This window comes from Nipponia nippon, unplaced genomic scaffold (assembly GCF_047370975.1).
Source record: "Nipponia nippon isolate SJK-2023a ecotype South Korea unplaced genomic scaffold, ASM4737097v1 scaffold_8, whole genome shotgun sequence".
Classification (NCBI taxonomy): domain Eukaryota; kingdom Metazoa; phylum Chordata; class Aves; order Pelecaniformes; family Threskiornithidae; genus Nipponia; species Nipponia nippon.
In genome coordinates, this window is record NW_028262402.1 from 38,122,065 (window position 1) to 38,232,780 (window position 110,716).

Genomic DNA, 110,716 nt, shown 5'->3' on the forward strand with positions numbered 1-110,716 from the left:
GAAAAGCAATAACAGATCTTGCAAATGGTCTATCAACAAGGAAAGGGCTAACTCTGGTGTGATCACAGCTGATGTGAAGGCCTGGGTCACTCCAGACAGGCATTTCTTTATTTTTGGGATCACTTTTTCAAGCAAAAAGTGACTGGCATCAACATCCTAAGAATGGAGAAAAGATATAAAAGGTAGCTGATATAAAATAATGTATTTGACAATGAAGTCAATGGAACACCATTCATTTATATCAACTCCTTGTTTACTCTAGTGGCTGTACAGGCTTTTTACATCACAGATCTAGAATTAGAGTAAAAAATAAGACTGTCATATTAAAGTGATTAAATTTATTTTTCTTACATCTGCAACAGTGATTTGGTTTACTAACTACAAAGCTTTCTAAGAATTGAGCACCTCAACTCAAAAAAAAATCCAAAGTTTATTGAACATCTAATAAATTATGATCTAATAAATAAATAAAACATCTAATAAAGTATCTACTTTCTGCTTCTGTAAAAACAAATTTTTACTTATGGGACAGGTGTGCCATAATGTCCCATAATGTCCCATAAGAGTATTTATTCTTGCTGCAAGCATGCCAACTAAAAGAATAGAAACTAATGCTACTACACTATTAAAGCAAAAGGAGAGCTGGAAACCCCATGATAAATATAGAATTAATACCTCTTTATTATTTTGAGATTAAGAATAAAAATAACTGCATTATTTTCTGTATGTTACTTTCACCTGTTTCCCTTAGAGCTTGGAAACATATTATTTCATGCTACACCCATCAAGAACAGAAACATTTTGAAAATGTGGTTTTATTCTTTTGAAACAGTCTGAAATAGATTGACAAAACCACAACAAATACAAATCCATTTCTAGAAAATATAGATGTAATATCCCTTCTGTCTTTATCGCACTAACAATAAATGAATAACCCTGAATACACCACAACTATGAATAAAAGAAATGAAAAAAAGCCTTCCTGAGAACGAGGTTTGCAATTTCTGAATATTTTTCATATGTTTAAGCTACATCTCCAATGCAGTAGCTGCCAGAAACACATTTTGCTTTGAGTAATCTCAACTGAATTCCTAAGTGAGCTTCTTTTAAGCTCATATTAAAATGTGAGTTTATAAATACTTTGGTTTCAATTTTTTTTCAGAACTTTGCTGCCTGACTTATTTGAGCAAAGCAAGCAGGACTTTTTTTCCTGAACCCAACAGAAGTATAAAATAAATTCCTGAATGTGCTTTTAAGCAAAAACAAACATTGAAACTAATAATCAGAAAACCCTGCAGTTTGACGTGCAATATTTCCTCTTCCACACTAGCTGTTCAGGCAGCTAAAGAAAGAACCCTGTCCTGCATATCTTTCATTCCATATGCACCATAATTTTAGCATGGGGTTTATTGCTGTTCCCATTAAAGGCTGCTTGGTTTTTTTTCATGTTTTCAGCGGGCATGGGCTTCAATCTGAGGTCAGTATTTAGTTAGCAAAAGACAATTTAAAAATGTACAGAATTTGTAGTAAGAAAGACACCAAGGACTCAAAAGAAATAAAAATACCTTTTTCAAATTATTTTCATTATAATTTATTACTGAACTGCGACGAAGTTGGGGCGGAAGGTCTTTACCCAAATACCCAAATTTACAGTTTAGTGAAATGTGAATCAGCCCTCCCAGAAAAGTGCCAAAAGAAAGGTGAGGCAAAATAAATTAACCAGCAGAATTTCTGGAATTTTTCAACTTAGTGTCTCCATGCATGGAAAAATTAGTGCTAGGATATAAGTATATCATGGAATAATTTCAAATGCTTCCTATTCATGTTTCATCACACCAATACTTCACACCGAGCAAAAATTAAACATCAAATACATTTATATCAACTATATTTTAACACAGATTAGTATCTTGCAAGGATCCCCGATTTGAGGGGAAGGTAGTATGTACCTTGATGGGTACATAACAAGGAGTAAGATGAATCTACACTGAGCTATATACTGTAAGAATTCTCACAAGTATTGCTATGAATGCAGAAGCTACTCACTCTTCAAGGCCACAGGATGGTTGTCAAGAAAAGATTATCTGAAGTATGACTTGTGCATATCTTCAAAACTTAAAAAGGAACAAAACGTACTCAGGCCCAGCCTGGTGTGGAGTTTATTTTTTGTGTCTAATATGTATGGGTTCAGAATTTATGGCAATGATTGAGGAAAACAGCACTATCAGGGCAGAACTTAAATTGTCCTTGGCTTTAAAGATATATTTATGTGTCATTTAACTTAACTGAATTTAAAGGCATACTAACAGTTAGAGATCCTTTAAAGAAAGTTCTGTCTTTAAAGTATATATGTATGCACATAAGCACGTATCTCCCTAAAGCCAAATTTCATGATAATCACTGAAAGCAGAATTACTACCTTACCAGCAAAGGTATCAAAATCCACCATCATTCTGTAGCGATGCAATTAAACAATCTCTTTCACAGACAAGTTAAGCCTTCTGATACATTGAATTGCTTCCAAAAAAGCCAAAGGGAAGTACATTTTTTGCAAAATGAATAGTTTAATCTAATAGGGAGAACAGTGGGGGCTTTCCACAAAAATAATCTTATAAAACTACTTTTAAAAAGATAAAAAGCAAGAAGAATCTCTTCAGGATGCTCTCAGGAACTGAAGGCATCTCAGCTGAACATAGTGTAGGTGATTACTTCAATGCCATCATCAATATCATAAACAATATACGAACTGGGAACATATAATTTCTAATTCCTATGTGTACATAGACATTTTCTAAATATACCAAATGAATGATAGATCATAACAAATAGCCCCCTTATGCATTAAAATTTACTATCAGCTGTGGTGGAAATATGATTTTGTTTCCTATTCAAGTATAAAGTTTTCTGTTGACTTACATTTCAACATTAGGTATTTCTACTCAATACAAAAGTACAAAGTTGCTCTAATGATAGATGTGATCTGGAATACAACACTAGTTGTGTTAGAGATATTTCTGCTGAGCACTTCATTTCAATCTTTATTCTAGAAAAATCATATTGCACATAATTGATTTTTATGTTTTGTTAACTACTACTGAAATCAGATGACATAAATAGAAACAGATGCAGATGCTACAAAAGCATACATATATATATAATTGCACCACTATTAGACAAAAGTCCTATGTACAGCATTGACAATAAGAAGTTAAATGACAAATGGAGCTTATTATTCTTTGTGACTTTTAAAATCTTTGTTGCCAATTACAACTTTAAACATTCTGAAGCTAAAATATTATAAAGAAAGGCAGGTCCTGGTTAAAAGTTGAATCACACTCAAGTTTATTCTTTATGTTTGTATTAAAGATTATAGGTTTATCAATTTCATTAACTCAAAATGTGGGTTCACTAATCTAACCCCTCATTGTTCAACTTGTTCTTGGTATGTTAAAAGAATTCAAGGTGAGGCTCACATGAAATTTTTCAGTCTACCTGCTATATCAGTGACTATTGTTTAAACCACTAATTCATTACTCATACATTCTTGGTTTGTCTCTGCATCAGAACCAACAATAAAGAGAAAGTAATATTTCTGCAATTTCCTGGAGAGCCTCCTATGCCCAGGGAAAAGTGAGTATGGGGCTGAGTGGGCTCTGCCTCTGAAAATGAGTGATTTGCATGTGTGTATACATTCAGTTATTTACTAAAGAGCAGACAGAGAAACATCAAATCACGCCCCCTTGGAAATATGCTTGTCGCAGTCATTTTCCTAGGAAAGCACAGCTTGGAACCATAATCCACATTTAAAAAAAAAAAAAAAAAAAAAAGGCACTGATGAGACAGTTCATCCAGCTAAGGGGTGGCCTGCTCCTGGCAATTAACGGAACTGTATGAGAAAGACCAGTGCAAGAGCACAGAAGGGGAGTAAATAAAGATAGGGTTTTTTATTCCTTGGCTATAGGGTCTGTCAAGGGCAGACAGATGCTGCACTCAGACACCTGTGTTTTGTTCTTTTGGACTGACCCATGGCAGCAATAATGGGCAGGTTTTCGAGCACGCAAACACATGGGCTCTGCTCACAGCCGCGTGTCATACTCCAAAGGCTCGTCTGCGTCGTCAGCTCCTGTGGTGCTCATCTCCATTTCTATTTCGAAGGCTGGACTGACCCTTTCCAGTGTGTAGTCACTTCTTCTTAAATCTATGCCAAGAAAATGAATTAAACGATGCAGCCAAGTAAATGTTTGAAAAACACGTACACCCCAGGCAGTGTCCAACCCAGTGACTGGTGGCAGCCTGTTAGGTGTTTCCAGGAGGAAGAAAATCTGCAGCAGGGCAAATCAGAGCCAGGGGGATGAGAGCCCTGCGGGGACCCAAAATGGTGTGAGCTGACAGGAATGAACCTTCCCTGGCTGTATTTATTCAGCTGATTTTTCCCTCTATTATCTCTAGCTGCCACAGACACAAATAATCAAAACCAATAACACTGCAGTTTCTGTTTCTAAATCAAGTAGCAATTATTACTCCCTGTAGGCACTGAAAGGAGTTTTCCCCTAGAAAAAAATAGGTGGGTGGAAATTCATCCACAATAGCAATCTGTTTTGGCTTTGAGTCTTTTAAATCTGCCCCACATCAAACAGAAGCACATTCTATCAAATCTAACATGAACAACATGCAATCCAACTAAGCAGAAGTAAGGGTGGCAGTATATAGGACCCTATTCCAGGGCCAGGAAACCTCCAGTGAGTTTTTCCTTGGCTAATGTATTGACAATTTTTAGATCATTACTCTTTCTTATTCTAAAAATTATTGCTGATAGCTGTAGTGATGACCCTGGAAAAATGAGCTACCATTTTGCAAAGCAAAGGAAACAATTCAATGGGAGAAGTTTTCATGCTGAATGCTAACACCAGGTTGATAGGCTCCAACCCTTGCACAATCACTGGGCAAAAGAGCAAGGTAAAAGAGAAATATTCTCACATCCGCCTTTGCACAGAGAGAGTGCTCCTGCTGTAAGCTTTCAGCTCAATAGAATTTCAGTTCTTGCCTTTATAGCATACCTGGGCCTTTACTTCTTGCACTTAAAAAGTTATACATATATTAAAAATTAATCTTTACTTTGCATACCAGGAAGTTTCAGCCTCCTGCAGCAAGAGTTACAACGATGCTTTGTGATGAAGTTTCTTATTGCACCTTCGCCTAGGTTTGCTGGTCCAAATACCATCTTTCCAGATCTAAAAGAAATATTATTAAATAATCAATGAACTGAAAATAAAGCAATTGTAGGGGAGAGGGATGATGATGTTTTCTATTTTTTAAATCAGAGATGTTAGCCTTTGTATAAAGACAATCAAAGCTTATCATACATCACGAGTTTCTTAGCTCTGGGACCAGAAAACTGCCAATTCTGGTAAAGTATTAGCTTACGTATACCCCACACTACTTTTCCTTCCTGCTGCATCTCACAGATGCTCTGAAGGGAGACAGAACAGACCCAGCAGTTCCTTCTAAAACACTTAAAGAAAATTTGGGCACAGTGACATTTAGACAACATACGCCAGAATCTGAGGGACTCTGTTGCAGCCACCACTCATTCTCATCAATTAAATGGCTCGGTTCCAGTTTTGATGGTAGGCACCTGGGAACAAACCAGAGCTAGCAAGGACTTACTTTTACCTTATTTAAGAAGAGAAAGCCAAAAGCAAGCAGAGCCCTAGTCACATCAATATGCAGCACAGAAAAAAAACACAGTACACTGCTGACAGGCAAGGCTTTAAAATTTATTGGCTTCTTCCTATGCTCATTTCCATGTGTCTGCACTCAGGCCAATTCAGCAACGTTACTAGGGGATCCATTTGTGGAAGTGTATTGCATATTCTGAATGAAGTTGACACAATTACAAACAGAAGCAAGCTATATCCACACATGTATTAGAAGTACCACATAATTATAACAGATTCTTAATGTAGTCTCAAAGATCAGTGTTCATTAATCTTAATATTGCTCCACCATTATTCTCAAGAATTTAATTGACATTCTAGACATCACGGAACACAGCACACAAGAAACACTTCCAAAGAAACTTTATGAATGCTAGTATTTTATTTTAATGATATGCAGAGTGGAAACAACACATTTTAAAATCTGAAATCAATTACAGCTCTGAGAAGCTACAGAAAAAGATTTTAACTCTCTCAAATCTATCTGTAATCCACACTAACAAAATATGCTCGCTAAAGAAAGTAGTTTTCAAATATGACACTTTCCCCTTTCACACAAGAGAAAAGCAATGATTAGTCAAAACTACTATAGGAAGCTTAGTATCTCTCTACTTTCTGCTAGACACTAAAGACTATCTGCCTCCTGCATCATCTGAAGGACTCGTCTAATCAGCCTTTACTGCAAATTAGTACATCAAATGAGGCAAGAAGTGAAATACCATTTAAGTGCCATATATACACTTTAAATGGCATGATGCTATACGGCCATTTCTATCCCTTGGTATAATCTGGTAAAATGCCAGTAAGAATAGAACATATTTAAGTATTTGCTTGGGCAGGCACAGGAAATTGAGAAGACTTCACGAACTCCGAGGCTACAGAACCACTCTGATACTTCCTCTGATCTAACTGTTATTCCATGCAAAGTGCAGCAAATAGCACAAGACAGACTGATAATCTCACGCTGTTGTGAGATAAACAGGGATACTGTCTGCAACATATGTGAAGTAACCTTTCCTCTCTACTCAGCACTGGCAATGGTTCACAAGGAATACTGCATTTAAATTTGGAAAGCTATTTCAAGAAATACGGGGATAAATTGGGAAAATAACAAGAATGACCAGCAGTCTAGAAATCATGACATAAATTAAAAGATTAGAGGGTAGCCTAAAAAGAAAAAAAAGAAAAAAAAAGAAATTGAAGGAGAAGATGGTGACTATCTTTGAGATTGTTGAATTGTTTTTCTCTATGTCGACAGTAGACAGGACCAGAAAGAAATTTTTCAAGAAGGACATTAGGAAAAATCTTTCAGACAGTAATGATAGCAAACTATTGAAAACAGATGCTCTGGGAAGTTTTTAAGGTCATCCTTGGAAGACCTTAAGACTTGTCTGTACAAGACCTGTAAAGCCAGGAATGATCTGGTGCAGCAGAAGAACCACCTGAACTCCTCGGGTCCTTTCTAACCCTACAAATGTTTTATAAACAAGGTCACTCTCCTGGTTATTCAAGGTCTGATTTTGTCTCCAGGGAGAGAAAAATACTGAGCCCAGCTTTCTTATTTCCCAAGCAGATGCATTGATGTGAGCTAATGGGCTTAAAAAAACAAAATATGTTCCTCATTTTGTGCAGAACCTTACCTAATAGTTATGCTCCATAAATACCTACCCGATTGTATCAGACTGGTCCTGGCTGGCAGGCAGGTAACACAGACTGTGCTGATGCAAAGAGTGTTCCTTATAGTCCAGAGCTACAAATGCTCAAAGCAGACAATAAGATATTTACAGAGCTTTACTGATGGAAGGTAAAGGACTGTGGGGGTCTTCATGGCAAGTAGCACCTTCCGAGGGAGATGCCCAACTCATTTATTCAGTATGTTTTTGTAGATTTAGCTTTCAGTCCACCTGTTTAAGTTGTGCACGTTTCTACAGTAGAGGTTCAGTTCATGCAGATGTTTTGTCTACTGGAAGCAATTCAACTGTAAATTGTTTGGCTGGAAGTGCACAGCTTGGTAAATATTCAATAGATTTGTTCTTCAAAACACATGCTACTAAGCTTCAGAGAACACTGTCTCCACTCATTACTAAACCCTTCAGCCCATCATTATCTGCTTGAGAGCTTTCAAAAGGGAGAGTAAGAAACCTAGCACCTCTGACTCCTCCTTTTCACATGTTTGTAATGAGATTTTTGATGGCCAGTGCCCTTTTTCTCACCTCTCTCAGCAGACCTAATGCATCAGTTCTTTCCGGTTTGAAACTCAGCCCACTATTTTCCTCATCTCTGAACCTGCTCTACAGACACCCTGCACCTAGTGTCTGTGAAAGCTTTACCCACGTGGACTTTGTTGTGAATTTGGCAAGTAGTACACGCTAAAAAGAGCATCCAGAGTACTGCTTATGAGGCAATTCTTCCCAACATTTGGGCAGTACAGGAGTCTGCAGGGACTGCACTGTGTCACGACCATCCCGCTGTTCCTCAATTACTTCTGCCTTTAAAGGAAATATTTTCATGAACATTATACCCACATCATTTTATCACTTCATACATCCTGTGCAGTACATATGGCCAGATCTTCAAGTGGTTTTAAATATCCATGAACTTACACCAATTTACATCAGCTTAGGATCTGTCTGAGATGTCACAGTATCAGACATACTTTCCAAACAGAGCTGTTGTTTTTGTCTTGGTACTGTATATAAAACCAAGACACAATGCACCATCACAGAGCTAGAGGTCACATTTTGCCATTACAAAGTCCATTTCAAGACAGCATGCAGGATGCATGAAAGAAAAGACTCATTACAAGATAACGACATGAGCCACTAAATCAATAGAGTTAAAGAAGCAAAACATGAATAATTTCACTATAAGTAGTGCTAAAATTTGAATCAGCCCTGTCAGTCAGATGCCATCTATTTTCTCCCAGGCTTCTAAGAGAACATGAGCTCAAAGCAACTTTTGAGGCAGCGCACAGGTTTTGATTAAGTATCTTACCTACAAATGAAAACTTAAAACAGATCTTGCTACTGCCAGAAATGTTTCTCTTGTGAGCAAATGAAGGTTAGAGCAAAGACAGTGCTTTTACATTATTATTGTTATTACTATTTTAGAAAGTGTTTCTTAGAACTGGGTATCGGGCAGCTGCTTACAGAATCCATCCATGGTTTCACTGCCTTATTCCTTTAGATCCCTGAATCAAAACAATATAGTTTCACAACTTGCTGTTCTGAAGATTTCCCTGAACATAAGAAAATCAAGCTGGTTTTGATTAATTAATCAACACCTGCTCTTTAACTAGGACTTGACTGTGTTGCAGATGATAAAAAACAAAACAACAAAAAGTTCTGAAAATAAGATCTGTGTGATCAAATTTTAGTAAGCATGACAAAATTATTTAATGACAAAAATAATCCAGAAAGACACTAATAAATATAAGTTTCAAGATAATGTAGATAAACATTATTCTTATTTTAAAGAGGATAAGCTGAGTTGCCATGTGAAGTACTGTGGTCAATGACTGGTCACAGTCTTCAGTAATTATTACAGTTTAAGCTACCACTGATATAAAAAAATCCACTTGAACAGCAGCAAAACAGACTTTTATACATCTGTAGCAATACTTTAAGAATGTTTGCTAAAATCTCGTGAACAACTACATGATCGACCTCTCTGCCTCTCTGTCCTAAGCTATCCTTGTGCTTTTGTCATGGTCTTATGACCTACCTAGGGCAAAGACATTACCACCATGAGGTGCTCAGCATACTTCTGATGTTGCTTCCAAAATAAGTATTATATGGCCAACACACATAATTAGACATTCACACAACATTAATACAGTCATTTATTACTAATCTTATTAATGAAATATTAATAATGGTCCCAGAACTAAGAACCTGCTTCCAAAACTAACTTGTTCTGAGTTCTAGGCAAGTCATCTGATATTTCCATAGTTAATTGCCCTTTGTATTAAATCAGATTATTCATATTTATATCTTCCTTCCTTCCAAACACGCGACACCCCTTCAATCAGATGACATGAGCTGAGCAAGAGGGACCCAAGCTGAGCACAAGACAGTGGAGGGGCAGGATTGCCAGGGCACAGCTGGAGAGATGTGTGGGTTTAGGAAGATTCCCCAAAGAAGAGGACCCTGCAGGACAGCAACCATCAACATCGCTGCTTCTCCTCTTGCTACAGCAAATACCAGCGAGGAGCAAGGTCACAAGATGAGAGAATGGCCATGGTTCTGATTCTGAAATTTGACAGATGGAGGCAGACTGCTACTTCTATGTAGTCTCTCTAGTTTTTGTAACTTTCTACACATGATTCACCATCTCCATATCACGGCTCTAAGATTGTAACATGCAGTATGCATAAATGCACCACTAGGACCACTTGGAAAGAACAGAAATTCAGAGGCCCTCTCCTCATTCTCTTAAGCCATTGTGGCCCCATATACTCCATGAAACAGCGCCCCACCAGGCAGAGGCAACCAGACTGCCACATTTAAGTTACTGATGACCTCCTTCAGTGCAAATTTGTGAAGAGACTTACAGGGTCTTCCGTCTTCCATTCCTGCTCTCCCTGCATAGCACTGAAAAACTCCTGTGCTCCCTGCACAGCAACACAGACCCTTTCCACCTTTCACACACTGATCACCACATGTTGGGAGCTAGGACACTTACAGCCCCACAAGTCCACAGTCCTCCAAAGCACAGCAGAGGATGTAGTCTCCTCCATTGCCATCATACCTTCATTTAACCCAAACACCATGCAAAAAATAATTAAATTTCTCACACAGAACAAAAAAAAAAATGCCTAAATATACAGATTGTTGGTAGAACATCTGAAGTGAATGATAATTTCATCAGAAAGAAACCTACTTTTTGTCTTCAGGTTTGATCACAGATGGATCTGTAAGGTTTTCCCCAACACCTACAACAAAATCAACAGTGTGTGTTACAAAAGAAGGTAGTCACGATTTCATAATCTGGCACTTAACAAAAATGTAATTATCCATTTTCTTTGTAGATCATAAAGTGTCATATTTAAAGTGGTCACAAGTTAAAAAGAAAATGCTATGACTATAAAAATCTGTTGAGTATCAGCAAACATATAGAGTTCTTATTACAGTCCTGACTTCAGCTACTTTAAGGTTTATTTATATGCAGGTGGAAGGCTTACGCAAATGCACTAAACATTATGCTGAAGCTCAATTAAGCAAAATGTAACCAACCATAAGACCGCTACTTAAGTTTGAGCAAAGGTATTAATCAGATGTAGATCTTACCAATATCAATAGATCTACTCTCAAATACACATTGTCTTCAAGGTAACAAACACAAAAAGTCACAACTTCGTGATCTGCAAATGCTTGGGTCTGTTATCCTTTTTTTCTTTTGGGTGGCCATGGAAACGTATTAAATAAATAATTTAATTACGATACCCGAATGCTCATACCTATGTTGCAGTTTTCCCCAAACTTATGACATATTACCATTTCACCAAAAAGCTCTTATATCTGAGGAAACTGTTGTGCTTTTACACTAATGAAAAAAGTCTATGATCATATGATATGCAATTATTATGCAATCTATGATCATATGATATGCAATTATTTTTATTTCAATAGGTCACTGATGATAGGTTTACATTCTGCAACAAACACCAATAAAGATTATGGAAATAGCATATTGTGATTGAAATACCTCCAAATTGCAATACTCTTCAATGAAGATCATTTCAGTTGATGTAAATTAGACAAAATGTGGTGTCTATGTATGCAGAGATGGTCCTGGTATTATATAATAAATGGTCATAAAGATTAATCCTATTAGAACTCCAAGGGGAGCAGCCCTTGCACTTTTCCTAAACTCCAAATTAAAGAACTACAAGATAAACACAAGGCCAAAACTAGAGCAGATTTCAGTTTGTTTGAGATGGAAACTGAAGCTCCAGTCTTGGTGAGATTTACATAGATGTTTAAATTCTCCATGTTTGAGCCAACATAGTCAGTCTGGAACTGTCGAGAGTTGTATAATAAACCCAAGCAAACTTCGGACAAATTCTAGCAGGCTGTGGTGAAGACATACTTACTCTTTCTGTATTTTTTCATATGCAGCTAAAACCAAATGAAGGCAAGGATGGAATTATAGGTTTATTTTGCATAATAAGCATGTCTTTTTGTAATTCACAGCTTCTGGATGCTGTAAAATGTAAATATGCTAAGTCTCTGTCTACCCATACACATTTCCCTTGACAGAAATGACAAACAATAGTGTTTATACTGTTTGATGGGTGCTGTTCATCTTCTGAACATTGTCAACTGTTTTATCTCTTTAAAATATGCCATGTTCCCACTTACACATGTACTGTAAAGTGATCACATGCTCTTTGAAGGAGTCACCAGACTTTGTGAATAGCATTCAGGCTTGCAGCTTATGTAAACTGCTTACAGATTTATTAATACGAAAAATAAAAAAAATACAGATAGCAGTTCACACTCATCTGACAGATATACACATACATGAAGTGTGCATATATACATAGGTACACTTGAATCTCTGTATAATTTATATGTCTTAATAAAAATAAAAATACCTTAACTGTGGAGTGGTTTCTTGGAGCTGGCTGAAATGTTCCTGCACACTTCATCTACCTGCTCTTTTCCCCATTCAGCCTAAATGTATTTGAAGCCAAATTATTTTCCCATTACACCTACATTAATCCAGAGTGTTTCTGTGGATACTGATTTATCAGTGCCGCACAACAGATATCCAGGGGTTTCTTGAGCTTTGCCAGTATGTAAATTAGAACAGAATTTGGCCCATTCCTCAGTATTAAATTCTCTTTTGAGAGAATTGCTTTTCATTGGGTTTCAAATAGTGATCCCATGCTAGCAGCCACCTTGCAAATCCAGGACAAGGAGTTCCCCACGGGTGTATACATAGGTCCAGTGAGAGAAGGCCAGCATTAGTTCTTCCAGCAGGCTGCTGGGAGTAATCTCATCTCCATTGTTGTTGTTGTATTTCCGAAACTCGCCAGTCATGTACTTCTCAATGGTCAGCCACTGGTTCGCTGAATGGCAGTAGATGAGGAAAACTTCCAGGAACCTGTAGATATAAATGCTGTCTATCAGGAGCTGACGGGGTAATGAACATCCTCACAGTCAGTACACAGCATGATGCAAAGCAAATATACCAAAAAGGAACACACATCTTCTCTAGCTGGAGCATTTTGAACAGCAGGATGTACCAAACAGTAGACAGCACAAAGGCTTTCTCAGTTTGATAACTCTCAAAAACAAAGCACTTAATCAGAAAGTATAGTTTATGGACAAATAACATAATTTAATTTACTCCAGCCCACTGTAAATGAGCTATATCAGACTGTCTTATGTTAATTGTATAAAAGGCAATTCTTGCTCAAGTCTAAGGAACAACATTATGAAGAAGCTTATTTTGCCAGCACATGTAGCTATGAAGACAAAGTTGAAAGCTGCCTACCTTTCCTCTTAAAAAGTTGATTAACTATCATTACACTGTCTATGCAGCAGCTATTTCAACCCACTATGGAAAAGAAGGCTGCACTAGACCTGGGACACAGCTGAGAAGAGAAACCTTTGGCACCTAATACTTAAAGACAGTGATTTTACCTTGGAGTATAGGGAATAGTATGAGGCTTCACTTGATTGAAGGTATAGATTAACTTCTGGGCAGCCCTTTGCTGTTGGATCTCCTGAATAACATTATAAACATTACTTTGATTTTCATGAAGAAAGGTGCCATGAATATGTCAAAAAAACCAAACAAACAAACACCTGATTATATACTGTTTACAAATGGAAGATATATCTTCCTCAAAATCATTTTCCTTTCCAAAAGATAACATCAAAACACATGTCAACCATGCTGAAGACATTCACATGTAAGCAGTATAACATTTAAGGCACATCAGGCTAGACCAGTCGGTGTGCCTTCAGGTCTGAACTCACCCTCAGGCAGAGATGTAACACTGTGCCATCATGAAAGATCTTTTGCCAAGTCTGAACCACCTCTGGCAGAAAAGACTTCACAATAAATACTTGTCCCAACTTTAATACATCATTCTCAGACCAAGTACAAATGACCTTCATGGCCCTCCGCAGACCCCCATCCATCTCCTCCCGTGACAAGACTTGGATCATTGCAGCCATACCACGCTGGGACCAGGAAGACATGCTTTTATCAAGGTTCATAGGTGAACTTTCTTCTAGCCGATAGACTGTCACTTCCTCTCCAGCTTAAATAAAAGGAAGTTTTGTTAGCAGAAGTCACGTATTGCAGAAACAGCACAGAACTGCATTTTGATTTGGTATCTTAAAATAACATACCACTTTACATACCTTTGTAAGCCACACTTTAAAAGAGAGCTTTTTTATCATTACTGTTCATCTGTGTGAAAACTTCCCCTAGCCTAAATTTACACTGCTAACTACATACATTCCGCTTAAGATCTACTGTGATAACATAAGTGGTCCAAAGAGCTTGTATTAAGCCTCTAAGCAGAGATGAATTTAAGACCTCCTGTACACTTCCACACAAAGATCATTGATATTTTGGTCTCTATAAATCAACCTCATTTGCCATAGCCTTTTGAGTACTTAAAGATGGTTGAGCTTTAAAAGTATGTATTTTTAAAGGGCTACCATTTTATCTCCAGTGTATGAACTTTAAATAACCTGAGTGTCGCTCCCTCTGTTTATGCACTTATGTGGAAGGGGAATTTTTAGTAAGGCTTGTTTTAAGTTAATCAAGATCCATTGAACACTCACAGTATTTTCCTTGTAATTGTGCTTAATAAAAAAACCAAATAAACAAGGCAAACAAACACACAGAGATAGTAATAATTATCAACTGCAAAATTAAAGGGCTGGAAGATGCCACCTCTTGATGCAAACAGACAGCTGAGTTGTTTCAAAAGTGGTGACTTGGCCATGATGAGCCAGGGAAATTAGAATGAAAAGGACATGACTTTCCTTGGAGAAAGGAATCCTAGGAGAACAAGCTAAAGCATATTACCAGGAAGTTTACAGTTTTGATGTTTTAAACTAAGATTTGTCTTTTTCCTAGAAATTCCAATGCTATTGGTACTGCGCAAAGTATCTTCTGCTCCTGCTAATAACATTTTTCTGTAAGCAGAACAAACCCAGTGAGCTTTAACTCAGTCACAGTCTGTTTCTCTATATAGTTGTAATAGCATTCCTCTCTTTCAGTGTGAGACACCTCTCTGTTGCCATCATTTGTAAACCAACAGAAAAGTGGACTGATTCTTTAAACCTGGCTTTCCTTCTTGCAACTCATATTATTTGCAATGTTAATTCGTAAGAAACAGGTTTTCACTGGCAAGTGTGATGAGGTGACTACATCTGTAAAATGGCAAAGAATGGCGTAAGGAAAGACAAACTGGATTCAGATTAGTAGATTTCTTTCCCACTCCGGAGCCTACCATCACCAATTAGCACAAATGTAGATGCTGTCAAATGCCACAATTTGCGCACATTTTGATTTAAAATAAAGCAATAAAAAAGCTAGTGTCTTAGATAAGACAGACACTTGAATAAAGATACTATAACTAGACACATTTTTTAATCTCACATTAATTCTTCATTTTATTATCTTTTGACAATTTAATACCTAGAAAGGTGTCTCCTGAGAACTTCAAAGATTAGAATGTTCAATATGCTCATAGCTATATTAATTATCTGCAGCAATGTGGTCCCAAGAAATCCTATAATGCTGCAAATATCAGCAGTAAGGTGCTGTGAGACAAAATATTCTACCCATTGAAAAGAAGGCACCTAGATCTCAAATGTCTAGAGGCAGAGCTTCTGCTGCTGTAAGCCAATACCGCACACTAATTTCAGAACTCTTCCAAACAATTTATGTATTGTCTCTACCTCTCTCCAGTTACAGCACAGTTCTTTTTTCCTTGGTACACTACAAGTCTTCTGTACCAGGTACAGGAGTAGTGCCCTTTCAACCAATACCTGGTTTTCTTCTTGATAGTATATTCTATACCTACATCTACATGCACGTGTTTGTGTGTGAGAGAGAGAGAAACAGAGACAGAATGAAGGTATTATGGTTAAGGGGAACCTTTTTGCTGTCTTCAGCTACCCTAATGACAGGTATAAAGAATATAGAGTTAGAGTCATCGCTGAGGTTGACAGTAATCACATGAATGCTAACAGATACAAGTTACAGCAAGGGAAACCCCCCAAAATACTGGTAAAAATACTAGGTTCACAATGAAGTCAGTCAAACACTGGAAGAGGTTGTCCAGCAAAGCTAAGGAATCTCTATAGACACATTCAAAATGCAACTGGACAGGCCCTCAGCAACGTCATCTGAATTGGCCGCAAAGGGAGTTGGACCAGATGACCTCCAAAAGTCCCTAAATTACTGCATGACTACAATTCTATCCCGGTTCACCTCTTTTAAAAAAGAAGAACTGCTGAAATTAATCCAAGGAAATTTCTCAAACACAGTCTTTAAAAAGATAATGCATTGACTATTTATAAAGCAAAAAACATAACCAGGAAGTTGGTACTCACCAAAGAGCTGGACTGGTGTAAATGGTATGGTCTGAGCAAGTCTCATCAAGTTGTTTCTTTCAACAGCTGCAAACAACATAGAATTCACTACTATACCAAATAAACAACAAGCTGACTGAGTTTCAAGAACTTCTGGTAGCGCTTTACTGTAGTGTACAAAGCCAAGGAGGCTGCAGCATGATCCTGTATCAGATCTGATCACCATTCTACCCAGCTAGCAACTCCCCTTTGCATGCCCATGCTACCTCACAAGCATCAGCTGCCACTCTTTCTCCCACTCATTGATTCCCTTCTTCCAAGGAAACAGGCTCTCTGGGATAAGCCCCTTGCACCCTGGCTAGAAGGACTGCTTCTGCTAACTCTTTGTCCTCCTCCTTCCACCAGGGGCTGCCACTATTTCCTCCTCTTGCTGGCTTGACTGCAGCAACATTCACACTGTGCCAATGAGACACACTGGCCCCAGCTGCCCTCACTGCCTGTCTCTGTCAGGCTCAGAAGCACCTGGGAATTTAGCAAGCCATCACAGGAAAATCCAAGCTTGCCCTGCACGGAGCACTGTTTCTTCATCTGGGCTTCTTGTCAAACAACATCAGTAACATTATTATATCTCCCTAATTGGAGGCTTATTTCTCAGGCAAACACCTTCAAAACTTCAGAGTGTCAGCTAAACATTTATGGATTTGTCCTCACAATGACTCAGTTATCACGAAGGGGAAGAGAGGTGTGAAGTTAACCGCAAAGAGGGTAAGACTACAACAAGGAGGCAACTCGGATGCTACAGGGCTGACTGCCTAATATCCATATTCAAGGGCTGAAGACAAAACTAGCATGCAAAGCAGAAAGTGAACCACAGCAGAGCTGTGCTTCTCTGCAGAGTAACCAAAAAGCCCTGATGGCAGACTCTTCCAGACCTTGGACACCATCTGTCCTTCTTTTTAAGATTACTTGTCTGAGCAGAAATTAATTAGACATTATTTAGCCCAGAAGGAGAGAGCAAAGGGGACCCATGACATGCCAACGTATGAATTAGGGTCCTCATTGGAGAAGCTCTGCATTTCAGGTTCCACTTCAAGGCTTGTTTACATATTCTGAATTCAACAGGCATTGGTTAACATGCCTGAATAGTTTTGGAGCATGGACTGAAAAACAAGGTCCTCCCTTGATGCCTCACTAGGAACATGCTCTAGTCACAAAATTAGTGCATAGCAGGGACAAGGATATGAACTTATGAGGTCCTCTGAGCTGCCAGACCTGTGCCATCTGTCAGACACTGCCAGTACTCACTCTAGAGCCTCCAGAAGCAATGTGGACTTGCACCAGCTCCTGAACTTGAGTCAAAACTCAAGTTCTTTTGGGTGCGCAGAGAGTCAGAACTGTATTTGCCTGCACAACATGATAGCAAAAACAGTGCATAAGCAGTATATGCTGCAGGATTTTAGTATCAAACTTTTGGGCTTAGTTGGCTGAATTCTACCCCGGTCTTCCTGAGGAAAGAAAACCTACACTGGAAACCTCTCGAGACATTTGTCAACTCATAATGGAAACCATTCTCATTTGTGCTAAAAAGTCCTACCTAATCTCAAACAGCATGCCTGACAAGAGCCAGATTAATCACTGCAACAACGCCACGATGTCAGAGAAATTCCTCCTGTACACTGATTACAAACCAGGAAGTGTTATTCCCAGTGAAAATCGCATAGTTTTTTGAATTTCAGCAGGCTGCTAATGCTTCTGGTTTACCCTAGGCTTCCCTTTAAAGGAGGCCAAGTCCTGCAGGCAAGAGAGACATCTACTGGCAAGCTCTCCACAGCTCTCCTCCGGGAAAAACTGAAATCCTAGCCTTATGGGAAACTCTGTGCATATTCAGTTCAGGAAAAGACAGGACTGCAGGCAATTAGCATCCAAATGATTTATTCCCTGCCAGATTTCCAGGAGTTCATAGGTATATAAACACAGATTAAGTAGTACAGGACCAATTAACTGAAGAAACCAATTCCAGACAGTACAAAGGAGGATGTGGGAGGTGTGAGGGGAAGTGACAGCTATAAACAAATGAGTGCCTTTTCTGCCCCCTCCCCCCGGAATCGGAGCTCTATTCACTGTTTCCACTGATATTTTGAAAGCGATTATCTACATTCTGCTCTGGATGTGCCAGAAATACCCGGAATGGAGCAATTAGCAGCAAGAAAATAATTCATAATTTCCTCACTGGAGCGTTAGGCATGAATTAATACAGAACCTTCTTAGCAGTGGGCAATTGCGCAACTCTTCAAAGTGAAAATCACAGAGGATGACAAGGGAGGAACTAATGTTCTTTTTAATTTGTTAAATTACTCAGCTATCATTCTGGTGCCTTCTGCTTACCTGAGTAGTGATGATGCAGATCTTGAGATGTTTTCAAGCAGGCAAAGATATCTGAAATAATGTTTAAAGGATCATTACATTAATTATTATAGCAGAGATAAATGCATGATTTTTTAATTCCTTCCATCCCAGAATTTGTCATAAAACAGATTAATCAGAATTACTGTCTCGGCATTCTAAACAGAATTACTAATAGGCTTTAACTGCATTATAATGTACAGTATATTGGCAGATTTCAGTCATCAACGTAATATAGCCAGATGATTTATTTATTCAGGCAAATGGTGGGAAACTTGTGATATTAACCTCAAGGACATGTAGCTTCTCTAAGCCAATTACACCTCTGGGATATTAAAAGCACTTTGCTGTCCATCATGCTTCACAGCCTCCCAAAGGCATGATTTTTCCAACTCCATCCTCAGTCATTAAGCATTCCATTAACTATTCTATTACACCAAAGTTATAATAATACTGTCCCATTAACCCGCAACATCTAGAATGCTGTTAAAATACAAACAGACAAACAGTTTCTGTGGTTCAATATTTAACAGGCACAGCCAGATCAAATTTGGTCCAAAAATCTTTGTTTTATAAAAAATCTTTTTAATAAAACCAAGATTAACAAGCATGTTTCCATTAATTAAATGAAATCACTTTGTTCTATTGGAAAACAATCCTTCAAAATGACAGATTTCAGAAAATATGCACACTGTTCTACTTTTACTTCTGAAAAATTAGATAATCAAAGCTGAATCTTCATCAAAATATTTGAACATTACACTTTTCTTCTTGGTGTATTTTACTTGCCTATATTCCCTTTTCTAGTGAAAGAGATCTTAAATAAAAAACATAAATAGATGTTGGAGGAAGGGCCAGCATTTCCACTGAGTGCCCTTGGTGATTCAAGGTCCCTTTTGCTCTCTTTCTTGCTGGACCCAACTAGTTTTGTTGTTTTTCATATGTTCTAAAACAACAAACATGAAAAGTGGAATGGGGGCTAAGTCATTCCTTTTGAGGATCAGAAAACTGGATTTTAATCAAAGCAATGGTGAGCTCTAGAGAGCAGCCCCAGAACGCAGTACGCTTGCAGCAGTGCTTCAGCACTGCAGCGTTTTGTGCACAGCCAGACCCAGAAAGAGCAGCCCTTAAAGGGGAGATAAGTCTTAAGAGCAAATTGTTTCTGCATCACAGCTAGTCTTAAAAAGAGATAGATGCGCAGCTGCTCAGCTTCTTACAGCTAAGTGGCATGTCAGGAAAACTGAAAGATAGACTAAAAGGTAACAAATACAAGTGAAGTTAACTAGCACTCTACTTTGGTGGAACAGTCATTCCTCGCTATAACCTTGAATTTCGTCATTGGCCATTTCATAATAAATTCAGTCCTTCACTGATTTCATAATTTCAGGGAAACCACACAAACAGGAATCACAGCAAACTGCAACTTGAAAAATCAAGCCTACATTAAAAATTCTATATCACAACCTATCCTCAGGTATAAACCCTGCTTTAACTCAGGAGGTCTCTTAGACTGCCAGGGATGAAAGCAGCACCATCATCCTAAAGAGTTTCTTCCTGCTGAAAAGGACAACATTACTGGGCAGACTAGGGTAAAAATAAATTCTTTTCTTTTAAGATTTTGAAGTTACCCGGAGAAAAATATGCCCTCATAAAAAAATCTTTCACTTTAAAGTACAATTTAGTAACTAACATATGATATAACAGTTGAACATTTTCCTATAACCCTCCAACTATAGTAAATTAACTTCCTTTTGGATTTTGTACTTCTGAATTGTCAGAGTAAGATTTGCAGAGAGGAATCAAATGAGTGACAAGCAACCAAAAACTTACTGTCAGTTTCCTCTGAAGTTCTCAACCTGTTTAAAAGCAAACATTTGATATTTTACTCCCAAATTTGTGTCATTAAGCTAGCACTGGTACCTATAAAGAGATGTCTTCTATGTGAAGGCAAAACTCACAAAGGTTTGATCGGCAATCATAAAACAAAATAACCCTCAGTGCAACATTGCTCATTGCAACAATCAGCAAATAATCTTCAGTTACTGAAGAATAGCCACATTTTTCTGCATGTTTCTTTCTCTGCTTTATGTTGAGCTGTTCAGTTCTGCACTGCTGTTCATATCGTTTACACTGTAATAACAGTATCAGTTAAAGACCACTTCAATCACATACCCAATTGTTCATTTTTCAATCAATGCTGAGATGTATTCAGAGCTACATATGCCATTACCATTGCTTGCACAAAAACAGACGTTTTAAACTGATGGTCCTTTGGATTAGCAAGGCTGCAGAGACTACAGCATCAGCATTAACATTAAAGCAGTCTTTGTTACAGAAGACAGCGGATATGATTCACCTCACAGACCGGAGAGATCCCACTGAAGACAACAGACTAAGTGACAGAATCAGGCCATTCATAGGCCTGTAAGTCCTGCTGGTAAGTATGCAGTTTGCCTACTGCCTATAAATGACTGGGTAAAAAAAAAAAAAAAATAAAAAAAAAACCACAACAGGATGGGTAAAAAACACAGTATCTTTTTTCCTCTTCCCATGGTGAAATCACATGGCATGTGACAGCTTTCTAGTGTCTTTTATTTATGACATCCACAGTGTTACTAAGTAAGAGAGATAAGAGAGATAAAAGAATTTTATCAAAATAGGAAAGAAGAGGAAAAGCAACACAGAGACAGCACTGCATGTGGAAAAAATACCCACAATATTAAGATAATGAACAATCGAGCTGGAAAAAAAAATCAAAAAACACACAATAAAATTGAAAATACTTTTGAAATAAGTATATTTTCACTAAATATAATCAAAGCTTAATACCTATTGAAAACCTATTTAGAAAACCAAGCTAAATATTTTGTAAATGTGCACACTCAGTACAAAAGAGATTAATCAGAGAATACGAGAAGCTTTCAGGAGCAGCTAGCATTTTAATTATTAAAATAGGAACAATGCAATTTGCACAGCAAAAGCAAATGCAACTTTTCATGCTCACTAGATTGGAATAATGGCTAGTTAAAGATGCTATGGTGATCTTAGTGATTGAATTAGAAAACTGGATTATTGTTGGAATAAAAAGGGGTGTTTATTCCACCTAAAACTACACACTTTGTTTAAATGGATCTCCTTTATCTCCATTAATAAGGGTTTCATTTAAAAAAACTTAAATAGACCAAATTGCCTTAACTCCTCATTGCACATAAATTTCTCATCCTAAGTATATTGCAGAACTGAAGTGGAAACTGGCAGAATGTATAGAAGTCTTTTTCTAAAAGCATGTGAGGAATATCTTAATATACTAATAATACATACGAGAAGTTCCTGTTCAGATTACTTTTCTTGGTGGTTCCAAATATGGTATTACTCAAATCCTGTAAAGAAGAGAGATACTTTTACTGGTAAAATCTGCATATCACTTTCATATACACACTGCGCAACTCAAGAAGGTAAACTCTTGAAAACACTTATTGTTATACTTATTGTTAGCATGAATAATGACACTGACTGGCACATGAATCACAGCATTGCCATACCTACACTAAAATGGAACTGATTCGCTCACATCATTACAGTTTTCCGTGCTGTCTCCATACCTTTGAATAAAATACTCAGGTACCCACCTATATTTCAACACACTCACAAAAGAGTACTAAAGGTCTTCTAATACAGCCAGTATTAGAGAACTCTATTTTGGAAAATTCCAATTTAGGGATAGGCTTTACAGTTGTTGAAAATAAAATGCACCATAAACCTCTGTAACAGAAGAAGGTAACAGACTGAGCAGCTTTTCAGTGATATTTAGATCACATATTTTCCAGGTCTTATAGTTAAAGAAGTACTCAAATAGTCTTTTAAACTTCAAGCCATATTAGGGAAAATTGGGCCAGCCGGGTCCTCCTAATGTGCTAGTCAGAAATGGGATTATTCTTCTGAATAGTAGTCAGGAAGATTTCAATCCTCAAAAGAAACAGAGCCTCCCAAAAAAGTTCAAAGACAACAAAGTTTAAAGATAAATTAACTAAAATTCATCTTCTAATATTATCTGAAACTTAACTCACAATATTTGTATTTCACTCATATTTTCACCTTGTAGCTTGCCTTGCAGATGAAAAAAATCTTCCAACAAAACCAAAACCGAAATCAGAACTTTCCTACACACACCCTTGCTTTGCTTCCTGCTACCCATCAGGAGGGATTTCTGAACCACTGGTGTTCAATGGGTAAATGTGAGAAGCACCACTTTAGGAAAAATACATTTCTTTAAAATACATCGTACTCCAAGCGGAACAGTTGGATGCAGCAACATTGTTACATCTTAGCAACACATATAAACTCTCATAACCCAGACAGGATGTAAGGAGAGGCGAGCAACCCAGTAGGTATTGGAGGCTGTGTCTTGAAAGAATAAATAATTTGAAGCTAGTGTTCTGGAAGTGACTGGCTGTGTCTTGAAAGAATAAATAATTTGAAGCTAGTGTTCTGGAAGTGACTAGTTTCAGCCTAACTCCAATCCTGCTGTAATCAGTGGAATTCTTCTAAGAACTTCAAAAATTCCACCCTTGAGTTTTACCCAAGACATCCTAATATGAGTTTTGAAGCACCAGATTATTTCGTCCCTTCACACAGTTTCCCTGACTGTATCTTTATTTTGCTTGTCTGACCTTGTGTTTCACATTTCAAAGATTTATGGATTTAGACTCCAAGCTCAGGTTTTACAGAATACAAAATCAGTAAATTTATTTCTATTTCTCTCTCTCTCTCTCTCCTCTTTCATACAAAAACCTGCCATTCGTAAAATTTAGATTCAAGCTTTCTTTCCTGGTATTTGGTATTCAAATTCTACAGCACTCAGAACAGCAGACCTGAAACTATATCTAGTTTATTTTTATTCCTTTAAAAAAAAAAAAAAAAAAAAGCAACTCATAGCATTTATAGTGAAAAATAGGCCAGGCTTTTAAAGATCACCATTTTAATAATCAAGAGTGCTAGAAGTAAAACAGGGAAAAAGGGTGCCATTGAAAAAGGAAGAGGAAGGATTATTTCACAGTTCCTTTTCTTAATTTATTCTTTGTTCATTTCCTTTCATACCTCTGAGATACCCCTACGCAATGTAGTGAAAGATACATTTTCTTCCATTAGCTACACCATTTTAAAACAGATAGAAGTTTCTATAATCCAGATTCCTGCCCTCAGTCTTCAGGAAATACAAATTGGTCTAGCTCCATGGAAGTCAATGAGCCTATGTTGATTTACATAGACATAGGACCTTTACATTACGGTGCTGCAAATTAATTCTGATAAATAATAAGATATGGTGTTGATAAGCCACTGGCTAAGAAATCTAAACTCTGCAATTGTTATCAATATTTAACTCTCACTTTGCAAGAAATAACTATCTCTGTGTGACAGATTAAGGGCTATATAGCCAACTTTCCAAAATTTACTTCACTCTGCTAACCAATTCTGCCCACAGGTTCAAGACCAAGCTGTGTGCTCACTCATTGCCTAATAAAACATCAACACATGCATCATTTCTGACCAACTTCTTCATACTCAGAACCACTCCATGACTCAATAGTTTAATATCCTACTTCAATAATCTTAATAGAGTGTTAACAGCAGTTAAATTATTCATTTAGTCGCACACATACGCTGTGCCGGCAGACAACAAAGTTCCTCATCTCTCAAGAGGTATTTCATGACAAAGAACCTATAGTGGCAAGTCCAGGGACGTCAGTAGAGCTACCCTGGGCTCATCCCAGCCAAAACTATGGACTAGGATGTGTAATCTTAGGTCTTACCTCTCGAGAATGCCTCAGGTAATCACAGAATGGTATGGTATGCCTACCGATGTCTTGATTTTTCATTTTCTGGTGCATGTAACTGAGACGTTCCAAACCTAGCCAAAAGAGCAGGTGTCAGCTATTTCCAGAGTGTAAATGAACAGCCCTAGTGCTACAAACTAAACACCTATGCAGTGCTACAAACTAAACACCTATATACCATATTGCCCCAGCAAACAGGTAATGGGCTATAAGAGCAATAACAGAATATCATAGGGTTAAAATGGACTGTTTCCGTTCTCTGTCAGCAGATTTTGGAGGAGTGCAGCCCTTCTCAGACCATGCTGTGCTGAGTCACAGCATTCCCTGGTGTGTCTCCCAGAAGCTCACAGGATGAAGCCAGTGAGCCGCATCACAGCAAAGCTGAAAGATAAGATGAACTATGCAAAGGATTTCTGAGAAGGAAAGAGCTGGAGAATTACTAAAAGAAGAGTAAGAATGCCATTCCCTTTTCATTCCAACAGAGATGATACAGAATTCATTTATTCCCTTTGGAGGATGTGTTTCTGAGCAATGAGTAATGAATAATGCATGCAGAGGATCTGCCAGCAGATACAGTATAGCAGCACCGCCTGTGAGTGTAAATGCCCTGAGAAATTCACGAGAGAGTTTATTTTTGCAATTAGCCAGGATGCTGCTTTAGAAGACACCTCAGGAGAGAAGACAAGGATATCATCCTCCTTGCTTCCCACTTATTTCTGAGGATCAGTACTTTACCATCTCCTATGTGAGACAGGCAGCACTCCTGGAAAGATTTAACTGACCTTCCATCCAACCTATGCCCCTTTTGCCTCTGCAGTGACACAGCAAATAACCAAGTTGTGTGTGACTGCAGCCTAATTCTAATTCTGTAAAAATTATGCCATGAGGTGAAAGCAGTTGATGACGCTTTGAATTTGTGACTTTTTATTTACTGCTTCTTTTCAAAAGCTGTTCTGAATTTCACTGTCTGCAAAATATCACATACTTAGCTGACTGAAATTAGACACAGTGAGCCAGTTCTTGCTGTGTCTCTCTTGCTCATCCCAGACATTGATCTCTGCGGGCTCTGAGCTCACTTGGGTGTTCTGGGGACAATCATCCACTCTAATCACCTGGCAAGACACAGACAAAATGACACGCGATTTATAGGAAGACTAGCACCTCTGCAGTTCCTCTCACAGACGATGATATGGCCTTTCAGAGCGTCACTGAAATGCCAATGACTGAACTCGCTCCCAACTGAGAAACAGATTTTCTCATTTTTGTTACAAGTTGCAGAAGACACATTACTTTTGTCTAGTAAGTACTACTGATGAAAGATCTAGCACTACAGCTTTTTAAAACAAAGTTCCAAGTCCCTCAGAATACCTTCAGCAGTATTAAGTCTCAAAGTTCAAGTCTAAGATCTGTTGCTGACCTGAGCATCTTATGTAAACAAGTCAATCTTCAGCTTTCATCTCCTTAAACAGAGATAACTCTTTCCAGCTGACAAAGATCCTGGAAATGTCTTTATAACTTTATAAATAGATTTTTATACATGTACACATACATACAGTTATAAAAGTTGCCCCACACATATGACACAATCAATATGCTGTCTGCAATGTGCTAAATGTCTGACGGATTCAGAGAAAACACTGGGGGACTCTTGCAGGCAGGAGACAACATTACAAGGCCTGGCTTGCTTGTTTACAGTTGCACACTGCCTGTATGTGGCTCACCACTCCTTCAGTCTATCCTAGAGCACATGAAGCCTCCCCAAGTCCTCCTGCCAGCTAAAGTGCAAGGATTAATTCCTTTCTGTGTAAAATCAATAACACTCCTTGTATACTATCTAGCAAAGTCCATAGACTTCAACATGTTCGCAATTGAAATCCCACACATTCAAACAAAAGCGAAATTAAACCAAGCCAGACACACAAAAAAGACGCCCCAATTTGTGTGCAGCATTTTAAATGCATACATTTTCAACTAAGCCACACTGCAGAACTGCTCTTAATGAATGAAAAAGACAGCTATGGGATATGTGATTCTCTTGCATTTGCACATACCGGCACCTGAAGGGGTTTTTGATTCTTCTTTCCTCTCCCAGACTTTCTGTCTCCGTTTTGTTGTTTTGCTTTTGTTGCCTCACTGTGGTGTAGCTCACTGGATGGTAAAGACTCTGTGGGAAAGAGTCAAAAAACACCATTAAGCTACAGAGCTTTCGTTTACTAAAAGAAGATCTGATAAGACGGAGAGTTGGCAGATCTCCAAAGCAAGCTGAGAAAGACTTGTGACACCCAAAGCTAATACTCACAAAGTTCAGTGCAAAAATGTGCACCATCACAAGATATAAAACAACAAATGTTATCCATCATCTCATACTATTCATACTAAGAACTGGAATCTGCTATATTTTAGCTGTTGGTAAGCAAACTTGGTGGTAGACAAGGGAGGGTTTTAAACTGGCTATAAAAATGTATACCTCTTCATTCTCCATGCATCCATCTGACCTATGATACTGCTAATATATCCCTTAGGGACTGTGTAATTTATTTTGGCTCCTGCAACTCTTGCATTGCATCCCCAGAGCAGGAGACTTCCCCAGAGTGAGCACAGTCCCTCTGTCACCCTGGCTGTGTAGCCACAGCCATAGGAATCAGGGTGGCTGACACACAGATCTGGTGTAGTTGGATACCAGGCACATTTCATAAATTCCCTACAGCAGTCAGACCCAGCACAAAGGAAGTGAGGGAGTAACTCTCTGCTACTACCCTCAACTGCTGCTAATACCTCCTGGGTACAAAGGAAACATTTTTATAATACCTTCGGCTCCCCAGTAAAAGATACTGTACAGGTGTAGTGTTTTATAGTTACCACCTATGGCCTTGCAGGTTTTCCCTCTTTTCTCTTTCTTAGTGGACTGTAAGCTGTTGCTCCTGCAGAAACTCCAGTCCCTCCAGAGTGGGCTGATCCAGAAGGAGGTGCTTCGTTTTAGCTTGTTCTGAGAGATGATGCTGCTGTGACGTGACCTGTCGGAGTTGTAGGAAAAGGACTTTGATTCTCTTATCTGGACATGCCTGGGAGAACTACCCGTGCAATTGCAGTCACTGTTATAGGTGGAATGTATACACAGGGCCTTCTTTTGTTTCTTCCCTGAGCTGAAAACCCCTTTTTCATCACCTTCAGAGAATCCCCAGTTCACATAACCACCTTCAGTTTCTTCCCTGTCATCGCAGGAGGGTGCTGCACTCTCTTCAATACCCAGAGATGGCTGGAGATCAAGAGGATGATCAGCCTCTATGGCATTAGTGTTTTCTGATGGCAAATGAGTAACAAAATCTCTCTGGCTCCATTGACAATCTTCTGGCTCTTTTCCAATGAGGTTGACACTCTGCAAGTTTTGCTGCACCACAATGCTACTTTGCAGTTCATCTCTGAATACATTGTCCCTGTACTTGGCAGGAGTGCTCAAAAAGGACAAATTTAAGGTGACATCCTCAGAGAAAGACCCTCCCTGATGGTCAGGGGGCACCAACAAAAATTGTCCATACCTAGGGGTTGACTTAGTCTCAGAGGATACTCCCGAAGTGAGTGTGTCACTTTCTATTTCTATCTTTTGAGAGCTGTCTTCTACCACCTTGTTACTCTCAGTCCTCAATATGTGTTCTTTGCACTCCGATGGCCACTGACTCCTTACCAAGCTCCGTAAGAGGGAGGGTGGCATGCTGTAGTAGTGGTACTTCTTGTCATACAAACACTCTAGGCTGCTCAAGGTCTTGGAATAAAGCACATTGCTCCAGCTATGGGGCAACTTCCTACAGGTTCGATGTTCTGTGTCAGCCAGTAAGGCTCCTTCCACCTGCAAGGTGTCTACAGCTGAAAGCACTTTCAGGATGTCCACTGTCAAGGCAGACAGGTCTTGTAAATGTCCTAGCTGGCTGTCCAGGGAGAGTAAAGACTCCTTGATGTAAAATACCTTCTCATGCACTTCTTTAAGCTGCAGAAACATCTCCTCCACTCTAGGTGGAAAAAGAAAAGATAATTAAAATACCAAACACAGATCCTTACTTCTGTTTGCCAGGTGATGAAGGAAGCCATTAACACATTTCAAAAAGTCAGTGTTTAAACAGCCCTTTATTTTTTTTTTTAATGGTGACTTCCATTCCCGTGAATACCTATATTTGACAAAACCCATCCAAACTTACAATATGTCATTCAGATTACTGGGCAAACAGCCAGTGACCGTTAAGGGAACAGGTTTTTTGCCTAAGGGGTATCTATTTTAAAAACTGCTGTTTTCCTACTAATGTCCATTCCTTGCCATAGAACTACTAAACAATGGACAGCAGGACACAGCTTTGGAAATGCTGCATTGGCTATTGCTGTAAATGTAAAATGCTGTAAAGTATACTTCTTGTCAGCCAGTCATCATGTATTTCTACATTTCTTGTGCAAGCATGAGAAGGACAAGGCTCACACAAACCTACAGATACTCTTGCATTTTTCAAATACTGGACCCTGCTGGGAAAAGGGTCTTCCCAACAACCTATTTGGCCTCTGGGAACAGATTCTGTATGTCTGATGCCATCAGTTATCTTCAGGTAAAATTCAACTGCCCAAAAACCAAAGCCTTTTTTAATGGTCTTCAAATCCCCAGTGAACAGTGCAAGAACTTCTTGGCCTGGAATGCTACAATTTTAACCAAATCATTATCTTCACATCTCCTAAAGATACTCTCTCTGGTGCTCTATCACTAAGACAATGATAAACTAGCTGCAGGCAATATGCAAAAGTTGCTCCTTTCCTTTGTCACTGAGTAACTAAAAGATGTGGTATTTAACCAATAGCTGAATAAAATCAAAGACCAGTGTTACAAAATATTTTATTCACCTAAATTAATTTCTTGTTTTAATGTTATGCAATGCTATGAAGTGTGTTTCACCTTTGCACTCAGAAAAAAAAAATCCTTTCCAGATCTATATTTATGCACTAAATGAAATCTTCTTGCTGTAATTGATTCTGCAGCTTTTGAACAAAGCTACTTATTTTATTTCTTTTACAGGGGACATTCATTTTGCTTGTGTGTTTTCTTTTAGTATGCAGAAAATAAGATTATGAACAGGCAAAGATTAAGAGGCTATCTTTCTCTAGCCAAAACAAATTTATTAGATGAGATCAGTATTGGCATTCAGTAAGACTTTTTATAGTGCTCACTTTCTTCAACTCTTCCCATTAAACTTAATGGCAGCTTTGCCATTGATTTCAATAGAAAGCTAAATTAGACCAATACTGAGAGTTTTGAAACCCCCTTGACAGTTGTGTATTGACATTTTGCAAACCAAGACACTATATTGCAGATAATGCTGCAATGGTTATATGGTTATTTCTGTAAACAGCAGTTATACTCAATCACAAGCAATTCTCTTACAGCGTTCCTACACTGCTAAGCCTTTAAATAAAAATATGCATTGTATGCCATACTCTGGCATGTTTTCATGGTGCTACCTGGTCTGCAGAAGTGAAACTGAGCAACACCATACTCTGCCCTTTTAACCACCTGCACACTGCACACATCTGGGGATACAATTCTGCCCGCAAGGCTTCCCAGCCAGGCCTGCCATGCAGTTCAAACAGATATATTACATTTCCATCACATTAGCAAGGCCTATGCACGTTATTGCTCCTCATGTTCACAGTGGCCATAACCTGTTCTGAAAGCATTAGCTTATCAAAGTCTTTTTATATGACAAATGTATACAAAGAGCACAAATCTGCAGCAAAACACACCTTTCTGTTGTCACACGGATCCTTTCACTGTCACTGGAACTCAGGCTTTCATTCTTCTCATGAAAATATTTTTCCACACACTGTTCCTCAAAGTCATGTAGTTTTTTTAACTCCTCATCACTCAGGTACAACTCTGAACAAAGGAGATAGGACTTGGTATGAAGCATCCATGAGAAAAAAAGCAAACTGTCAGAACAGGTTTCCTCCCCCTCCCTCGAAAAGAATGAATCAGACATAACTCCATGAATTTGGGCTTATGCATAGAGACTCAACATGCCAAACACATGTAAACGTGGTTTTTATCTTTCCTTAGGGAGCAAAACAACACTGACAAAAATTCCAGTGGACTCCCTTTTAAAGCCTCAAAAGTACATACCCAAATGGCTCCTCAGAGAGATGTATTTTCTCCCAAACTTTTTCCTCTATTTTGTTATACATGTGTGACTCACAAGACTTAGCTAAAGATATGTAAGACTTACAAAGATTTCAAAGATGACACCAAGTTGGGTGGAAGTGTCAATCTGCTGGAGGGTAGGAAGGCCCTACAGAGGGACCTGGACAGGCTGGATCATTGAGCCGGTGCCAACTGTCTCAGATTCAACAAGGCTAAAAGTGCTGTGTCCTGCACTTGGGTCACAACAACCCTATGCAATGCTACAGACTTGGGGAGGAGTGGCTGGAGAGCTGCCTGGCTGAAAAGGACCTGGGGGTGTTGGTTGACAGCCACCTGAACATGAGCCAGGAGTGTGCCCAGGTGGCCAAGAGGGCCAATGGCATCCTGGCTTGTACCAGGAATAGTGTGGCCAGCAGGACCAGGGAGGTGATACTGCTCCTGTACTCGGCACTGGTGAGGCGGCACCTCAAGTACTGTGTTCAGTTTTGGGCCCCTCACTACAAGAAGGACACCGAGGTGCTGGAGAGTGTCCAAAGACAGGCAACGAAGTTGGTGAAGCATCTGGAGAACAAGTCTTATGAGAAGCAGCTGAGGGTGCTGGGTTTGTTTAGTTTGGAGAAGAGAAGGCTGAGGGGAGATCTTTTTGATCTCTATAACTACCTGAAAGGAGGTTGTAGCTAGGTGGGGTTCGGTCTCTTCTCCCAAGTAACAAGCGATAGGATGAGAGGAAATGGCCTCAAGCTGCGCCAGGGGAAGTTTAGGTTGGATATTAGGAAAAACTTCTTCACCAAAAGGGTAATCAGGCATTGGAACAGGCTGCCCAGGGAAGTGGTTGAGTCTCCATCCCTGGAGGTATTTAAAAGACGGGTAGACGTGGTGCTTGAGGACATGGTTTAGTGGTGGACTTGGCAGTGATAGGTTAACGGTTGGACTCAATGATCTTAAGGGTCTTTTCCAATCTTAATGGTTTTATGATTCTATGATACTATGATTACTGGGTGAAAAGGAACACATTCAAAAATTTAAAAATCCACAGCTTGAGCTGCTCATGATGCTGTTCTTCTAGCACATCAAGACTTCTGAGAGAACTGATTTGATTATAAGTCAGTATGAAGAAATGCATACAGTGCAAAGCTGCTTCTGTGATTCAAACTCCACATCTTCCAAGCTCCTTTTTTCTTTCCTTTTTTACATACCAGAGTCTTCACTGTATTTTCTAGGGGCTTATCTCTGCCAACCAACACAGCAATGTCTGTTACAAGCATGTAGTACTCAGCTGCAACACACAGCTCAGCAGAGAAGCCCCCCGCAGTGTTCTGGCGTCTCCCTCTCACTCCGAATAAGACTTGATCACCTCCTAGGCTCTTTTCCCCCCAACCCATCTGTGTTGCTTCCTCCAAGATTTTACTCTCTGTATCTTGGTATTTTCATTGATTTTCCACAGGGTGGCACTGCATCCTCATTGCTAAAACCAGTTAATTATAAACACACCAAAATTTAAGTAGAAGAAACTTATCAAGCAATGCACAGGCATATAGGAAAGGGACACAAAGGTACATAAACAGGACAAAAGTCTCTTTCTGACAGAAGTGTAGGCAAGGCATGAGCCCTCTTCTACCCAAGGATTTTTAGATGTGCTAAGCAGTGTTTCTGTTTTCCTTGCACCTAATGCACCTTACAAGTAAGACACCCTCTATGCTATGTCAGTGACTTATACTATGCATGCATATAAAATAAGCAGAGGCACTTCAAAGGCAGGCTGATGTATCCAGTCATGATGGAGGAGCTGAGCCTGGGAGCAGCAGTAAAGCAGCTCAGCATTGATTAGTTAAGCCCGTTTTTTAACTCTGTAATCATCTGTAAGCATGCCAGATATCTTCAGGGATTCATGTTCAGCAGAGAAAATCCTAAGTGAAGCATAACCTAGTCAGGGTCTGCTCACCTCTGTAATTAGGCATCAAGGATGTACACTGCATCAAAAAGGATGAGGCTGTATAATACTATGTGCCAATGTTTCCCAGTGTTTTTTTAGATAAGGTTACAGCCACCAGCCTCTCCTCCTCCCCATTCCCCTGCCTCACCCCAGCAACCACCCAGCGCCATTACTGAGTATTCATTCCCATCCCAGCATCTTGTGGTCCCCTCCTTGCAATGGCTAGGGCAGCTCCTAGCAGAGCTGCAGGAGCTGGCAACAGTGGGACAGGGAACTGGCATCACCTTAAAGAGGTATGAGGCTTTAGGAAGGACCCTGGGATGGAGAAGTCCAAGTTGCAAAGGGTGAAGGAGGTGGGGCTAAGGTGCAGTGATGAGCCAGTGCACAAAGGGAAGCATGCAGTGAGGAGGTGGGAGGCCCCTATGCTCTCCCTCTGCATCTACCATCACTGGATCTCCTCTGTCCTCAGGCTCTGTGGCTACTTTCTCTGGGAAATTAAAAAGGAATTGCTGATCTTTTCAGGACAAATGTGCAGAAATGCATACTTCCAGTATTGTTTACTTTCTTTCAAAATAAGGCTATTCTATCCTACATAAAAAGGTGCTGTCACTTTATTTCAGCTCAGTGTTGTGATGTAACTTGACTGATGCACAGTATGTAGTAGAGCAAAAGCCAAATACAAAGCAAAGCATTCCCCTAGTCATTTTTCCCTACAAGAGTCCTCAGACAGGCAGGTTAAATTCAGTTTTCCAAATAAACAGCCTCCTACCCTGAGAATCTCTCTTTTTTTTTTTTTTTTTTTTTTTTTTTTTTAGGAACTGAGCTACAAAGTGATGGGAGGCTGGCAAAACATTCCTCATCAGCTGTTTCTTTTGGTCCCCAGCTTAGTTCTGCTTACTTAGTCCAACGTCACCTTCCTCTTGATCCAGCTCATTTGGGGGCCGATGGTGAAAGATGCGGTTTATGAGAAGTCCAATGTGGCTCAGGAGGATGAAAGGTGGAGGCAGCCATGGCTTCTCATGGTAGGTCATAATGTAGCGGTACCGGTTGTACTTCCAGAGCTTGTTTGATATGGATTTCAAATCAAAATAAACATTACTGAGAAGAGAGATAGAGGGGTAAGGAGGGTAAAACACTCCTGTGAGGAACACTTCCCACTCAGCACAAGATGCTTGTCTACAGATCTAATTTGACACTGAAGAAAAGTCCCATCCCTCCAGTGAGGTAAATCAGCTCAGCAACTTTCATTTAACAAAGCAGCAGCATGTGCCTGCAGCTACTGCACTGAGAATGAGATCTTCAAAGCTGCCTAACGGATTTGGAGATCCAATTCCCATTCACATTAATGGGAACTGGGCAAAAAATATCCCTGAAGTGGCTTTGAAATCTCAGCCAGATTATTTAAACTTTAATACATAGCTTAACTGAGAATTCAGCGTTGTCTGCCTCTTTGGACTGGATTAAATGTAAGAGTCAGGCTGAGGAAAGAGTGTTAACAAAACTGCTTTTCAGTGCACTCCCCCTAAACAAAGTACTTGCTGCACAAGGCAGCTACATGAGCAATTCTTTTGCAGGGTACTCTTTGGAACCATGGTGTTACTGAATGTGACTGTTGTTGCACTGAATAATTTCCCATGTCTGTTATCACAGAACCAAGTACAGGAAAGCAACTTTGTGGTTTCTGGCACTGTAATTTCAGTTGCACCATTATACTACACACCCAGCATATAATCACACAAACATCAGCTTTGCTTCTGGGAGCATAATTAAATAGGTTGCTCATACCCATTTTTGGTCCCACTTCTGGAACAATCAAATCACTAGGCAGAAGATTTAACATATCATCATTGCTGAAGGTTTAAATCTAGAAATAATTCAAATTACAATTTCACAGCTGTGTATTTAAAAAAAAAATTATGCCTTGCCACAATTTCAGGAAGGGGATTTCTAATTGGAAGTGGGAATAGAATGAGTTTTGATCGTTTGGTTTTCTTGAATATTAATAACTATATTTCTTCATTTGAAATTTTTTTAATCTACAGCTGACCTTTTCTTCTCTGGAAATACTAGAACTCTAGGAAAAAATAATTAACTACTTGGGTTAGACTGCTCTTTACTAATAATTTACAGAACTTTATCCATTACAAGGGTTTCCCTGTTAAAACTCAAAAGGTTACCATTACTATAAAGACACTGATTAATTACTACAGAATTACTATGAATTACTATAGAATTACTATAAAGACCCTTCCTACTCTGGCGGCAGACATTAAAAAGCAGATAGTTAAAAATACTACAGTTAGATTTCAGTCTAGAACATATCAAATTGCACTAAACAACAGGAATTTTCAGATTATTTCCTAAAGGAAGAGCATGCTCCTTCAAAGTCATTATCCTCTTCCCTGGAATACCTTCTCCACTTATCTACCAATTTAAATCTTGGGCTGCCCTATGATGAACATTATATAGGCTCTCAGCATAACAAATACAACTCTTAGGAACAAAGGACAAATTACTTCAGATCTGAATTAATGTTGCTTGTTTGCCCACTGGAGTTGTCCACTTTCACAGAGTCAGACTCTGTTTAAATGGCAAAACAGTTCAGGTGTCTGCTCACCATCCCCTTCCTCCCACCCTCTTGCTTTGATCATTTTTTTTTTTATTTCTTTCTGGACCCCCAGGGAAGATGGGGTAACAGCCACCATCAACATGCCCCTGCTGGGGCATTTTTGGTGAAAGGCTTTTGTGGAAGTGTTGGCAGAACACCTATTAGTTGCTCTTGCTTTTGCAGCAATATACCATGGTACCTACTTAAAGAAAGCAATAAGCAAGTTGACCATGATTATGTACTGCACGAAGAGGTAGACCGCTTGGAGGAACGGCGTGAGGAAGGAGCCCGGAGGACAGTCTTCATTGGTTTCACAGACTGAAAGTGAAGGACATACAGAACATGGTTAGCATGGAAATCAGAGCAGAGCACTTCAATGGCATGTGCTCCTTGTTTGCCCCAGCAAGAAACAGAATAGTCTTCATTACTTTCACGGAGATGATACATTACTAATTTTCCAACTAAAAAGTCTGCCTCCATGTAAGGGAGATCTGAGAGCCCTTCATGATACTACTGCTCCATAGTTTCCACTGCAATTCAGAAGCCGTAGACACCTTTTCATGCATATCAGTTTTTATGCCAGTCACCCTGACTTTTTGTTAAGGGGAAGAATGATGCAGCTGAAATGTATTTGGGAGGTGGCACACACTCGAGTAAACTGAAATCCAAATCTTTGATCCTTAAAGCAAAGATTTCACTGACTCCAATGTGGAAAGGATACAGCACAAAGGCTGCTTTATCAGTACTGGAGTGTTATGCCTTTAGAGCTTCAGTAAGATCATATTAATTCATATGCAAAAGGATATATGGCTACGAATATTTGTGAGATGAAGCAAGAAATTAAGGGATCCCTCTTAATGTTTTTACATTGTCAAAATAAATACTTTTCAGTCTTTGTAATTTTTAATCAAATTTTACACCTTTGAGGAAATTTGAAAGCACATTTATAAGCCAGCAGCCCTAAATTCAGGACATATTCTGCAGCATAAAGAGTCATTAGAGAAATCGTAGCTTTATTTGGGAAGTATCAAATTTCTAAAGGTTCAGCATTAATAAATGATTAAATGGATTAAACTGTGAAACTTAACAGTGTGCTTTCATTAAAGAAAATACATAGCCACCATGTGACTGTTTCAGTAATAATAACGGATGCAACATCTTAAATTATTTTAATGAATCGCGTCTATGCTAAGAACTACATATTTTAAATATCTGTATCTATTTGCATACCTACTTTTCTACTTTAGGGACTGTTTTACTTGTACCCATCACTTAGTAGCATGATAGTGCCTTCCATCTGTAATCCTGAAATACCTCCTGGAGGGCCTGGTTCTTCTCTCTTACTGAGACAAGGTCAAAGTAATAATCAAGATACAACATTTTTCCTATTTACATTGATCAGTTCTATTCTTCCTATGTTTAACTGGTTTATCTGTTTAAGAATGATGCCAGTTAACTCCTACTATGGTGAAAAATAATTTTTCTTTCTTATTTTTCCTTTTTGTTTTCCGTTTATTTTTTTCTTCCTTTAATGCAACTTTGTAGTCTTTTCTCCAAGAGATCAGCAGCTTTGGATTCACCTAATTGGAAATGCATTTCACTGCCAGATCCCCTGACCATGAACTAGCTTAGTATTAGTTCCTATGTGCTTTGCTCTGAACTTTGCAATATACTTCATTTGAAAAGCTAAACTTGAAGGTTTTAAAGCTTAATTTTTATTTTTAACAAATAAACTAATATTCTCACCTTTATTCATGCAGTATTACTCATTAAAGACACATCTATACTTGAATCAAAATTGTTTGAGAAAGAATAGACTCAATATGTGGTCAAAATTCTAATAGCCCGAAATGGACATGTTTCTGCACATATTAAATTTAAGCTGTTGACCTGTACTGTGAAAATTACCTACCATCTATTTCTCCAGCATAGACCTCACCAAACATCATCCAGTAAGGCTGAAACACAATATCTCGTGCCAGAGACCAAGAAGGAGGCTCCTCTGGTGAAAGGATTGCCTTTCGTGACACTCCAAAACTCAACAGGACTATGGCCATCATGATCACAATATAGAACATGTTTGCTGTCTGGAAGACATGTATGCATGAAAGAATTAGCTGTGTTAATTATATGTAAAGGAGACATACATTTTAGGGAAGAGTATCAATCACTTCTTTTACAAATCAGAATATGAAAACAGGGCTAATAATCTAATATGCTGGAGGAAATAAAAATATTTTATTTCTATGACTTGGACTACCTAAGTATTTTATAGGGGTTAAAGTCATTCTGGACGAAAAAGGTCACAAGTCCTACTTGCCTCTCAGGTCCCTCTTATGATCTTAAGCAAGATCTGAAAAATGCAGAGACCTTATGATGGTGCTTTTCTTCAGTGGTATTTCTTCCAAACTGAGAGCAAGAAATAGCAGTGAAAATGATTTTGCCTTCTAACATTGAATCAGAATTACTATGCAAAACAGAATATAAAAGTATTAATAAGATAGTTCCCAATAACGGAGGGAAATTACAGTGGGAATCTGCAGATGTCCCTCAAGACTAGGCAGCAGTTCAGCAGCAGTTCTTATACCAAAAGAGAAAAAAAAATTAACTTTGATCTCAGAGAAATTTTCCTTGCTAAAATGGGATATAATTATTTGAATCAAAATGTAAAATAATAATGAGACAGTTTCCAAGAGCTAGGGGAATTATCTATAGTAGTGAGCCTGTCTGCAAGATACAGTGATTTTTCTTTCTCCTATTACCAAGCTGGATCAGAAACTCAAATCAAATGCAACTCTTCTCTAAGGAATGAAGAAAAAATGGCTTTTGTGAATAAATTCAAATAATGAATAAATTAGAGAGAACTGAAATCTGGTTATGGTCAACTCACAAACAGAAAAAGATACAGTATTTTCACATAATACATTCACTATGAATTATTAGGTGACCTCTCCTTTGACCATTGTTCTTTTCTGTCTCTTCTGATCTTTACATGTTCCTCAACAGACGCCTGAACTACAAAAATATTGCTCCAAAGCATAATACTTACCATTTTCCCAATCATTGTCAGGTATGGGCCAGCATGCTGATTCACAGCAAAAAGATCAAGGAGCCGAACATACCAAAATATTATATCCAAGCAGTAAAGTAGCCTCCCCGCAGTTTGAACAGGGGGGTCGGACCAGCGCAAACCAAAACCAATCATAAACAGGATGATAGCTACAGAATCAGTAAAATTCCAGTATTCATAAATCCACACCTTCACTTTTTGGCGGAATTTTCCAGGTTCTGAGATAAATACCTGAGTAGAATGCGGAAAAAAAAATTCCAACAAAACTCCATTAAAATCACAGATACATTTTTTAACCTTTTCTGTCTGAACTGTTTCATGATATTTGGGAATGTATCGGGGTTTTTCCTTTTTTTTTTTTGCAGGCCCGTGTACTACATATTGCTGTTCACCATTAACTGAGGTTTGTACTTAATCTATAGCGTCATATTGCTCAAGTATGCCACACCAAATAGGATAGCTCTTCCTAAGGAAAAACGGATTCTGAGCCTGAACCCATTCACTAAAGAGCACGTTCCTCAGCGGGAAAGAGCAGCCAATATAGAACTGTTATGCATACGTGTCATTACAAATTAACAAGCATTTTCTAGAGGAATGGTCACAACCTGCAACAGCCCTTTCAAAAGCCCCTAAGTCATGGAAAATACCAACCTAACCTTGCTGATGGGAAAATAACTAATGCCTTTTATTTCAGACTTAAAATATAAAGAAAGATCCTTGTATTTCACCAAGGACATACTAAAAAAAGGAGTGCTGGCAACTAGCAAGGTAAAGAATGAAATGTTCACTCCTTGAACTGTGAGGTGCCCCAAAGGGATTTTAAGCTTCACCGAGCAAATGTGTGAAATGGAATCTTTGGGAGGCCATAAATAAAACCTTTGCACATTGTGCAAGTGAGGCCAATTATGCAGTGCTATGTAAGATCACACCGATAAGTACCAAGCAAAGGAGCGATTTTGAAATGTTACGCCCTGATCCTGTAAGAATTTACGCATATGAACACACTAATGTAAACAAGTGATCCTACTCAATTCAGTTGGACTAACTCACATAAGGAATGTGTTACAGGATCAGGGCCTAAGGCTTTAACAATTAGTTGATACAATCTAGAGAAATAAAGGTTAGCAGTTATATATAACAAGGCCCTCAGCAGTTAATTAGCTGCACATGTAAGACACAGTGTCCTACAAAGTCTTTGCCAGCAGAACAGAACTATACATGGACAAAGAAAATAAAGTAGAAGACATGAATTTCACAGTCTCCAATGAATGTTAATGCTAGAAAGATGGGCTGATGCTTCTCGTGTCCCACCATCAACACGATGCAACAGCATAACAGTGATTTCCAAAATGCTTGAGATTTCACATTAAATTTTTTTTCTCAACTAGACAATCCTTGTGTAGATTTTTTCAATTTTATCTCATGCAGCCACAGAACTTGTATGTTTATGCAGGTTTCAATATATTCCCAGCATTTCTGCTGCCCCTTGAAATCCTTCACCTCTCTCGTTCTGATGTTGCAGTCTTCTGGGTGATCTGTTGTAACAGCATCACTCAGAACTGTGACTACTTTTTTGCAGTTTTATTCCTCTAAAAGTACAGCACTTCAAAGGCCATATAAAAGACAATTCACACTACTATTGTTTACTATGTGTTGATTCTACAGTGAAGATGTCCAATCAGGTACCATAATTTCAGAAATACGTGGCTGCATTTGTCCCCAACCTCAGGTTTGGAGTGCAAGTTGTGTTCAGAAGCTTGGATCTAATCAACTGCAAATAATTGCAATTAATTTTGATTGGAGTATCATTTTTCGATGCTCAGTAAATCCAGCATTACAAGTTGATGGTGTTTTTTTTCCAGTTTCATTTACCGAGGGTCAGTTAGACTTGATAGAGAGCCATAGATTATTCTGTGCATAACACCTATTGATTGATAACAATGTCCACATTCAAAGTAAATATCTAAAGACAAATTCCATATTCATTATAAGAAATCTAATGGTCCACTCAAAAAAATTAAGAAACAGGTGCCTACATTGGGGTTCGAAATCTCAATGCAGCACAACCACTCTCAAGCGACCTGCACTTTACCACTGGCTTTACACAGAAAATTAGAGATTTAAGGACAAACTTTAAGATGCACTTTCAAAGCCCAAGTACTGGTCTTCAAATAAAAGACTTCCTAGAAATAAATGCCCTGTGTAATTCTTTCCTCTGCTAAATTCTCTACAAAAAGAATGCAGGATTTGGCACTCTTCTGTTTATGGTATTCTCTGGTTTATAATATATCCTCTATAGATGGGAAGTGTGAATGGAAAAGCTTACCTCCCTGACTTTTTCAATAGCAGTGCTGAAAATATAAATGATAACGAGCCACTCTTGCACACTCGGTCTTGGTTCCATCTTCACCAACACAGTGTAAGTGAAGAGCATGAGAAACGCCATGTACGCCATCTACAAAACACACCGTACATAATCTGTATGCACAAAAAACTCCAAAAAAATTCTGCAAACATATCAACAAGTGATTAGCCTGACTATATGTATTCAAACTGTTGGGGCACTGTCAGATTTTTGAGGCCAAAATCCTTCCTTCAGTTCTCCAAGGTATTTTTTATGGGAATATCCTTAAACATCATTTGGAAATTGGTGCTTTAGTGCTGAAAAAATGGGAGCAGAAGATGAACTATTGCAGGGCATGCTCACCTAGGCCCCAAACCCATATATGAGACAGACTATTTTATCTGCACACCATTAATTGAATGTAAAGGCAGTGCTATGCTTTTATCCTAATCTTCTGTAGGAGCAAGTAACCATTCTCAAAGCTACGTGAATCACTGCTGGTTAATCAGTGCCTTCCATAACAAAGGAAGAACAATATCAGGTGGAAAGCACATATTTTAAAGGTACAAGAACATGCTATAAACATATCTGAGGTAATAGATTAACAACCTATAAAACAGTTAACGACACCCTGTTAAAGGTGTCACAATTTATGTACATGGTGGACTGACCCAACAGGCAGCCTCATCTTAAACATCCTAAGCTCTACTGACACAAGGTTAGTTACTCAAATTGATTTAATAAATGCATATTTCTCTATAGAAATGATCTCCTACAATTAATATTCACTCCTTCAGAAAGAGTTCCTAAAGAAAGGGACACAAATATCTGTGAGAGATTTAAAGTACTTAAGGCCAGCTTCATATCTATCTCTACCCGTGCAATTAACCACTGTAAAAAGCTGTGCTTGGGTTTTTCTTTAGTTCCTTATAACTGTTTTTTTGTTCTTTTTTTTCCTAATGCAGCTGCATGATTTTAGAAGAAAAACTTTTCATTTAATTGTGAGAGAAATATTCAAATGTCTTCCCATCCACACCCACCACTAAATGGCTGCAAATCCATGCTAGGCAAAGTAAAAGCAGCATCAAGTGGTATTTGAAGGATCAAAGGAGGGTTTTGGTAATTCAAGTCCTAGCATGATGACCAACCGTGTGAAACCAGAACTTGACAATTGGTGCGTTGTAGAACTCATAGATTTTTCTAGTGCCAGGCAGGTTTCCTTGTCCACTGTCCACTTGGCTTTCATCAGACTTCTGAGCAATCTTCTCCACATCATAATCCTTCTTTAAAAGGAAACAGCATTTTATAAGTATGAAACCATGGTCTATGATTGCAAAGGTTCTGTCATGTTAGAGGGAAGACAGGCACAGATGTATAAGCTCTGTTCTGAATATATAAACCATTACTGTAGCTTGATTTTTTCTGGTTACAAACATCTCATTTGCAATAATTAACATGCACACTTTTCCACTATAAATACTCATTTAGAGTTTGCTTTTATGACTGCAGGTACTGGACTGGGTGTCAGCAGACCTGAATCCACTCTGTTTCTGCCACAAACTTCTTTAAGTCTTTAAGCAAAGTCATTTAATCTCTCTGTGTCCCACTTTCCCCATCTGTGAAATACAGATAAATAACAACTCCCAATATGACATAACTGTCTTAGCTAGAACTCCACTGACACCTGTGGCATATTCTGGAGTAAGGGAATGAACATCACATTTCTGCTCATGTATACAGTTGCACAGAAAATGTCAAGACAGTGAAATTCTAAATACAGAACCTAATTGCTATTTTTGATGTATTGTATGCCTGATTAGAAGATGAGGATGAAATAAGTACTCTCTTACGAAGATCTGCCTACAAAAAATACAGGTAACTTCTTCATTATCTTCAGTAAAATTAAAAAAAAAATATCAAAAATTAAAAAAAGAAAAAGCAAACACACTTGATTCTGTATCCAGAGTTTGACACTTGTCTGAGTACCCCTCTTAAAGTACAAATATCTGATTGCTGCTGAAGCCTAAGAAGAGTAGCAGACACACAGCAGCAGGTAACTGACAAAACCAGAAGGTGCTGAAAGGAGTTTTCAGAGATGAAGGAGAGAGGCCTGGGGTGACTACAAATAGCTAATGGCTGGGCAAGACTGAGGGAACCAAACTACCTTGTTCAGTTTTGTTTCATTGCTGGCGAATTGCCTTGGCTAATATCAATGCTAAAACTTACTGCTACTAGACATCTGCAGCATAGCACTTTTTGTGACATATTTATCCCTACTACACAACATTTCTTTGGGTTATCAGGGGAAAACTGATCTTTTTTCATCACATTAGACTCAGGAAAGTGCTAAATCAGAGAACTTGATACACAGAATCATCCCACTGTGTTAACATCAGATCCTCCAAGGTGAAGGAGAGAATTTGTCCCATGAAAGAGTGCAACTTCCAGCTGCAGCAGGTCACTGGAATTTATGACTGTGTGTGAAAGATGTACTATGAGGTACATGTACACTATTGAAATTTTCTGTACATTTTTCTATAATATTTCATATCAGAGTATTTAAGAAAAAGTAGTAGCTTGGCCTTTTGTTTCAAACAACACTCTATATTAGATAAAATCAGAAGTTAAGCTTATTGCTAGCACAGGAAGGAAGCAGCCCTGTCTCCGGCAGGTCAGAAAAGTGCTTACACTCATTGCTGTGTTGCCTTCTAACAAACTGCAGGGGTGGTCTTGCTGCAAATAATTACTATTGGCCTGTCTTCTGTATCATAGCTGTTACCTAACCCCATAAAAAGCATTTGTGAACTGACTATATTAGACAGGCACTGCAGGAAATAATGGCTTTGAGCATTTTTCTGCATCAGAGAGAGAAAACCCAAGTGTGGCATTGACAGGCCTACCGTGCTGCTGCAAAAGCCCTCAACAACAATCCACTCTCTTTCATTTTACACAAATTGAAAGTTAACTGAGAAGGTCCCAAGCAACCTACAGTGCTTATCTGCTGCAAGATAAGCAGAGCAGAGCAAAAAAGATTGCCTGACAGCTCTCACTTGACAATCCTGTTGTCATTGGTTAGCAACTCACCAACATCTACCCTTTTGGACGGAAATTCTCTGTGTCTGCTGTCTACCTCAGACTAAAAACTTTTGGAAATTTTCAGTTTAAGGAATGCTTTGTGGAGACTGAGAAAAAGAAAGGACCGTCAATTCTGCTTAGCAGAAGTCTGGAGGAATTCAGATCTTAAAAGGCAAAGACTTCACTTATGCTGGAGACTCTCCACAGACAGGCCTAAGAAGGACTTTTGCGCAACCACAGGTCCCTGCAGAGTGTTTCAGGACTCAGTTCAGGTGACTAAACCAAAAGCACAGTGCTTCTCTTGTGCTTTAAATGGCATCTCTCCTAGGCTCAAGTGATGCAGAAGTAGAGATACTCTGTTTTTCAACAAGGAGGGCAGGAGCTAAACCTCTGGAAGGGCTATGATTGTAATTCAGGAACCAGAATCTCAAGGAGAGACTAAGAGAGAAGGATGGCCATGGAGAAGGGGAGAGGCTGCAGCTGAGATGCGGGGCAGAGGCTGCTAGCCAGGCAGAGCAGGAGGAAGGAGTGAGTTGGAGAGGATGGGATGTGGACTGCCTGAGTTCTGCTGTTTCTCTGCTTTGGACAGCTTGACTGGGCAACCTGAATTGAGTTTCATGGATGTGATTTTGTGTATGATATGAAAGCATTCTTATATTATTTAATATATAAGATCACATAGATATTTACCTGCAGCTTGAATAGACTTTGTGCCCTAAAATACTTGTGTAACTGACAGATAATTATAATCTCATTATACTTCTGTGAGGTTAGGAAGGATTTTATCATTATGACCAGTACAGAAGTGACACCCAGGACAGATGAAGTGACTTGTCCAAGGTCAGGTCACTTCAGTCTGTATCCAAACCAGGGATCAAACCCCTACTTCTTGAGAACTGGGCCCTGACATTCCCAGCTGATCACCTTCTCCTCACTCCTCAGGATTATACCGTGGTAAACAGACACACAAATGACTGACCATTGCAGACTAACCAGAGACAAGGCATCTTTAGAGCTGACTGTGCTCTGATCCCCATGATACCATGTGAACTGGTGGAAGTCTTGAGACTGAGGCACATGAGACATTTCTGCCTTGCTTTTAAACTCCAGCATCAAGATGGTGGGAGGCAGAAGAATACTCATAATGACCTAAAAGAGAGACACAAGATTCAGAAAATTAATTCAGCAGTGATAGCATAGACCTGAGGCCATAGTCAGCTATGCACGGTGCCACCACAAACCCAGTCCAATTCCACTGGCCTGGGAGGGAGCCACTGGTGCAGGGAATCTCTGTATCACACTCCTACAGCCTCTGAAGAAGTGTGTTGGTCTTGACTGTTTTGTGAGTTTGAAGAGTGTCACGGTACCTGGGGATACTTCAGATACTGCTCCCTATGTCCAGAGGGCATTCCTCCCATCAGCAGCTCTGCCAGAGAACCAGCAATGCAGGGCAGAGAGAGCAGGTGGGGAGAGACTGAAGGGTGCTGAGAGAATGGGAGCAGCAAAAAAACCCTCACAAAATGCATTCTCCTAATGTCATCCCACAGCTGCTTTTGGAAAGAAGTAAAACAGAAGCAAGGACTGTCTTCCCGCCCACCTTTCTTTTTTCTCCCAGACGTGCATATTCCAATTCATGCTTAAGCACATCTGTCTGAAGCTGCATTAGACACGTTCATAACCACAAAGGCATGTATAAAGCATCTAAACAGCACCTAAATGCTCAGAAAAAGCTAGAGTGATGTTACCTTAAACCAGGAGTTCTTCCGCATCTTCAGGCGTCCCATCCACATATCAGTCAGCAGCATCTGTGTGCAAGTATGGGATACAAAAGGCCGCAGCCCCACAGAAACTGCTAATTTTAAGCAAGTTGAGTTGCTCCAGTTTTTCAGTTCATAGGTCAGCAGCTTCATGGCCATCTGCTCATTTTGTTTGAATGCTTTCTCCAGCACATCTAAAGCAAGCTGCCCAAATTCCCTAGAGCAGAAAGGAATTACCAGTTGATATAACAGGCATCAGCCAAAACTCAGAATTACTGCTGCGAAGAGGTTGGTTTGAAAACTCCATTAACTAAAGTTCAGCTAACAATCTCAGTAAGTATGCCTTCTTACATTTTCCCTGTTGCTTTATCTAGTCAAAAATAATTTGGGGAGTAAATCTAACTATTTAGTTCTAATCACAAGGTTCAGGGTCATCCTGTTTTCTATTTTTTTTGTTTGTTTTGTTCTTAATCTCACTCAGCAACCAAAATGGACCCTATGAAGTTCTTTGTATTTCCTTTAACAACAGATTCATCACCACTGTGGGCAAGCATTGCAGGCAGTTGCAAAAGCTGCTACTTTTACACTGGCTCTTAAACATCTCTGTAGGGGAGACTGCTCAAGGAAGGTATACCTTCCTTTAAATTAAGCTTTGGAGCTGCATGCAAAATAAGACAGCACATCTTACTGTACTCTGAATCTGAGGCATGATGTCCACAAAGCATACAATATGTCATTAACAAGAAAAACTACCAGAAAAACATTAACATGAAACTACAAACTTGCAGAAAATTCTTGGTCTACTTCATTTGCTATTCACTCAGTTATTTCAGCATACATTTTTCTTTAGGTCTTACACAGAGCAGGATTTAAGCACTGATTTTAGTTTGCTCATTACCACATGTTACAGATCTGAAAAGTCCAACACTTATATGCCATATGGCTTTTTAACAAGTTGAACTGGAAGGGAAGCTGTAATGGAAATTTCGACCATTTAGCAGACAGTGAGCCACGCATTAGTCACCTATATTTTAATTTGCAAATATGCAACTAGGTAACACGCTAATAGCTTTCCTTTAACTCTCAACCAGACTGCACACCAATATATAACTCTGTTATATAATATGAACAGTGGGCAGCTGAAAGTATTTCTTTTACACTCCGTAGTCTGTGGCACCACTAACCTTAAAAACTCTTAATGGATTAGGAAAATATCTAACCATTCTAAGCACTGCAGAACTTTATTAACTGAAGTGAAGAGAGAACTCATACTTTGAGTACTTCTTGAGTTCTTCTGAAGTGTCATCCACCATGTTGCTCTGTTTAGCTTCATGTGCCATTGCCCTGTAGAGTTTACAAGCCACAACGGCTTTGACCATGGCTTCCTCTCCATGCTGCCAGAAGAACATTGCCATCTTCTGCCTTTTCATTAATACTGCCCAAACCAGGAGGTCATTATAGGGATAGATAAATCCAGACGACTCATAGTTCTCTGCAAAGTTTATATCCTCTTTTGATTTTTTCTTACACTTATGGAAAGCAGTGGATCTTTCCTATAATTTTTTTTTTCAAAAAAAAAAAAAAATCTCAATGAATGATGAGGTTCAGATTCATGTAAATAAAACTGCACGCAAATCTGAATTGCAAGTAGCAAACTATATGATCATTATATACATTTAAGTCATAAACCACAGCTAGGATCACATTCAGATTACCAATGACAACATTAGTGGAGGAAAAACACTCCTTGATCTGTACCCATGCCATTTATAGCCTCCCCTTCCATACTGTTGGGCAGTCTCCAAACCCCATGCTACCAAGATCCTATTTTCACTCTTTTCTTGTACTTGTGTCAAGACAGGAGAAAAAGCAATCAGTAGACTGAAATATACACCACAGACTTGTGATACTTAAAGATGACTTTCACTGTCTGCCACACTTAGAATGTAAACTTGATATACATTCATGTCTGGATATTTCTCCATTAAAGGCAAAGAAAAAGTCTTACTGGTATAAGTGAGGTTGTCTCAGTTCTATAATGTGTTCATTTTGGCTCAGACTAATTCCAATAAAGCCATTTAAATTCATTGTACTTTATGTTTTGTCTGTCAGATATATGTATGTGGCAATCTTTGCTCTTCTATCATTCTTTCTTTGAAAGAAAATACTCTGTCATTATTTTCCAGATATCAGAACTGTATCTCTTCTTAGCACGCTTACTGTAGCTACTTTAATCATGAGAATAATCATCATGAGAAAACATGGGGAAAATCAGAGAATTCCTACTCCTGCTTTCAAATAAGGAGAGTTTTCACCCATGCCTGATGTTCAGAAATGTTGTGATACTACATTTCAGTGAACGAAAGCCCTTAGCAACAAATGGAAGGAAGTTAAAAAGTGTCACAGGAGGAGTCTGAGCTTGATTTCAACATTAAAATTGCAAGACCTGTACTTCATGAACAGTGAGCAGTAAAACATTGCTTCCACTGGAATTTAAGTCGAATTATGATAACTAACAGCATGACCAACATATGTCTAAAATCTCTCAATAAAATGATTAGCAGCCTAATATGTCCTAAGCGAAGTCTGGAATAAGCAATTATCTTACCTTGTATTTGTAAGGCTGTGCTGTTCTGAAGAACTGAGAATGCAAAGTATTTTCAGCAGATCCCATTCTGCTACCTATCTGATTACTCTGATGAAGGGAATGAGATGGGCTTGGAGAAAAGCTGGAGAGCACTCTCTAGATCCAAAGGCATACCATAAAACACAAGGACAGAAATGCAAATTAGAGATTAAGTTTGCCTGTACTTATCTCTGATTGCAATGGTGCCTGTAGAAACTGATGCTATTCAAAGACTAGTGAGTCAGCAATCACTGTAACTACCACTGGAGGTTATGCCATCAAGGAAAAAATACCCTGTTTCACATCTAATTTAAAAAATATATATTTTTCTGAATCTCTAAATTCAAAATACTGATTTCCCCAATAGCATCCACCAATTACAACATCAACAGGGCTTGCACCAGATTGGAATCACCCAAACTGAAAGCTCTTCCAAGTGCCTACCCTTATAAAAAGTGCCATAAGCCCTTTAAAAGACAGAAGTTCTCTGAACTTTTTGCTGACCATTTCCTCCAAAGGATGGCATGTCTAGCATTCCTGGGCATTTTGTTCAGTGTTGACCGAGAGGGAAGAATATTACCAACTGAATCACTAACGCTCTTCCCTGCAGTTCCTAGTTATATGATCTTGTGGTTTCACCCACCCCTGTTAAGGTCGTATTTCATGAGTGTAGCGTGTTACAACTGCTCAAATATCTCTTTTTAAGCATTGTATTAAGCCAGTGACACACAGGAAGCTGTCTCTGTGTTCCTATTCACTCCAAGTAACAGTTTTCATTATTTCTTCTCATTTTCTCTGATCACCCTGAGGTTCTTCTATTAGTCATGAAAGCAGTACATGGGCATGAGATGTTTTTGTTGTTTGTTTTTTAACATATGGAACTACTTTAATCAAAGTCCAGTTCTACTCCAAAAACAGGGGAGAATTCTTATGTGGCAAATCTGCTCCTTCTGTGGTGTTGGAAATGATATTCGGCTGATTTATTGAGAAGTTTAGGCTGTTTTCAAGTTACTGGTTTTGTAAAGTCAATGGGGAAAATGAAAGTGCTAGTATGTTTGCACACTATTGCTCTGAGGCAGTTTATTTGTAGAGGTGGTGCTACTGATAGGCAGACATGGCACAATGCTATGCCGTACAGTGAAACACCTTAAGCACCTAGAAGGTGCAGAACGGCATGCATTTCCAAGCACAGCCCTCTGCCTGCACAAAGCCACTGCACCATGGGTGCAGCCTGGCACATCCAGTATGAGAATTCCCCTGTGATGACCAGTGCGTCATGGAAAAAGCTCTGCCAGGCAAACACAGCTCACTAGCCGGGGCAGGAAGATGCAGCACTAGCACTGAGCTGCTTCTAAAATGTAAGACATTTGCTCAAAACTTGGGTCAGGGATCTCCATGTTGCTCTTCACTATGCCACGCTGACATGCTCTTAGTCTAGTTCAATGCCTGTTGAATTCAGTATTTCTGTGATGCGGTTCAAGTTGCAAGAACAGAAACATGCAACTGCTTTGCAAAAGGGTGGTTGGTTGATGGATGACAGACAAAGAACAGAACCCGCCTACTGGACACAAAGGTAAATTTACTGAACTAATAGTTATTTTAACAATCACCAGTGGTCTTCGGGGGCAAGGAGTAGTTTGGGGAGGGATTTGCCTGTTTTATTTGCAACCGCTCCACAGTTGGCAAAGAGATTCATAAAACAGACAAGCATGGCATACATTTAACTGATGCTCTTCGGGCAAACTACAATGACAACCTGAGCTATTTTCAGCTGTCACATTTTGGCTTTTCTTGCTGACCAGTAGTAGCCATTTCACAGAAGTTACCTTGTGTTTTCTGTAGAGATCATTGTAGAGAATTCGGAAATGCTTCCTTGTGTAGCTGCTCCGATAAGCTCCACCAAGGAGGTACTCTATCACCAGCCCAATATCAATCAGTGATATCTTGTAATCCAAGGAAAGGGTATTCTGAAACACCAGATGTCACAAGCATTTCATGACACTATTATATGCAGCATTCAACCATGAATGAGCCCTACTACTACGAGGGGAGCCTGGAAGAAGTTGCAACTGAGAGCTCCTGCATCTGTCAGGAAAGTGTACGCGTTCATTAGGTATATGAAGCTCCCCTAGGAGGGAGAACACAGGCACATCCACATTTTCAGCCTGAAAAGTGTCATGTCTACAGTCCACTGCACTCACACTATCGACTAAGGTTTTCTTCAATAGGCTTTAGTGGCAAGACTCAGTACGGCCAGCTAAGGCCACCCAGCCCTGGGGAACTGAAGGCACCAACATGCTGAGCACACTGGGGCAAAAGCTCATCTTACAGGACAGAGCTTACCAGCTCTGTTATTGAGGGTTCAGCAAGTATTTCTGACTACCTATACTTGTAGATACTTCTCTGCACTAAAAAGCATATTTTATGCTATCAGGGCAAACTGCAATGTATCTCCATTCAAATGTAGCAGCACCAAAGCTGGTCACACTTATGGAGAAAATATTCTGAAATCCATGGTCTTATCACTCTGGTGACTGTCCTAGCTACTGTGTTACTATATTTAATAAGACTGCAACTGCACAATCCATTCACAGAGTACTTATGCATACTTACAGAAGCTCAGGTGAAAAAGGCTTTTCAGCATTTAGACCTGTTTACAGGTCCCAAGTGAGTTTAGTTTACCCAACAGCGTAGAAAGTTTTGAAACTGTGCACCCATTTTCTATGTAATTTCCACTATTCCATTTCAAGTGCCAAAAGCTTCCCTTTAGATCACACCCTAAGTTTTCCCAGAGTGTTCTGAGATGTAACCAGGCCATGGGTTTTGGGAGAGAGGTCATATCAAGGAGCAGATCACTTCGGTATCAGTGAGAAAGACAGATTTCTCAGCCTGGAAAAGATCAGTGTATTTTCAACACTGAGATCTTCCAGGTCTATCACATAAATTAGACCTCAGATATGTGCATCAGTATGGGAAAACACAGAAAATAGCTTGCTACAGAGACCAAAATACCCTACACCTATCTATAGAACCATTAATGGGATTGACATGAAAGTAACCCACAATAAGAAAATCATACCAGAAATCCCACTACTAGAGACCACAGAACTCTGCAAACAGTCAGACTTACCATTTTATTTTATCTTAGCATTCATACCCTGGAAAGAATTAGCCAATTAATCTAGTTTTGGATCTAGGCATATCCTGCAGTGTAGACTAGATGCAGAAAGAACAGCTCATCCACTCCTGGCTAAGCAGTGCTTGAGGTACAACAGGTAACAGAAACATGAAAAAACCTAACTATGTAGCTAAATAACAAGGCTGCCACTAAACTACTAATGGAGTGTCCGCGTTTCAGCTGGGATAGAGTTAATTTTCTTCCTAGTAGCTGGTATAGTGCTGTGGTTTGGATTTAGGATGAGAATAACGTTGATAACACACTGATGTTTTAGTTGCTGCTAACTAGTGCTTACACTAGTGAAGGACTTCTCAGCTTCCCCTGCCCTGCCAGCAAGAAGCTGAGAGGGAGCACAGCCAGGACAGCTGACCAGACTGGCCAAAGGGCTATTCCATACCAGGTGACGTCATGCTCAGTATATAAACTGGGGGAGTTGGCTGGGGGGCAGCGATTGCTGCTCGAGGATGGGCTGGGCATCAGTCTATAGGTGGTGAGCAATTGTACCGTGTATCACTTGCTTTGTATATTATTACTGTATTATTATTATATTATTACTATTATCATTATTATTACTACTACTACTATTACTACTATTCTATTTTATTTTACTTCAATTATTAAACTGTTCTTATCACAACCCACGGTTTTTCTCGCTTTTACCCTTCCAACCCTCTCCCTTATCCCACCGAGCGGGGGAGTGAGCGAGCGGCTGTGTGGGGCTTAGTTGCCGGCTGGGGTTAAACCACGACACGGAGCTGGTGCTCTATGCAGTAGTCATCCACTGCCACCTTCTGTTGGGCTAGGCAATGCAGCACATTAAAATAACATTACATCTTGTCACAGTATCTTTTTGTTACTGCTCAACAAGGAAAGACTTTCTTAGCTTTGGGGAAAAAAAGAAAACTTTAAAGCAACGAGCATAATTACTGCACTAATTCACTACGTCTTTTGTACAATCACTTCATAATGTCACTTTAGTAACTTGAGAAAGAGTCTGATCTACATGAACTTTCAAAGCCTTGGCTTTGAAATTAAGGTACAGGACCCTTGGGAGCATTCAGTAGTAGTATGCTAGTTAATTGTTTAGGGAGATCAGTGGGATGAAGATAAAACCATTTAGCAGATATAGGAGCATAGTAATGAACCCATCACTTCTATTCCTAAAATTCCCCTGTATTACCTAACAGCAGTGTGCCAGTGGACACTGAAGTTCTAAGCTACCATTTTTGCTCCCCAGCCTTTCCTATGTCTATTACCTGTTTCACATCTCGAACTAGGTGATGCAAAAGTAGATTTGATGGTCCTTGTTTCTGTGGTGTGAAAAGAAAAGACAGTAAACAAACATGCCACTCTACATTAGAAAATCAACACAGTAAAAGAAAGCAGCTAAAAGATCTTCAGGATAAACTATTGTGATTCAAACTCTCCCCACGCAAACTCTCTCCACAAACCTCTTCAAAAACATTTCAGCACCAATCTGCCACACCTCTACTATCTTAAATCTTGACATATTCTAGAAAGAAGTTGGTATCACTTTGGTTAAACAACATATAATTTTGAGCAAGATAAGCATGTATCACATACCAGATTAAAATCAGAGCATATTCTCATGAGCTTCAGGTGAGTACTCAGTCTGGTTCATGTCAATGAATCGAAAATAAAAAGCACTAATCCAAAAATCTAACTTTACAATCAAAAATTATCAAAATCCATTAATTTTTAATTTTTTAAAAAAATACTTCATAATAATGTGGCTTAATTATCAAATCTCTTAAGCCAAACAGTATTCTTTCTAGGCATTTTTATCTAAAGTTGTACACTGGGATTTCAAATACTCACTGTATTGTAGAGTTCTTCTAAACGAGATATGGTAAGAAAACGGTGCATGTTCACTCCATGCTCTATTAATAGCTTCACAAAATCCACACGGTCCATCACTAAAGCATCCAGCATTGCCTGTTCCAAGGCACCAACCTCCAGAAGGACAAAGATGAAGGAAAAGCTTAGAAAATTATTATCTTCTTCTGGAAATAAATAAAACATTCCTGAACAGCTAGGGACCTCTTTATCACAACAATTTGTCTTTACGTATATTTAAAGTGCACAGTTCAAAATAAAAATATGCTGGAGGAAGAATCTGTGTAAAAAACCCAACAGAGAAGGGAAGTAAAACTGAGTGTCCATAAACCCAATGTCTGTAGAGACTCCTACAAATCTAACTTTACAACCAGACTCTGATAATACATTCCTTACTCTTTAATTCACTTCAGAAGCTAATGTATGATAATGCAGGGGGCAGAGGGAAGCCTTTCTTTTTTGACATATGACAAAAGCCATTTTAAGCTACTGTATTTCAAGATCTCTCTATAGAACTTGAAGTTCTTTAAAGTAGACTTCTTTTCAAATATGAGAGAGAATCTGCATTAGGATAAACTCCCTCAAAGACACCGCGAAGCAGAGCTCTACCTCCATCAGTGTCCAAATGGTGAAAGCACTCTACTCATGGCACTTCCACAGAGCTCAGCAGGATTTCTACATGCAAAATAGCAAAGGAGTTGGACATATGAGGTTCATATAAATCCATATAAAGAATTTCTGCAGAACACGTATGCACAGAAAATGCAGTGGGGTGAGCAGTATGAGGATGCTGGCACACAAATGGGGCAGGTGCTAGTGCTAACTTGGCACATGAAGTTAGCCCTTTCCATGTACATGTCTATGTTTGGCAGAAGTGATATTAAAACGTAACCAATAACTGTCACAGAATTGTCACATGTGAAAAGAAAACTTGTGTACTGTTCCTGAATTATCGGTGTTTCTTCCAGAAATATCTCAAAGTGACCGTTCTTGTATTAAAGTTCCTTGAGCAGTCATTCCTTGGGCTGGCAGTGTGTCAAAAGAGGTTTAGACAGCTGTGCGGTAACTACTAGAATGACCTTCTTTGTTGTAAAGGCCATTTGAGACTGGGCTGACATTTAAGTAGAAACATAGTTACAGCTGGTTACAATCTTTACCTTCTGAACTTTTAGGACCAGAGTTCTAAAAAGAAATGGCCACAATCTGTGCATAATTGTGCATGTTTCCTTAAAACACTTAAATAGACAGAAAAATACTAAGACTGCATGGACAATCACCTAAAAACTGCTGCTTAAATATCTAATTCAAAATTTGAACACAGAACCCAATAGCCATGCACAAACTGTAGACCCTGACAATTACAGGTCTGGAAGACCCTGACAGTCAGAGGCGTACTCCTCTTTAATTAAGAAAGCAATTAAGTCAAAAGCAAACTTTAAAACTGTGCTTGTGCATTTTCTTTTTTTTTCCTCTTTTTTTTTTCCTTCTTTACAATGCACAAAGGAAATAGTTATTTAAGATTTTTTTTCCTGCTTAGTCAAAAGAAAAACTTTCAGGAATATATGTCATTCTATTTTTTGCTTGAAGAAGCAGCAAGAGATGTAAGGCTTGTTTATTATGAGCTCTTTACATCTTACTTGAAGGGGTGAACATACTCATTATTTCACAATGACTTTTCATTCAAAATGGTGCTGAACAATTGCACTGAAATAGATATGAACAGGTACATAGATCTTTTTCAAACACATCAGAAGCAGAGGAGCGGGAATAGGGGGACTGCCAGTGAATTTGTAAGGCCAGAGGATGATCAAGGTACAAAAGAAACATGCAAGGAGATAAGACTATTGCAGAAATGGTAAATTAATTCATTGCCTCACTGCTTACTACAGAACATGTTAGGAAAGGTCCTACATCAAAGCTGTTCTTTATGGCAGACAAATCTGAGGAACTGTGTCAAACTGAAGTGTCAGTAGAAAAGATTATAGAAGTCATCCGTAAAGTGGCAGCAAATTGTCAGAACCAGGTGGTATTCACCTAGGAGTTCCCAGGGAACTGAAATATAGCTGAAACCAGCCCCTCTAACAGCAGAATGGAAAACGGTAGAAAACATGCCAATTGTTAAAAAAGACAAAGGAGTGTACAAGTTGTCAAAGTATGGCATATCAATACAATTAGAACTTTGTAAGGACAAATATAACAAAACTACAATAAGTAATAGCAATAATAGCAACATGGGTAAATACAGTAAAGTAAGAAGAAGCAAGGCAGTTATTTTGTAGAACAAAATCATAACTCTACCAGAATTTTGGCAGGGACAATGAGGATAAGGCTGTCCTGATTGATACAGTACATTTGTATCCCCATAAAAGCTTTTGATGATGGCTTTCTTGAAAGACTTCTCAGCAAATTAAGCTGTCACAAGCCAAAAGGTCCTCCAATTGTTTAATAACTGATAAAGTGGTAGGGAAAAAGATTATTAATAGTGATGGGAGACCAAGAAAATCCCACATACTGAATACTGACTTGACAATACTTGCTGATGATACAAAAATACTCATCATAATAAAAGCAATTGGGAAGAGGTGCAGAAAAATCCCATAATATGGGCTAACCAGCCAAAAAAGCAGGTGAAATTCAATATTGGTAAAAGTGAAATAATGTGCATGTCGGTAACAACCCTACCTGCATGTCAGTCTTGAAATTAACTCAGAAAAAATGTTAGTGGACATATCTTTCGAAAGCATGAATATAAGCTGGATATAAGTTGAAAACAAGTAAAAAAGGCATACAGACTGTTAGGATTTATACCTAGATGAATACAGAATAATGTATAAAATATTAATATTTCACTAAATATCTCAGTGAAGAACCCCCATATCCTGAATACTGGGTAAAGTGCTGGTCTGCCTATTCCAAAAGATGACTTTAAGACCTGAAAAAAGTACACAGAAGAGCAGAAAAGATTGTCAGACATATGGAAAAACTGAGCAGATAATCACCTTGGGAAAGCCAGGAGTGAAGAGTGGGGACTATGCAACAGTACTTGGAAATATGCTGGTCAAAGCAGTGGGGAGCAGGAAAATGTTATTCGTTACTTCCCATACACATAGAATCATAGAATCACATAGGTGGAAAAGACCTTTAAGATCATCGAGTGCAACCATAAACATAACACTGCCAAGTCCACCACTCAACCATGTCCCTAAGTGCCACATCTACACATCTTTTAAATACCTCCAGGGATGGGGACTCAACCCCTTCTCTGGGCAGCCTGTTCCAGTGCTTGATAATGCTTTCAGTGAAGAAATTTTTCCTAATATCCAATCTAAACCTGCCCTGGTGCAACTTGAGGCCATTTCCTCACATCCTACCACTTGCTACTTGGGAAAAGAGAATGACACCCACCTCGCTACAACCTCCTTTCAGGTAGTTGCAGAGAGCGATAAGGTCTCCCCTCAGCCTCCTTTTTACAAAGGAACAGAAGGCATCATACAAAAACGTCAGAAAGCAAACAGCCACTGAAATTTAACATTCTGTGTAAGATCTCTTTATTTAGCACAGCCTTTGATTCCGTTTCCCACAGCATTCTCCTGGTTAAACTGGCTGCTTATGGCTTGGATGGGCGTACTCTTTGCTGGGTAAAAAACTGGCTGGATGGCCGGGCCTAAAGAGTTGTGGTGAATGGAGTTAAACCCAGTTGGTGGCCAGCCACAAGTGCTGTTCCCCAGCCAGTTCTGTTTAATCTTTATCCGTGATCTGGGTGAGGGGATCAAGTGCACCCTCAGTAAGTTTGCAGATGACATCAAGTTGGGCAGGAGTGTTGATCTGCTGGAGGGTAGGAAGGCCCTACAGAGGGATCTGGACAGGCTGGATCAATGGGCCGAGGCCAGCTGTATGAGGTTCAACAAGGCTCAGTAACAGGTTCTGCACTTCAGTCACAACAACCCCATGCAATGCTACAGGCTTAGGGAAGAGTGGCTGGAAATACCCGGCAGAAAAGGATGTGGAGGTATTGGTTAACAGCCAGCTGAATATGACCTGGCAGTGTGCCCAGGTAGCCAAGAAGGCCGATGGTATCCTGGCTTTTATCAGAAATAGTGTGGCCAGCAGGACTACAGAAGTGATCGTCCCCCTGTACTGGAAACTGGTGAGATCACACCATTCGGTTTTGGGCCCCTCACTACAAGAAGGACATTGAAGTGCTGGAGTGTGACCAAAGAGGGGCAATGAAGCTGGTGAAGGGTCTAGAATACAAGTTTTCTGAGGAGCGGCTGAGGGAACTGGGGTTGTTTAGCCTGGAGAAGAGGAAGCTGAGGGGAGACCTTGTTGCAGAGAGTTGTCTCTGCAACTACCTGAAAGGAGGTTGTAGCGAGGTGGGTGTCATTCTCTTTTCCCAAGTAGCAAGTGGTAGGATGTGAGGAAATGGCCTCAAGTTGCACCAGGGCAGGTTTAGATTGGATATTAGGAAAAATTTCTTCACTGAAAGCATTATCAAGCACTGGAACAGGCTGCCCAGAGAAGGGGTTGAGTCCCCATCCCTGGAGGTATTTAAAAGATGTGTAGATGTGGCACTTAGGGACATGGTTGAGTGGTGGACTTGGCAGTGTTATGTTTATGGTTGCACTCGATGATCTTAAAGGTCTTTTCCACCTATGTGATTCTATGATTCTACTCTATGGTTCTATGATTCTATTACTATATCATTTATACTAATTCACCAGTTAAAGCAAGTTTCACCTGCCACACTTCTCATGTAAACACAAAGGAATGATGCAGACTCACAGGCCTTGCCAACATATATCTTCAATGATAAAAATGGCAAAAGCATAATGCTTCTCTCTTACGCCAATAGTATAGAATTTCAAGCAGTAAGCTAGACGATTTCCCCCTTTCTTTAATATCTTACACAGATGTGCTTCAGTAAAGCTTATCAACAGTTCACAGCAGAGATGTTGAAGGCAAAAAATTAAATAAACAAATAAAAAATATATGGGTTATAAAACAATGAAAGAACACATTGGGAAAAATACATTTTATTCACAGAGTTAAAACACAACAGGATATTGTTAAAAAAAATGAAAAGGGCAAAAATATGCACACGTCATCGTGTATACACAAATCTTTTCCATATTCCATAAAAACAAAAGTCTGTTGGACAGAAACACTCTTAAAGTTATGCAGTCAAACACTCAAAAGTTATCTAGATAATTCATTGCTATGAATAATGGTACAATTATTCATTGCTCAATCATATGCTATGTTTCCCCAGAGGGCTTAGTCTTATTCAGTTCACAGAGTGAATTATGCTCTCCTATCAGGGAGCTATTCAACATTTTGTTCTAACTTTATTGTTCCAGGCTTGGCACATCCCTTATTATTCACACACCATTCAAATTCTGAAAATGAAACCGGCAATTTCCTTCTTTGCCTTTCAGTGGGCACTCAACATCATTTATTTTTACCAGGTTTTGTGCAAGAACGCAACATGATCATCTCCACTTCACAGACAGTGAACTGAGCCCAAAGAGGTTAACAACAACAAAAAAAATTCCTTTAATTCATGGATGCCCAATTGTAGACATCTCAGGCATAGTCCTCCATGTATTCAGCCTTATACACCACAGGAAAATACGGACTGGTGATCAACAAATTCAGCTCCCTTGTTGTGCCAAACAACCAGCTACGGTCACTCAGAAAAAATATACTCACTGTCGATTTTCCAAAATTTACATTGTAAAGAAGAAAAGGCACTCGGGACTGGAAAAATAACCTTGCAATTCTTGGAAGAAAAAACTTAAAAAGTACTTCTGGGAGCATCAGATATAATTTCTTGAAGAAAATATTTAATCTTATAACAAATGGGAATAGCACATGTTGAGGCACATAGAGTTTTATACTTATCATCTATACAAATCATATTATGTACATAAAAACTCACTTAGGGAGGGTTATACTTAAATACTGGATTACATCTGAAAACTTGAAAAACACAATTTATAGGACTGATTCAATTGCTACTGTACGTTCTTTCACAGGCATATAGTTGATATAAGTCTAAATCATGGCTTGTCTTGATTACAGCTATTCCTAAGAAACAATATCTGAAATAATGCCACGATGCCATGTTACCATAGTTAACTCTACCTTTTTTTTACCTGGTAGCATCACAAAGGACTGTGATTTCTGTATTTCTATCTAGAGCTAGGAAAACAGAGGCAACATTCCTTTGGAGTTTACTCCTTTGGCGAAAAGAGTACTCTGGGCTACAATGAAATATCCTTGACCACCAATGATTGTCAACACAGCTTGAGGAATACATATCCAGAAAGACCACTGAAACTATTTGGAAAAGCTAGCAGCAAAAAATTACAGGAATTTTAGATATCAGCTCTTCTCTGGGGAAATAAATGTGTTTGGTTTGTCATCTGATGCACTCTGCAGTTGAATACTTCACAATTTTAAGAGTAATTCCTCACCAAAATCAAAGATGATTACTCCAGAAGACTGACTCCAAGCATCAAACTATTCCTTAATTAAAGCCTGACAAATGCAAATCATGGAAAATTAGTCATCATAATAAAGTGTAAAGCCACTGTGAAAATTAAAAGATAATAGTACCTTCCAGTGTTGTCCATAAACCAATATGTGTTTCTTGGCAATATCTAGCCGGTTCCAGGCCAACGCCAAATCTAGCTGATCTGAAGCAGACATATTTGTACCTAGGAAAAAAGCAAAGGACCTAGCAGTTTTCACACATTGATGTTATGCCTTTGCTTTGAAAATATAAGCCAATGGGACTGTATGTCAGATGAAAACAGGTCATATTTTTAGACAGGTACCTTTCAAGAGTGCAGTCAGAATTGCCAAATCAATGTCCTGCTGATCTTCTGACTCCGCATCAAATATGGTTATCTGTTAGAATTGCATAAGTATACTATTTGAGGTGAGGCAGAGAAGTCTGTAGTTATTTCTTCTTGGTAAGGGCTGTGGTAGATTAAATCATACACATTTCAACACAAACAATGGCAAAGGCCCAGACATGATTTCCCTTTGTTTCAGACAGAAAATGTACCATTTTGCTTTTTAATGCAATGGCATCCCAGGCAAACTGGCACAACCTATTGCATAATAACATGCATCTATTTTCTTTTGATTAGCCTTTAAAGCTGAGAAACATAAAAACGCAACACGGTTCATATCTACTCAGTTTTCAACTAGAAAAGAGACACTCAAATAAAGTAAAACAAAAAAATAATAAAAACCTATTGGGTAGTTTCCATTTTAGTGATCATTGTTACAATTGTCTTTACTCCCACAACACACACTTGGTACTCCATCATATTTGAAAAGTCATGGCAGACTGGTGAAGTTCCCAGTGACTGGAAAAGGGGAAACATAGCCCCCATTTTTAAAAAGGCTAAAAAGGAAGTCCCGGGGAACTACTGGTGGGCCAGTCTCACTTCTATGCCCAGCAAGATCATGGAGCAGATCCTCCTGGAAACTATGCTAAGGTACAGGGAAAACAGAGAGGTGATTGGTAACAGTCAACATGGCTTCACTAAGGGAAAATCATGCCTGAAAAATTTGGTGGGCTTCTATGACAGGGTTACAGCATGGGTGTGTAACGGAAGAGAGACTGACGTCATCTACCTGGACTCGTGCAAAGCATTTGATACTGTCCCACACAACATCCTTGTCTCTAAAATGGAGACTCATGGATTTGATGGATGGACCACTTGGTGGATAAGGAATTGGCTGGACAGTCACACTTGAAGAGTTATGGTCAATGGCTCAGTGTCCAGGTGGAGACCAGCAATGAGTGGTGTCTCTCAGGGCTCCATATTGAAACCAGGATTATTTAACATCTTTGTCAGGGACATGGACAGTGGGACTGAGTGCACTCTCAGCAAGTTTGCGGATGACACCAAGATGAGTGGCATGGTTGGTACTCCAGAGGGAAAAGATGCCATCTGGAGGGACCTTGACAGGCTAGAGAGGTGGGCCTGTGTGAACTGCATGAAAACCAACAAGGCCAAGTGTAAGGTCCTACCCCTGGGTCGGGGCAATCACAAACTGGGATACAGGCTGGGCAATAAGTGGATTGAGAGCAGCCCTGCGGAGAAGGACTTGGGGATACTGGTAGACGAGAAATGGGACACAAGCCAGAAATGTGCGGTCGCAGCCCATAAAGCAAATTGCATCCTGGGCTGCATCAAAAGAAGCATGGCCAGCAGGTCGAGGCAGGTTATTCTCCCCCTCTACTCTGCTCTCGTGAGACCCCACCTGGAGTACTGCATCCAGCTCTGGCGCCCCCAACATAAGAAAGACATGGACCTGCTTGAGCGGGTCCAGAGGAGGGCCACAAAGATGGTCAGTGGGCTGGAGCATCGCCCCTGTGAGGACAGGCTGAAAGAGTTTGGGTTGTTCATCATGGAGAAGAGAAGGCTCTGGGGAGATCTTATAGCAACCTTCCAGTACTTAAAGGGGGCCTACAGGAAAGATGAGAAGGGACTCTTTATCAGGGAGTGTAGTGATGGTACAAGGGGTAATGGTTTAAACAGAAAGAGAGTAGATTTAGATTAGACATAAGGAAGAAATTCTTTACTGTGAGGGTGGTGAGGCACCGGAACAGGTTGCCCAGAGAAGCTGTGGATGCCCCCTCCCTGGAAGTGTTCAAGGCCAGGCTGGATGGGGCTTTGAGCAACCTGATCTAGTGGAAGGTATTCCAGCCCATGGCAGGGGGGTTGGAACTAGATGATCTTTAGGGTCTCTTCGAACCCAAACCATTTTATGATTCTGTGATTCTACTCTCAGATGAGCACCTGAACCACTAAACACAGCAGCACAGTTTCAAAGTACATTTCAATACTCAGGAACAAGTTCTAGCACAGTTCTGTTAGTATCATAGAATCATAGAATGTCCTGAGTTGGAAGGGACACACAAGAATCATCGAGTCCAACGCCTGCCGCTGCATAGGACAACCCCAAAATTCACACCATATGTCTGAAGGCATTGTCCAAATGCTTCTTGAATATTGTCAGGCTTGGTGCCGTGATTACCTCCCGGGGGAGCTTGTTCCAGTGCTCCACCACCCTCTGGGTGAAGAACCTTTTCCTAATATCCAACCTAAATCTTCCCTGGCACATCTTCCTGCCGTTCCCTCGGGTTCTATCATTGATCACCAGGGAGAAGAGATCAGCGCCTGCCCCTATTCTTCCTCTTGTGAAGAAGCTGTAGACTGCGATGAGGTCTCCCCTCAGGCTCCTCTTCTCCAGGCTGAACAGATCAAGTGATTTCAGCTGCTCTTCATACGGCTTCCCCTCCAAACCGTTCACCATCTTTGTGGGTCTTCTCTGGACACTCTCTAGTAGCTTAGTATCCTTTTTTATACTGTGGCGCCCAAAACTGCACACAGTACTCAAGATGAGGCCACACCAGGGCAGAGCAGAGCGGGACAATCACCTCCCTCGAGTGGCTAGCAATGCAGTACTTGATGCACCCCAGGACGCAGTTGGCCCTCTTGGCTGTCAGGGCACACTGTTGGCTCATGTTCAACTTGCCACCGACCAGAACCTCCAGATCCCTCTTCACAGGGCTACTGTCCAGCCTCTTTTTCCTCAGTCTGTATGTACATCCAGGGTTGCCATGTCCCAGATGCAAAATCTGGCACTTGCCCTTGTTAAACTTCATATGGTTGGCGATCGCCCAGTTCTCTAATTTGTCTAGATCTCTCTGCTGGACCTCTCTGCCCTTGAGAGTGTCAACAGCTCCTCCCAGAGTAGAAGAATGGATAGAAATATATCTAAATTACAAATAAGACACTACTAGAAAAGAAAAAAAATAGGAATTACTCGATCTTTCCTGTGAAAACAAACATGTCTTGTGTTTTACTAAAATCAGAAAGGCTGTTATTTCATAAGCAACAACTGAGACTTGAGAAGTTAACTAAACAGGCTCTGAGGAACTTCCCAGTATATAAATCAGCACAGACACCTTTGTATTATCTTTATATTAGAGATAAAACCATTATTTCTTCAAGTGCTGTACCCACACCAACCCAACACAGAAAGAGCAAAAAGGATAAAAGCAAATGAAGACATCCTAAAGTCAGAGAGTGAACCCCACTCACTGACTCTCTGTGCTCCATGCATTCCGTCAAAATGTGAAATAGATGACTGGACTGTTTCTGTCCCAAGCTAAATGTGTTTTGAATCATCACTAAGACCTCCTCCTTCACTTGAGGGCGCAGCTCCCTGAAAAACAGACATAGAAGCAAGAATAAGTATATTTTTAGCTACTTCTTACCAGTCCAAATGACACCTCAGCAAAAGACAAAATTTGGGCTAAGCAGAGACATATGAGAAACCTCTTTTATTTCTACTTCTCTGTTGACTTATTCCTGCATTCTTTCAACAGAACAAAGCAAAGGCATCCCATAACGTAAATTATTATTCACACAGGCATTAGTTCTGACCATACATATATACTACTGGAAACAGTAAAAATAAAAAAGTTAACAATTTTCAGAAGATTGTCTTTGAATACAGAGCTAAAAATCACTAAAAGTTTAGAAAGCTTTTTCTTTCTTTCAATAATCGTATAGGGATAAAATTAAATTCCTCATTATTTGTTCATTAGGCTTCATACCCCTCCCATCTTTTTTTCCCTCACTTATCTTTCTGTTAACCTTTCCATCCCTATTTTCCTTTTCTTTTGAAATGGCAGGAATTTTTTTTTTTTAAAGATCAAAAATATGGAAGAAAAAGCAAGTGAAGAAAAAAATTCTCAATACAACACACTAGGGAGAAATACCAGCCCCCTAAAAGAATATTTAGAAAAGATAATAAATGAACAATTAGGATATAAAGTTTATTAAATTGTTCTTTTTTTTTAAATTGGAACGAACTCAGGCCACCTTTTTAAAATTTGATTTTCTATTTAAAAAGCCCTTTTGACTTTGAAAAACTTTCACAAAAATAGTAATTGGCTATACAAATATAAATATATATATTTATTTCCATTTTGGATGTAAAATTTTCATCAATGTAGGTTTAATAGAGTCTGCATCTGAGGCTGCACTGGAGGTGACATAAAGACTTACAGCTAGATGAGGATGAGAATTCTGGGTTACCACTGGGTAAACCAAAGCCAAAGCCAAGGAACCTTAGTCCTCCTCCTACCCTAGCCTAAGGCACCTACAGTAACTAACCCCAGCCCTAGTCTCAAAAGCTTTGTGCAACCCAAATCCAAGCCCACTTACAGAATACTGACGGCAGGAGAAAGGACTGAGTCAAAACCCAGGCAGGCACTCTGGGGTCACCCAGCAGCATCCCTCGCCAAAGGTGACAAACATTGCAATAACTCAACATAGCTAGATGCAGTTTCTTTTTTCGCTTCAAAAAAGCCTTAGTAGATTTGGCAGAATAATTCTTTCAGCTCTGGTTTGAGGCAAGGAAGGAAGAAACTGCTCTCACTTCACAGAAGTAAAAGCCAGCAAAAGACCATGGTGGGGTCATTACTAGAAGCATTAGAAATTCTCTCAGTGGCTTTGAGACAGGCATTTTCAGGTCCCTCCCAACACGACAGACCAAGCAGGAGGAGCATTATGCCACTACTCACCCTGTATCACCCGTGTGTTTGTGGGTAAAAGCCAGGATATCTGCAGCTCTGCCAGTGCCCTCATAGACCACCACGGGGACAGCTGGGCTGGCCCTCACGTACTCCCACACCATTAGGATCACATTGGGGCCTCCTTCCACCACCAACCCAACTACGGGTACACCTTGGCCCATTCCTGTTTCAAAACACATCTAACCAGTTACAAACAGGTCTCAGTCACACAAAAAAAATCAGAACATCTGGTAAATAAATACTCATGAAGGAGTGTCATACATGGTTCAACTGAGAGGAAATCATGCCTTCACCATCTCTAATTTGACTTACACTTTTTAAGACTTTCACAGAACTTCTGCACCCAGATCAAAAAGACCATGAAAACCTCCTGATAAAATTGTATGCGGCCCTAGCACTGGAAAGAAGAAACATTCTTCAGAATATCTCTCTGCCCTTTATGATAGCTCTCACACGCAAGGACATTGATGGCATTTGAAATGTTGTCAATATCCATTTGTTTACCTACACACATAGAAAAGTAATCAGGCACTTCTTTACAGACTTTCTCAAGTTTTACAGCAGCAGGGTGGCTTTTTTTAACAATCAGAAATAAATTTCAAATAAGATCCAACAGAAATGGAAAACCAACAGAAAGTCTGATTTGCAAAAACTCATAGTAAGAAAAGGCGTAAAAGGCTGAGTAAGAAGCTCTAAATATGAATATATTAAAAACTGGTTAAGTTTCTAAGTTTGTAAATACTATAATGTGAGCAGATAAAGGAAAGGAGGATTCAACATCATAACTCTGCTAATGTCTTTTTAACATACCTCAAGATTTAAATCACTAGGTAAGAGTGAACTTCCACAAATAATTTATACAATCTAGTGCATAAAAATAAATACTTGTCTATGTAATAAATATTTCATTCATTATTTCTGTACCATAACTCAGTTACTGTAAAGGCAAACAATGGAAGTTATGCAATCTGACAAGCAAACATTGGCTGAAGGTATTCCTTTTGCAACCAGCCTTTGTTTCTGTACCTGAGGAGGTCACAGGCTTGCAGTACAGAAGAGTGATGAGGATAAAAGCAATGAACAGGGGAAGAAGGATTCAAATTCCACTGAATGTGACAATTTTTCCACCTAGCAAAATGCTGGGAAACTATCTAGTGCTAATATAGAGACCACACAATACCGCAAAGTGAGCAAATGCTCAATACTTACTGAATAATCTGAGTCATTTAGACGTCTCTACAACTGAGAAACCAAAATGTGAGTTAGCCCACATGCATAATGTTTTATAAAAATGCTGTGCTTTTCATTTTCCTGATATTCAGTGTTCAAGACACCTGCAATTAATAACTTTCAACCTCAGTGAAATCCATGGCAAATGAAAATGTACAAGATGTAACAGGAAATGTCAAGTACCTCCACAACTTTTAGGACAGGTTTTTCTGTCATAAAGCTGATCACAGCACTACTCACTTGTGTGTATTTTTTGAAGTGATATGTACTTCTCCAAATTCCTCCTGAGCATCATTTCATTCCCATACTTGCCTACTGTCCCATCATCTGCCATTAGAAAATGAGAATGCATGCTGTTGAGGGTACTTAGCTTGCTGAGTGGATTACCAAGAGTCTGGTACAGGCAGACTACCTAAGAAAACCAAAATAAAAAGATCGTCAAAGAAACCAACAAAATATCACCATTTATGTTGCCTCGCTTGTATGTATTTCTTCATCATATTGTGATCTGAAAGCCTCCATCATGATTCTTGCTGCTCTACTCAAACATGGCTTTTCATTTCATTCTTAACAGCAACAAAACCACAATTAATACCACAGAAAGCATTTCTGAGTAGGCTTGCAGTCCTTAGGCAGAGTCACTGCCTGCCTTTCTTTGCAACAGTTGAAACACAGTGGCATATGTTTCCTGGGTGTACTCCCATTAAAAACATGTATGTGAGCTGTCATTTATCAAGAATGATTTCACCTTACTTGTCAAGTGTTTTTAGACAGTTATGTAGATTGTGCCCTCACATTGGCACTCACATAAAGTTCCAGTTTATGAATAAAAATCACACATATTAATAGCCTATTTGTGTATACGATTAACCTGATTGCTAATCCTGAATCACATGAATACAGAAATACACCATTTGCAACCACAAGAGAAATGCCTAATTAACCACAAAATTTCAAAAAGCAATGGCAATTTCCTGTAAGAAGAGAAATATTTTAAAACTATTCATTTACTTACAAAAAAAAAAAATACAGTGCCTCAAAATGCCACAGAATTCTACACCTAAACAAAATCTAAGCCTCTATTACTTAGAAAAAATATCAAACGAGTGAAATGAAGTGAGCAGCAAATAAAGTACGCAAGAAAGCTATAACATCCCCTGAACATGAAGGTTTTTACTATTAAAATGTGTCCAACTCACATCTTTTCCAATGAGGTCCCTCTGGTTCTCAATGATACCCCATGGGGGAATCCCAACAGCACAGATCTTTCTCAGATGTGGTGAGGCACGGCCTTTCAGTGCATCCCCCACATGCCTGGACACTCCTAGACAGATAATTAAATAATCATTTTTCTTCTACACTTGGAGACCTGCTACAGGACATCAATGAAAGGGTTTCCCATCATTTCATTTATTCTATGGCTATGTTTTAACCAGAAACAAACCATCCCACCCCACTTGTATATTTGACATGCACTGCAGGCATTGTAAAGCTCAGACACAATGCATCAATCCTTCAAACTGAAGACATATTTGTAATTAATAATACTCATATATGTTGCTAATGGTGCTTTATTACCTCCATAAAAAATTCTTATTATTTACATAAATGTACAGAAGAGTTCTCCTGTAAGGTTAGCAGACTGAGTAAAAGCTAAAGAAGTAAAACTGTTTCAGTTCCATGGCTTACTGACCCCCTCAGTTTTTGAGAGTAGTCTACAGGGAGTTTCAGATACTAATAGGCTAATTAATGGATTATCATAATTCAAAACTTTCTTAATTATAAAACACGAGTTAAATTTAGATTTGAAAACTGTTTCAGAAACACCAATCACAGTCCTGAGAACCTAAATATTTTAATGGAGCAGATAAAATTGACTGCAAATAAGTTTTGGTTATCTACTATCAGTGTTTCTTATTACATGCAGAATACAGAAAATTATTACAAATATTCAGAATGCCTGTCAACAGCAGAGGAATGTGATGTCACTCTTTGAATTATGCATTGTACCTTAAAAAAAAGCTTCATTTTGTGCTAAAATATCACAAATTATCAAACAATTTCATTATATTTGCTCTAAATGTATATGCTTATATGCAGAGAAAGAACACCAGAGGAAGACTGAAGCAAAGAAAAATAATTACACTACCGCTGTTGATGCCTTCTGTAATTATCCATGCTCCTGTAGTCTCAGCAGCCTTCACCAATCCTTTGCTGAAAACCTGCTTGACCTTTGAGGGAAGCTTGAAATTTTGAATGCCTCCATGAACAGAGATCACTAGCTTTGGCAATTCCATCTGCCATTCTTTAACCATCAGGTGCAACAGCTGATCCAAATTGCTATCATAAGAGAGTCTAATATACTGGAAGAAATAATGGGTAAAATAAACTTCCTTTACATACTCAAAAGAAGAAACTGCAACACCTTACAAAGTTCTCAGCATTAATGTCTTAAAGATTTTGTGCAGGATTAGAACTTTCACAATACTGCTAACATGATAGCACAAAAATACATCAGTGAGGAATACAGAGAGCAAAACAGACTATACTTAACTGCGATGAAGTTCAATGTAAAAAAATCATACACACACTCTAACCTGACTTACTTTTACATTCTCCTGCTCTCTGAAGACAAACAATCTGATATTCACCCCAAATCACTTTTTGTCTTTCTTATGCTGAAATTATAAAAAGAAGTCAGACATATAAACACAGCTTCTATTACCTTGGCATGGTAAGTGTGATCTCCATCTTGAAAATTGATTGTACCAAATGCATCCGTTGGACTCGTCTTCGTGTGTTTTTGCACAGACCATTCTCCATCATTTCTCTGTAGGGCAGCCTGATACACAGGCCAGCTACAGTCTACTCCTGGGTGATCTCCAATCAGCCGTCCACAGCAACATCTCACATTAAAAAGAAAGAAATTATTTTATATCAAACACACCTGCATGCAACTCTAGGATCTTCATCAGAATAGCCCAAGTAGTTTTTTTACAAAGAAGGATATTGTAGCTTGCTGACGTAGAATATAACAAAAATTAACACAGCTGAAAAAAAAATCTCAACAATGGCAAAATGACATTGAATTAAATCATAAATATGTTTTGTGGGATACAGAATTTGTTCTCTATCTGAGGAACACTAATAACAGTTGGGGGGTTGGACTAGATGATCTTCAAAGGTCCCTTCCAACCCAAACCATGCTGTGACTCTGTAACAGTTTGAGAGTCCCGTACAGCAATTCTGACCCAAGCAATGCAGCTCAGATTCACTGGTCTCATATGTGAGATTTCACAGGAGTATCTTAGGACATCAAGGTTTGCTATGGTTATTACCACAGGTTATTCTAGGTACTGAAGAAAGATCTAGGAGTTACCATCATTAATCAGGAGGAGAGGAGCAACCCTCAGCCTAGAGAGAACTTCAGGGTGACCTTTATGCTAACCCTTGGACGCCAACAAAGTGAATATACAAGATAAATGGATTGAAGTGTAATGTTAAGGGAAATTTAGCAGAAGCTCAGTTAGCATTAAAAGTTTGCAACTGGATGAATAACCCAGATTCCAAATTCAATCAGTATTACTGTCATACAGGCTTCGACAGGCTCCAGTCTCTTCTACAGGATTAACTTCAATGTAATTTATAGTGACATCTGACAGTCCAGTTTTCCTTTAGACATTTCAGAAGTTAATATACCCTGGGAAATGGAGATAAATTCTTCACTTTTAGTCTTCTAAGATACCAAACAGCTTCCAAAAACCCAAACTCAATGGCTGCCTTGGGACTCAGATGTATTACTTGTGGATCTAGGGGCAAGTTAGATGTAAACAACATCTGCAAAACCCTGAAGAGGTACATTCAGAAAGAGAGAGTTTTCTGTGGAGATGAGTGAGAACTAACTGGTGAAAGAGAAATAGATTAAAAACAACAAACAAACAAACAAACAAACAAACACAACCCCCAAAACAACCCTAAGCAAATTAAGGAAGTGAACTGTTTTAGAAAAGCACTTTTTGATACCCAGAAACCATGAAATTATGTTTGCACTCCAGTTTTTCAACACAGGCAAATTACATTTGATTGATTCAATGCTCTGCAAAAGCAGACTGGTGAAGGAAGCCTCCCACACTCTTGGGGAATTAATAACTCAATTAAACAATTTTATTCAATGGAGGATTAAAGAGTGAAGCCTAGCACTGCAGAAAGGACTTGAGTTCTATTGTCACATGTATGATGATAGTTAGCTAGAAGTCAGAAGGCAATAGGGACTACTGAAAATGCCCAAATTTTTGTCAAGTTAATTCAATATAGATTAGCTAACCTAGACACCTACACCTTTTCCCTAGCTGAGACAGATAGTAGGATATCACAGAAATCCAGGGACTTGCCAGAAGGAAGTCAGCATGTGCTCACAACTGGATCCTGGAAAAATGAAGAGGAAATGATCTAGCTGGGGGGGGAAGCCTCACAGAGGGGTTTTTATCGCTAAATTACTCTATCCAGAAGTATTGCCCATTCTGCCTCACTGCATCCTTCCACAACCATTTCCACTGTGGTGGTGGCAGAAAAAAAACCCAGAGATTATCAGAGGGGGCACAGGAGCTGCTGAAACAAACTATTGTTGAGCCCAAAAGCAAAACCCGTTGTAATTTTGCCTCCTTATAAGCAAACCAAGACAAGCAGGTCAAGGCTCATGAACTGAACAAAAAGTATCCAAGCTGGAACTTGGAGAATAAGCCAGTCACACCAAGTCACTTACAGATATACAATTAAATTACTATTTCAGAAGAGTGTGAGCAATTGACACAGATGGAAGATCATTGCTGACATCATGTTGTCAAATGACATGCGGACTCAGAATCCACACTCAGAGTCACTAGAGACACACCTAAACTAAGTGCTTCAGAGCAATGTAGCTGCAAAGCAGATAGCACAAGGGAAACCTATTTGGATAAAATCTGTCCACAAAGCGCGCAAGACCAATGACTATACTTGTTTAAAACTCTCCCTGCATACCGCAAAGGAAGGACCAGAAGAGACAGTTTTGATTTTATTACTGGTCTTCAGAAGACAAATTTCTTTACAGCTGAGCTATTAGCTTCCTTGCTCCAGTTTTTTCTGCTTGCTTTTTGGGGGGACTCCAAGGTAAGAGACAGCAAATGTCAGGAAAAAATTGATCTTTAGATGAAAGATGAGAAAAAACATAGATATCCTGTTGTTCTTTGGTCCCGAAAATACCTTGTGGTCACTGTACTGCTCCTAGAGTGGTCTCACAATTAACAAGACCTTTCATCCAGGAGTCATTCTGAAAGACAAGAGAGCCAATAGCTGTCCCAACTAAATACATTACCTTACATTACTCAATTAGATACCACATTACTCCATCTGACTCAGCAAATACCAGTGCTTGGAAGGACAGCACTGAAAAGCAATCAATCAATCAGGCTCATCATCAATGGATTACATTTTCTAAAAATCTGAATTAATTTCAGCCCATCATCAAAATATGAGCACAGAATGACTATCAATCATCTCACACGTTACTGTTCCTTACAGGGTCACATCAGCAGCCCCTGCTAGAGCAGCAAGAGCCAGAGCAACCTGCCTTTTCAAAGCTGAGATCCTACAGAACGGAACTAACCATCTGACAAGACAAATCAGTGCAGTAACCTTAAAACTGAGAGGCCAAATGAACACTGAACTATTTTAGTAATTAATATAATTTGCACTATATACTTAATGTTTACATGTAAATGCACGCAGAAGTAAACTGCACTCAGAAAAGCTCAGTTATACTCAGCAGGCAGTGGAGGAACTGCACATAGACCTAACACACAGGTGTGCAGGGTACATGCAACTGCTTTTACCTCAGAGATTACCACAGCAAGAGGTATGAACTCAAAAGGACTGGTATTTCCCAAATTGCTCATGCTCTGCTCCAAGCTGGCACACTCGCTCTCTCTAGACATCTCACAGGAAGGGGCACGGTGTTAAGGACTCCTGAGGTACCTGGGAGGTCAAAAGCCAAGACTAAGAGGCTCTCACGAAGGCTGAGGAAACCAAAGCAGAAAATTACACACAGATGTTTGGGTTTTTTCTGTAAAGTTTTGTGCTGTGTGCATAGTGACACGGTTCAAGGAGGAGAGGAGCTACCAGTCAGGGATGATGGTGGAGTCAGGATCGCCTGGGAGCACTTGATCCGCACGTGTCCCTGGGACCTGTCAGGCTGCACCCCAAGGTGTTGAGGAAGGTGGCTGATGCCCTTGTGCAGCTGCTGTCCATCAGCTCTCAAAGGTCATAGAGATCATGGAGGTCCCCAACAACTGGAGAAAGGCAAACGTCACTCCTGCCTTCATAAAAGGACAAAAGCCACTCTGAGGAACTGCAGGCCAGCCGACCTCCCATCAGTCCCAGGTAAAATCAAGGAGTGAAACCTCCTGGATCCCATGTCTGGGCACAGCGGGGAGAAGACAGTGACAGGGAGCAGTTGGCAAGGATCTACCAAGGGTAAATCATGCCTGACCCACCTGACTGCCTTCTGCGACAAAATCCTGGGAATGAGAGGAGCGCAGCAGATGCCATCTACCTCCACTCTAGACAGGCTTTCAGCACTGTCTCCTCCAATATTCTTGTACCTGGGCTGTGAAATTACAGTCTGGGAGGGACGACACATTGGCAAGCGAGGACCTGGTTGGGTGGTGGGCTCACAGGGTGGTGGTTATGGGTCAGACACTGCCTGGAGGCCGGTATCAAGTGGGATCCCCCAGGGTCTGTGCGAGGCCTGTCCTGTTCAGCATCTCCATCAGTGACCCGGAGGAGGGGATGGAGGGCATGTGCAGCCCTGGGGAGGGGGCAGCTGTGGGACATGGCCCTAGGTGCTGGTGGGCAGCGAGATGAGCCAGGGCCACCCATGTGCCCGGGCAGCAATAAGGGCCAGTGGTGCCTGTGGTGGTGCAAGCAGGACACGGCCCAAAGGCCAGGGGAAGGCAGGGACTGTCCCTTCTGCTTGGTGCTTGTCAGACCCTGTCTGGTACTGCCTCCAGTTTGGGTCCCCAACACAGAAGAGACTGCAGCAAACCGAAGGGACTTCCGGGAAGAGTGCCCATCTCAGTGGCGGATGGTGGGGCTGGAGCCCTTGCCCTCCGAGAAGAGGCTGCAGTACCAGGAATGGTTCAGCTGGGAGGAGGGATGGTTTTGGGGGCATCCAACAGCACCCTCAGTACTGACAGAAGGGGATAGAGGAGATGGAACCAGGCTCATCACAGTGATGTGTGGTAGGAAGGTGAGAGGCAGTGACACAACCTGAAACATGGGAGGCTCAGCTGGAGATAAGGAGAAGCCTGTTCCCCAGAAGGACAGCCCAGCGGTGGAGCCAGGACCTGGGGAAGGTGGGCTCTCTCCAGCCTTGGGGGTTTCACGCCCCAACTGGGTGAAGCCCTGAGCAGCCTAGTCTGATCCCCCAGCTGAGCCTGCTCTGGGCAGGGGCTGGGACTGGAGACCTCCCCAAGTGCTTGCCAGCCTGAGTTATCCTGTGATCCTATGAATGTATTATATACATTGATTCAAAGCATCTTTCCAATGACTTTACCTTCTTTGACTCAAAGGCTCACTAAGTTACTAGTGAAGGAGGGAGCAATGTCAGCAACACAAAAACAGACTCTTGGAAAAGCCACACTTTGAGCAACAAGAGGAAACCTGGAGGGTTGACACCAAGGTAAAAGTAACTGCAGTAGCCAGATTACAAAATCTGGTGCCCTAGCAGGCAGCACTTTAGAGACTGTGTCCAAAAATATGCCCCAAAAGTCAGATATAGACACAATTTATGAGAACATCTCAGATGTGTAAAGATGCAGAAGTTTGGCAACACATTCCTGAATATTCGTGCAGTGAGATTCATCTAGGTGCTGTCTGGGATGTGCTTGTGAGTACTGCACTGAAGAGCAGATAGAGGCCATTTCAACACACCAGGAAAGTATGGACAAAGGTGCCAGTAAGTTACTCAAATTTGATTAGCAAATACTAAATGGAGTTATTCTACTTAGTATTAGCAAATAGTTGCATAACCTACTCATAAACTGTTCGCAAACCTTAGAAGTTCTCTGCAAGTAAGAAATCATTAACAGATTTCATTTGCCTACAATATTAGATCAAATTATAGTAGGCATCAAGTACATTCACATCACTTTTGGACTCCTGTGGAAAATTACAGAGCTCAGGAGACCTGAAACGTGTTTCATTGCTGATCTAATAAATACAATATAACCAGTTATAACACCTGTGTGAAAATTATTTCTCCATGCTAGAACAGAAAAATTCTCCTAGAACAAAGCTTTGGGTACACCTTAAGATATACAAGAACATTCATTAACATTTGGGAAAATGTACTCGCAAGATAACAGCTGACTGAAATGAACATCAGACACCCACATACATTCTGCATATATAGACAGACCAACAAATAGGATTCACAGGAATTTAAAAAGCATGAAAATGCTCAACAAAAAGTGAAAGAAACAACTACAAGATAAAAAAAACACAAAGGTACGGAATGGCTTTACAGACAAAGAAAAAAACAAACCCACCCTGTGGGGTGCACATTTCCAGTTTCTCTTCCTCCCTCTCCCACTGTAGTATTCACATTCATGCAGCTAAACTGTGTTTGATTAGGAGGCTGATCTGGTGGAAAGCTAATCTTGGCTTGGTTTTCCACCCCAACAGGTTAATTTTCATGCCAATGAGCTTCCCAGACCAAATAACAACGTGGTCACTCTGCAGAGGGAAGGGGGACAACTGCAGAACTGCTGTAGTCTCTACATAGATTGGATTAAACCACCACATTTTGAAGCACAAGTTAACTTCAGCTTAGATATCCACTTGGCTATCTGCCCGTTAGCAGGAAGCATTAAAATCCTCCTTGCATTTCTACTTCCAGAACACCTGCAAAAATCTTTGAATCTCTGTTCTTCTGCCCTAAAGCAAAATAAACATGCGACCATTCCCTCAGAGGGAGTTGTCCCTTTCTGAACAAATGCCACACAGATCATTTGCCTTACTTACAAGGCCAACATCATTCTGTATATTGGCCCTTTACAGTGATCTGATTTCAAGGAGTAACTTACTTGCTTTTTGGAAAATGTGACTCTTGTTTCACATAAATCTCAGAAGCAAAATAAAATGTGAAATGAAACATAATGAAAAAGCAAATAATCATGCTCATGCAGATGACAGGATTACTTAGCATCAGCTTGCTAGTCATTAGTTATCAGAAACTCATTTTCTGTTGCTTCAGCCTTCAGAGGCCTTTAACACAAAACAAATCTCAAGGAAAGTTAAAATTTTTGTTCCCAAGAACTGATAATTTATTATCATAAACATACAGTATCAAAACTTGTTTGGGAACACCAGCTGGACAACAAATGTTGGATTGAAAACAACTAATTAATACAAGCCACAAAATACTAGCTGTCTGAAAAACCCACACATGATTTAAAAGCACCAAAGTAATGTAATTTTTGTTGCTCGCCTTCCCAAAAGCAGGGACTCAGAACGCCCACTGTAGAGAAGATGAAAAAATCTTCAGAAAACCTATCATCAGGGATGTTTCTGTTACCCTGTTTCTTCTCCCTTTATTTTGTTCTTCCTCTTTCTGTAATTCTTACTGTTCTCCATTAGTTTCGTTTCACTCTTCTTCTTATCACCCAGGATACAGCTGGAATTATCTCCCATTTAAAGGCACATTTCTGCCTTTCATTTCTCAGGAGAAGATTAAGACAAACTCATCCACACAAAGTATTTGGATAAAATTTTCTACTGCAAATAATTTAAAGGTTATCATACAATTTATTTTACCCAGATCCATGCTAAACATTCTCCAGCACACACCCAGAAATGCTACGCTGACAATACAAGAGGAAGGTTATTTTTGTTGTCGTTACTTCCTTGACTAGGAATGCCCATCACTAACTTCAGGTCATTATACAAATCATAGATATATATTTATGCACTCCTACCTGATCAAATTCTGGCACACCTGGCAGCCTGCAGGACACCTGTGATAATAGATGGATAATTAATGCATGCTTGTATAAAAGAAACCATCTGTAATGGTATTCATAAAATATCAATTCACCCATGAAAAAATGTTTATCCACAGCATTAAAGGCTGTGTCCTTCTGCACTCACCCCTGGAAGATGTACTGGGTAACTTCAGTAATTTGTTTGGTGTTTTACATCTCAGACTGCATGTCAAATCTGCGTTTCACAGATGAGTTCTCTATCTTATCTGCTCTACACTATTCAGGTGATCAAAACAATATGAGCAAAATTACAAGTTTACATCCCCAGAATGTGGTCTCACTGAGTTTATTTAGGCAACGCCATCCACTAGATACACAATCTGGGATGCCAAATTATGTTTGCTTTCTCAGGTCCTAAAACACAGGTTGATCTTTTCCTTACTCTTTTCACACTCCACACCAGCCTGAGCAGAAACCTCTATCTCACAAGACTGTGATCAGCAGCAGGCATTATTCTGAGGAAGGGAGAAAATGGTGGTACTGGGTTAAGAATTCCTGTGCAGCAGTAACTCCATGTAACTCAGTCTCTCAACTGGATGCCATACCACAATTTTGGTTATTGGACTGAGAGCAATACACCTAAGAAGCCTAGGAAGGTCAATTGTTGCCAATTTCTAGTTCAAACAAACAGCCTCGTTTAAAATGTACTGGTGACAGTATTTATGAAAACCCTTAAACACCAGCAATCACCAACTGGGGCATTGCAAAACTGCAAAGAACTTCATCTAAGCTACACACAACGCCCATAAAAAATTACTCTGATTCCTTCTAAACGTAACAGAAAGAAAGTGAAATTCATTGTTTTACCTGTGAGGATCTTTTGAACTGGGAATGATGTGTGCACATTCTCTTTTACTGAAGACCTCTTCAATCCAAGATTTGGGGGACTGAAAAGATATTTCAAATGTAATTGTATTCCTGAACTCAAGAACATAATGCCAGAAATTGCACTGTAATGCCTACATGGCTGTAGGCCCATAACACATAACTCAGAATGATTCCCATCATGATATGAGCTGAAACCAAACACTATAAGCTGAAGCTACAGCTCTGAACAGTCCTAGCCCTTCACTCCCAAGCTTTACCCAGCTCCACAGAAAGATCAATATTAAAATTTATTCCCACCCCTCACTAATAAACATGAAAATTATTTAGAGAATCTGTCCAACACATGTACAATGGAGGATGTGGTAAGGATGTCTCAGAACTGCTTAAAGGACTGCACTTCCTTTCTGGCAGAAGACTAGCAAATGGCAATTTTACTAAAGCTGGAAGTGTCAAAAAAGGCAATATTTTCTTTTTACCTGAAAGAGATGGTTGATTCCTTCTTTTATTATTCTTAACAGAATTAAGAATAGATTCATCTTGGTTATATGTTTGCTGAACTAAGACTACAGTGAAATGCAAAAGCAGGAACCAAAGACTAGACCTAGCACTTAGACTGCATGTCAGGTGGGTGTTTTCCACTGGCCTCCTGGGACACTGTGAAAACTGTTTCAGTGAAGCCTGAGTAAACCGAACAGTCGCTGTGGTACACAGATTTTTTTAAAAGAATCTCACTGGGAGGCTGTGAACCCCTTTCTCTTCAGGTCTATCATGACCAAATTCCCTGAAAGGAATAATAGTTTGTGGATGCTGAACTTTGAAATCTCTGGGACTGAATTTAGTAAACACTGGAAGCAAAGGATTTTTTCTTGTTGTCAAAGTGAACTCCCTCCACAATGAAATGGGCAATGGACAGATATTTTATCATAAAATGTAAATACAATTAGACCAACTATTATTGTCTCATTGTTTCTCATGTTAATCTCACTCTCTGTCTATCTATTGTGTGCCTTATGCATAGACATCAAGCTCTCTAGGACAGGGCACAGCAGGGTCCTGGTTTATGATTACGCATACAAGACAAACAGTAATCAAATAATAAACATTGACTCCTTATTCACTCCTCATGTTTAAAAACAATGGTTCCTCTGCAAAATGTCTACCCTGTAAAAATACTTATCATAAGTACTTGTCTCCATACTTGGTTATAAAATGCATCTTTGATGCAATGAGTTAGAAAAGAATTAAATTCATGAGAATGCCAGTAATTCAACTTATTAAGAGTACTGCTCGGAGCACTTTATGGATGGAGTTCAGCAATAATTCTTATAAAAGAGAATAGCTCTCTTTTATCTCCTGAATGCAATTATGATCTTTAATAAAGCAGGCCCGTTTGAGGTTTTTTTACTTCAGCTTTACATCCCTAAATACGCCTTCATAATCTTCCTGCCAGTCATGCAGTTATGGGGGGCCATGAGCTACCTGAGTGAACTATCGGCTTGTCTGCAGGTGGAGACCCAGCTTCCACCAAGACTAATGGGAGTCCTACCTTTGGTTTCAAAGTACTCTGAAACAGGCCCCCACTGCCAAAGATGAAAGGGATCATTAAAAAGCAGTTTGCTGGTATTGGTGTGCATGCATATTTTTCTGGGAGCAACTAATTGAATTGTGTCTGGTTGAGCTTCAAATGAAGGAGTAACAGTGTGGAAGATCCTCAGGGCTGGACAGAGCATGGGCACACAAGAAAATTAATTATCTTAGAAAGAGACCTACTGAAGACAAGGTGCAAAAATTAAATCCAGAGAAAAACCTTGGAAACAGTGAAGCAAATTTCATTACCTGAGGGCAGGTACACACTGCTCTCGAAAACCTTTTGGTAGTACTCACATTAGCAATCAGTATTGTTTCATGCTTCCTAAACCACTTTATTCTAGTTGTTTGAGCTAGCAAGCAAAACAGTGAAATGTTTCTAATATTACAACACTCTGGGACTCTGATTTTTCTGAAACCCATTACTATTTCTGGTAATTGGTTTTCAATCAGAACTAGGGAACAGAAAACCTTTTTATATTATGGGATGCCTTGAATAAGAATGAACTTTACTGAACTCTTCATGAACAGGAAAGGGTGTGACAGAATGACCAAGAGGCTGACAAGCCTCACGGCATTTGCTGAGGCAACATGCTCAGCCTTACGAGAGAAGAACAACATCCAACTGCCATCACTTTGATTTAGTAAGAGCACTAGTCGTTCAAAGTAATTTTGAGCAAGCTGTTGGCATCGCCAACAATCTCAGGTAACTTCCCCCGAGCTGCTTCACCTCCAGCATGACATATTTTGGTAATCAAACGTTATGTGGCTGTCTTTCCAGGTGTGAAAGCCGGCATTGGAGATACACTGGAGAGACCAGTGTAACAGGGAAGCATTGCACCAGCCTAGGCACCAACAGCAAAACATGCTGCCAGCTGAGCAAGGCACTGGCACTCCACTAATTCACATGTGAATACATTTGAAAAGGGGTGTCAAAGAAGATTTTATCTCCAAAGCTCAGTGTGCCTCATCATAAAGTTACACAATACAAGATAAAACACAAATCAATAATTTTAAAGGAGGAAGAGGTCATCTGGTACCCAACAGCTGTTTGGTGTGGTTATTTCAAACCAAAATATAACTTACAATCCTCAGGAATGGCAATACACTGTGTGAGTTGAAGTTACATCATCTAATGTGGGAGACGAAAAGGCTTCTTCTCTACTCTCAGCTTTTTGAACATCTAAGCTGTCTCCTAAAGAACACACCTTGTTTCAAAAAATTCTCTTTTTTTAGATTTTGGAGGGCAGCTGGGGGTTAAGACAAAAATATGAACGTGTAAAATTCTGGGTATTTTGTGTATCCTTTTTCAATTTGGTCCAAAAGCATCTGTGTTTTTCTGCAACTGAGGCAGCAAGGACAGCAACCAACACAAGCCACAGCTGATCAGGCCACTCCAGTCACAATGGGTCGGGCTCAAGGTCCTACAAAGCCAATGGAACAAAAATCCTGTAGCTTCAGGTCACGTGCCATGAATCTAATCTTGCTACTATAGAGGTCATTGACAAAATTTCAATTTATTTCAGACGAACAAGATCACTATGAAATTTATTTGACCTTTGAATCTCAAAGCACCAAGGATGCACCTCACCCAGTGGCACAGAGACTCCCCTAGCACAACACTCATGTCAGTTAACTCCACTGCAGGATTCTCAGTAAACAGGACTAAAAACAACATTTCAAAGTGCAATTGATAGAATACTGGGAGTTTTCACCATGCCCTGCAAAGAAACATAATATGTTCCCATACAGATACTTCAACATTAATCTTTGCTTATTTACATAAACAGTTTGCCAGTGTTGCCTATGCTGTGCTCTTTCACCTCCTTGCTTCCTGTAATTTTTACATTTAAAAAAGCAGTACTTAGACAGCATATCATCTGTATATGATCCTGATGAAGCCTGTAACTTTAACATTTATTTTCATCTCAAATGATGAACATGTGAATATAGCAAAAAACATCACTTGCAAAGTCCACCATTTTTTTTCTTTAATGAAGTTCCTGAACAGATGGTACTACTTAAATGTATATATATTGAAATTCCAATCAACCACAGGAAAAAATAAAAGACAAGACCACACCACTGTATTTCATCTTGTGAAGCACAAATTTCAAAACTGAAACACTGTGAGATGCAACACATTTACCATTATTCTTAATTTTATATAACGTGAAATCTTCACTTAGTGTGTACAATTTACACCATAACAATAACATTCATTTCTTAATCTAAGGCTTTACTTAGGTTTCTAAGCTAGTTGTATAATCAGGAAAAGGGTTTTAAACCTTCATGCTTTTTACAATGATCCATGACTTCAGGGCTGGGCAAGTAAAAATGAAAAGAGGGGACTTCTGAACAGCTGTTTGTTTGCTCTTGGTTCCTAGCTTTGTAAAAGACCTCTGTAACATTTATATCTCCTTTCATAAAACTCTGGCTAACATTTCAAAACTGTTGTCATTTAATTAAACTTCAACAACAAATTAAAATTTCTCCTGTCACTACAGTGACGTACATGTACCTCAACCAGCATCAACCCGTATCCTTTCTACGACCAAACCCTGAAGGAGACAAAAACACACCTACACCTTCCTTCTGACTGGCAAATTTCTGTTCTGATACACAGAAGACCTGAAGCCAAGTTTATATTGCAATTTTCCTTCTGATTTTCCTTCCAGAAAGTCCTGAGACCTTTGTTTGGGAGTTTTGCCTTCTCATTTCTCACCAGTCTGAGGATTAGGATTGCTGCTTATACTTCCCTGCCACAGAATAGGCTTTGGAGATTTCTAGACTGATTTAGTCAATGGAGTGGCAAGAGTTTGGCTCTGAAATTTAAGCCACATGAGTAGTTTTTAGAAAATTGCTTTTAATCACTTCTCCAATATCTTTAATGTCTGAGATCCTTGCATAATATGGTATTAAAGGGACACTGTCGGTCAAACTTGGTTAAACATTAGTAATGTTCAAAAATTAAGCTTTCCAGATGTAAAGAAAGAGATCAGAGCATAAAATTTAGAGAAATACCTGCTCCGCTCATTTCTTTTGAATCCTTGCTGATGGGCAGTGAGAGCAGACAAAACGTAAAAACGCAGCCTAGCACTGAGGTAATCTGTCCTCCAAAATCCAGGGGTGCTATCAGCGAGGTGAGTGACCATGCCACCGTCCCGCCAGGGTCATCGAGCAGCTACACAGTGCCTGGCTCGCCTGGCTCACCTGCCTCAGGTCACAGAGCAACACAGCCCCGCGATCACCTGCTGCTGGTGCCCGCATTGCTTTCATCACCCACCCATCCAGCGCAAACGGGTGAATGCTTCCATTTTTGCTGCTGCTTTCTTCTGCCCCAGCCCACCCCACCCCCTCGTAAAGGACTTGCCAGAGTCAAAGCCATTAGATGCACTGCACCAATTAAACACTGATAAGGAGAGGCTAATGTGCATTTGTCCTGCTCTGGAATTAGCTTCACTAAACCACCATCTGCAAGAAACATTCAGCCCCTTCAAGACCAGACAATAAGCACTGTTCATTGGTTGAGTACCAAACTCAGGAAAACTAGGTTACACTGTCAATACTAAACAACAAATTTTTAGTAACATTAGCTGTACCTATGTCCCCTTTGGTGTCAAAGGCACACATTTTGTAATGAAACAGCATGCTGCTCCAGACACTGTTCAATTCCCTGCAAAAGGAAATCAAAGGGCACACATCTCTGTGTCAGAATAATTTGTTCCATTATTGAAATACAACCATTTATTGGACAAAACAGCAGCAACTGCCTTTAATGACACATTGCAGATGCACACAGGGGCAGATAATTAGAAATCATATAATGACTAGCCAGTTTAAATAACAGGCTAGTTCATTTAGGTAAAGTACAGTCATGCTGGCAACTAGCCAGAACAATCAAGTTACAAGTTGCTTACTGAAACTGCAACAAATTTGTCCTGATAACAGAGTGCAATAATTTCTATCTTGTGTCTTAGCCAAAACACTACTTCAAGAGCTAAAAAGTGCTGCCAAGCACCTTACCTGACTCAGGTCTGTACACACTGTGTGTGTAGTGAATCCGCTACACACAACCACTTTCCTATGTAACTTCTCAAGACTTTGGGTTTTCCTAAAGATCTTAACTATTACAGCCAAGATTTTTTCATTGCTGAGCAGGTTTGGCAGAACCTCAGAAAAAAAAAAAAAAAGTATAGTTACACATCATGTAACTCTTTTTCCGGTTAAGAAATTGTTACCCTCAAAATGATTAAATGAAAACAAATACTCATTACATAGCAAGAGACAATCGTGGGGGTAATAGATTTGCCTCAGGACTCCAGTATACTTATACAGTACCTGTAAAGAACCTTTACTGCTGATGGAAAGAATTAGAAATACCCAAAAGATCCAAAACTAACTTTCAGTGCCTGGGAAGGAGGGAAACATAATTTTCAGGTGAAAGCATACCTGTAAGAAGTCGGTGTAGGGCAGTGCGTGACCAACCCTTATTCAAATACACAGTGAGGGGAGGGAAAGAAGAACTTCCCCTTATTACAGCCACTGAAAAAATCCAGCCTCTGGGTTCAGCACAGTGTCCTAAAATATCTTAGATCCTTTTAAAAATTAACTACACACAGAGCAAGTCACTTGCAAGAACATTAGATACCTGAAATGCAGCCAGAGTTCTTGTAAGCTAACACTCAAGACTATTTCACAAGAGCTCAGCTTGTAAGCACATTGGTATCTCTTGAACTCTTACCCCTGGAAACTCTTCCTGTTCTCTAAAAGCGGAGGTGGACTTGCAGGTATCATCATTTTATGCATAATAGTTCTTAAGTGAAAAACAGACTTCAGCAGTATTTCTGCATCCCATGGCAACTGGTAAACTACTGCCAGCATTTAAGAGATTTCCAACTTAACAGGCTGTCTTGGATAAGCTTTTCAGGGCAGGAACTTTCTGGTTCAGCATCCACTACATGCATGCTGATGGTATGAAGTAATATAACAACTGATTGTAACAAAGAACATCACTTTGGATCCATGAAGGGTAGAAGTGCATTGTAAAGCTCCAGGGTCATGTGCAATAAAGTATTAACCCAGTGTGAGGTTTTCAACAAACTCTCAGGTCTTCTAGAATTTCCTTGTGTTCAGCCTACGTTGTCAGAGGACAACAGCCTGGCTTTGTAACACTGACATGCCGTGGTTCCCCTCACCTCCATCACTACAGTACATCAGTACATCTGTAACTAAGGAGCATCTTTGCTCTTCCAGTATTTCTTATCTACTCCTTTGCCCAAGTGTTCAGGACTCTGCACATCTGTGGAAATACTGCATTGTAAGTAACAGAATTTGCAAGAAAATTTTCATCACTACATTTCAAAAAGACTTACAAAAATATTGTGCAAATAATTTCATTTGAATGCTTCCACTGTTGTTCACCATGCCCAATTATAAGACAACTATCAGTTAATCCCAAACTGCCTTTGCAGGCAGACTGCAGATTCAACAGCACTGAAAAGTTACTCTATTTTCCACTTTTAAAGATAACACCTAATTTCACATCACAGCAGAATTTCTGTGATTATTTCCTAGTAATTAATTCAAACACATCCACTGTAAACATATTCTCAGATCTGCACGGATACACTACCTACACTAACAGAAGAGAAGTCACCTGTGCTAGCAGGGGGAAATGAAGACCCAAGTCAGAGAGGGATAACAGAGCTTGTTAAAAATCTTCAGTCATACTGAAGAGAGATTTTAGATTATTTTCCTTAGCACAAATGGAGCATGTCAGCTTCTCAGAAATCTATAAATTCAGTCTTCAACCAACAGCCTGCTATGGCATTGTCTTTCATGTTTATTCAACTGCACTTAAAAGCTAAGTATGTATGCCTAAGTGCTTTTCTGGATTGGGGCCTTACATCAAAGGCTCATAAAAATGTTTCCAATATTTCGATCCCAAACTTAGACAATAAAAGAAAAACTCTTTGACTGTAATGGGCTTTCTAACATGTTTCTTCTGATCTCAGAGTAGACCACACAATGCAATTGGAAGAATACTTCTGAACACAAATAGCAGTGGGGTCATGACAACAACACGCGGGAAATACTAAGTACAAAATTCTCTCCTTGTCAAAGAAGCTCCGGCTTGACGCCCAGAGCACAGAGCTAGCCAACTGACAGAAAGCTTAGCCCAGTCTGAAAGACAAGGCCTTTAACTGATTTATTACTTCTTATTTTTTAAGTTTATTAACTAATCAGTTAAGCCTTTCTGCTATCCCTGAACATGTAATGTTTTGGAAAAACACAACAAACAGCACTGCCCCAAGAGCATGCCCAGCTCAGGGTGCAGGTGCTCATGGAGGGACCCCTGGTTTGCAGCTGGAGGGTCCAAGCAGACTCTCCTGTCCCCCTGCACAGCCCACGGCACTGGACTAGAGGGGGAAGACGAGAGAGCCTCTCACCTTAACAATTCTGCCAACAGCCCAGGCTTTTGCAAATGAGCTAAACACAAGAAATCTCAAATCACAATTTGTTTTCCTCAGCCTTACCCTTGAAACAGGCCCCAAAAGCATTGCTAAAAATCCTATATTGGCATTAGATAGCTGCAAATTACCTAAAAACAGGTTTCCTGGTCCATTCCCAGACTGAAAATGACAAAAAGTCTCTATGACATGAAACATAATTCGCCCTTCCGCCTAAAATAGGCCGCTCCAAAACCCACTGGTCTAAAAGCACAGTGATCATTGAGAAAGTTTGGATCTGGCTGTTTCATAACTGTGTCCCATACAGGCAATGAAAAAATCTGTGCTCAAAGCTGATGGCAGCTACCTTGCTCAAAGCTGGCGTTTGTCTTACATCGCCAGCATTAGAATACAATATAATACTGTGTATCATCTCCTCTTATAAAGCCAATTCAACAATAAGCATAAAATGTGGATTATTTTAAAAGCTAGTTATAAAGATATAGAAAGACATCTAAAGATTTTAATTGATCGAAAACAGTTCAAATTGCAGAATAAATTACAAAAGACACACAAAACTTTTGGCAAACAAGAGCAGGCACCAGTAATAGAGCAAGAAATGGCAAATTAATCCAAACTATATTTGCAAATTATTATAAATCCTTAAATATAAAATGACCTTATTTTACTATGTCTCTTTCGGAGACAAAGGTTGCAGGGTTTCCTTAATGAACGCTCCTGTCTGTCTCACTGACAATATTTGGAAGTCATTAATACCGTTCATATCCCAAAGAAAACCAAGCATTTGGTCTTCTTTTATTAACTAATGCAATATAATCAGAAAATCCCACAAATTCAAGGCAAGTTACATATCCCCTTTGAAATGATCTTATTGCGAGTAATTTTAAAGAAGTGAAAATCCAGGCAGCCATAAGAAAATGATGCTTCAGGAATATTACTCAGACGGTCAATACAACGCTTCAAGTCTTGCTCAGATTTCCACTTTGGGATCACTGGAAGCCAGTGCTGCTTCTTTGTTCAGCACTTCATGTTAGCAAAGAGCTAATCAACTTGCTATTTTTGAAACTGGGTCTCACATACCTGGCACGGAGCGATCACAGAGGTCAACCACCCACTGCTGTTACAAATGCATTCCTCCATCAAAGGATTCAAAATTATACAGCACAAAGCTCTTCCCAGTTTAAACCAGGAGGAGGAAGAGAAGAAAATTACTTGCTGGTAAATTTCAGAGCTTTCTTTTGTTTGTTTTATATTTTTGCAACAGGGGGATTAATATTGACTAGAGAGGTGACTCTCTGAAGACAGGATATATCTAAAGTGGAAAATGAATGCAGTTCGCAAAATTCAGCTGGAGGAAGCATGAAGGGCCCCAGTAAGTCACAGCTTAGTAGCAATCTGTATTAAACTGTAATACTATGAAGTTTAAAGGATGTGAATGACCCACACAGCTCACCTCTGGAGCCACATGACTGTTCATGTCACTCCTATCAGCATTGCTCTTTTTGCTCCATTGCTTGTCTCACACGGTAATAAAATCTTCATGGGCTTAACAGCCACATACAGCAGCCCTTGCACACACTGCAAGACAGGCAGACTGTCACAGGACTGAAATCCCATTTTCCAAAGAGAGAGGGAGCACAGCTCAGATGATTTCTGAGGAGGCTTAAGGCATAGTCCCACTTCTGCGTTTCCCACCCGACTGTGGCTCACCACTCTCCTTGGGTCTGCTACCCCACCACCTTGCAAAAAAAAAAGCTTTCCTTTGTGGTGCTGTCTTGCTTTTAAATGTAAGTCACACCATTAACCCACCAAATGCCGCATACCCACAGAGAGCTGCCTTGACCCAGCTGAAGGAAGAGCCAGCCACGGCCTGGGAGCAGCCACCGGGGACTGTGGGGATGAAAATGTCCTCCTGCCCCTTTGCCACTAAGGCCATCTGAACACACCCTCGGGCTCACCACTGGGTCTTTCCGCACCTTTGGCCCTACGTGCCAAGACATATTCTGCGATGCCAGCCTTATCACCTGGTTTGTTGCACTGGAGGTTGCAACAGCAGCCAAAGGGACCCACAAAGGCTTGGGTTTCCCTGGGGCCGGGCAGCGAGGAGCAGCTGTCGTTGCTGTTTATGCTGGGCTGGACGAGACGACCCGGCAGCCATCGCCACTGTGCTCCTGGCACTGAGCTGGGCTGCGACTCCTGGCCCCCACCACGCCAGGCTGCGCTCGCAGGCGCACTCCCCTGCAACCTAAAAGGTCTCTGCCCCATCCTGCTGCCAACTCCTCTCCCCGGGGTGGCAGCCCCAAAGCCCGCCCAGCCTCCTGGGAGCACTCCCTGCTCACCAAGCTGCCTGGCTGCATTCGTGTTCGGACGGTCTCGTGAGCTGCGCCGGCACCAGGGGTGAGGGAAGGGCTGGAGCCAGGGCAAGGAGTGCACTGCAAGGAGCAAGGACAGGGTGAGCTTGCAGAGAGGGGTGAGGTTGCACAGCACTGCCAACCAGCCTTTCCAAAATGCTGGTAAGCCGGAGGGCAGAGGGATGGATGTATTTCATAAGCACTTGGGATGTACTAGTAGAAGCTCCTCTACCCCTCTTTGGGGGTTAAATTGTGCCAATAAAATGTAAACAAATGCAACAGTTTATAGCAGTAGGGCTGTGATCAAACCTGGGATTGTCCCACCCCAGCTCGGCTGGTAAAAAATTTACATCCGCAATCCAACCTCAGCAATGCAGCCTAACCCAACTAACACTACGGTCACAACAGGCTACCAACCCTTTACAGATGTGACCGAGTCCCTCATCACCTCTGTGTAATCCCTAGCAGTACACGGCAGCTAGGTAACCACTTTTATAATGAAAACATTTTATTTTTTGACGCCGCAGGGCTGGCACCAAAGCACAGCCATGGCTGTTTACCAAGTTCCAGACCATTACACCTGAAACCACTGAAGGCTGGGAGGCGAGCGTCTGCCCCGTCACAGTTCCTGTGCAGAGCTTCATCATTACTGACAGTGCTGAAGAGGGCTGACCTCAGTTCTCATCACTGAGACTTAATAACCAGCAAAAACCAGAACTATTCATTTCATTAGCAACCCAAGGACATCTGATTTGGTAACAGTGAGAACAAGATGTCACACCACCAGTGGGTTTTAAAAACTCCTTTTTCTGACTTGCATTTATCAATGTGCAGCACGACAGCACCCAGTTTCAGTCCCAGTGAAAAGAACAGCAAGAAACCCCAGAAACTGTTTTTAGATGCCTCCTTCGGTCCCTGTACGATGGATAGAGTGAACTGGACAACTCAGAACGTGTACGAGCAACTGCGCTACAGCAGAGACACAAAGCAACGCCAGCCTCAAGGAAAGGATGAAGACAAGTGCTTAATAAAGCCTGTCTTTCTTGAGGCTTAAGCAGTTTACTTAGAGCTATGGCATCTGAAAGGGGCCTCTTTTCTTTCTGGACTGTCAGGAGAAGGTACAACCAGCTCTCAAAAACTGAGGTAAAATGTTGATGAGAACATAAGGCAAAAGAACTCGTAAATCAAAGCATACAGAGTGAATTACAACGGTTCACCTAATATGCATGTTACACAGAAATATGTTTATGTATTACAAGAATCAGGGAAGCTTTACACGACAGTTGATAGAGACAGTCTGAAAACAACACAGAGGGAAGATCAAAACTTGCTAAATCAAGGCCACTTCAGCTTTCCGTTATGCTGTGAACTGCCTGAAGTCTCAAACTCATTAGTGCAACTCTCAAAAAAATGGATTACCCCGCTCGGACCTACCACCTCCCCAGATAGCATCCAAAAGCCTATAGATTGACTTGTTGGGGGTCACATGTGGGGGACCCACCTCTTCAGCTGACATGGTGCTACTGAGTGAAAAACAAAGTTAAGATTAACTGAGCCGTGAAAAGGCAGGATGAAGGAGTGACTGATTTAGGAAAAGAAGTAGGAAGAGTATTGCACATAGTTCACATGAATTTTCCTCCTGGGAAGGTTTTGTTCAGCTTTGGCAGATGTAACCAGATTAGATCCATGCTGATAAACACTGGAGATGGGATACAGGAGTCCAGCATGGTCTCTGCCATCCTATTTGTAACACCAGTCACGTTCAGAGTGGTGTTCATAGCAACGTGAAGGGATTGACCACCTCTTCTTACTGCTGCAGCCTTCCCCTGACATGTACCACAACCCCACTTTAAAGGCAATACTATAAATTGAGGATGATTCTGGCCCCATGACAATTAAAACCTGTTTTCTATTATCTCTGGGCACCTGCCACTGTGGTTATGCAGAGGTGAACAAGAACTCCTTGGGATGACAGAGAAGTGACGTGCTGCGGCTGCTCAGCCCCTGAGGTTCTCCACAAACAAAGCGGCCAGGAGGTAGACAAAGTTTGACTGGCCCCAGAGGGACCTACGCTCTTACGTGCCAACAATATCTTTTAAAACTGGGACCTAGGCACATAAATGGTTTAGACGTTTTTGAAAACACTACCTGCAGCCCAGAGTGGAGTACTGTGTGCACTGCACAACTGGGTGCATGCATGGACAGACAGACATTTACTGAGACCTCATTTTCCTTTACAAGCTGTAGAAATTTTATACTCTCCTACCTTCTGCCCTTTTAAAACTACTACATGACTTTTTGCCTTCCACTTTGGTGGTCACAAATGGGGGGGGGGGGGGGGGGGGAAAGGTAACAATTATCTTCCCCCTGTTCCTACAACATTTAAAAAAAAAAAAAAAAGTGAAGGTGGAGCTGAGAGAGAAACATCTTTCTCTGGTACGGTTCTGTACGATTCCTATGTTTTCTTCCTGATACTGGTTACTTCCAGGGGAAACATACTTCAGCACATTCACTATTGGGTAATTTCTGTGCCTGGACCTTGTAACAGCCAAGAAAGCTTCAGCATTTGTCCCTTATCAAGCCACAAAACAATTAAGGAAACTTTGGTTCAAATATAACTTGCTGCTTATCATGTTTTTTAATAATACTATATAAGCCTGTTATTACTTTAAGTAAGGTTATTATGGTATAATATAAACTTACCAAAGAAAAGTCTGTAAACTGATTTCACAACTTCAGAGCATATTTTTCATTAAAAAAAAACCAATGATGATGCTTCCTTGAAGTCATTTTAGCCTCATACCAGTATGAGCTTATTCTTATAGGTAACACTGCAATTCCCCTGGAAGGTCCAAAATATACTAAATCTCTAAAAACTGGCCACTCCATTTTGGTACCAAGAAAAGCAGTTTGTGGTTTAACTTCAGGTGTTCACAACTTAAAACACTAACTCATTTTTTCTTAGTGTATGAGCAGATACTCTGTATTTCGAAAATTATATTAATTGACAGAAACACTCACAAAGAATATTCCACTGTAAACATGTTTCTTATATCAGCACGTATATCAGAAATGGATACATTAGATATGTTGCTACAGCATGATCTGTGCGAAATACCATCCAGTCTCACAATTTTGTCTGTAGTAGCAGAGCTCTGTTCTTAAAACCCCAGCTGAATCACACATTTAATCTTTAAATTTAAAAAAAAAGGCTTCAGTCAGCATCATAGTAAAAGGAAGTGAAAATTTACTGGAGCCAGAGGCACTTTTCTGACATACTACATGTAACCGTTGTCAGCCTCATGGCGCTCAAATGGCACTACCACAAAATCACCCTCTCTGTCCTGCTCGTAGTGTGGGCAATCCTTTTTGCTGGAAGCCTTTCATGGCTAGCGGAATACAAGCCAATGTGTGTGTGTAAAATCACTCAAGTCCACACCTGCAAAAGCACAGTGGGGTAATCGGCACGGACACCAGAACGTGACATCCTTGGCCAAACAGCCCCCTGTAGCCTGAGGTTTTCTCTTTGCAGTCAGTCCCAACAGACCTGTTCCCTCCCTAAGTCGCCTGCACTTTCAGATGAAGTCTGATGCCATTTACAGCTGTGCTCAAGTGCCACTCGTGACACGGCGACTGCAACGCGTACCACCGGAGAGCGGAGAGCCTGTCTAGCCGCCGCTCTCCGCTGAGCTGGCGGCCCCATCGCTCGCTCCGCAAGGGGATGCCTCCCCCTCCCAGGCCGAGGGGACTTCGGCCGGGACGAGGGCGAGGAGGATCAGCCTTCACGACTCCCGCTCCCCCGGCAGCCGCCCCCTGCGGGGATTTGGCAGCCCGTCCCCGGGCGGAGAGCAGCGAGACCCCCGCCCGCGCCGCCGCCCGCCTCCCGTCCCCGCCCGCGCCGCCCTCACCTGCCGGGACGCGGGTTCGCGGCCGCCCCGGGGGGCTCGGCGCGGGGGTGCCCGCGGCCGCCGGTCCTCCGTCGCCGAGCAGCGTTCGCGGGGCGGGTGCCGCCAGCCGCCCTCCCGCCAGTCCCGGCCGCCGCGGCAGACGGCGCCCAGCTGCGAGAAGAGCTGGTCCCGCCGCGCCGCCATGCCCGCCGGCGCCGGCGATCCTTGTCCCGCGGCGGCGGGGCGGCGGGCGGCGCCTCCGCGGGGCGCGGCGGCTCCCGGGCGCCGTCCTTTACCCCCGGCTTCTCGGTTATTTATTCGCGTTCTTGTTTGTTTTTTTTTTTCCCCCATATGGGAAAGGTTTGCGCTGCCCCAAGGCAGCGGGCCGGGTTTTCCTACCTGGGACCGCCGAGTCCCGGCTCTGCCTCGGCTGCCGCTCCGCCGGGGAGCCCCGAAAGCCGGGCTGAGCTCCCGCTCCGCAGCCCCCCGCCGACGCGCTCCCCCCGCGCCCAGCGGCGCTTCGCTTCGACCCGGCCAAGTTCTTTATCACGTCGAGAAAACGGATCACAAGTATCCCAAACTCGGCATACGGTTTTTGGCTCGAATTTGTCTGCATCTCAGCTCCCGCCCCTAAAGCCGGAGGTTTTTCCCTGGTCCTTTTTTAGGGTATTGTGGAAATAAATTCATGATACAAGTTAAGGTTATAGCACTCATGATAAACCTAATGGGAAGGTCCAAGAGGAAACCAACAGTTCTCTCTTGAATTACGAAGACTTGAATCCTATGTAATCCACACGTTATTGAAAAGCAAACAGTGAAAAGGAAACAGTAACTGGATTACAGCTCATGATGATGAACAGCTCAACCTGTGTACAAGAAAACCAGTATGTGACCAGTGTATTAATGAAATCTTCATGAAATTTGGATATAAACCCGAACTGTTGAATACTCAGGTTCTTGATCTGCCTGTTCTTCTTCACGTACCTTTTGTATCACTTCTTCCACACCTCAACACCTCTTCAGCAGTTACCACTGCGTCCTGCAGGGCTGGAGCCCTTGAACGTGCTGCGGACCACAGCCATCGGACCAAAACAAGCACCTGCAGCAATTGTAGCCAGTTGTACCTAGTGTGGACTAACACAGCAGGCATACACCATTCTCCCTTTATTCTGAGCTTCATTTTGTTTCCAGTGTTCTGTATTTCTTCCAACTCGTCTCTCAAACCTCACTTTCCTTTCAATCTCCATTTTTTTTTGTCCAAAACTTAACCTCTTCCTATAATCAATCCCAGCCTCTAGTTCTTTGGTTTCTCTGCCCTGCCCTCTCATCTGCTTTTTGCCTAATGTGTCTTCTGTCATCTTCAGTTGTGCCACTGTATTGACTGCGAGCTCCAGTGTCTGCCTGCCTCTGGATTTTATCTGTATTTCCCATCCACTTACTCTTTCTGGATATTTCTCCCATTTGCTGGTCTCTCCATTTCTAATTTTCCTGCCCAAGTCTCACCTTCCCCCATGGTGCCCAGCTCTCCCTCCTCCTCCCCTACAGGACAGCCCTGCCTTTGGACCACACTGTCTCAGCGCAGGGGCCTGGGAGCAGAGCCACCGAGAGCACCAGGGAGAAGATAGCCCCACTGTCAGGTCAAGCACCCAGGCTCAGCAGCACCCCGAAAAACAGAGCAGAAAAGCCTGCTCAGCCCTGGGGCATGCCTCAGGGCCTTTTGAAACATCAGCTGTTAAACTTGGCAGTGGTTTCACATCAACTATTATTCCAAGACAAGGAGGGTAAGAAAACTGCTTCCAACCCCCTGCCAAACATAAGTTTCTGCTTCCCACACTGCTTTGTCTTTAAGACTTCTTACACTGCACGTCTTACACAGTAGGCCTTAAAAAAGCATTACAGCTTCCAATAACAGAATGCACTGCTAGAAATTTTAGCAGGTGATGAACAGCATGTTCATTCTTTTCCTAGCTACACTTTTTTAAGATATTATTCTCAATTAAATTTTCTTAAACAAGTCATCCTGAGTCAGCACAGAAGCTTTCAGCTCAATTAGCTAGTTTCACCAATGTTTATAAATAAAATAAGAAATGTTCTTTGAACAGGACATATCAATCACTGTTACCAGGACCACTCTTAATATGAATCTGAACCCTGTAAGAAAGCTAAAACACATGTATCCCAGCACATGCACATGCTCTGGACTTTGACTGGGACATAGCCAGGTGTACATATTCCTCTGAGTGCAAGCATTTTCTTAACTCCAAATTTCTGCTACTTCTAAGTTGTGCATCTTCTTTCAGACATGAGAAATTCTCAGTCTTCCCTGGAATCAAGACTCTCCATTTGTAATCTAATACAAAGACCTAAAAATCTGTTCTGCAAAGCCATACAAACCAATTCTCATGTGCAAATTCTCACACCCAATTCCCCAGCACTTCACTGATCTGAAAATATGGGGTTTTTTTATAACAGACATTTTAGTAGTTCAAAGTCCACATAACTATCATGCACTCTTTTTTATCTTATCTCTAGAAATCAGAACTGCTGAGATGTTTTCTCCTGCAGTCCTACTACAAAATATCAATCCTATTTCTACAGACTTACCTTAAGATCAGCACTACCTTGCTTGTCCATCCTTTATGCTTCTTTTTTCGCAAGTCCTGTATTCCCAGTGTCTAAGCTGTCACTTCAACAGCAGTGCAGCCAGCTCAGTTCTTGGATGCCCGTTAGGAACAATGCTTCACACCTCCGGCTCTTCATGTCCTAAGTAAGTGAAATCAGACACGTCAAAGTTGACTGCATTAATTCATGCATAACCTTCCACGGTTTTCAAAGTCCAAAAATCTGCTGCCAAAAAACGATTTTAAAGGAGGATAATACACTTAACAGAAACTTTTACCAAAACAGGAATGGCTTGTTTCTGTTGGTTCCATTGGGGTGTCTGTAAAAGCATAAGCACCCAGATACCCGCTCTGTTCACTACGTTCTGTTAGATCATACCTCTTATCCAGCAAGTATATTAAAATGTTTTTTTCCATCAAACATGTTTAATCAGGCAGGATCTACTAAAGGAGTGTCCCGATTTTGGAATGAAAAAGCCAAAGTTAATCTACGTCTTATGCACTAATCTTCATTAGAGGGAACTCCCAGTTTCATTGTTTCATCATCTCCAAACACACTGAAGACATTGAGTTTCATAAGACTATCTACAAACTTTTACCTTTGCCTTAGTGCCCTAGCAGATCTTCAAGAACTGACGAAGCAGCAAAGAGAAGAGCAAGGAATGAAACTGGTAATGAAACTGATAAAGACTGCTTCTAGATTCCTCCTCCCTCCCATATTACCAACAAATCAGCCTGCCACTAACCTTATTTACCTTTATCTTTCAAAATAAATAAATAAGTCTCTTAAGTGAGTCCAACACCCAAGGCTGGGAGCAGATATATTAAACACAGGCTCATCAGATGATGACTGTTTCAGCTGCTGCTTTAGCATGCTGTGGAAAAGCACTGTGGAAGATTATTTTTCTTTATAGTGCAAAACTTAAATCTTGTTTTACCATGCGGATTCTGGACTACAACAGAACAGCATCTTCTGCCTTGGTCTTCCCCTTCAACTTACTGTGTGTAGAGGCAAACTCCCAGAGTGAGCTTAAGTCATACGTTATTCCACAGAATGCGAATATGCAATGATTATTCCAGCTCTGATTGTAGTAAATTTTCCCTCCTGCTGCCCACTGCACACTGATCTGCCAACAAATACTTTTCCAAGAAGGAGAAGATGACTTCCCTCATCACAAATAACCTGATTTTTTGAGTAAAGGATGACAGAACCCAGGCACGCAAACACATGTCCATCAGCTGCTGGTTCACATGACGGATGTGCTTCAACAGGAGGCAAGAATGAGGACAGTCTTGAATATTGAATTATACACAGCCAGGATGCCATGTGTTCTTACAGTGTTTTTTTTAAATCTGACTATTCAGTGGTTGCAACAAGCAGTTACTGATATCTGAACATGGCTCAAAATCCTTCAAGATAGTTCAGACATTGTATTTGCATGAAGAACTATTCAAAGTCAACAGGCTTGGCTGCAGAATTTGTTCTATGAGAAAAAATGGCTTTTAAAACGTTTTTATTAGTGTCTGTAAGTTGCCAGGAATGTAGTGGGGTAGGTTTTGTCAGCTTGATGGTCACAGTCACAAATATCCAACCATCAATTCTCCTGAAGTGCATTCTGTAAATACCTTTGAAGTTAGTCCAGACCCAAAGAACAAAATGTGACAGTACAGCTTAGTCTCATTACAATCATAAACAGTTTCTGTGCTTCTAGCGATAGTCCCATGGAAACCACCACACTGCTTCCTAAGGCAGGACGTCACTGTCCGGAATTGAGAAATAACATTTCAGATGGTGCCATTGGTGTCTGTTACTCAATTTTCTTAACAGAGGTAGGAAAATGAGTGAAGGTGGCCTCAGAGGACTCTGTGAGTTCAGCAGCTTTAAGATGTAGTAGTCTCCATCTCTTGAAAGAAACCCTTCACAGTGATGGAGAAGCACAATGTACTTTTGTAGGGTAACAATCTTGGAGACAAGCACGAGGAAGATGCAGGATCAAAGCATAACCACTTCAGTTGCTGTTCTTACCTCAGTATTAGATGACTCCTCAGATGATATGTGTAGCTAAACAGTAACACCTTAAAAATTCTCTAAGTTTCCAAAGAGCCTTTCTTGAGCATTACCACAATCCCTGCTTCTAAGAATAAGAAGTCTTAAGGGTTTTGTAGAATAAACTCAGGGAACACTGCCTCTCTTCAGTTTGCTCTGTCATTCCTTGTATCCCTCAGACTGGTTAACAGATTTTTCAAACGCGTCATCTCTCAGAGTACTCCTAGAAGATGTGAACTTGTCAGCTCCCTGGCCTGGGTCAAATGACAGGCATATGGATTCTCCAGTGAGACTTTGTCCAGATGTGACCCCAGAGGTTTCAAATCCTCATTTTAAAACCATTTTCAAAATCTATTCTTTTCTTTCCCACCTTTTTTCATACCAGATGAAATATATCTTTCTCATAGTGACTATACAGAAGGTAGAACTGGGAGGATGGAGGTTTGTGTTACTGTTCACACTCAAAGACATGCCAAAGCAAATGCTTCAAGCTTTAGAGGAGACAAACAAAAAAATTCCTGCTTGAGGCTGAAAAAAAAGAACCTTATCCATGTGACCTCTTTATTTTGAACTAACCTGGAACTATTTACCAAAAAATTCAGGGTTAAACAGCGATGAAAGTAAGGCTGTCCTATAGTGACCCATGGCTGGAGGCAGGAGGAAAACCTGAAGACACTTAACTAGGGTGTCAGTCAAGTACACCGAGTACGCATGCTCTCAGAGTGGAATATGCAGAAGACTTGAACACCTTAAAGCAACACCAGATTATCCAGCGTAAGAGGATGGACTGATTCACGGAGAATAGTATTGTCCCAGGCCAGTCTTCCAAACACTGGGGGCACGTGAAGGCATATCCATGTTCATGTGACACTGTGCCTGCAAGATGCAATTGCTGACTGCTCTGCAGGTGAGTACAAAACACTTGGCTGTTGGGTTTCACAGGCCATCCTAGCAATTGCAGGGTTTGGGCAAGGGCTCCCCATCAGGCACAGCCTGATCGCAAGGCTGCAGCACAAGAGGCAAGTGACCATATGGGTTCACTCTATGAGCTGGATCTGGTCTGCAGGGCATCGCTTTGACCACTCCCCACTGAAATCAGCAGGCAGTCAACAGCAAGCAGAAGTCCCACGTAAAAATATTGAGATGCTAGTGTCAGCTAGGCAGGGCTCCGTTATGATTATTATTGCTTTCAGGCTGTGTTTTGAGGAGCTATCACATACTACACGATAGAAATACGCCATATCGTGAACGTTCAAAGCGATTAACTTGGATGCTGGTTGCTGGCTGCCTAAGTTTCACCTTTAGGTACCTAGGTTTCTAAGAAGAAAGCAAAGTAAATTTAAGCTCACTTCTATTCAGCAAATTAAGACATTTATTTTGGATTTCTCCTCTGGGCCAATCATCCCTTTCTGAAACAACATTCTTCAGCTATGACCCAGCATCTTAGCCTTTACCTAATTTTTATACCAATGTCTTTGCTAATTGCTCTATTGTGCTGTTAAATGGTAGTTTTTAACATCACAGAAATCAGTATTGGCAACCAAAATCATTCTCTTAAATACTTACCTCATATGAAAACACCTTAAGTATTTTTTTCTTTCTGAAGAAAAACTGAGCAGCCTAGGAGAGGAAATAAGTTTTGTTGCATCCTCGGCTCTAAGTGGGGTGACTGATTATTTTTTTTAAATATATTATGTGATCAGATAGACCTTTGTTTTTTTTTAAGAAAACACACTAAAAATACCGTTGTTTCCTTGACTACTTGAGATTTAAGATAAAAAAACAAGGACCTCTTCTTGTAAACACTAACAGAGTTCTCACTACTGTGAGCTGCCCTGAAAGCACAAATCTTCTACAGCATGAGTATGCGGCATTTAGAGAACTGTAAGTCAGAACAGTACACCTCAAAAAATCGAATTCCACTACTCTAACCTGCAGTAAAACAGTACCACTGAAATAAAGAGACCTTCAAAATCCTATCTTTAAAAGGCAAAGTGTTTCTAATTTTCCTTACTGAAAAGGAAAAAATCTAATAATGAACTTTTATCACTCTTTTAAGTCAATGATAGACACTGGTAATTGCCATACAATGTGGTGTAAGGAATTGTGAGTGTTTTGATTGCGGAACTCATTATTGAAACAATTGGTCTTTATAATTAGCAATTCTGGCCTCACAATAATTCAAGGCCACCCAAAGAAAGATACAACAGAAATCCCAAAAGGATTCCAGATTGGAGTAGTTAGCACTAACAAATCCAGCGTATTCACAGAGAAGCTGCACAATATGAACAGGGGAGAACAGAACACATTGAAATGCAGGTACCAGAATATGTCTCCCGGCTCAAAATAATAAGAAAGATAATGGGAAGCCTATTCTACCTTTTATGCTATTTGCTGGCATAAAAACAAGTAGGCAAGTAGGCACTCTCAGTACCTATTTGACTCAAAGGGACTCCAATGACCAAGCTGTATCCTTAAAGCACTTCGGGCATATGTACACCCTATGAATGGACTCTTAAGAAAAAAAAGTATATATTGGGCATCAAAATCATCATAATCTCTCCCTGAAGCCTTGCCCTGTCATAGAAATTAAGGCATTTTGATATTTACACTACAGGTTTGATATTACTATTCACGTGCAGAGTATAAACATTTTTTGCTTGATAGCCATACCTTTCCCTCTCATATCATACTGTATTTCACTATCATACTTTAGAATTATTGTTATGGTTTCAATTTATACAATGAAAAGCTGTCTTTGGTGTCTCTGTATTTGCACATTACACATCTAGAAATACAGAGTTTTTGTCTGAAGTAGATTTTCCTCTTTTCAATCACGGGTTTCTCCAATTCCTAAAATGTAAAAGCAGAATAACTAACTATTAAGGGATACACAGATGCAACATTTTGTGATTTATTTCACCAAAAAACATTACAGTTTACAACTGACAATCATGAAACCATTGGATTTTGGTAGCTTACGTTATGCCAAAGTAGTTCTTACATAAAAATTGCTTTTTATGCCATCAGAAGCAAAATTAGTTTTTTAAAATGCCAGGAAGTACAAGAAACTGAAAGCAAATTTCATATTCTGCAAGTTGAAGTATCAAAAGGAAATATCCACTATACAGCATCAGGCTTCAGAGAGAGGACATTTGACACTTAGGGTAGATCCAATGGAATTAATTATTGTGTGTTCCAGTTTAATTAGAAGAGCACTGTGCACTGCTCAAATGAAGGACATTACAAAATTCACCTGTGCAAGAGAACAGTGAATAGATGTGGCTCATTTCCGTTCATAGCTCTGCATGAAAAAACTTTCCTCTGGCTTGCACTTCATTGAAGATAGTACAATACTATTTTTGTTTACTTTTCTCAGTCTCATACTTGGTAAGCCACTTATTTCATCATATTCCAATCCAAACATGAACCCCGGGTATTCATATAAGAAAACCGGGAAAAAAATGTAATGTTTAGCCAGTCCATATCCCTTCTTTCAAAAATTCACTACTATAAAAGAAGACAAAACAAAACCAGGAAAACTACCATCCACCACAATAATTCTTAAAAGCAAAATAAAATTACAAACAAAAATTAACTTTGCCTCCATCCTCCTTTCACAATTTTTTCCCCTGGGAACGGTAACATATTAGTAGAAAGAAAACTATTTTTTCCTTCAGTAGTGGAAAAGTTATCATCTGTATGGCTTTAACAGAAGAAAGAACAATGATCTTTAAGTCCTTAGAAGTGACTAAGAAGTCACGAACGCTGCTTTTTTGACCAAGTGTTTAAAACATACTTATTAATAACTGATGAGTTCGCTTACAAATGAAATATCAGTAATTAAAATATACTGTTTGCTGCAACAACATCGAATTTTCTAATACAAAAAGTTTGAAATAGGAATTTTAAATAAGCAACCTTTCAATAAGACTGCTTGAAAAACCCTATTTGAAATTTCCTCATACATTTCAAATATATTGTTACCTATACACCAATATTTAAACACTACCTCATGAGCTAGTTTATTATGAATTAGTACTTACCTTTTCCTTCCCCATATTTAACGAGTATATTGCAAGTAGCCTTCAGCCACCGACCGAGGTCTCCATCCAACACACAATCAGATAAAGGTTGCTTTCCAGTTGTAACTAATGGAAACGGCGCAAGAAGTAGTGACAACAAATTCCCATGTGTTAAATTGATACTTTTTTTTTCGGGGGGGTGGAGACAGAAGCAAGAGATGAACAAAATTTCTTGACAAAACGTTTTTACTCCAATTATGCTGAAGACCTTGTGCCACCTTATAATCAGGAACTTGTGACTTGATCTGCCTTTATTTATATATCACAGTAAGGAAATGATTAACATTCATGATGTCACTGCTTGAATTTTCAGTAGCAGGTCAGAATAAAAGCATACCCAAAACATTTTCCAGATTCACTGTAGTTTACTGTGTATGTGTATTGCCACCTAGAGAGTCAAGGTTATAACTGTAGGCATGGAAATAATTAAGCCAGCCCAAGCATACTAGCTATTTTGAAATGCTTCTTTGAACATAAGCTTTGCTATACCAAACCATGAGCCTGTGCAGTCTAACGTCTCTGATTGCGGCTGTCATCGAATGCTTTCACAAAAACACACAAATTCCCCACAACAAATCTGCTGGAAGCCAAATGAGCTGCCAAATGCTGGATAATAATTCTCTTCGGTGCCACCTGGAAACATATATATGCACTCTCTTTATTTCCTACACGAAGGACCCTGTGCATTTTCCAGCTACCCATATACCTAAGTGTGTACCTTTTTAATGTCCATTAAATTCTTGGCCTTGCCAACAGGAAAAAACATCAAGCAGTAACTGACAAAGCAGTGCGAAACATAATAAATTTACTGTTGGTCACCATATTCAAATTATTGTAAATGCTGCTGTGCTGAAGATGGAGCCAGTGCTGAAAATACTACTTCATGTCATGGCTCTGCTGGCCAACCATGCCTGCGCTCATCTGCTACCCTCCTTCTTCATCATCATCATGTCTTCCATTCCCCACTTTTTTTTTTTCTTTCTTTCTACAACAGTCTACTTACCCAAGACATAGTCACCAATGCAGCCTGTTTTTCATAGTAGTTCTTCACTTTCCTGATTTGGACTGAGCTTTAAGCTTCTCCTGGAGGCTTACCTATCTTGGGAACCGTAAATATGGTGTATAGGCCTTCAGTAAACACAAATCAGATCATAGGAAAGAGGCCTTAGGTTTAGAATGAGACAGAAAATTTACAAAGGCTGACATGCTGGTAATACTACTTTGCTGTTTAAATCTGCTCTGAAACATATTTTTAACTCAGGTATTTCATTTCTCATTAGAATGCCCATACCTTTACTGTGCTCCTTCCAGATGCAACACCCTTACCAACCTGGGTAATACCTAGACGATCTCTGTGGTTACACTGTACGTTTTCTTACTCTTTTGACAGTGGTTCTTCCTTTTAGAGGGGAATGTTTTAGAGAAAAGCAAACTCCCAATTACCTAGAGAGAATATAAACAATTTTTTTCCTGAAAGTTTAAGACATATCAAATTAAGATTGTCAGTTGGTAGGTATTATGCTACTCCTGAGTTGTCTTAGAATTTGTGCCAACATTTTGTTATTTCAAAACAACATTTTCTTCTCAATGGATATGAATGCACATGCAAATTAAAACATCTTAAGCTTACTTGTAGTTTATGTACAGCCTTTGAATAAGACCTCTCTAGAAAAATGGAGTCGGAAGTCAAGACAAGTGTTTTGGTACACCACAGTGACACGTGGTATCTGGAGACATGAGACATTCAGCAATGACATGTCTTGATCACACCTTTTCACAGCTCTAATACAAAGTTTATGTAATCTATCATCACTCCCCCTTACCTCGTGCAGCCTTTTGTATAACCTAAACTCTCAGACTCATTTCAAAAGGTTTTCCAAGGAGCTTAAATTTGCCTCTATTTGCAAACAGATGAATGGAAAAAAATAATCAGCTCAGCAAATGCTCTGAAAGTAGCCGTAACATTCCAGTCCATAGCCCAGAGCCCACAGCTGGAACAAGCTAAGAGGAAAGTGCTTGCCTACAGCATAATTGCAAATAAAGTAAACACATGGCCTACAACATAGTGCAAGCTTGATTTGTTTTAAAGGGCTTATTTAGTTATGGAATAGCTCAAATATATATTTTAAAGACAATAATAAAACCTCTTCTGTCCTGTGAATATAGGGGAGAGACAGATTTTAATGCTAAAATGCAGTCTATTGCTGCATATCTACTGTATATGAAGTTCCAAGCAGATTTTAAGTGACTAAAGTATGTGTGCAAAGATACTAGCTAATAATGCAACATACTGGACCCTGAGAATACTGGATGGTGTGAAATATTATTATAAAAACCACAAATATAGGAATGCATATATTACCTAGGGTAAAAAAAAAACCAACAAAAATAACAAAAAACAAACCAAACAAAAAACCAAAAAAAACCAGAACAAACACTTCAACAAATTAATAAATCTATTTCCTCACTGATTTATTTTGGTTATAGTAAACATGTAATAGCACCGGCATTCTTGCCAGAAAAGGAGTTTGTTTTTAAAAACATTTTAAAGTACCTCCTAAGACAAGTTTATGTATTTGGACTTCAAAAATATAATTAAAAATGTGTGAGAAAAATAAATACTTTTAAATATGTATCCAGCTAATCTGATAGCAGGTGGAAGCGTATCCAAACAAGCACCATGAAATGCTTGAGTCACTAAGCCATCTCCTTTCTTCTGTGGGTACCAAGACACCCTAACAATCTAAACAAATAAGCAATAAACAAATACAGATACCTTACAGTACAAATATTGAAAAAAAGTTTCCAAATGTTTAGTAAGGAGGCTGGTAAGCTGACTATTTAAGCAAAAAGACCTAATAAAATGACAAAGTTATAGAAGCAACAATCTTAAAAAATAAAGTCAGGAACTTCACATAGTAATAGTCCCAAAGTTTTCAAATACACACAGGCAAAACTTTATTGTCCTATAGCAAATACATTATTTTAAAAAAAATAAAAAAAATTTCACAAGTGGCCTTCTTCCATGATGATTCCAGCAAAAATACAGTGTTTGCTATCCTTAAAGACAAATCACATTTGGAAAGTCTGACAGTCTGCCCATACAACTTCAATTATTAGAGACAAGGATTTCTAATTGTACTTCAACTTGTAAATAAATTATAAAAGACAAGCATTAAGTTTGTTATTTCACAGAAAAAAAACACTAATTCAATGAACTTCTGTAAAAATTTTTTGCAAGACCCATAGTCTCTGCAAAAACTACATCTCAGTCGATTAAGTTTGAAAAAGTGTATGTGGTAATTTATATTGCATTAATCTTTCTTGACACATTTGTGCACATCTGCCATTTCGATGCTACCGACTGGTTCAGAGCTAACATCACAAAAAAATAAGAATAGTATTAACTTGAGAATGGACGAAAAACATAAAAGCTGGCTGCCCACTGCTTTGGGTAATGTGAAAAGGAGAAGGTGAAAAAACCTTTTCACAAGCAGAATGTGAAAAACTTTCAGAACAGTCGCAGCTTACAGAAGAAAAGATCCCCTTTTCCTTCCCCTTCCCTGCCACACTTGGTTTGCATAGGAAAGGGAATGTTTTGTCTGGTTTTGGTAGACTCTTATTTTTTGGTTTAGCTATTACACAGAAAAAAGCACATTAAAAATCACTGCAGTTTGTGTGCTTTATGAGAAAATCACATCATAAATACTTCACTTTCAGCTACCACAGTTACATCTTTTTGTTCAGGACAGGCAAAATGATTTTCCTTTTCCTTTTGACATGTAACATATCCACCTGTTTCTTTTAATTGCACCCCAAAGTTCTAATTTTCTGTAGTCTTATTTTATCCTGCCTCCATGTTTTCAAGCATTCTTGCTAGACATCATAGCCTCCTCCACACTGTACACCTCCAGATAGCTTACTATTAAGTACCTAATAGTGATTATCCCATCCACTTAGACACCTCAGACTTGCTTTTGCAGATTGACATAACACTGTTTCTTCAAGAAGGCAGAAGCATGCTTATTTTTCTCCCCAGTAGAAAAACTTAAATCCAAATGGAAACAAGCATCCTGTGAGTAGGTGCACAACTATGAAACAACTGATCAGGTCTCCATTTCAGTCTCCATGGTATCAGTCCTTGAAGGAGTTTTAGCTTCTGGTCGAGTCTCTCCATCTACATTCTGAATATCAGACAAATCAATAGTAGGCAATGGTGCTCTCCAATACAGGAATGAGTTATACTGACAGAAATCTTCTTCTTGCTTTGAAAAGAGACAAATAAACAAAAAGGCAACAAAACATTAATGTGTATCACAGCAGTACAAAATAATAAAAAGAAACATTTATAGAAGAAACTAAACCAAGGAAGAGTTACTTAGCTGTTCCATATTAACAGTTCTTGTAATTTTATACAGAAAAAGTATGAGCTATTTCTCAGGAAAACACCATAGGAAATCTCAACCAAATCATGATTTAGTTTTGTCCTTCCAAATATTCTTGCAAAGAAGTACTGTACAACCTCTGGGAAATACTTCTATAACTCCACCATCTTCTTCAACTTGCAATCTTTGCACAGAACAATACTGTAAAACTTGTGCAATTATTGGACTTTGAATACAAAAACTGTTCACTGCTTTTTCTTCTCACAATGGTACACAAATTTCATGCACATTTAGAAGCTGGGATTCAGAAAACTGTATTTAGCTATTTTACATCAATTCAGAGGATGATACTTGCAGGAAAAGTAAAGCATTCGGTAGTGTTTCTATGCCTTTCCGTTTCTTCTTTTCTGTATCTACATTTTGTACTCAAGTATACACGAGAAAAATGAAGGTCTCTTCTAAGGGCAGGGAGGGGAAAGTTTAAGAACTGGTAAGTAATACAAGAAAAACCTTGCAGGAACATGTACTTATCTACTACTTTACTCTGCAATTACACAATTTATTTTTTTTTTAAATCTCTGTTAGAAAACACACTGTTTGTTTATAACCACATGTCATGGTTATAAACAGCGGCCAATCTGTGCATGTTTCTATGGACATGATACATGTAAAAAGACGAATTTTCAAGTCATTCTTTAGGTCTTGAGCATGTTCTTTCTTCTGGTATGTAAAAACATTGAATGCTGCCACAAACCTAAAATAATGCATTTCCATATAATATTGGTTTGTATTTTTCCTAACATACAGCTGGAATTTTTAAATATTTTACTTTTATTCTCAGCTGTAACAGGCACTGAACAGAACTATTTTTAACAAATAAACTAGTATAACTGTTTTGGTATGGCTCTTGAAAAATGTCATGCTTTGTCTGTTGGCTCTGCAACAGAATAAAAAAACGTAATGTTCAAAAAAATCGCAGTAAGTGTCGTCCCTAAGCCCTCTCAGATAATGGCAAAATGATGCTCGCCCCCTGACTCCCCAAAAGAAAGAAGTATATAAATTCACTATACTTTCCATTTAAAGAACACATTTTTCTATTCGTTACCACACAAACCTGTCACGAACTACAATTTGTTGTACTAGGTAACCTGTTTTTACGACAAAAAACCCTGCATTATTCAAGACCTGTAATAATTAAGAGAGGCATGAAGGACATTTCATAGCAGCAAGATGGCTGCATGCCTGTAGACTACTACTAACATGAATTTGCTCACTAGAAAAAGTTTGTCTTCAGGGAAAATTAAAGAACCAAAGCTCCCATTAATTGGAATCGAGACCAAAACCAGTTAAAATGATATAGTGCCACAGGAACAGAAGGATTAATTATATGGAAATTGGAAGAAAGCCAAACTATAAGTAGCTGCACAGATTTGCGTTAAGTATTCTTGTAAACTGAATTTTTGTACTGCACAGCATTAACAACAAAGTGCGAAAGAGAAAAGGAAGATTTTCCAGTCCATATTCCAGCCTAAGCATCACTCAGACAGAACCGTGCAGGGCAGGTGGCTAACAAGTTCTTTGGAAAAAAACTCCGGGAATGGAGTTTCAGAAACTGTCAGCTACCTTACAAATTCTCCCCATGTTTAATCCGAACTCCTCTTATCTTTTAATAAGAAGTTACTGCTCACACTGTGAGAGCTAAGTACTTAAAGTCAGAACACCCCTGTGCTAGATGCTTTGCACACACAGAGTAAATGACAGCATTCTAGTTTCAAAGAGATTACAATAACCATAACCGCAAAAATATGCATACTCTAAATTTTGGACTCAGTCTGTATACAGGATTAATTTTAAGAGCATTCAAGTGTCCAGAGCAGCAGTATTTCAGTTTATTGGTATCTCCCAGAAAGATTCAGTGTGAAAACGAACAAGCCCAAGGAGCACAGAAGACAGGCACAAACACTAAACATGAATAGATAAAATGCAAAATAAAGTATCGAATATTCACATTCACCTAAATATCTTTCAAAATAGGTTTGGAGAAGAAATTTTAGCAAGTTAGGTAACATGCAGCAAGCTCAGAGACACAACAGCTCTGTTTCTATGGATGAAGTTGTTTAATTTTTAAGGAGTTAATCTTCTAACTGCAGTTGCAAAGGTGTGCTTACAAAAAAAGCTCAAATAATATTTATTCTCTGGTCAACTGTAACATATTGGAATTTCTTGTAACGTTAACAAAAATGGTGTGAAATTAGCAGTATCCAGATCATGCTTATTACCGTAATGAACTACACAAGCCACAAACCAGCAAAGAATAATGCCAACCTACAGTTGTATTTTCAGAAAAGTGTAAAAATCATCATCAGAAATATCTTTGTGGAAGATTTAAAACATACAGGTAGGACACACAGAAGATGGAAGAAACACCTCTTGCCTGCTGTTAACTAAGCTTTATTTTAAAGTGAAAATATTTTTGTATAATACTGTACTTAGGGGAACAACCTGATAAAAATACAGTCCTACAAAAACATTTTATATAGAGAAATACTCTTTATTGTGTGGAAGTCCAGGGGACTTGTTGCCTTCCTACCACTGCTAATGTTTGCAAAATGATGCCTAATAACCCTAGGGATAAGTAAAGACTTCAGCATCATATTTGCAATGGAGTAAAACTTTTCTGTAGAGGTTCGCTCAATTTGCTTTGCTTCAGAAGACAGTTGTTCTCTCCTCAGAAATAAAAGATATGCTTGTGTTAAAAAGGTACAGCCTAAAAAGGATGTATAATTTTCACAGGACACAGAATTTTTTCCTCAATTCTTTTGTGCCTTAATGCTACCATCCACCACAACAAAAAAAAAAAACCTACCAAAACAAACCCACCAAAAAAAAAAACACCAAAAGGGAGAGCCTGAGAAAGAAAAGCCACAATTTTCTACACAGATCATAGATGGGTGTTACACTATCAAAGGACTGATCTTTTCAAAACCAGAGTCTAAAACTGGAGTTCAAAGTCCATCTGACCTCATGAGACTTTCTGCCACTTCCATACCACTGGATCTAATACTTCAGTCTTATTTAAAAGTCCAGGTGGAAGGAAAGCTGAGTTTACGTATATCAAATTTGTCACAGGCACGGAATTTGGCCTAGCATTTTATTTTTGCAAAACTAAAACTTTATTAGTAGCATATTTTGTTTCCTGGCCTACTGTGTAAAAAGTGGTCAAGGCCAGAGAGAAGAATGTACCTTGTTCAAAGTTAACCAGAAACATCACAAGTCAACTGCGCATTTCAATACATCTTGATCATTAAATACCTGATCTCCTTCCCCTGACCACCACCTTCACTAGACATTTTAGTTCAAAGATAGCTCTGGTATCACTACTAAACGCCCGTCCCAAACAAAAAGTTAAGAAAGTTGTCAGATATTGTAGTAAGCCTGACCCACAACCTCAAACAACAGAGACGCCATCAAAATAAACTCTTCAAGCTTCCATCCATACTTCTGGATGGGGATGTGGCTAAAGATAGACTTAACTAAGGGGAACTCCAGACAGGCTGTTCCCCATCAGTTTTGCTATGGAGGGAGGGGAAGCCAGAAATTTTACTTCTTTTGCATCAGGAGAAGGGGGGTGGGGGGTGGGGGGGAAGCATCAAGAGGCCCACGACCGATTAAGTCAGAGAGGCACAGAACGGGCTGCGGGCCACCAAGCGCTGCGCTGTCCCTGGCTGAGGCCCGGGGGCCTCCGCCCGCAAGCGTTGCTGGCCCGCCGGCCCGCAGCCCCCGGCTGACGCCCGCGCCCCGCCGCGGCGGGCTGAGCTCGCGGCCCTGCCTCAGCTGCCACCAACACCGCCCACCATTTTCTCTCCCCGGAGGCGAGCAGCCCGGGCCCGCCCACGGCGGCGCGGCGGCCTCCTCTCCGAGAGGCCTCCCGCCGCCCCAGCCCCGCTCCGTTACCTCAGCGGCGGCGGCCCGCTCTTTGCCCCGGCCGCCGGCCCGTCCCTCCGCCGTCCGCTCGTCCTGTGGCGGCGCGGGCCCGCCGCGCCGCCGCCGCCTGCCCCCCGCGTCCCCCTGCTCCCCGCGGGGGCCGCTTCCCCGCAGCCCGGGCCGCTTGCCCGGCGGCGCCTCGGCCTCCTCCAGCTTCCGCTTCGGGGCGGAGGGACCGGCGCTCGCCGCTTCGCCCCGGGGACGCCGCTCGGGCGCGGCAGCGCGGGGCGGCGGCTCGCGCAGGAGCCGTTTGATGGGCACGTGACACACTAACGGCTCCGCGCGCCGCTTGGCCATGAGGGGGCCGAGTGCCGGCGGCTCCGCGGAGCGCGTGTCCCCCGGGACGGAACGCACCGCCGCCGCGCGGGGGAGGGCGCATGCGCGCCCCCTTCGCCGCCGCCGCCGGCGGCCTCAGGGCGGGCGGGGGGCGGGGCGCCGGGCGGAGCTCGGCCCCGGCAGCCGGTGAGCGACGGGCAGGAAGGGGCAGCGCCCCGGCGGCGGGAAGGGAAGCAGGGGTCAAACCCCGACTCTGAGCGGGCGGTACTGCTGAAATCAAACACGGGCGACACCAGGTCCTGCCGCAGACTTTAATATCCACGAAAAAACGCGTCTGTTACACACCGAGAACAGCGGGAAGCTCACGCGGAGACGCGCCCCGTCCGTGCTTACCTTCACGACTGATTTTGAAGCATACGACATATAAATAAAGGTACAGGACACCTCACATTTGTCAAACGCACTCCATATAAAGAAGTATTACAGTGAAGATTATGCAGCGTTTTATTTTACACCTGATACCACATACAGTTTAATAGTGACCTGAACTAAACGGTCTTCGCTTCAGCTGATAAACATCTTAAGCATTCTTCCCCCCATGTATACAACTGTGAAGTTCAATAATACACAATTATCCTTCAGCATAAAAATACAAGTGATGAATTTTAAGAACTCATAAATAGGACTGCAGGTATAACACTACTGATTCATACAACTTACTCACAAGATTATTCTGCTTCCACCTCTTGATGCAACTGTTATCATTTAAAAGGAAAACATTAGGGAAAACTGGCATTTTCTAGATTAGAAACAGAAGCACATCGCTATATACTTGATGTAAGTAAATAAAAACGTATTTTCCAAAAACAACACAAAAAATGGCACTTGTGGCAACGTGGAGTAGCAAAGAACAAAACCACAGGAATAAAGGATATTGCCATTCAACCAGAAAGCAAGGGTTCAATTAACTATTTGTGAAGATGACCACCACATTTCAAATGTAACTACAGACTGGGTAGGAGGCAGAAATTGAGCAATATTACAGATATAAATACTACTCAGCAAAAGCATAACCGACATTCACCTAACCTTGTCTTATTTCAAGGAGCTGGAAAATCAAGAAAAATACTAATCACTTTCCACCTAAGGAAAAAAAAAAACCAAAATGAAAGCAAAGAATCAAACACTCCCTCAAAAAATAAATAGTACAAGAAGGAAATTAAAGCAACTTTTTAAAATCATTTTTTGGTCTGCAAGGGCTTTTAATTTTAATCTACTTGTTGCAATGGCAGTGTTTCAGCTTTAAACACGTTTTTCTTGGAGCAGGTAGAGGGAGGTTGAGAGTTCATTTATGGAGCTAAATCTTGGTGGTGCACTTTGAGGAAGAACAGACTGTTCAAATAAGACCAGTTTAAAGCAAAGTTCTAATTGAAAACTTCTGTAGACCAGAAGCCTTTATTCTCAATAAGGATTCTGAGCAGAAAGGAGCACAGTACTGAACATATCCAGGCACACGCTCTCTCTTATGCAGTGTTGAAACTATTGGGGGGGGCGGGGAATAGGTGTGTAGTTTCCCTCCTTGCAGACTTTCAATTTAGGAACAAAGGCACAAATTTCTGGCCTTAATGGGAAAAATCCAAAAGCCAGTAACAGATCTATTAAAGAGATTGATTAGGACATCACCATGAAAAAAGGGACTAGAAATAATGGGAATCAAACAAGCTACTGTCCAGTGCTATTATGACCAAATATGAAAGACCCCTTGATTCCTTATCATAATGTTTTTATATTTTAAAGAAATTTCTGAAAACGGATGAAAATGGTACTTAAGGTAACCAATATATTAAGAAAACTAAATGGCTAACACGACACTTCCTCTCAGCACAGTGATTATTAATTAATATTGTCTCAGACACATAACTTCTAAGCGACAGAAGATTCAGCCTTTTGTATAGTATCATGGTTTGTAAATTAAATACTCACCTAAGCCACATCTGCCAGAAAAAAAAACAAACAAACATTAGAATAAGGAACCAAGAAGTCACTAAGTCACAAGGGTAAAGTGCCTGGAGTTACAAGGAAATTGTCTACTAATTGGGCTGCGTACGCTGA

The 110,716-nt window shown here is 40.1% G+C and overlaps 2 protein-coding genes across 4 annotated transcripts; both read right to left on the reverse strand.

Moving 5' to 3' along the window:
- Nucleotides 1-500: 500 nt before the first annotated feature.
- On the reverse strand, nucleotides 501-102,264 carry TRPM6 (transient receptor potential cation channel subfamily M member 6). 3 transcript variants are annotated; one of them, XM_087742814.1, is made up of 40 exons: nucleotides 99,921-102,264; nucleotides 93,811-93,969; nucleotides 76,888-76,967; nucleotides 76,015-76,053; nucleotides 68,727-68,907; nucleotides 68,151-68,364; nucleotides 67,201-67,325; nucleotides 66,242-66,413; nucleotides 64,760-64,934; nucleotides 63,270-63,393; nucleotides 59,979-60,051; nucleotides 59,758-59,858; nucleotides 53,122-53,256; nucleotides 52,539-52,592; nucleotides 49,931-50,071; nucleotides 48,087-48,221; nucleotides 46,751-47,031; nucleotides 45,467-45,695; nucleotides 44,715-44,870; nucleotides 41,795-41,929; nucleotides 40,629-40,757; nucleotides 38,282-38,533; nucleotides 37,145-37,319; nucleotides 35,436-35,550; nucleotides 33,523-33,722; nucleotides 30,298-30,430; nucleotides 27,385-28,529; nucleotides 26,577-26,689; nucleotides 25,511-25,637; nucleotides 24,502-24,599; nucleotides 22,013-22,071; nucleotides 20,522-20,547; nucleotides 18,674-18,724; nucleotides 16,310-16,375; nucleotides 13,709-13,995; nucleotides 13,370-13,452; nucleotides 12,622-12,827; nucleotides 10,599-10,650; nucleotides 5,125-5,231; nucleotides 501-4,198 (listed from the first exon to the last, which is right to left on the reverse strand). In XM_087742814.1, the coding sequence occupies exons 2-40, from the start codon at nucleotides 93,838-93,840 to the stop codon at nucleotides 4,077-4,079; spliced, it is 6,126 nt and encodes a 2,041-aa protein (XP_087598940.1). In that variant the 5' UTR covers nucleotides 93,841-93,969; nucleotides 99,921-102,264; the 3' UTR covers nucleotides 501-4,076. The 3 variants fall into 3 exon arrangements, with proteins under 3 accessions (XP_087598940.1, XP_087598939.1, XP_087598938.1); XM_087742813.1 differs by lacking the exons at nucleotides 59,979-60,051; nucleotides 63,270-63,393; nucleotides 64,760-64,934; ... (6 more) ...; nucleotides 93,811-93,969; nucleotides 99,921-102,264 and having other exon boundaries at nucleotides 41,795-41,926; nucleotides 59,758-59,854; XM_087742812.1 differs by lacking the exons at nucleotides 59,979-60,051; nucleotides 63,270-63,393; nucleotides 64,760-64,934; ... (6 more) ...; nucleotides 93,811-93,969; nucleotides 99,921-102,264 and having other exon boundaries at nucleotides 27,388-28,529; nucleotides 59,758-59,854.
- Nucleotides 102,265-102,414: 150 nt separating this feature from the next.
- On the reverse strand, nucleotides 102,415-108,706 carry CUNH9orf40 (chromosome unknown C9orf40 homolog). The gene is made up of 2 exons (XM_087742815.1): nucleotides 108,299-108,706; nucleotides 102,415-104,224 (listed from the first exon to the last, which is right to left on the reverse strand). Exons 1-2 carry the CDS (start codon nucleotides 108,623-108,625, stop codon nucleotides 104,066-104,068), a joined length of 486 nt encoding a protein of 161 aa, XP_087598941.1. The 5' UTR covers nucleotides 108,626-108,706; the 3' UTR covers nucleotides 102,415-104,065.
- Nucleotides 108,707-110,716: the final 2,010 nt, after the last annotated feature.

What these genes read in the sequence shown, in the direction of transcription:
- TRPM6 (XM_087742814.1), bottom strand. Translation starts at nt 93,840, where the DNA reads ATGGACAAGCAAGGTAGTGCTGATCTTAAG. An exon ending in AATCTGAACAGGAACTTCTC is followed by an intron (nt 20,548 to 22,012) that starts GTATGTATTATT and finishes GCTTTTAAACAG; the next exon opens with GTTGAGAACTTCAGAGGAAA. An exon ending in CAGGAGGCTGAAACTTCCTG is followed by an intron (nt 4,199 to 5,124) that starts GTATGCAAAGTA and finishes TTCTTGGCATAG; the next exon opens with ATTTAAGAAGAAGTGACTAC.
- CUNH9orf40 (XM_087742815.1), bottom strand. Translation starts at nt 108,625, where the DNA reads ATGGCCAAGCGGCGCGCGGAGCCGTTAGTGTGTCACGTGCCCATCAAA. An exon ending in AGCGGGCCGCCGCCGCTGAG is followed by an intron (nt 104,225 to 108,298) that starts GTAACGGAGCGG and finishes CTCTTTTCAAAG; the next exon opens with CAAGAAGAAGATTTCTGTCA.